The sequence below is a fragment of the Malaclemys terrapin genome, chromosome 2, assembly GCF_027887155.1.
Source record: "Malaclemys terrapin pileata isolate rMalTer1 chromosome 2, rMalTer1.hap1, whole genome shotgun sequence".
NCBI classification, from domain to species: Eukaryota; Metazoa; Chordata; order Testudines; family Emydidae; genus Malaclemys; species Malaclemys terrapin.
Window position 1 is genome coordinate 206,759,496 of NC_071506.1, and position 144,179 is coordinate 206,903,674.

Genomic DNA, 144,179 nt, shown 5'->3' on the forward strand with positions numbered 1-144,179 from the left:
TTGCTGTTGTAAATAAGGACCATCACACATATTCCAGAATTGTTTCCCAGTGCATCAAGTTATGCCTGGAAGTGGAAGGCAGTGGTAATGGCCTAATAGTACTCACTCATAGGCCACGTTTAATACACCCTAATGCTTTTTTGTGTGTGGCTTGTTTGCATGTTGCTATCATTTTTTTCTTTTTATATACATGGAGACCTTTCAGCCATGCATCAACATTAGACATAGGAAAGACCAATTCAGCTCATCTAACCCATCTACTTCCCTGGGCCATCCCAGGACACTGAAGGTAAGATTATACCCTTATGAAAAGCACAAGGAAGTTTTTACTGACCACAAGTCATTACGATATTGATTTAACAGCTAATGCAAAAAGTGACAACTTCAACAGCACAAGGTGAACATTGAGCACCACCTACCTACTTACCTGCAGCACTGAATTTTTCCTGGAGAGCTACTGACAAGGTCCCGTTCTGTTTAGCTTGCGAAATGAGAGGATCACAACCTGAGGTGGTAGGTTTACTGGCCAGAATAACCACAGTCAATTCTGTGGAGGTCTTAAAACAAAAACGTAGCCCCAGCTCATTTCCCCAGCTCTCAAAACAGAAATTCCCCTCTGTGTGCAGATGTAACAGCTCTTCCTTGAAATGGAGCTCAGCTATCCGCTCTCTGTTCTGAGGCTGAAAGGGGAGAAGGGGCATTGTTCCCCCATCAGCTCTGTGAGGATTACCCAGTAAAAGCAGTAGAACTCTTTGCTTTTGCTGTAGCAACCCTCTGCACTGCAGAAGGTTTAAAGGTTCCTTTAAAGGTGGATCTAAGGAGAGCTACAGTCAGATGTGGCTCTGGTAGAGCAGCTCCAATGAGGCTGGACTGCCAAGGAGTGGAGGACAGGAGCTGCTGGAATGCGTATGGGTGCAGAAGGTCTTCACCCAGCTGGTCCTCACCTCCTGCAGACTCCAGAGGATCTGCTGAGTTCTGCAGTGGAACCACAACTCATTCAGCTGAGGAGCACAGGTAGGTAAACCTTGCCACCCCAGAATGAGTTGGAGCCATAGTTTGGGGGAACCTCCATGAGAAGATTCTGAGATGCCAGCCCTCCCTAATGTCCCATAATTCTCCCAGTTTCTACATGTAGTTATGAAATTACTAATTGAGTCTCAGATCTATTAATTTTGCAAGGGCACACACATTTTATATACATAAAATATATATAAATAAAATGTGTGTCAATCGTCACCCCTTGGGTACAACAGCAAATAGTGCCATAGGAGGCCGCCTTCTCCACTGCCACTGTGGTACATGCACAGAGAGGCTCTGATAGGAGGCAAGCTATGGCAATCTTGAATGGGTTGGGGCACCGCTGGATTCACCACCCAAATCACAGGCTGTGTGTTGCGCTCTAACTGCCCCAGGTGGACCCTGCTGGACTATGTTAACACGCTGTAGGTACCAAATGCCCCAACCCCTGCTGACACTCACCAGTTTGCCTCTGGCTCAGCTCACACTGCACAGACTGCAGAGGAGGAAGAGAAGAAGCTGGAGGGGCAGGAGGAGCGGCGGTGGCGAAGAGCAGGAATGAAATAGAGGAGGGAGAAGAGATGGATCATCCCGGGAAGGAGGGCCCAGGCCCAGCCATGGTAATTAAAAAAAGGAGTACTTGTGGCACCTTGGAGACTAACAAATTTATTTGAGCATAAACTTTTGTGGGCTACATCCCACTTCTTGGGATGCATAAGAAGAAGTGGGCTGTAGCCCACGAAAGCTTATGCTGAAATGAATTTGGTAGTCTCTAAGGTGCCACAAGTACTCCTGTTCTTTTTGCAGATTCAGACTAACACGGCTGCTACTCTGAAACCCATGGTAATTAAGGGCACTCAGTGGCATAGAAGGGCAGCTTTCCCAGGGCTGCTCATCCCAGTGTCCCTGTTTGAGGGTGAGAGGGATCAGGGGTGCAGTGAGGAGGGGGTAGGCCCCCCCTTGGCCATAGTTGGGGAGGGGAGGAGCCAGAGGTCCCCGTTTCTCCAGCAGGAGGGGAAATGGGTTGAGAAAGGGCCATGCAACCTCACTAATTTTCTTCATAAACATCCCTAGATGGGGGTGTGCACAAGGGGAAGGCAAGCAGGGGCACGGCCCCACCAATAATCGGCAGTGGATGCAGAACTCCTCCTGCCTGGGGCTGTGGCAGGGAGAGCGAGAGAGCTCTGCCCACCGCAGCCCTGGGGCTGAGGAGTTCTGCGCCCCTACCTGGGACCCCGGGGGTGGAGAATTTCTGCATTCTCCACTGGGCCTTGGTGCCAAGCTCACTCTCCCCGCTGCAGCCCCAGGGTGGGAGGAGTTCCGGGCTCCGCACCTGGGCCCTATGTCTGGAGGAGCTCTCTCTCCCCTCCCCCCCATTTTCTACTATGTTTTTTTCTCCTAACATGCAGTGCGCAAACTCAGTGAGGTCATACATGTAACCCCATAACATGAGGTTATGGATGCACATGTGCCTACTTGGTTTGCATATGTTCTCCCCATAAGGTTAAGGAACCTGTATTCCAGGTGCATTAAAGGTACAGTTCATTGAAATGGTGAATATACTGCTGTTTGTTTATTGGCATATGATGTATGTGCATGTGTTGACAGGATGTAATGTGTATAAAATGTGAGTGTTTAATGTGCCCCCTGAAAAGCAGTAAAATTTAAATTCCCGCACATGCCCCTGTCCCTAGAAGTCTCAGAGCAAGGTTGGCATCTCTGTTTGTCTGTTCAGCTTTGCTGAAGGAATGATACACCGAATCTAACTTGTGTATAGAAATGGGTGAAAAATGCTGAGTAGTTTTCATGGAAAAAATTGTCAATTTTGAAAAGAAATTTTTTTTTTTTTTTTTGCAAACCAGTTCTGTATTGTAAACTGAGAGCTCTAGATGAAAGATCACTTCCTAATTCTGCAATCCAAACTATTGCCTAGGAGGAGCCTCCCCAGATACAGAGAGCGGGTAGGTTATCTAGGCAGCATCTGAATGGTTTAGAATATTTGAAAACACAAATCTGAGGTGGATGGAAATATTTAATTCTTTAATAAGTATAACATCTTTTGAAAGCACAAAATGGAGGGAGTTACAAATAGCAAAACAGAACATTTTTAAATGCATAAATTCCTTAACTGCATAGAACAGCTGCTTAACAAGACCCACAGATGTATATAAAATATAGGAGTACTTTACCCAGCTGTCTTATCCCTATTCCTGATATATTAAACATTTGTGCTGAAAGATCTAACATTTTTCACTGTATCATGTACCCAGAAAGCTGTATAACTCATTTATTTAAAAACACATTGTTGGTGGAATAGATCACTACCATAGGCTAATCAGTATTTTTATGTATCAGAGGGGTAGCCGTGTTAGTCTGAATCTGTAAAAAGCAACAGAGGGTCCTGTGGCACCTTTAAGACTAACAGAAGTATTGGAGCATAAGCTTTTGTGGGTGAATGCCCACTTCATTCACCCACGAAAGCTTATGCTCCAATACTTCTGTTAGTCGTAAAGGTGCCACAGGACCCTCTGTTGCTTTGTACAGTATTTTTATAACACTGTAAACATACAGTAGGGCTTTTCAGAAAAAAGACAACATCCCTACTTCAAAGACCTTACAATTTAAGGGACAGATCCTGCACATGCTTACCACTGGACATAGTACTTTCTTGTGGAGAGTAGACCTGTTGATTATAAGGGGACTACTCTCAGTAGCAGTCAATACGCTCAGTAGGGTTTGAAGGATCAGACACCATGTTAAAACACAGCTTGACAAGGGATGGTACTACACATTGGAAGGGGAAGGAAAAAAGGGTTACAATGATAAGAGCCTGTGGTTTTTTTGGTTAACCGTGAGTGTGTCTGGACAATTTGGTGAAAACAACAACAAAAAATTGTCTCAGATTGCCAGATAATAATGAAAGTACAGGCTGAGACAAAACAAGACTTTCCTATTCATTGTAGGAGACTGATTCTGTGAAGATATTCTATCACTAGCTGTCTTCTTCAACAGAATCTCAGCTGGCTTTGAAAATACTTACATCACCTTCCATTTGGGTTACAGTAACTCCTCGCTTAACGTTGTAGTTATGTTCCTAAAAATGTGACTTTAAGCGAAACGATATAAGCGAATCCAATTTCCCCATAAGAATTAATGTAAATAAGGCGGGTTAGGTTCCAGGGAAATATTTTTCACCAGACAAAAAACTATATTATATATATATATACACACACACACAGTATAAGTTTTAAACAAACAATTTAATAGTGTACACTGCAATGATGATTGTGAAGCTTGGTTGAGGTGGTGAAGTTAGAGGGTGGGATATTTTCAAGGGAATGCCTTACTGCTAAATGATGAACTAGCATTCGGCTGAGCCCTCAAAGGTTAACACATTGTTGTTAATGTAGCCTCACACTCTACGAGGCAGCACGAATGGAGGGAGGGGAGACAGCATGGCAGAGAGAGACACACACCCTGTGTGTTGGAGAGAGAGAGAGATGTGCATTGCCCCTTTACGTACGCTGACCCCACTCTAAGTACATTGCCTTTAAAAAGATCAGGAAGTTGAGACAGCAGCTGCGGCCAGCAAGCTCTCTCTGTCCTGAGCCCTGTCATGTCCCCACTCTGTTCTATATGGAGAAGGGGTAAGCGGGGGACAGGAGGACGGGGGAGGGAGACACCCTGACATTAGCCCCCCACTACCTCCCTCCCCTGCACAGCAAGCAGGAGGCTCCCGGGAGCAGCTCAAAGGCAGAGGGCAGGAGCAGCACACGGCAGTCGGGGGAGGGACAGCTGAACTGCTGGCAATTGGTAGCCTGCTGGGCGGCTGCTGCACAGGCAACTTAGGGGAGCAGAGAGCTGATGGGGGGCTACCGGTCCATCCTGGTTCCAAGCCCCCACCAGCTAGCTCCGACAGGCTGCTCTTCCTGCCAGCAGTGGACAAAGCAGGCGGCTGCCAAGCAACATTATAAGGGAGCATTGCGCAACTTTAAACGAGCATGCTCCCTAATTGATCAGCAACGTAACAACGAAACAACGTTAACCAGGATGACTTTAAGAGAGGAGTTACTGTATTTGCTTTCGTGCACCTCTTCGTTTTGCTTCTTAGTTTCAGGTAGGCCCAGAAACAGACACAACCACATAAAAATAATAAGGGGAGGAGGAAACAGAAGTAAAAATTAGGGCTGTCGATTAATTGCAGTTAACTCACGCGATTAACTCAAAAACTTAATGCGATTAAAAAAAATAATTGCAGTTTTAATCGCACTGTTAAACAACAGAATTCCAATTGAATTTTTGGATGTTTTTCTACATTTTCAAATATATTGATTTCACTTACAACACAGAATACAAAGTGTACACTGCTCACTTTATATTATTTTTATTACAAATATTTGCACTGTAAAAACGATAAACAAAAGAAATAGTATTTTTCAATTAACTGCATACAAGTACTGTAGTGCAATCTCTTTATTGTGAAAGTTCAACTTACAAATGTAGATTTTTTTGTTGTTACATAACTGCACTCAAAAACAAAACAATGTAAAACGCCTACAAGCCCACGCACTCCTACTTTTTGTTCAGCCAATGACTAAGACAAACAAGTTTGTTTACATTTACAGGAGAGAATGCTGCCCACTTCTTATTTACAATGTCACCTGAAAGTGAGAACAGACGTTCGCATGGCACTTTTGTAGCCGGTATTGCAAGATATTTATGTGTCAGATATGCTAAACATTCGTATGTTTCATGCTTCAGCCATCATTCCAGAGGACATGCTTCCATGCTGATGATGCTTGTTAAAAAAAAATGCGTTAATTAAATTTGTGACTAAACTCCTTGGGGAAGAACTGTATGTCTCCTGCTTGATTTTACCTGCATTCTGCCATATATTTCATGTAATAGCAGTCTTGGATGATGACCCAGCATATGTTGTTTGTTTTAAGAAAAAACGGTTACTCACCTTCTCGTAACTGTTGTTCTTTGAGATGTGTTGTTCATGTCCATTCCAATCAGGTGTGTGCGCGATTGCTGGAAGATTTTTCCCTTAGCAGCATCCGTCGGGTCGGCCTGGGCCTGGGCACCCCTGGAGTTGCGCCTTTATGGCGCCTAATATATAGCCCGACCCACCACTCCTTCAGTTCCTTATTGCCAGCTACTCCGACAGAGGGGTAGGAGGGTGGGTATTGAAATGGACTTGAACACATCTTGAAGAACAACAGTTATGAGAAGGTGAGTAACCATTTTTTCTTCTTTGAGTGCTTGTTCATGTCGATTCCAATCAGGTGACTCCCAAGCAAAATTAGGAGGTGAGGTCGGAGCTGTCCACTGACTGGAGTACTGCTCTACCAAAGGCCGCATCATCTCTGGCCTGCCTAGTAATTGCACAGTGTGCGGCGAAAGTGTGTATCGATGACCACGTTGCTGCCCTGCAGATTTCCTGGGTGGGGACTTGAGCCAGGAAAGCTGTTAATGAAGTTTGCACCTTTGTAGAATGCACCGTTATCAGGGGCGCTGGGATTCCTGCTAGATTGTAGCACTCGGTAATGCAGGCCACAATTCATGATGAAATGTGCTGTGTCGAAACAGGCTGGCCCTTCATCCTGTCCGCTATTGCGACAAAGAGCTGTACCGACTTCCTGAACGGTTTCATCCTCTTGATGTAAAAGGCCAGCGCTCTGCGGACGTCGAGAGTGTGGAGCCTCTGCTCCCTGCTACTCGCATGAGGCTTGGGGTAGAAAACCATGAGGAAAATGTCCTGGTTGATGTGGGAACTGCGATACCACCTTCGGGAGAAAGGCCAGATGTGGTCTGAGCTGAATCTTGTCCTTAAAAAACACGGTGTAGGGCAGCTCGGACATTAGAGCCCTGAGCTCAGACACCCTCCGGGCTGAAGTTATTGCCACCAGGAAAGCGACCTTGTAGGAGAGGTAGAGCAGGGAGTATGTTGCTAGAGGCTCAAAGGGATGCCCCATGAGCCTAGAGAGGACCAAGTTAAGGTCCCAAGCAGGAACCGGTTGGCAGACCGGGTACAACCTGTCGAGGCCCTTCAGGAAGCGACTGACCAGGGGGTTAGCGAAAACCGAGCAGCCCTGTACCCCTGGATGGAAAGCCATGATGTCAGCCAGGTGTACTCTTTTATAGAAGACAGGGAGAGACTTTCCTGCTTTAGGTGGAAGAGATAATCCAAAATCTGGGGCACTGAGGCTAGCGCCGGGGCAAAGTCGCGCTGAGCTGACCAGATTGAAAATCTCTTCCACTTGGCCGGATATGTGACCCTAGTGGAGGGTTTCCTACTGCCCAAGAGAACCTGTCTGACTTGTTCTGAACAAGAAAGCTCGAATGTAGTCAGCCATGGAGCCTCCAGGCTGTGAGATGCAGTGACTGCCAGTTCGGGTGCTGGAGCTGCCCGTGATCCTGCGTGAGAAGGTCCCGGAAGAGCAGCAGGATAATTGGGGCTCCCACTGACATGTCTAGGAGAGACGTTTACCAATGCTGGCGGGGCCAGGCTGGTGCTATGAGAATGACCCGAGCCTGGTCTCTGTGGATCTTGAGCACGGCCTTGTAGACGAGCGGTATGGGTGGGAAGGCGTATAGAAGCGGTCCCCCCCAATGGAGGAGGAACATGTCCGCTGTGGAGTCCAGACTGTGATTCTGGAAGGAGCAGAAGTGCTGACACTTCCTGTTGCATCGTGTGGTGAAGAGGTTGATCAGGGGACAACCCCACCTCTGGAAGAGCGAGGTGCGACGTCCGGGCAAAGGACCACTCGTGGCTGTGAAAAGACCTGCTGAGGCAGTCCGCCAGCTCATTCTGGACCCCTGGAAGGTACGATGCCTGTAGATCGACTGAGTGCTCTATACAAAAGTCCCATAACTTGAGGGCTTCCTGGCACAGAGGAGAGGAGCGTGCACCCCCTGTTTGTTGATATAGAACATCGCAGTCGTGTTGTCCGTCACGATCGATACACAGCGACCTGCTAGATATGGGCGGAATGACTGACACGCTAGGTGTACCGCCCTGAGCTCCCTGACATTGATATGAAGACGGAGATCTGTCTGTGACCAGAGGCCCTGCGTCTTGTGGTCCCCCAGATGAACTCCCCACCCCAAGTCTGACTCGTCCGTCACTAGCGTCAGGGATGACTGTGGGGCAGCGAAGGGCACAGCTGAGCACACCTGCTGAGTGTCCGTCCACCATAGGAGCGAGTTGAGGATAGGGCGAGGCAGAGTCACGATCCTGTCCAAGCTGTCCCTGGCAGGTTGTACACTGACGCAAGCCATGAGTGAAGCAGCCAAAGCCTGAGTCTGGTGTGCCAAACCACACTACGTACAAGCCGCCATGTGGCTGAGAAGTTTGAGACAATTTCTCGCGGTGGTGGTGGGGAACAGCCTGAGTCCCTGGATCATGGCGTTGAGGGCCTGGAATTTCGCCTGCAGGAGGAATGCTCTGGCTTGGGTTGAGTCCAGAACTGCCCCTATAAACTCTAACCTCTGGACTGGGGACAGAGTCGATTTTGCCTCGTTCAGTAGTACGCCCAGATTCTCTAAGGTGGCTCTGATGAATGCCGCCTGAGCTTCCACCTGAGCCCTGGATCAGCCAGTCGTCGAGGTATGGGAACACCCGTACCTGATGTCTCTGCAGAAAGGTGGCGATGACTGCCATGCACTTGGTGAAGACTCGAGGTGCTGCTGACAGGCCAAAAGGGAGGACAGTAAATTGGCAATGGGAACCATTGACCATAAACCTGAGGAACTTTCTGTGGTTGTGCGCGATTGCTATGTGAAAATACGTGACCTTCAAGTTGAGGGCGGCATACCAGTCTGCTGGATCCAGTGAAGGGATAATGGAGGTCAGGGAGACCATGTGGAACCTGAGTTTCCTCATAAACCTGTTGAGGTTGCTCAGGTCCAGGATAAGCCTGAGGCCACCTTTGGCCTTCGGTATTAGGAGATAACGTGAATAAAAACCCTCGCCTCTGTGCTCCAGTGGAACCTCCTCCACCACCCCCAGTGCTAAGAGCGACTGCACCTCCTGAATGAGAAGTTGCTCGTGAGAAGGATCCCTGAAGAGGGACGGGGAAGGGGGGTGGAAGAGAAGGGGAGGGAACAGAATTGGATGGAGTATCCCCTCTCTACCGTGCGAAGCACCCAGTGGTCCGAAGTTATATGGGGCCATGCATGGTAGAAAGGGGATAGTTGGGAGGAAAAGGTAAGGCAGGGTGAATCCAGTCTCTGGTCTGGTGCACCGTCCTCGACCGCACCTTCAAAAGGCCGGTTTAGGGCCAGAGGGCAGTTTGGGCTGGCCTTGATTAGTGGAGGGATGTTGGCTTCTCCTACCGCTCTGGTTCCTCCTCCTAGAATTGTCCTGGCGGTTCTGCTACTGGAACCTTTGAGCAGGTTGGGGGGGAAGTGTTTCTGCTGTGTGGTGGGGGTATTGAAGCCCAAGGATCTGAGGGTGGCTCAGGAATTTTTTAGGCTGTGGAGTCGTTTGTCTGTCTTCTCTGAAAACAGAGTCTCCGCCTCAAACGGGAGGTCCTGAATTGTTTGTTGGACTTCATAGAGTAACCCTGAGACTTGTAACCAGGCCCTCCACCGCACCATGTCACCTCTGTCGCCATGACTCTTGTGGCAGCATCTGCAGGGTCTAAAGCTGCCTACAATGAAGGCGCAGGAGACCAATTTCCCTTCTTCCACCAAGGGGGTGAACTCTGACCGAGAGTCCGAAGGGATGAGCTCCGTGAACTTTGCCATTGAAGCACAGGTGTTATAAGAGTACCAGCTCACAATGGCCTGCTGGTTAGCAATACGGAGTTGCAAACCACTAGTGGAGTAGACCTTTCTACCCACGAGGTCCAGCCATTTAGCGTCCCTATTCTTTGGGGAAGGACATTGGAAACCCTGTCTCTCCCGCTGGTTAGCTGCATCGAACACTAGCGAGTCTGGAGGCGGATGGGAGTAGAGATGCTCAAAGCCTCTGGAGGGGATGAAATACCAGCGCTCATTGCATTTGGCAGTGGGTGGCAGGGATGCCGGCATCTGCCACAGGGTCTTAGTGGTGTCCACCACCATCTTTATGAGGGGTAACGCTACCTGTGAAGGCCCCGAGGGTGCTAGGATGTCCACCATTGGATCTGTGTCCTCTACCACCTCCTTGGCCTTGATGCCCAGACCTTGGGAAGCCCTGCAGAGCAACTGCTGTAGGACTCTGTTATCCTCTAACGCAAGAGCTATGGTCGTCCCTGCCAACACTTCGTCCGGCGACAAGGAGGAGGAAGCGTGTGCCGGTAGTGGAAGCTGCCTACCGTCTGCCCTGGAGGTGACTCCCGGGGCAGGATTGGAGGAGGTTTGTTAGTGCATCTGGTGCTGGGCCAGTAGGCATCATAGCAAACATCGGCTTCAGCATCAGTCTCACCAGAGGCAGCTGCGTTGGCATGTTCACAGACATTGGCACCGGGGCTATAGGTGCCTACATCAAGGTCGACGTCGACAATGGTGCAGGCATGGGAGATGAGTGCATCGACATTGTGAAGGCCTGTGCCGAAGTTGAAGCCGAGCACGGAGCTGGAGTCGACGATGGGGCCGGAGGCAAAGGTGTCGGGACCGTAGGCACCGAGGGGTGGATTCACAGCGAAAGGTGGCACGGAAGTGGCAGAAGCGACTGAAGATGTCTATGAGCATGGGTCCTGGGTTCCTCCCTGGCCCTGGTGATAAGCCCAGGGAGTCCAGAAGGGCCAATGAGGCGGGTTCTGCCACTGCAGAGGCCACGCCTGATGCTCCCTTCTGTCTCTGCCTGCCCTCGCTCTACGACTTCTGCTCCTACTTGAGCGGTAGGAGTCGGGCTCCAATTCAGAGGTCTCAGACACTGAAGACCATGGAGGAGCTGATCCTCGGTGCCTCGAACGTCGAGAGCTCGGGGAGCAGGTAGGCTCTCTGTCGGAGCGTGTAGGGCCGATGGACAAGGCGAAGGGGACTGCCTTGACATCATAGCCAGCTTTCCCTTAGAGTGCACCAGAGGACGGGGCTCTGTCGGCGTTGAGGGTTCCTCCCTGGCAGGCAAGAACGGTGCCGTCAGGTGGAGGAGATCTCTGGCGGCCTGGTATGCTTCCGGTGTGGACGGGAGCTGGAGCTTTTGCGTAGGCACCAGTGATCGAGGTGGGCCCAGAGTCGACTGCCTCACCTGGACAGAAATCGACACGGCCCCAGAAGGAGACGCCGAGGAGTGGCCCACCTGGGGTTGCACGTCTCAAGGCTTAGCTGGAGGAGAACAGTCGTCTGGCTTTTTCTTCTTTTGAGGCACCGGCGAGTGGGAGCGGTGCCCACTATCAGATGGGCCCTGTGAGGAGCCATGGCGGTGCCGAGTGTCCCTGGAGGAGTCCTTCCTCAGCGCCAGGGCGCTCCGCGTCGAGGATGCCACCGTAGGTGTCAGATCTCTCGAGACCGGGTCGGAATGGATGTGTAAGGCTGCCTCCATGAGGATCACCTTCAGCCGCTGTTCCCTTTCTTTAAGTGTTCTTGGGTGGAACTTGTGGCAGATCTTACGAAGATCTTTCTGATGGGTTTCCCCAAGGCACCAAAGACACGACAAGTGCGGGTCACTCTTTGGCATGCGCTTGGCACAAGCCATGCAGTTCTTAAAGCCTGGGAACCGTGGCATACCACGGTGCCAGGGCCAGAGTGTGTGTGTGTGGGGGAAATACCCCAACTACTATACTATACCAAACTATTAACTGGCAGGGCCGGCTTTAGGCCGATTCAGCCGATTCGGCTGAATTGGGCCCCACGCCAAGAGGGCCCCGTGCTACAGCTGTCCACCCCGCCCCCAGCTCACTTCCCCCTCCTCCCCTCCCCTGCACGCTCCGCCCCTTCCCCTGTTTCCCGCGAATGAGACGAAGCAGGGGCGGGCCGGCAGCACAAGGTAAGCTGGGGTGGTGGGGGCGGGAGAAGGGCTCCGGGGAGGCGCGGCCCGTTCCCGCAGGCCCCAGCGGCTCTGGCCCGGCTTGTCTCCAGCCCGGCCCCCGCGGCCCGGCCCGGTCCCCGCGGCTCGGGTCCCCCCCCCCCCCCGGTGCAGCCCCTGCGGCGCGGCTCAGGTCCCCCCCCCCCGCGGCACGGCGCAGCTCGGGTCTCCCCGTGTCCCCCCGTCCCCCCCGCGGCGCGGCTCGGGTCTCCCCGTGTCCCTCCGTCCCCTCCGCGGCGCGGCTCGGGTCTCCCCGTGTCCCCCCGTCCCTCCCGCGGCGCGGCTTGGGTCTCCCCGTGTCGTCCCCCCCCGCCGCGCGGCGTGGCTCGGGTCTCCTTCCCCCCCCCCCCCCCGTGGCGCGGCTCGATTCCTGGAATCCCCAGGAATCAGGCCCCGCTCTTGCTAAAGCTGGCCCTGTTAATTGGAGTACTACTAGTAACTAACTAACTATATACACGGAATAGAAAACTTGCTGAGCAAGAGCCAAGGGAAGTTCCAGCCATCGTGCATGTGCGTGCACACACACCTGATGGGAATCGACATGAACAAGCACTCGAAGAAGAACACTTTAACTGCAGATTTGACAAAACACAAAGAGGGTACCAATGTGAGATTTCTAAAGATAGCCACAGCACTGGATCCAAGGTTTAAGAATATGAAGTGCCTTCCAAAATCTGAGAGGGATGAGATGTGGCAGAGCATGCTTTCAAAAGTCTTAAAAGAGCAACACTCCGATGCGGAAACTGCAGAACCCGAACCACCAAAAAAAGAAAATCAACCTTCTGCTGGTGGCATCTGACTCAGATAATGAAAATGAACATGTGTCAGTGGTCCGCACTGCTTTGGATTGTTATTGAGCAGAACCCATCATCAGCATGGACGCATGTCCCCTGGAATTGTGGTTGAAGCATGAAGGGACTTACGAATCTTCAGCACATCTGGCACACAAATGCCTTGCAACACTGGCTAAAACAGTGCCATGCGAACACCTGTTCTCACTTTCAGGTGACGTAAATAACAAGCTGGCAGCATTATCTCCTTAGCTTGATGCAGCATGGTCTAGTGGCTAAAGCACTGTACCCGGAGTTTGGAAACCTTGGTTCTATTCCTGGCTCTACTATTGTTTGGGGGGGGGGGGGAGTGATAGCTCAGTGGCTTGAGCATTGGCCTGCTAAACCCAGGGTTGAGAGTTCAATCCTTGAGGGGGCCATTTAGGGATCTGGCACAAAAATCTGTCTGGGGATTGGTCCTGCTTTGAGCAGGGGGTTGGACAAGATGACCTCCTGAGGTCCCTTCCAACCCTATGATTCTATGAAATGTAAAGAAAGTTGTTTGTCTGAACAATTGGCTGAAGAAGAAGTAGGACTGATTGGACTTGGAGGTTCTAAAGTTTTACACTATTTAATACTATTTCTTTTGTTTTTTACAGTGCAAATATTTGTAATAAAAATAAATATAAAGTGAACACTGTACACTTTGTATTCTGTGCTGTAATTGAAATAAATATTTGAAAATGTAGAAAACATCAAAAATATTTAAATAAATGGTATTATATTATTAACAGTGTGACTAATCGTGATTAATTTTTTAAATTGTGCAATTAATACCGATTAATTTTTTTAATCGCTTGACAGCCCTAGTAAAATACAAGAGTCCTGTATTCATATTGAGCAGGAACAGGTTTAAAAAAAAAAAAAGGGGGCGGGAAGAAATATATCCCCTTCAAACGGTCACCACTCCCAAAGAAGCTGTGATTGTGCTCATGTCCAAGAAGCTGCAGCACCTTCGAAACCCAAGAAAAAATAAGTCTGTCTCACAAGGTGAAGTCCTAGCACCATTGAAGTCAATGGATGTTTTACTTTCCCCTGGTATTCTCAGGCAGGTCAGAAACAGTAGCTGAAATCTCATACTAACGCCTGTTTTTATATGATGACCACTCTGACTTCAAAAAGCTGAATGGCTTGTATCAGCACAGTCAGAGGCTTATCCAAAAAAATTTATTTTAACAAATAATTAATGTACAGTCCCTGCAATCATTTTATTTCAGCATAACACATGTGCCAGTTGTTCCTATTTTTCCCCAAGCAAAACAGATACTATTTCCCATTCTAATAATCCTCATTAGCCCTGATTTAACATTTCAAAGTAATTTACATTGCAAACATTAATTAGTCCTCAGATAACCCAGTGTTGCCATCGCCTTTTTACAGCTAGGGCAACTAAGGCCATGTCTACACTAGCACTTATGTCGGCAAAACTTTTGTCACTCAAGAGTGTGAAAAAAACACCCCCAAGTGACATAAATGTTGCCAGCGTAAGTGCTGGTATGAACAGTGCTATGTCAGCGGGAGACACTCTCCCATTGACATAGCTATCGCTGCTCGTGGAGCTGGTTTTATTATGTTGACAGGAGAGCTCTCTTCCATCAGCATAGAGCGGCTACACGAGCACTCTTACAGCAGCACAGCTGTATCAGTACAGCTGTGCCGCTGTAAGCTTGTAAGTGTGGACATGGCCTAAGACAGAAAGGTTAAATGGCTTACCTCAGGCCAAACACCAAGCCAGAACTACAACACACGAGTTAAAAGGTCCAGTCCTATTTTCCCTCCTTAAATATTCCCTTCCCCACCCCCATGCTAACTCCCCATGTAGCTTCTTAAGTGTCCCTATTTGCCCTCTTGCTTTGAAGCACTGCTAGATACAAGTGCACTTTGAGTGCAGAAAAGTGACAGTTGCTCACTTTACTATAGTCAGATACAACTACATCCTGATCAGTTTACAGAAGAGACATTCTGTTTGTTTCTGATGACAAAACAGCGTAGTATACAGAGGGCAGATTTTCTTTTAAACTAAGCTGTAGATTGAGGAACAAACCTGATTCTTAATTCCTATTGACTAGAGCACCTAGAAAAGTTTCAGATTTTCTCAATTTAAAAAAAAAAAGGGGGGGGGGGCAACTTTTCTGAAATATTTGCTCAAAAAGTTTTCCTGTTTTTCAACAAACTGCTTGTAGCAGCTGCCAGAGTCCGGGCATACTAACCCACATCAGATAATAAGGGGATTAACTTATTGTGACCCTCACCCACAGCAGAGGACTGGAACAAAGACAGTCTCTTTTCAGTACTCCTTAGTGTGTCAAGTCATAACACACTAAGGCCGTGGGGTTTTGTTTTATTTTAAATTCTGAACATTTTTCAAATCAGGTTGGTTGGTATAGGTTCCATCTGGTATCTCTTTAATAAATACAAATATCACCTACCTCTTATATCATAATGCCTTTCATCCATAGATTTCTATGCACTTCAGAGAGGAGATATGTTTCATTATTCCTGTTTTAGAGAGAAAAAAACTGAGGCACTGAGAGGGGAAGCAACTTGCCCAAGGTCACCTGACAGGCTAGTGGCAGGGCCAAAATATGGCTTCCCCAGGTTCTATAGAATTAGATTGACAGTAACTAAAGTATCTGTTTTTACAAGGAAAAGATGACAGAAAAAGACCATTTAAAAAAAAAAGTCTAAAATATACTTTTCTTCATTCATATTCATTTGCAATATAGAATCTGTGTAGGACAATGTAGTTTGATATAAAAGATTTTATTGGCCTCCTTTTAGGATGGCTCATACAACTCATTTATGACTTTGCCACTCATGAGCTGTTTAACCATTTCAACTTTTGGTAATAAAACTTTTATATCTAGCATGTATTGTCATGTAACCATTTACTAACTACAAATGTGTAAGTATCTAAAGTATTCCATAGTGGTCACCTTTAAAAAGTCAACTTCTACCAAGAATTGACAGCTGAATATTTAAGATATTGACATTTAAGGCAATATTACAGCATGTCAGATACACTCTTTAATGGAAACTATTGTAACTAAGCAGGTTTCCTTCTTAAAAGCAATCCTGCTATTAACAGTAGAGTACAATTTCATGACACACTGATGAAGACTTGATCTGGCAGATTTACTGTGCTACCAAGATTCACATATTCATCTGTTGTATTTACCAAACAGTAGCGATATACCAGATTCACCTATTGTGTCTGCCACTGTTGCAGACTTAGGGCCTGATTCAAAGCCCATAGAAGTCAGTGGAATGGCCCCCATTGACTTGAATGGGCATTGGATCAGGCCCTCAAATAGAAGAATCTCAGGCAGTAGCTGGAGTTACACGGGGCTAAATTTATCCCCAGCACAATTCCAGTGATGTCAGTGGAGTTACACCAGGATGAATTTGCCCATCTGTTGTATCTGCCCTGAACTTTAAGACAGCTGAAACCTGAACTGGGAACCTCATAAGTCAAAGGCAGCATCCATGCCTGTTGAGCCAAAAAAGGAGTCACTCCTTGAACAAACAATTGGGAACTGTGCAAAGCTGGGCAATTGCTCTTTGCTTAATAAAACCTTTCCAATGGGAGAAATAGAGCTTATACCTTTCATCATTGGTTGGGCATTCAATAGAGATTTGCATTACTTCTACTAGGACTGCACCTGACTTCTGGACAAATATGTCCAGATGTTTTCTGCACCATGGCCCCTTAAAGCTAAATCTGGGCTGCAAACATTTAATTAAAGCGGAGAGCTTGTTGACATTTTGGAGAGGATTTTGCTTATTCATGTAACACTTGGACAGCAGCCGCTTGTTCCAAGAATTGCTCAAGAGCCTCTTCAGTCACTATTTCAGGTGGAGGAACTGCTGCCGCCCCAGAGGGTGGAGCCTTTTTGCAACTCAGGCCTGAAAAAGGATTGAACCAGCTCAGGGAGAAATCGCCACCAAAAGCCAGTTTCATCCCTTCCCAGCTTCTGACTTTTTCCCAAGTAGGCGTCTGATTCTTAAGGCGCTCGATACCCTGTAGACGAAAAAGAAGATATTTTTATAATTTATTACTGGCAATGATCAGCAGCCATTACTATAGGGGCGCATGCATATGCATACATAATATCTGTAGCCATACTACTGACTGTGTTGCAATCTCCGTTGAAGGCAGGGCAAAATGTTTTGTTTTATATTTTACTGATTGAATTCAGTTTCCAAGTTTGGCGCGCGTACACACAAATCTGCAGAGGAGAACAATTTTCTATGCCATTCTTGCAGTAAAAGATTCTTAATATTTTGAGCACTCTCCCGTCGGCATGGAGCGGCTACACAGGAGACTTTACAGTGGCACAGCTGCAGCAGTACTGCTGTACCGCTGTAAGCTCTCTAGTGTAGACATAGCCTTAAATTGTGAGTTCTTTGGGCCACAAACTGTCCTTTTGTTGTGTGTTTGTTTAGTGCCTATCACAACAGGGCTCTGGTCCATAAATGGGCAGCCTAGATTTACTGAAACAAATAATAAATCTAGAGTAAGAACTTCCCCCATCCTTAATTAAAGATATTGGGTCTTTATTAAAGATCTTCTCTCAGAACTCTGCTAAAGCTATATAGGAACAGAGTCTGACTAAGAATACTTTCTTCTCATTATTGTGATGTTATAATTCTACTGGTTCTCTAATTATCCATAGATTCTTTCAGGAGAACTTGGCCGAAAAATCATCTCAGGCTTTACTTTTATATCATCAGAGTGTAACCACCACTTTACAAGTAGTAGGCCTGATAAATAATGTGATACAGTAACTCCCCACTTAATGTCCTCTCGCTTAATGTTTTGATCTTACGTCCCTGCTCAATTACAGAATATGCTCCATTGAAAGTTGTGCAATGCTTCGCTATAATGTCATTTGGATGCCTGCTTTGTCTACAGATGGCAGCCCTCCTATTAGCTCCCCTACACCCCTCACCCCCGCAACAGTGCCTCCCGCCCACCGACAGACCCTGTGGATCAGCGCCTTCCCCCTCCTCCCCCCGCCTCCTGCCTGTGGCAATCAGCTGGCTTGCAGCATTCGGGGGGGAGGAGCGAGGACTCGGCCCGCAGGCTCCCCCTCCCTCCTCTGCCTCCCAAATGCCGCAAACCAGCTGATTGCCACCAGCAGGAGGCAGGGGATGGAGGGGGGAGGTGCACCGCATCCTCGTTTCTCCGGCCCCCTGAATGTCGCAAGCCAGCGGATTGCCACTGGCAGGAGCGATGGGGGAGGAGTGAGGACACGGCGCACCTCCCTCCTGCCTGCGGCAATCCGCTGGCTTGCGGCGTTCGGGAGGGGGAGCCTGCGTGCCGAGTCCTCGCTCCTGCCTCCTGAACGCTGCAAGCCAGCGGATTGCCACGGGCAGGAGGCAGGGGAAGGAGGAGTGAGGATGTGGCATGTGGAGTAAAGGGGGAGGAGGAGAGGGAGAAGAGGTGAGTTAAGGGTGGGGGCTTGGGGGAAGGCGTGGTGTGGGCAGGCTGAGGGTTGAGCTCCCCGCCCTTGGTGCTTGTAGAGTAGGGGAAGCTGCCCCTGCTGCTGCACAAGGTGCTTCTCCTAGCCTACAGCACCTTCAGCCTCCTTGCCTGCCTCATTGTCTCCAGTGCCCGTGGGCTGTGCCTGTGCGGGGTAAGGCGGGGGTACCTCCCAATTATAGTACTATACTGTATGGCAAAAAAAAATATTCCCTGGAACCTAGCCCCCCCATTTACATTCATTCTTATGGGGAAATTGGATTCTCTTAACGTTGTTTCACTTAAAGTCGGATTTTTTAGGAACATAATTACAACGTTAAGTGAGGAGTTATTGTATAGGTTTTCAGCTAGTGGCAGTTGTAGTTTCAAAATAGAGATTTGGTATAGGCAGGCAGGAGAGGAAGACCACCATGCAATTCTGTGCATTAAACTGGAACCTTTTTCAGAGTTTATTTAGAGAAGTTTTCCATTTGTTGACACAAGTCCATAAGCCAGAATTTTAAAAAAGACCTTTGAGAATGCCCGTGGCCTAAACAGCTTGCAGAAGGGATGAGCTTTGACAACATATTATACATTCCAATAGGAAGCCCTTGCAAACGTAGGCATCATTACTATTATTGCTGCTTGGTGAGTATGGTGCTCAGCTTCTGTTCTTCTGTCAAGCTGTACTGGAGACAGGCAATATTCACAGAGAAAAGCAATGCCTTTCTAGCCCAATTTAAAACTATTGTTCATGTCCCCGTGAGAAACTAAGCAAGTCTGCTTCGGAGTCCTGCAATTGCGCTATTGGGGTGGTGAGCTTGAAGGACTTTTCAGCTTAAAGCACAGAAGCAAGTTTAGGTTCTCTGTAGTTTGCTAACAAACCCGGAAGCTATCTGCAGAGTTAGAACCAAACCATTACTATCCTCACTGCTGTTTATGGCATTTATTTTTAAGAACTAGTGCAAGTGTGTGTAAGAGAAAGGGAAGAGATGGGAAACCAAGCTCTTTTTCTACTGCTTAAACTGATTCCCAAACAGAAGAGCCTATAGGCCTGATTCACCATTGTGTTAATTCCTTTTTCACAGTTTCTATGGTGAACTGGAGTAACAGCCCTTTAACTTTTCGGTAGCATTTTTTTTTTTAAATTTTAGATCCCATGCATTATTGCATCTGAAGAAGTGAGGTTCTTACCCACGAAAGCTTATGCTCCCAGTACTTCTGTTAGTCTCAAAGGTGCCACAGGACCCTCTGTTGCTTTTTACAGATTCAGACTAACACGGCTACCCCTCTGATACATGCATTATCTAGTAATTTAGGCTGTCATACAGTACACAAGGTCAACAAGAGGTTGTGCTAATTAGAGTGCAGTTAATCAGATAATCATATTGTGCAGTGCACAGCAATCCATTTAACATGTGTATTCAAGACATGGAGATCACTGGACTATTAAAACTCTGTGTCCTGGTCTAATGTGGTGTCACCTGTGCTGCTGTCAGGATGGTCTAAAGCAGTGGTTTCCAGTAAAATGACAGACCATTGGTCACTGTCAGATATATATACAGTTCTGGAAATAGAGAAAACCATGGGTATTTCTAAAAGGTGTTTTGAAATTTCAGTTAAAAGAAAAGTGTACTATATTAGAAAATATACAATGTAATATTTAAATTATATGTAATTACAACAGTTATCCTCAAAATAACCATTGTCTGACAACATTTGGATTTGGGATAAAAAAAGTTTACCAGATTTAAGTCCAATAAAATGTTCTGGCATTTTAGCTACTCATGTAAACAACGCTGTGGCATGTAAATATAATTTCTACAATGCATGAGAAAGGCAGAAATGAATTCAAACTGGAACTTGCCAGTCAGAGAAATGGTAAAAGGTAAACCAATTTAGCAAAAATACGTGTTTTCATTTTCAGTTTTCATAATCTGGATTAACATACTGGATTGTGTTTTTAAAATGTTACAGGGCCAGAGTCTCAGCAGGTGTAAATCAACAAACCTCCACACTCCCACAGGCTAAGCCAGTTTATACCCGCTGAGGATCTGGCCCATGATTTTTAACTAGACAGCAGCACTAATCAAATCCCGTCATACCACAAATTAGAATTAAAGAAGTAAACATATTCTGGGGGTTTCAGACACACACATGACAATGGCTTTCCCAGTAGAGATCGATCATAAAGAAAAATAAGGGACAGTTGCAGGAGCAGAAAGACAGGACTTTTTTAAAGAACTGTGTGCATGCTAAAGGCATCTTTCTTCCACCAATGTCTCCTATTGAAGCATACAATGAGATCATATAATCCTGTGTGCATTCCTATAGCAACAAATTGAGATGATATGAACACTATTGTGGATTTACGCCTCAGCATGCAAGAGGAAAATATGGGGACTGTTTACCCTCTGGATGCAGTCAATGATAGCAATTTAACCACCTAAAAGTAGTTAAATAGCTAACAGTGCATTACTGATTAACTAATTTTTAAACTTTAAAACTGAGCACCAAAGTTACTTAACCTTCATGCTTCTCCCAGCTTGGCTGAAGATGAAAATTTAAAGAGGCACTACAAATTGTGCAAACATTTAGAGTAAGAAAGGAGCAGAAACAGTTTTTGGAAAAGTTTTATTGCATTTGTTTTCCATATGGAAGCATTGACAGAATTGAAAAGATGCAGCATTCACATTACTTTCAAAGTGAGACAGATCCACTAGCCTTTTCCTCCCCGTATTTCCCTCCCCCATGGCTTCGATTCAGCCTAATAGGTCATTTTCCAAAATAAAAGTGTTTTTAAAAAATGAAAAGGTTACACCGGAATCCATGGCTACAGCTTATTTACATTTTTCCTTTGTTTATGATTGATTGATGGGTCCCACTGGCACTATGCTAACGGCCCCTTTTCAAAATGATTCAGAATATAATAAAATTCCTGCCCAGATACAAAAAAAATTAGTTTCAGTCACATAAGATTTAGTTTTACCTGAATTTGTTTTTGATGGAATGCCCTCTGTCCCTCCCTCAGTCAACCATTTACTGCACATAGTTTACTATCCACACAATCATGACAGTAGGCATGCATACTCCTTAACACTGACATTTCCCAATTTAAAATATTTATATGTATAAACATAAGAGATTTACAAAGTTATAAAGATGGAGGGTCCTAAGAACAGAAAATTAATTGTTCAGGTAGACCTACACAAACCATCAGTGCTACGCTTTTATGGCAAGTTGTCATGTTCACACTGTTGAGTAGGCATCACTTCAACAGCTTATTTATCAAAGACAGACATACACAAACAAGATGATCCTAAAAAGAAGAACAGGAGTACTTGTGGCACCTTAGAGACTAACAAATTTATTAGAGCATAAGCTTTCGTGGACTACAGCCCACTTCTTCGGATGCATATAGAATGGAACATATAATGAGGAGATATATATACACACATACAGAGAGCATAAACAGGTGGGAGTTGTCTTACTAACTCTGAGAGGCCAATTAATTAAGAGAAAAAAAAAAAAAAAAAACTTTTGAAGTGATAATCAAGCTAGCCGAGTACAGACAGTGTGATAAGAAGTGTGAGAGTACTTACAAGGGGAGATAGTCAACGTTTGTAATGGCTCAGCCATTCCCAGTCCTTATTCAAACCGGAGTTGATTGTGTCTAGTTTGCATATCAATTCTAGCTCTGCAGTCTCTCTTTGGAGTCTGTTTTTGAAGTTTTTCTGTTGTAATATAGCCACCCGCAGGTCTGTCACTGAATGACCAGACAGGTTAAAGTGTTCTCCCACTGGTTTTTGAGTATTTTGATTCCTGATGTCAGATTTGTGTCCATTAATTCTTTTGCGTAGAGACTGTCCGGTTTGGCCAATGTACATGGCAGAGGGGCATTGCTGGCACATGATGGCATAGATCACATTGGTAGATGTGCAGGTGAACGAGCTCCTGATGGTATGGCTGATGTGATTAGGTCCTATGATGATGTCACTTGAATAGATATGTGGACAGAGTTGGCATCGGGGTTTGTTACAAGGATAGGTTCCTGGGTTAGTGGTTTTGTTCAGTGATGTGTGGTTGCTGGTGAGTATTTGCTTTAGGTTGGGGGGTTGTCTGTAAGCTTGATTATCACTTCAAAAGTTTTTTTTTTTTTTTTTTCTCTTAATTAATTGGCCTCTCAGAGTTAGTAAGACAACTCCCACCTGTTTATGCTCTCTGTATGTGTGTATATATATCTCCTCATTATATGTTCCATTCTATATGCATCCGAAGAAGTGGGCTGTAGTCCACGAAAGCTTATGCTCTAATAAATTTGTTAGTCTCTAAGGTGCCACAAGTACTCCTGTTCTTCTTTTTGCGGATACAGACTAACACGGCTGTTACTCTGAAAGATGATCCTAAGAGTTTTAAAATGAAATTTCTTTTTTCCTCTAAGTGTAAGGCATTTAATTAAGAGAGTCTTCCACCAAAGTTGCCATATTTTCCCTAGAGGGGAAACGTTTCCTACTTACAAGGGAGGGAGCAGACAAAAGAATGCCAGAAAGATGGAATCGGTTTTGTCTCTGGAAACAAAAAAGGTGGTATTGGCAACATTTGTTTTAAATACTTTAACTGCATGTGACCACACTATTAATTGGCTCTTGCACAGCATCACACCCTCATCTTCCACCTTTCAATGTTCAGTAAGCAAAGTGTCTATTTCTCAGCTAACGTCCTCTTTTATGAAAGAAACTCATTGCCCAGTCAGAGCTGTACACACCATTAGGAAGTCCAAAGATATCTGTGTAGGAAGATGGCACTGTTGGCACTTACACAGATACCCTCACAGTCTAGAGACAGCATTACAGTCTACTCGGTTAGCAGAGACAGGCACAACAGAGAAAGAGGGTCTCCTTCACATTAATTATGCCATACAGGAAGCAGATAGAAACAAAGGCCAGTAAAGTTAACAAGTTAAACAAAACAAAACAAAAAAAAACAGAAAAAAAAGAAGACACTTCAGCCACCAGAGACATAGTATTATCTAAAATTGCAGAATACAGGGCTTTTTTTTTTTTCTCTGCAACGAACAGCCTTTAATAGACATAAAAAGAGTTTCTGTTTTACGTTTTGTTTTAAACATTCATATAAAAATTATACAACAGTAGTGCTGAAATGTGGTTTTATTTTAGTGGAAATTCTTCAGACCACATACTGGTATGGGTCTGCCTTTCCTTGGTCTGGAGTAGCAAATGGGCTAAGCCATGCTATAGAGAACGGATGGCCAAATACTGCTTTCATGTTCATCCATTTTGTTTTTTTAGCCCATCTTCTCTCTTCCTTTTTCAATTGTTCTATTCCCTGAAAACAGAAATATTACACTTTCAGTCAAGCACTTAATTGCTGTGGTTCTGCTTTCAGGAAAAGGATCTCTCAATTACCCCTAATCACATGGATGGAGTAAGAAAATACAAATTTACCTATTGAGAGCCTTTCCTTTAAAAAAGGATAGGAAATATTCCTTGGAAAACAAAATTATTGCCATTTTTTAAAATCACATTTAAAAATATGCTCAAACCTTTAAAAAATACCCTACAATTGTCACATGTCAATTTTAAAACAGAAATACAACATGTACTTTTATTGCATGAAAGCATTACATATGCCTAAGTTGGATAAGGGAAAGTTTTATATGAACCCATTTATATGTTTGCAGACAAAAAAAAAACCAAGATAATCCCTATAATGTTCCCAGATTCATCATGCAAGTTCAGGAAATGGCCTATGTTCAGCATGGCTGAACGTACCCAGTGCCTCTTAAAACTGCTGCCATAACATGCGCGGGCAGACAGCAGGGCGAAAGAGTTAAATAAGTATACTGAACGGAGAGAAAAAATGGATATTGGTTTAGTAAAGATTAGAGGGAGAGCAAAAATAGGCTTTCAAGCAATCAGTTGAAACAGTTCTTAATCATGTAAAAAAATCCTTATTATATTTGCAATCCATAAAATAAATTAGGTCTTAAACATATAGCTCTTGTTGCTATAAATGCATTGTTTGGTTTTGCTTTCAGTAGAGAATGACAATCCTTGATTCTGGCTATCTGTAATGGGCAGACCGTTCCAGTCTTTAATTTAGGGCCTTTTGGCAAAATCATCTTCTTCCCGTGTATTGTCAATACATGCATCCCCTGCACTGCAGCTCAGTGCACTGTAGAACAAGTGCGTGTCTTGAACTCCCAGTCCTGAAAGTTACGTGCAAGCAGGAGTGTGGGCAGCTCCAAAGAGGTGATGCCATCTCCATAGGTAACACAAGGAGCAAAATTTCAGGTTCTGTCAGAAACTGATTCTAGTCCTTTTCTAGCAGAAGAGGATCACCACTGTGGGGTATATATGAGAGGGTGGGGTGAGGAGAGGAGATTCTCAGAGCTCTAGTCTGTATTGGAGGAAACTTGCTCCACCCCAACAAGATGCAAGGTAAAAGAAGTAAAAAAGACCACATTTAAAAGCATTTCATTTCTAAGTGTTCCTCAACATAAGAATCACATGCCAGATAGACGCAACCTTGATGCTAACAAATTGACAATGATGTGTAACACGGGTGGCATAGAAGAAAGTTGTAAAAGAATAAAAGCCCTGCCCCTACCTTTAAAAACTCAGGATTCTATATTCAGGAACCTATATCCATATGTACAAAAATGATATATGTGACTATTTCTAAAGATGCCCAGCATGTACGAAAATCCGGGCACTTATTTAAGTGCCTAGCTTTAGGTACCCAAGTTTGAAAATTTTGGCCTGTATTTGTTGAAAATTCAGTAATGACTTCAGAGACACCACCATTAATTTATATAAGCTGATAAATTTTAATCTTGGTAGGAGCTAGTTGTTCAGCAATACACTCTCCTGGACCTTACTCAGCAGAAAATATCTGCAACTTTCCTGGAACAAAGCAGACCTGAATGCAAGTGTCATGAAACTAGCTGGGGAATGAAGAGCTGAGAGAAGCAGACTGCTCTTGCATGGTCCTGAATGCCAGATTCTAAATTTGTTTAAACTGTCCTTAGACTTGCCCACTAAACACAGGGGTTACCATACTGTGGGCTGCAGCCCATCGACAGTCCCGGGCAGTCTGCCATGGGCGGAGCTTGGGAGGGCATTGCCCTGCAAACTGTATACGTTGGTGGAGTGGTGGCTGGTGATGGCCCCTGCCCAGGGCCGGAAGAGCCCAGTGCCGCTGGCGGGTGGCAGAGGGCGAAGCAGAGCCACCAAGCGATGGGCGGAGGGTGAGGAGAAGGGGCCAGCTCTGAGAGGTGACCGGCTCCCCGGGCAGTTGGATGGCTCCGTCACTGTCGGGCCCCCTGGAGAATCAGGCCTTCGCCCTCCCCTCTGCCCCCGGGACAGGGGCTCGGCAGTGCTGCTCTGTTCCCACTTGGACAGTGCTGTGATCGGGACCATCAGTTAATGGCTGGGCCCAACCTGGGCTCTTGCCTCTGCCCGACACAGGCGGCCCCCGAGCCCTTCCCTCGTTCCCGGCAGGGGGTGCCTGTGAGACATGACAGTGTGTTGGGTGGGTGACGGGCAGGGCTGCCAGGTGATGAGCTCAAGGCACTCAGCAGGCTGCTGAGGCAAAAGGCGTTGGCAGGGGCTGGCAGTGGCCCCTTTGGCCTCTTGCTGGCCCTGGTCCCTGCTGAGGCGAGGGACCCCGCGGTGCCCCTCTCTCTGACAGACACGTGTTAACAGAGGGCCACAGTGCCCACTGCAGCTCAGGGGAAAAAAGTTGGGAAACCCCTGCACTAAGACACTCAGCAGTGGCCCCTTTAAGGTTGTCACTTCCCCCAACCTACCCAATCAGGGAAGGGCTTAGACTTCTGTTAAGCTATGACAGATACCCTGAGCATGACTGGTGAAGTCTGGTGATATTCTCAAGGGGGTAAAAGTACTATTACCAGTCAGGGACTTCACCTTTGAAGAAGAGGGCAGGATGCAGTGCTGAACAAGGGACTCCAGTGTTTCTGTGTAAGCTCCACATTGTTGCCTTAGCATCCTGGATAGCTTTCATGGCTGTGGAGCACAGCAAGGGTGCTGAACTTCTGTGTAGCTGCAGAGAGCTCCCGATTAAGTAAATTATAGAAAAGCCTAAACTGGAAATTTACAAAACAAAATTCTTTTTTCCATCGCACTGGTCTCATCTTTGCTTTTCAACACTTGAAACTGTAAATAGTAACATTAGGTACTACCCACTGGAATCTTTAATGATTCCTTAGCAGCAAACACTCCACAGGGAGTCTGTTGTCTAAGATTCCCCATTCCACTGGGGTGAAACTCTCTGCAGAGTAATCCCAGTTACTTATGCTTGTTAAGATAAAAATATCACTCACTGTTGCTGTAGTTGCAACATCCCCACACTACCCAACTTCTTATGCTAGCCATCCAGGAGTGACCTCAGCCACTGTGCAGGCTTAGTCTGCTTTATATCAGCCCCAAAGGCTCCATGCATGCTAAGGCAGTGAAGCAGAACCACATGACATTTCACAGATCTTACAACTGTGAGCAGGAGAACGCAAGACCATGGAGAACTCACCGTTTCATCAGTGCAGATGGAGTGTACCTGGGTCCCAAACATTACAGATGTGAAGATGAGAAACAAGAGAGCCTCAAAACACAAGAGGATAAGAAGGATCACTGTAGTTGGTGGAGAGAAGGAGCTGCATTCTGTGAAAACATACGACAAAACAATGAATACTCAAAAATAAGGGACTAAGGAACAAAGCCCACACGTAAAACTACAAACGTGTTACTAAGCAGTAAATTCTGCCATTGATATTACGTATCAGATTATCTCAAGTTCTCAACAGTTTGTCAAACAAAGTTCTCCTATCAAAATAAGAAACTGACATGACCGCCATAATCAGAGGCCTACAGAAAGGGTATGTGATTCCCAAGGAAGTGGGATACTGAGATAATTAGTACTGTTAATTTGAAGAAAAAGAAACTTGTGCTGTGATATGTATGGCATGCAATTTTCTTTTCCAACTAAGCCCCCCTCCAGTGCTCTCACCTGGACCCTACCACTTGCACATTCTATCTGTAGAGTTTTTACTAATTTTCTCTATGATGAAGTCAATTAGGAAAAGGCACCTCAAGTTAATGGTGAGGACACAGAAGAAACCAGAGAAGATTACTTCTGTAGCACCAATTGTCCATTATAAAAAGCACAGCATGTTCCTTTCATAACTGACTTTTGAAGGCTGAGAAGGGTTATATATTCTTGGTTCTCTCAAACCCATCCCCTTTCCCCTATAAGGTTTATCTATACTGCAATGTCCCTGCAAGGTTAAACAGGGTTTAAAAGGGTAGCTGTGAAAGTCTTATGACTGGAATATTGGTATAGAGGGATATAGCTTGTTCAGGAAGAACTGTCAAGAGACAGGGAGGTGGTGTTGCATCATACATCAAGAATATATAAACCTGTTCTGAGGTTCACAAGGAGGTGAGGGGCAGAAAGTCTCTGGGTAAAGAAAAAAGGGGTAAAAAAGTAGGAGTGATGTCACAGTAGGGGGTCTACTATAGACCTCCAAATCAGGTAGACAAATATCGATGAGGCATTTCCTGAACAAACAACAGAAATATCCAAAACACAAGACCTTGTAGTAATGGGAGACTTTAACTACCCAGACACCTGTTGGAAAAGTAATACAGCAAAACACAAAATTTCCTATAAAGTTCTTGGAGTGTACTGGGGACAACTTTTTGTTTCAGATAGCGGAGGAAGTAACCGGGGGGGGGGGGGGGGGGAGATGAGCGGGGACACAACCATTTTAGATTAATTCTGACTAACAGGAAGGAATTGGTAACGAATCTGAAGGTGGAAGGCAATTTGGGTGAAAGTGATCATGAAATGATAAGTTTTATAATTCTAAGGAAAGGAAGGAGTCAGAGGAGCAAAATAAGGAAAATGGACTTCAAAAAAGCAGACTTTAACAAACTCAGAGAAGTGGTATATAAGGTCCCATGGGGAAAAAAAATCTAAGGGGAAAAAGTAGTTCAGGAGAGCTGGAAGTTTCTCAAGGAGACATTATTAAAGGTGCAACTGCAAACTATCCTGATCCAAAGGAAAGACAGGAAGAATAGTAAGAGGCCAATATGGTTCCATCAGGAGTTGTTTAATGACCTGGAAATCAAAAAGGAATCCTACAAAAAGAGGAAACATGAACCAATTGCTAATGAGAAGTACAAAAGAACAGCATAAGAATGTAGGGACAAAATCAGAAAGTCTAAGGCATAAGTCCGTAGTGAGGGACATAAAAGGCAAAGAAGAGGAGGTTCTTTAAATACATTAGGAGCAAGAGAAAAAAAATGAAGGAAAGTATAGGTCCTCTATTTAGTAGGGAAGGAGAGCTAATAACTGATGACACCAAGAAGGCAGAGGTGTTTAATGCCTGTTTTGCTTCAGTCTCCACTAAAAAGGGTAATGATGAGCAGATACTGAACACAAGTAATACTAACAACAACGGGAAGGAATGCAAGCTGAGTAGGGAAAGAAACGGTTAAAGACGATTAAGATAAGTTGGCTGTATTCAAGTCAGCAGGGCCTGGTGAAATTAATCCTAGCACACTTAAGGAACTAGCTGAAGCAATCTTGGAACTATTGGAATTATCTTTGAGAACTCATGGAAGTTGGGGAGGTCCCAGACAACTGCAAAGGGCAAACATAGCACCTATCTTTAAAACAGGAACAATGAGGACTAGGGGGGAATTATAGACCAGTCATCCTAACTTTGATACCTGGAAAGATACTGGTACAAATTATTAAACAATCAATTTGTGAACACCTGGAGGATAACAGGGTTATAAGGAATAGCCAGCATGGATTTGTCAAGAACAAGTCATGCCAAACTAACTTAATTTCCTTCTTTGACGGGTTACTAGCCTAATGGATGAGGGGAAGTTATAGACATGATATCCTGATTTTAGTACGTCTTTGACATAGTCCCACATGACATTCTCATAAGCAAACTAGGGAAATGCAGTCTAGATTAAATTACTATAAAGATGGGTGAGACACCGTACTCAAAGAATAGTTATCAATGCTTTGATATCAAACTGGGAAGACATATCTAGTGGGGTCCCACAGGGTCAGTCCCGGATCTGGTATTATTCAGTATTTTGATAACGGAGGAATGTATGCTTAGAACATTTGTGGAAGATACCACACTGGGAGGGGTTGCAAGCACTTTGTAGGACTGGATTAGAATTCAAAACAACCTTCACAAATTGGAGAATTGATCTGAATTGAACAAGATGATATATAATAAAGATAAGTGCAAAGAACTTAAAGAGGAAAAATCAAATGCTCAATTACAAAATGGGGAATAACTGGCTAGGTGGTTATAACTGCTGAAAAGGCTCTGAGTGTGACAGTAGATCACAAACTGAATGAGTCAATAATGTGATACAGTTGCAAAAAAGACTAATAGCATTGTCCTGCTCTTCTTGGCACTGGTGAGCCCTCAGCTGGAGTAGTGCATCCAATTCTGGGCATTACAGTGTAGGAAAGATATTGATAAACTGGAGAGAATCAAGAGAAAAGCAACAAAATTGGTAAAGGTTTAGAAAACCTGATCTATTAGTCTTGAGAAAAGAAGACAAAGAGGGGACCAGATAATCTTCAAATATGCTAGGGCCACTATAAAGAGGAATGTGATCAATTGTTCTCCATGTCCACTGAAGGTAGAACAAGAAGAAATGGGTTTAATCTTCAGCAAAGGAGATTTAGATTAGATATTAGGAAAAACCTTCTAATTATAAGTGTAATTAAGCTCTGTAACAGGTTGGACAAACACCTGTCAGGGATAGTCTAGATTTATGTGGTCCTTCCTCAGTGCAGGGGGCTGGACATGATGACCACCTGAGGTCTCATCCAGCCCTGCATTTCTATGAGTCTAGGAAAGTGAGGGGGAAATAAGAAAAAAGAAAAATGATACAACAAACAAAATTTAATTACTAGCTTATGAATTCATTCTAATATATTCTCAAAGTTCTGTGAAATCCAATAATGAGAACTGCTTAAAAACAGTTCTCTACCCACAAGTAAGCCACTTGCAGATATTGCCCTGACCAAGGATTCTAAATTTTACCAGACACCTAATACCCAGAGGCCAATACAAAAGATGAGGACCCCATCAATAGGGTCCAGGACCAGCAGTAACAACAGAAGCTCAGGTGCACCTCCCAGCTGCTTTCTACCAGGGTCCTATCCCTGAATCCTGCTCAGGGATTCCATACCTGAAGAAGAAAAGGAGCACGCTCATTATGAGCTCTCTAGAGCCTGATTATTTTGGAGAGGGAAAGGAACCCGTCTTTATTTTACCACCTTCACAGCCTCCTTCTGCCCACATTGGGCAGCTCCAGATTTTATCAGGTTAACTCTGTGCCTGCCTGGCAAAGTTATGAGCTGCAGGTTTGCAATGCATTAGTTCCCATTTGTAAGATTTTACTTACACACACACACACACACACACACTCTCTCTCTCTCCCCCCCCTCCCCCCCCCCCAAGGTAAACTTTTCTACTTGGTATTGGCAAGTGGATTTCTCAAGCCCTGGCTCTTTTTAAAAATAAATCAATCTACCTAACTACTGTGGATTAAACCTGATGGTTTAAAGCAGCTTTGTAAAATTCTACTCATTGACTTTTCCAGCATGAGGTGTTTTTTGTTTTTGGAGGGTAGGGGAAGTTGTTTGAACACGTGAGAGTGCATTTTTGCATCTGAGCTGATCAGTTTTCTCAACAGTTTTGCAGGGATGGTTTCCATTACCTGATTTAAAAAGAGCACATGCATTCTCCCCGTCTCACTTTAGCATGCAGGAATTATCAGTGACAAATTCATGTAAACACTAATTTTTTCCTATGTACTGACATGGAACCTTAAGAGTCTATCTGTTCTCCAGGTTATGTATGGTGTGTGTTTAAGTAGGACTTAACCCTTCATGACAGAAAATTCCTAACAGGATAGATGGAATTTTAAAATTCCAGGAATGGTCACAAAAATAAAAAGTAGCTCATAATATTAACAGCATTCTCTGACAACTAGCAGTAAAAAAAGCTGCCGTTCCCCTAAACTATATCACAATGCTTTCTCTACAGGTTAATTTGGTATTTGAAAGGAATACTTCGTCAATACTCACTTGTCCAGTCTTCTTCAAAGCAATACAGGAAGTGAAATCCCACCATGATTAGGGCATGCATGGAAATTAGTGCTATATACATCTGAAACACAATGTATTTAAAATATTTTTAAGCATAGCTGTAAAAGCTGCTTATACACATATGTCCAAATAAACTACATTTAAAATGTTACGGTTGCAAAGTCAAGCACTCAAAAATTAGGAAATGCCAAAACTAAGGTAGACAGCCTTAATTTGGCCCCCTTGTGTGTATGCATTCTGATACAATCTTGTTATATGATAACACCACCTAGCCCTTATATAGCACTTTTAATCAATAAAAGGATGGTCATACAAAGGAGGTCAGTATCATCATTCCTATTTCACAGATAGGGAAACTGAGGCAGAGAGATGCAGTGACTTGCCCAAGGTCACCCAGCAGGACAACAGCAGAGCTGGGAACAGAACCCAGGTTTCCTGAATTCCAGTTCAGCTATCTACCCACAAGGCCATGTTTCCTTTCATATACTATTTGTAGTCTCTACTGCACAATATAGTCTCTACTGATAATGTGCAAAATGAGATTTTTAGAGGCTCATAGCTTGGCCAAATTTGGGTGGATTTTCAGGGAGATAGCAAACGACACATCCCTGATACCAGGACAACACTGTCAAATTTCAAGTCGCTGTTCCAAAGCATGGAGGTGCTAGGGCTTTTCAGTGTAACAGTTGTAAGTTTTTGGTTTTATTTTTACTATTGGCAAAATGTGTTTTTCCTTGATCTCATTCTGAAAAATAGCTAAACCATTTTCACTGAAATTTAAAAATAAATAAATGTAAACATGAGGCAGACACTTAGCATGGAAAATTTTAAATTGTTACCTATAGGCATTTCTACCCCCACCACTTGCAACATACACATATATACCTAGGAAGGTTTTCATTGTAGTGATATAGAATGAAACAAATACTAACAAATATGGGAACATAATATCTTCCAAATGAGGTGCAAGTGAAAGACAATGGAAAAATATTTTTCTTTTGATGCTTTTATATGCTACCATCCTTTCTCCTCCTGAGCCCTTAAAAAGATTAATAGAAAAACTTGTTTCATCTTTTCCTCAGACAGATTAGGTGTTTAATATAGTCCATTTTGAAAGAGAGACTTGTCAAATTTAGCTGAAACTGAAATCCAACATCCCACATTCGGGATGAACCAGCTAGGAATTGTATTCCAATCTGGATATTGAAAGGAGAGATATATTTATGTTTCCCATTCCTCCCTCTAAAGCTAGTACAGGTTTAATCAGACGGAGGAGAGACTAGTCCGGTGGAAAAGTACCTGGTGTAAATATTTTCCTGTTTTCCCAACTAAACTAGGTATTGTGCCGCAAAAAGAAAGTTGACTAGCTGTGCCTCTGGCAATAGCAAAATACACCATACAGTGAAAAGCAAATTAAAGGGTTCATACATTTATTTCAATTCTTACTTCAAGTCTGACTGAAGACTTGCACCTATTTCCTAATATCATAACAGACCATCTTCTACCTAGAGATTTACCATAAAAGATTACTGATAAAATGGAACAACACTAAAAGTCAATTGTGCAAACTGTAATATTCTCTTGACATTAACTTTTTGGGTGAAATCCTGGGATTTTTGTCATTGACTTCAATGGAGCCCAGATTTCACTGTTTAACGTGGTAATTAAGTTTGCACTCCCATACTTTTGCTCTATGTACAGTAGATACAGTACACAGTAAGAAAATCAGAAGCATTTCTGCCTGATTTTTGAGTGCCAACATTGGCTACTTACAAGTAGAACCCTTGTAATCCCTGCCAAAAATATGAGGTTTCTCTCCACCCTGACAGCAAAGAGGTAACAGCAGATGCAATAATGAGGCACAATCTTATTATTATTTGTATTACTGTAGCATCTTGGAACCCTAGTCATGGACCTGAACTCCATTGTGCAAAGTACTCTATAAATAAAATATTAATACAGAACAAAAAGTCAGCCCCTACCCCAAAAAGCTGATTGAGACTTCACTATTATTACTGTGGAGTATTTTGTGAGGTATATTTACTGTTACGCTATGTATTATACCAACTAATGCTACACAATTGACAAAATAAATGGCAAAGTACCTTTGGTGATGACTTATTCCTGTTCTTTTATTACATTTGCTCCTTAATTATTTAATTTTGCTAATTTGTAATATATTTCCCAGTTGTGGTTCTACTTTATATATATCTTCACAGCTGTTTAACAGTCATGGAATTTCATTGTCTCTGGTTGGACAGAAAAATTTACTCAATAAACAACTTACTGTAAACAGTACAAAGTACTTCTGGTTATTCTCTCCTACACAGTTATTAACCCATGGACAGTGATGATCCATTTTCCGAATACACCTCTTGCAAACACTGAAATAAAGAACAAAAATCTTTATAGTGTGTGGTTTTCAGAAAATACAGCAAGAGTACAAAGAAAATATTGGGCACCTGGAAAACACACACACACACACACACACAAAAATTTGGCTACTTCTGTTCAAAATTGTCAACCATCCTATTGTCCCTAATTGCAGTCGCGCCAAAAGTAAATGGCAAATCACAACAAAGTAACATTATGATTAATGGTTCCACTAATATACAGAGATTGAACATTAAACTTAAGCAAATGAAATGAAATTGATTTAATCTAGTCTGGGTTTGCCCTCCAGGCTCTGTGAGAGTTTCAAAGTAGTAGAATAAAAAATAAAATCATAGGATACAGCAATGGATAAACTTCTCAGAATAACCTTTGTAATAAATTACTGAAATTGTTCCTATTTATTAAATTTACTCTGACAGGAGCTTTATTAAAAAAAAAATGGAAAATTCTAATTATTTTTTCAGAAAAATACCTGACAATGAAGTCAATCAGGCACTGGATTAATTTACTAGTGGGAGTCACTGAGACACCATCACCACAATTAAAAAAATAGATTTTAAGCACTCAGCAAAAGTGGGCAGAAGCACTAAAGTAACAATTCTAATTACAAATTCTAAAAAATAAAAGCTGCAAATGCATACTGTGCTTAGGAGTCAAACAATCAAAGATGATTAATTCATTGTAATGTTAGTTTCTCTTAGTTTACTAGTCACTGCTACTTCACTGGCATTTTAAATCTCCAACTAATATCATAAAAGCCTTTTTGCTCTTCTATCTTATGATACAGCAGTGAAGAAAGCCAGTCCCCTGGTGCTAAAATGCACAAAAAAGTATGAAAACTGAATTTGAAAAATCAGGAATATGTGGTTTCACAACCACCCTCACAGGATTTAAACAGAGAAATGGAGTGTTCTGCTTATTCTATTTTTCTTATTATAAAGTTAAACTGTTTTGACCTTAAAAAAAAAAAAAAAAAAAACTCAAAACGCGTAAAGAAACTAATTACAAGAATGCACTGACAATAAAACAACAACCAAAAAAATTAATAAATATTAACATCCCTATTTTGAAATAGTCAAGTATTTATTACAGATCTTGGAAGGAAACAGTCCCCAAAGGCAAGAAATAAAATTCCCAAGATGCAAATAAGCAACTAAGATCTTGATCTTGGATGTCAGACTGTGCAGGCTCAGGACCAGTAGGCTTTGCAGGATTGGGCCCTAAGATTTTTTCTCCTCAAGCAGACAAAGTTACTCAGGTCAATATTTGCCCCCAGATTAGTCATCACTAACACAAGAAGCTTTGTATTGCAGGAAGTAGCTTAAAGTTATTGTTATTTAAAAATATGCGTATTTAAAAGGGCACCCTAACTTAAAAATAAAATTAGTTGCTTTAAAATTGTCCTTTTGATGACACACACCACCTATGGTGACTAAGATAGACAAAATTAGTTTTTCCGCCAGTTTATTAGATGTGTGCATGTGCACCTTTGGGTATAATCAGTTTTACTGTCTCATTGTTTGTCAGTTTCATGTCCAGTCTCATGCTCTATTCTGCTGGTAGCTCACATGCACATTCTTCCCATCTCTGCAAGAGTAACACAGCAGTAGAGACTGTTCTGTGTATAAGTCCAGGGCTAGAGAGGCTCTCCTCTTCCCTGGACCGCTGGCTATAGGCCCAAGGAAGACTATTTTTTACTCCCCAAACCTCTACAGAGGCCAAGAGAGCACTATCAGAAAGAGGTAGGGAGCAGGGCATGCCCAGCAGTACCTTCATCAATGAACTCCCATGTGGGTGCAAGAGAGCACAAGGAGAGTAAGGGAAGCCTCTTTCTTTCCCTGCACTCATTCACACAGCTAGGGAGTACCGGGAGGCATAGTGAGGGAGCAAGTCATCCTCTTCATTACCCCTTGGATCCGTTTATGAGCCAGAGGGCATACCACAGGAGGAGCGGGTGCCCTTTCCCCAGGCTGCTCCACAAGATCTTGGAGATAGACAAGATGACTAGCTGAGAAGCAGGTATCTACCACCTACTCTCTGCAGCATTTGGGGGGAAGCCATGAGACACTGGGTTGAGAGGCGAGGGAAGGAGTCCCCTCCGGAGGAATGACATGGAGCAGGCAGGCCAAGATGGGAGAGAGACAGTAGCCCACACAGGAGTCCTAAGTAGTAGGGATGGGAGGCAGCAAGGGGCTGGAGCTATGACATCACCTGCAGGAGCCAATGGGGGGACAGGGTGAGAGCTGGGGCTGAATTAACTTCCAAGAGCTGAGACTAGGGTAAGGCAGGGAGTGGGAAGCAGCAAAGACTCTCCACCCTCAGACGCTTCAGGCTAGATGGCAGAGACAGGGCCAAAAGGTTAGTAGGGATCACCCTCCTTCCTTCCCAGGAGCAGGGCCAGAAGCTCATGACCAGAAGGAGCAGTTAGTTGGGTGCAACTGGCTGATACGATCATGTGAACAGCAGGAACTCTCAAGCACATGGCAACCAACACCCTCTGCTGTGCATGCGTATGATCCTGCTGTGAGACACCCACACACAGAACAACAGGGAAATATTTATTTATTTTAAAAGATTCCCATGGACTTCAATGGGCATTGGAGATGGCCTGAGAATTAGCCATGTAAAATGTTAACTGGTTAACCAGTAAGCATTAGTTTTACCGGTTAACCCACCTTAACCGTTAACCCCTGGTTAACATTTTACATCCCTAGTTAGCAGAAAAGGGTTGTTGGTGGTGGTAGCTATAGCTCCCCCAAATCTAAAGAGACAGATGGCAGCACAAGGCAGCATAACCCCCTAGAGTGAAAGTAACTGCAGTCCTTTCATGGAAATCCTCTAGGAATACACTGGGGGGGAAGGGGAATGATGAAGCTCATACAGATCCTTTAACTACTTACTGAAACAAAATGTGTGTGTGTGGGGGGGGAAGCCCCAACTCTCCACCACAGGTATAATTTAGGTTCCATAATTTTGGTTTGTCCTTTGTAAGTCAAAATATGGAAATGATTCTAAATCTGTAATTAAATTACCTGTATTTAAAGCAAGTTTTAAATTAATTTAGTAGTAATAAAAAGGGCTAATTAAAGCCAAAGTCACAAATGCCATCAGGTCTGTGAATGAAGACACTAGTATTTTGAGACATGCCACTTTTTATGGACTTTTCTCAGTTCACTCTTTTACCCATTTCTCTTCCTGTTTCATTCCCACTTACCCATGCCGTATATCACTGATTATCTTGACAACAGAGGACCCAGTGACAGACTAGCAAAGTAAGATTTAATACAATCAGAGCTATATCAACCTTCTGCAGTCTTGCTGCTTATAACTGCAACTATAACTTTAACGTGCTCACATTGAGCTATGTGCAACAGCCTTCCCTGTATTTATACACCACTCTCCCAGAAAAAATACTTTCTTTTAAATAATAATATATTTCATAACTGTGAAAAAGTGATTTGAAAATAATTAAGATATTCTTATGCCTTTTAAAATTTCACACTTGTCATGGACAAGTGACTGACATGCTTGAAGAAATTTGGTCCACAAATAAACAATGACAAAGAAAGTAATGTGCATGACTCACATGTCATTTTCAATCGCTTTTAACCACTGGTGAATAATTCTGGTTCAAATGTGACTGTGACCCAGAGATCAATTTGTACCAGATGGGGGTACATAAGGGTTAGAGGGATCCTCTTGCCTTCACAAAATCCCCTGGCAATGATTTCCACAGATTGACTGTGCGTGTGTGAAGAAATACTTCCTTTTGTTTGTTTTAAACCTGCTGCCTATTAATTTCATTTGGCGACCCCTAGTTCTTGTGTTCTGAGAAGGAGTAAATAACACTTCCTTATTTACTTTCTCCACACCAGTCATGATTTTATAGACCTCTATCATATGCCCCCTTAGTCGTCTCTTTTCCAAGCTGAAAAGTCCCAGTCTTATTAATCTTTCCTCATACGGAAGCCATTCCATACCCCTAATAATTTTTGTTGCCCTTTTCTGAACCTTTTCCAATTCCAATCTACCTTTTTTGAGATGGGGCGATCACATCTGCATGCAGTTTTCAAGATGTGGGCATACCATGGATTTATACAGAGGCAACATGATATTTTCTGTCTTATTATCTATCCCTTCTTAATGATCCCAACATTCTGTTAGCTTTTTTGACTGTCACTGCACATTGAGTGGATGTTTTCAGAGAACCATCCAAAATGACTCCAAGATCTCTTGCTTGAGTGGTAACAGCTAATTTAGACCCCATCCTTTTATATGTATAGTTGGATTATGTTTTCCAATGTGCATTATTTTGCATTTAACACCACTGAATTTCATCTGCCATTTTGTTGCCCAATCACCCAGTTTTGAGAGATCCTTTTGTAGCTCTTCGCAGTCTGCCTGGGACTTAACTACCTGAGTAGTTTTGTATCATCTGCAAATTTTGCCACCTCTCTGTTTACCCCTTTATCCAGATCATTTATGAATATGTTGAATAGGACTGGTCCCAGTACAGACCCCTGGGGAGGCACCACTATTTACCTCTTTCCATTCTGAGAACTGACTGTTTATTCCTATCCTTTGTTTCCTATCTTTTAACCAGTTACCGATCCATGGGAGGAGCTTTCCTCTTATCCTATGACAGCTTAAAATCTGACTGTTGCTAGATGCTTCAGAAGAAGTTAACAGAACAAGGCAATTTATCGAGGGACCCATTCCACCATCAGTCCCAGCTTCTGGCCACCAGAGTTTTAGGGACACCCAGAGCATAGGGTTGCATCCATGACCATCTTAGCTAATAGCCACTGATGGACCTATCCTCCATGAACTTACCTAATTCCTCTATGAACTTACTCTCCTGCCCACACCCTTACACAGCCCAAGTATCAGCTTCTGATGCTCGCCTCACAGCACAGTCCAGGTGGGGAAAGTGACCTGGATGCAGGGAGTCCTGGCATTGCTCCTCACTCCCCTAATCATAGCCTCCTAAGGGGGTGCGGAGGAATGTTGGGAGGAGGGGACGAGTAGTATCTGTGCATCACCGCTCACACCCCCGCCCCACATTCCGCTGCTGGGAGAAATCTGAGCACCCCCCATGCGTCACCTCTGCGAGTTTGCAACGCTCCCCTGCCAGCACACACCTCTGCACTGCCTCACAGCACCCCTCTTCCCCTTCCCACCACGGCACTCTGGACAGTCGCCCTCGTGGCCCACCTCTGACTCTGGCTGTGTATGAAGTGGAGCTATGTTCTAAGTATTAGTAAGAATTAGTAAGCTGTGGTGTGCTGTTCCTTTGGGAACAGCAGGCCTAGTAATTCTGTGAGTGTCCAATGAAACAGGGGCTGGACACTAAAGGGTATTCTCGCAGGACTCAGGGATTGGTGTTTCCCTATTGCTAACCTGTAAAAAGAGCACAAGACCTGGAGGGGAGTGCTTGTGTTGCCAGTAGGGTCAAGGAGCTGACGCCAAGCAAAGTGCCTCACAATCAGAAAGCATCATCATGTCACAAGGCACAATATCAAAGCATTCTGGGACACGCTACATTTTATGGTCTTCGTTGAGCACTGAGATTTTCAGAGGAGTTTAAGAGAGTTAGGCACCCAACTCACATTAGGGGTCAATGGGAGTTAGGTGGATAAATCCTTTAAGCCCCCTTGGAAATCCCATCCTACAACATGTGTCTGACGAAGTGGGTATTTACCCACAAAAGCTTATGCTCCAATACATCTGTTAGTCTTTAAGGTGCCACAGGACTCTTTGTTGCTTTTTATATCCTACAACAGTACACTGGTCCACCACATAAGTGCTTTCTTTTAATCCTGAACCACAGCATCACATCATTAAATCACAACATACAAGTGACTGTACCTGCAGTGATGTGCTCTGTCTGGTTTGATGCTACAGCATTTTGGACACTTATAAACAACCTGTCCTGGCTTCAGCTGTAAGCTCTCAATGAATTCTTTTGTGGCATTACCTTTGGGCACAGCACCCTGGAAATGAAAACAAAGATTTCAGTACCCACAGTTGTTCGCCAATAACATCAAGAGACCCAGTTCAAGTTCTTGGAAGGGAAGAGAGGTGCAAGTTTCCCTAACATCAACCACAATATTTCAGAATTTGATTGAGCAAGAGAAAGATACAGAAAGGACACTATTGTAAGGCCATAGTAGAGTACATAAATAATAAGCAGGGTGTAATCCTTATCTGTTTACTTGGACGTATGATCTGACCTTGTGTCACAGCAAACTGGACATATGCATGTGTCCTCATAAAAGTTACACAACTGAAATGTTTTTGTCTGCAACATTTAATGTAAGCAAACATATTTTGCATGTGTTCAATAAACGTCCAATTTGTTTAGGGTTTTTTAAATGAGAACTTTTAGAGAGATGTTAAGTATACAAATACCACTTTAAAAAAAAAAAAAAAAGGCCCAGAAAAAAAAATAAGACTAGGTAACATTCTTGCATTCTCTACGATGGTGCAGTTTTTGAATTCTCTCCTTAAATATGCATCTTTAATATTGCTGAGTTAATGTTGCTGAAGGAACCTTAACTCTCAAAAGACAAGAAATTAAAGATCTCTAACCTTAATATTAACAATTTCACTGCAAAAATGTTAATTAAAAAAAGCCTGAAACATACCACATGAATGACTGCTAGTGTGGAGGTACATATATAAACAGGAGCCTACATTAAAATAAATCTTGTGTTAGGAAAGTAACATTACAATTGACTTTTGGTGGAAGAGTTTTTATAGCAACAATGCTTTCAACTACATTTTTGACACTGGACATGCTCTTCCCTGTAGTGACTGGCTCTTTGCTCTAGCCCCCCTGCCTCACAGTTTCCTCACCTCTGCCTTGCTGCACCTATCCTGTCCTCATCATATCCCTTCTATGCCCCCATTCTTTTGTCTTTCTGTTTAGCTGATGTGCTCATAACAAAACCCAACCAAAGAATTGACAAAAAAACCTCAACACCCATTAGCCCCTCTGCCAGCCACCATATATAAATAAATGTGGAACTAACATGACATTTACTTATCACTCTACTTCTGCATTATGTCCTTTTCTCCTACCCTTTGTCTGCCTGTTCTATTTAGATTGGAAACTCTCTGTGGCAAGAACTGTCTCTTACTCTATGTCTATACAGTGCCTAGCACAATTGGACCCCATTGCCTGTTGGTTCTTAGGGACACTACTGTCTTTCAAATAGTTTACAATAAAAAAAGAAATCCTTCAAAATATGAACTGTATGTAAATTGCTGCAGTGCTGTATTCCTGAGTCTGACGACAGAAACCTTGAGCACCTCCACTCCCACTCATAGTTTTGCCAAGCAACAGCATTATGAAGTGACCAAGAGTCAACTTTACAGTAAGCAACAGTGAAACTGCCCAGAACTAGGTCAGTTCCCTGCTGATGTTCCTGAATAAGATGCAAGCTAAGCAATAAATACAGCCATTCGAGTTTTCATGGTGGGGGGTTTTATCCACAAAATGGAGCTTGGGGGAGGGATCAGAGAGGCAGAGACCCTTTCAACATTCCCAACACCAGCTACTAGACTCTGAAGGCAGAAGAGACAAAACTTACTCTCCTTTCCGTCAGCTAGAAGAACAATAATTTTAAATTTAATCTACTAGACAGATATGAAAGACAGGGCCATCAAAGAAGATTTAGGGATAGCACTCTGATAAAAATCCCCTTCCCAACAGTTCAGAGATGCAAGGAGAAAGGAGGGTAGAACTGCGTTTCTGACCAGGGCAAAGTCCCTGGATACTGCACTATCCATCTTGTGTTTCAAATCTAACCTTAGAATGTTTAGCCTTCCAGTTACGAAGAGTCTGATACATTTTTGAAGCCACAGAGATATGGGCTGATATTATTAGGGGGATTTAATGCTAAAACAGACAAACAAATTATTAGGTATAATCCAATAATTTCAGCTAAATCATTAATGTGAAAAAGAATCATAACATTTTTATTACAGAAGTCATCGTAATTTTTTCCCTACCCCATTCCGCTGTAGTGACATCTGATAAGATAGACAATTGAAACAAGTTTTTCTAGCTTTCCGGCTTGTCAGGTCATGACAAGCCACAAACATTATATCTAGTACTGGTGAGTAAAAGGGTGGTAGTCTCTCTCGCTCTTTCCCTTTTCACACTACTAGGAAGCTGTTCATACCAGGCTCAAGAGAATCTGAGATTCGGTCCTTTACATTTGGTGAGTTAATCTGACACAACAGAATGATATAGTAGCATACCACAACACCAAGCTTACTGATCACGATGACACAGACAAGTTATTTAAACCTGCTATTCACCAAGGGCCCAAGTTACCCTATATCTGGCAGGCAAGAAAAACATAACAGTATACTTACCGGATCTGATAGCATAGCTCGAAAATGTGAAGCCAAAGCCAGGAAAGCCAACATGTTGAACAATATCCCATTGATCACACTATAAATATAGTCTCTTGATGGAACTAACATAACAAGAAGGACTACAAAGTCTGCATAGAAGACAAGCATCCAGGTAACAACAGCACATGCAATACCACAGCCATCTCGAATAAACCACATTGTTCCCAAGGAACTATGGCTAGGAGGTGGAACACACTTGTCTGGCTGGAGGTATTCAGGTTTCCTCTCAATATCTCTGAAGCGGTGGATTGGAGTAATCATCATAGATTATAATGTCCATACTTGCATGTGAAAAAGAATCAAAAATAGTCGTCTTCTGCTTTACAAATGAAACTCAGAAAGCTCCTTCTGCATAACGGTATGAGAAGCATGTAGAAGATTCCAGGCTGCAGAAAGGGAGCTGAAAACCAAAAAGAAAGTCAATAAATATAAAACTGCGTTTTAGAGATAATCTAACGTTTATAGAGAACTTCTTGTCCAGAAGGAGCCCAAGACTTTTCAAACTTTATCAGAAGACTTATAAATTATACATAGGAATCCCTTAACCCACCACTGCAATGCATCCACTGCTGGGGAGAAACGCTTCAACTATTTAACAAAACACAGCACAGCAGTTAGGTAGGAGCTGGTAGGAGCAGCTGCAGAAGCAGGGACTGCAGCACTGGGAGAGAAGTGGGTTAAATGGGCCCAGCCAGGGCTGCTCCTCCCCTTGGCATCCCCTCAGATGCACAACTGTGAGATTCCGCCACACTCTGAGGAAACTACTGCCCAGGTGGTGCCTCCCCGCCACACCTGGTCTTGGGGAAAACCTGCAGAGAAAAAGCAGCCAGAGACTCCAGCTGGAGCAGCAGCCAAATGTTTGGGCATTCAGAGAACTTTGTATAGTAGTTCTGACTGGACTTTCTCTCCCCTGTGCTGATTGGCTGTTTGCTCCAGCCCTCTCCTTCACTGTCTCTTCACCTTAAGCTTTACTCCACCACCTGCCCCTCTTATCCCCTTCACCCCCTTGATGTCCCCTCTCCCCTTTTTCCTTTCCATTTATGTTATTCCCTCCTAACTAAACCCACCAAAAAAAAAAAAAAATTAAACATTTCCCCAAAAGATGTTAGCTACCATCACATTGTTCACTTTGCTTTCATGTTAACACCCATTTCCTTCACACGGTGCTTGTCTTGTCTGTTTAGATTGTAAGCTCTTCAGGGCAGGGGCTGTCTACTACGGTACTCCGTGTCTGTACAGTACCTAGCACAATGGGGCCCAATGCAGTTGGTCTTTATGCACTACCATAATGAACATGATTAATAATAATAAAATAGGAAGTGAGGATCATATCCAACTGAAACAGCAGGGGAATTTAACTCTGTAGAACTTTCTTACTCAAACTGAAATCTGACCATGTTCCAATGTTAACAGCTTTAACAACACTTACATAAAAATGCATGAGATTTTTAATTACCACAAGAGAACAGCTCCCCAGTTTCACATCTCATCCAAAAGACTGATGATCATATACGTTGCCCTATAAATTATGTGTAACTGAACACATCGTATTAACAAGCAAAACACATTCAGCCATAGCAACACAAAATACATCCTATGTGGTAGGCAATTTTTTCCCTAGACCATTTGTTACAATTTCCTAATCTTTTCTTTTCTGTATTTATACCTTCTTCTTCTTCAATATCAATCTGGAAAAATCTTCCCACAGAAAGCTACATTGGGAGATTTCTAACATTCAGAAGAAAATGATTTTTCTCACACTTTGTTGAAATGGGTCACTTTTGCCAAAATTTAGCGAGGTCCGTTGTATACATGATTGCTATGTTTGGTGTATATTGACAACATTGACCATCTGGTGAGGATGACTGTCACTAACAAACCCTTGAGTAGGAATAAATTCCTCAATAGAATGGAGTCCTTTTTTCCCCATAAAGAATGTGTATTCTAGTGCAGATAAAACAATATCAAAACAACTGCTAAGGTATCTGGTAGATTCTGAACTACAGCACGTTTATCTGGCTTCCATTATAAACCACTAATTCTAGGATTTTATCGCCCTTTTAAAAAGGATCTATATTACAGTTTCCCATTAAAAGTCAGTATCTTAGTCTGGAAATATATATTTTAAGTAGGGTTGTCGATTAATCGCAGTTAACTCAAAAAAAATTAATTACGATTAATCACAGTTTTAATTGCACTGTTAAATAATAGAATACCAATTGAAATGTATTAAATATTTTGGATGCTCTTCTACATTTTCATATACATTGTATTCTGTGTTGTAATTTAAATCAGTGTATATTCTTTTTTATTACAAATATTTGCACTGTAAAAATGATAAACAATAGAAATAGGATCTTTCAATTCACCTCATACAAGTACTGTAGTGCAATCTCTTTGTCGTGACAGTGCAATTTACAAATGTGGATTTTTTTTGTTCTATAACTGTACTCAAAACCAAAACAATGTAAAACTTCAGAGCCTACAAGTTCACCCAGTCCTACTTGTTGTTTAGCCAACTGCTAAGACAAACAAGTTTGTTTACATTTACAGGAGATAATGGTGACCTCTTCTTATTTACAATGTCACCAGAAAGTGAGAACAGGCATTTTTGCATGGCATTTTTGTAGCTGGATTTGTAAGGTATTTATGTGCTAGATATGCTAAACATTCATATGCCCCTTCATGCTTCGGCCACCACTCCAGAGGACATGCTTTCATGCTGATGACGCTCGTTAAAAAAATAATGCATTAATTAAATTTTTGACTGAACTCCTCAGGGGAAAATTGTACGTCCCCTGCTCTGTTTTACCCACATTCTGCCATATATTTCATGTTATAGCCGTCTCGGATGATGACCCCGCACGTGTTCATTTTAAAAACCCACACACTGCAGATTTCACAAAACGCAAAGAAGGTACCAATGTGAGATTTCTAAAGATAGCCACAGGACTGGACTCAAAGCTTAAGAATCTGAAGTGCCTTCCAAAATCTGAGAGGTATGAGGTGTGGAGCATGCTTTCAAAAGTCTTAAAAGAGCAACACTCCGATGCAGAAACTGCAGAACCCGCACCACCAAAAAAGAAAATCAACCTTCTGCTGGTGGCATCTGACTCAGATAATGAAAATGAACATGTATCGGTCTGCACTGCTGTGAATTGTTATCGAGCAGAACCAGTCATCAGCTTGGACACACGTCCCCTGGAAAGGTGGTTGAAGCATGAAGGGATATATGAATCTTTAGCACATCTAGCACTTAAATATCTTGTGACGTCGGCTATAATAGTGCCATGAGAATGCCTGTTCTCACTTTCAGGTGACATTGTAAACAAGAAGCAGGCAGCATTATCTCCTGCATATGTAAACAAACTTGTTTGTCTGAGCAATTGGCTGAACAAGAAGTAGAACTGGGTGCACTTGCAGACTCTAAAATTTTACATTGTTTTATTTTTTAATGCAGTTTTTGTACATAATCCTACATTTGTAAATTCAACTTTCATGATAAAGAGATTACACTACAGTACACCTCTACCCCGATATAATACGACCCGATATAACACGAATTCGGATATAACGCAGTAAAGCAGCGCTCTGGGGGAGCGGGGCTGCGCGTTCCGGCGGATCAAAGCAAGTTCGTTATAACGCGGTTTCACCTATAACGTGGTAAGATTTTTTGGCTCCCAAGGACAGCGCTATATCGGGGTAGAGGTATACTTGTATTAGGTGAACTGAAAAATACTATTTCTTTTGTGTGTGTTTTTTTACAGTGCAAATAGTTGTAATCAAAAATAAATATAAAGTGAGCACTGTACACTTTATGTTCTGTATTGTAATTGAAATCAATATATTTGAAAATGTAGAAAACATCCATAAATATTTAAATAAATGGTATTCCATTACTGGTTAACAGTGCGATTAATTGTGATTAATTTTTTTAATTGCTTGACAGCTCTAATTTTAAGATTTTAACGTCAGTGATTTTTTAAAAAAATAAGAGAATAGTTTTATTGACTCAAGTTTTTTTTTTTAATATTAGATAAAAATTGAGATAAGACAATCTTGGCAAGAGAGCAATCAATTCGGTTTAATGACTTAATATTTTCAAAAAGTTATTGCATGTGTACAACAGTAGCCGCTTTTCAAAGTCTAACATGTCAGGTGTGTTTTTAAATCCAGAGACAAGTCAAAAAAATTTTACATGATGCCAAAATACATATGTACACAAACCATAAGTGCTCCTAAAGAGCCATTGCCATCCTTCAATATAAAAATCCACCTTTCAGCAAAGAGATTTTAACAGTCCCTTCCACCTTGCATTTAATAGTCCTCTACAAGTGGTTAACTTTCTGCATCTACTTCTAAATATTAGGATTACTCGTCTATTTGGAAGGTACTGAAAAAAAAAATTAATGGAAGAGTGCATTTTTCCATCCTAATACAGAGGAGAGAGAGACTGTGTGTTCATCAAAAGTCAAATTGCTAAGTTTCTAGAGACAGAATGTATGTTGTGCCTAGTTTTCAGTTTAATTGTTAAAACCTGTCCAGCATCTCAGATACTCGAGATGGGTGTTAAAGAAAAAGTAGTCAGAAATACAGAAATATTTAGGACTTAACAAATCATGTTGTCAAAGAAACTTCATTTATTGTCTAGGTGAGAAATTAATGCATCTGCTGATCTGAAAACTCAAGGCTGGATCCCAATATCAACCTGCATTACACAGGATGTGCATTTTAACTGAAAGGGTCCTCATTGACTTGGTCTGATCCTATGAATAGCTGTGAACTCCCTTAGACCCTGATTCTGCAAAATAGGTCCATGCTTAATTTTACTACCAAGTATTAATCCCATTGATTTCAGTGGGACTACTCATGGTAATAACGTTAAGCACGTGAGTAAATTCTTCAAGGTCAGGGCCTTAATTGCTAGATAATATTACCACTGTCACTACTTGAAATCTGCCAACATTTAACTTTCTGAAGTACATATACACTTTCTGAAATTAGAGAATCAGAACGTTCCCATCTTGCCTTGGAATTTATGGTCACCTAATCTGACCTCATGCATAACATAACCCAGAGAGAGAGAGACAGAAAAAGAATCTGACTTCTTGAAAGATTTGCAAATCTAAGTTATACTTAAAAATATAAACATGATCTCAGGTATAATTGTATCATGTCCTTTCACTTCAGTTTTTTTTAATTAAAAATATTTAAGAGACACTGTGGTTGTGCGAGTTTCATAGAAGCTATACCAATTCATTGACACTATTTAAAGAACTGCCAGATGTGGTACTGAAGTAATACTTTTTCAGTAACCAAAAGGATTAAATGCATTATCATTTATCTCACATCCCCAGCAGCTAAGGGTGTTCTAGACAGGAAGTATACGGCTTTAAATAACTTAGACAGGCTCAATAAAAATGTCATAAAAGAGCAAAAATATATGTTTTTAAATATACTGGAAACAACAACTATTTAGGAATCTTAATTTACCATTTCAACTGAAAGCTTCAGTGATTATACCTATGAAAACTAAATGAATCTTTTCAAATAAGGGTCTCTACTGTGATAGAAACTGGTAAGGAGGTTTATTTGCGTACCTGTAACTGTGAAAGGGTGATCTTGCTGCACCAGTTTTATGCAACATAAATCTTCTCCGTATCTAAGATGTGCCTGCCAAAATTTGCCCAAATTAATTCTACCAAGGGATCTGTGGGATAATTATAAAGAGACAGAAAACTTTAATGTTTTCTGTTTGCTTCTCTTAAGACTAAAGTGTTCTAGTTGATCAACAGGAGGGGAACTCATTGCCCTAGTTTACACGGAGAAGTTTTAGCAGTTCAGCCACATTTGGTCTAGCCCCTAGGTGCTTCTCTAGTGCCAGCAATATGGAAGCAGTAGTACAGACTGGACATAGGTATTTTTAACACTTTGATTTCAACTTGCTGGAAGCAAGATCAGATGACACATAGGAAAAAGTTAGGGTGACCAGATGTCCCGATTTTATAGTGACAGTCCCGATTTTTGGGTCTTTTTCTTATATAGGCTCCTATTACCCCCCATCCTCTGGCCCCATTTTTCACATTTGCTGTCTGGTCACCCTAGAAAAAGTTGTTCTGGCTACACTAGCATTCCCATCATTGCTAGCACTAGCAGAGCTGCACCGATGGTAGACAACAGTTTGAGGTTTTCTTTAAAAGTCTGTCATAAAAACAATTTTTCTGGGCAGAAAAACATTATAACCACGTTAAGGAACACTAATTTAGCTTCGGTACCTATCAAGGTTCAAACAACCGTGCTGCAAACTCCCATGATTTTATCATGAGTCACATGATATTCTTCTTACAGCTGCAACAGCTCTTGGAGTCAATATAACATCACTGGGTCATACCCATGGTTCACAAAACTGTGTTCATGTGGGTATTTTTGTAGTTTATATGGAGCTATAGCTAACAGCTTTATGAAAAATCAACTCTTCTTAGCCAATACATCAGAGGCCAGAGTTTTATTTCTTTGATTTGAAGCATCTGGTTTTGGGTGGAGGTTTAATTGGAGTTGAATATTTCTGAAGGAAGCAGTTGAGCAAGGATATGAATATGTAAAGCGAACTTTTCCCTGAGGAGTAGGGGGAGGTAGAAATCAGCCAGCTTCAAAGGCAGGCCTGGTTTGTCTGTGAGGCTGAAAATCAGGTCTGGAGACTCTGTTCTGACAGCAGCAGACAGGGCTGTATCTAAAAGGCAACGAGGAGATATGGTTGTTTAAGAGACACAGAGCCCGATTCTCCTCTCATTTACACAGTGTAAATAAGCAGTAACTCCACTAGACAATGGAGTTACATCAGTGTAAGTGAAAGGAGAATGAGGCCCATGGTTTCTCAAACATAGAGATATGAATATTTTCTGTCCTAAGTAACAAAGAGCTTTGTTTGTGGTACACTATTTCTCAGAGCAGATGGTAACAGTTTTTGTTTGAAATCTATATAATTTCTGCATGAGTTTACCTTGCATTAGAAGTTATTTTGCAGAAAGAATCAATGTATGGCATTTGGCATTGTTTAAAGCACTAACCACATCACCATCTGTTAAGGGCATTTCCACCTTGCTTTGTTCAGGAAGAAGCTAACAAAGAAAGGTGAAGTCAGTGCTGGGCTACCTCTCTAATGTAAGGATGCATTGGATCAGGGTAAACCATGTCTAGTAGCAGGAGACTGGACATAAAAAAAACCACAAAACCTAAGGGCCTGATCCAAAGCTCATTGACGACAATAGGCATTTGATTAAGCACCTGGACAGATCTACGGCAGTTTCAGAATGTTCAGTAGCATTTAAGAAAAATAAATCCTACACACATCGCATTTTAACTGCCACCGGAACAAGGAGGGCAGAAGTTTTCTTGTTTCTTAAGATCTTGTGGGCTTAGAAAGGGCTAAAGAAACATCAGCTACTCAAGCTGCATAAAGAGAGAGGTATAAATCCTGGAAATATAAACACAAAGGAGCTGATGACCAAAACAGCGAATGGGGACATCATGCTTTCTGCTACTGACTATAAAGCTTTACAAGATGTTGGACAGGATAAATATCACTGGTCTTTTAGACCAGCTTTGCTATTTTGATGCTGGCCCAGGTCTTAAACTAGCAAATTCCAGACCTCACACCAGTGTAAGTCACAATATCCCTCCACTCTGCCGCAGCCGTCAAAGGTACAGTCATCATGAAAAAGCCTGCTTATATGATTAATAAGGTTTTCAGTCTCCATTTTGGGAAACATACTGCTGTACGGAGCGTGTTACCCGGAGAACCACAGTAGTAAATGTTTAGTGTTGATCGTAAATAAGAAGCTGGAACTTACAACTATAATTTGCAATAGTGTCCAAGACAAGGTGTGTTAAGGCAGAAAGGGCATTCTGAGTTAAAAGACTGGAACAGAGAGAAAATGATACAGCAGTTAGGGCTCTAACCTGGGACTTGGAAGACCTGGGCTCAATTCCCTAGTCTGCCACAAACTTCCTGTGTGACGTTGGAAAAGTCACTTAGTGTCTCCAAGCCTCAATTTCCCCGTCTGTAAAACGGAAATAAAATTTACCTCACAGGGATGTTGTGAGGATAAAGATATTAAAGACACTCATATACTAAAGTCATGGGAGCCATATAAGTACCTAAAATAGATACATCATGCACATTTAAAAAAAATAATCTCTAAACAGTTTTTAGAAATACCCTTTCACTATTTCATTTCTATTCAAAGAATGAAGCTGCTGTGAAAATTATTATTTCACAGCAGGGGGGCCTGTTTCATTATATCAAGCTGGACTGTGAGAATCTACTTTCCCACTAGAAAACATAGAAAAATCTGATATCCTTGAAGTTGTAAGGTAAATTCTACAGATTAACCCCCAAATTAATTTTAAAACATCATCTCTAACCTAGAATTTCTTTACTGCAGTTTAAGCCTAGTATTTGTTTGCTGAGACTAACTCCCAAGAATAATTAATCCCTGTGCTAATTTTAATGTTCCTTTATATATTTGTATAGCTTAATAATTTTTGTTGCTATCCTCTGAACATCATCCTTTAAAGTATAGTGCCCAAATGTGAACACAGTACTCCAATTGAGGTTTAACCAATATGGAGTACACCAGGGTAGTTACTCTGCATGTTATATTGCGCTTTAGCAACATGACTATCACAGCCGGGGTGGGGTTTTTTGCAAAAGCATCACATTGCTAGCTCTCTTGATTTATCACACATTATAACACCTTGATCTTCCTCTCTCTGGCACTATACTACCACCTTCCCATTATTTCTTCATTCTATATTTGCGCATTTGAATATCCCTTCTTTATGTGCACTTCTTTATCTTACCTTTACAGAATCTCAGTGTACTGATTTCAGCCCATTTGTTTTATTTCTGAAGACTGTACTGCATTTAAACCTCATCCCCTCAGCTTAGCACTATCTGCAAGACTGACTATCATACTTAGCATATCATCATAATCCCAGTCACTGATGAAAATACTGACAAGTGCCCCACAGCACCCCATTCAACACTCCTCCATTCATCTGAATGGAGCATTAACACACTCTTTTGTGTCTCTAGTCTACTCCTCAAAACAGCTATATGCTAAGGATTTTCTAGAGACTTCGGCTATCCCAAAGCCTGTGGTAGCAAGTATTCTGACTAGTTATCTACTGCAGTGGTTCTCAACCTTTCCAGACAACTGCACCCCTTTCAGGAGTCCAATCTGTCTTGTGTAGCCCCAACTTTCACCTCACTTAAAAACTTACTTACAAAATCATACAAAAATACAAAAGTGACACAGCACAGTAGTACTGAAAAATTGCTTATTCTCATTTCTACTATATAATTATACAATAAACCAACTGGAATATAAATATTGTACTTACATTTCAGTGTATAGTATATAGAACAGTATAAACAAGTCACTGTCGGTATGAAATTTTAGTTTGTACTGACTTCGCTAGTGCTTTTTATGTAGCATGTTGTAAAACTAGGCAAATATCTAGATGAGTTGAGTACCCCCTGGAAGACCTCTGCGTACCCCTAGTTGAGAACCACTAACTTAGTGGATGATATATAAGGGGTCGCTGATAAAACTTACTGCACTGCAATATCAATGAGACTGCAAACAACCTTCTGTTCCTTGACTTCATGCACCCTGGAGTATATTCAACTACAATTAGGATAGTTTTAATTTCTAATCTTCTCTAAAATGACCTTAAATTTGAGATTAGCCTGATCTAGAGCATAGAACAAAGAGGATCCACTAGATACTGTTAGTCACATCTGGACTATTTTACCTGGTCAGCTTGTAGAGCAAATTTTTCAAGTAAGATGTGATCTGGTATTACTATACCTAAGGGCAGGAAAGTAGCATTTGAGATATTATACTAAGATTCTTGTTACACTAAGGCCAAGTGTACACTACAGACCTATGTCGGTATAACTATGTCGTATAACCCAATGAGCATGTAGTTATACCGATCTTAACCTCCTGTGTAGGCAGTGCTACGTCAACGGGAGAGCTTCTCCCATCGACATAGCTATTGCCCCTCGGAGAGGTGAATTAACTATGCTGATTGGCATAGGACTGTTTTCACTTAAGCGCTACAGCGGCACAGCTACACCAATGCAACGTTTTAAGTGTAGACCTGCCCTAAGATAAGAAAAACTAGTCATTAAAAATGCAAACAAGGGAACAAGAATGTCATCACAAGACAAATTCCCACATCTCTCGTACAGAAACCTATTAAGATTTGTAGTCACAGTTTCTTCTCTTAACCTAATCAGAGTAAAGAGAACAGTCCATAGGAAAGGGGAGAAATTGACAACTTCCTACCCAAGAGAGAGCAGCATAATAATTCTGTATTCACTGCACTATTATGCCTGGTGAAAAGCATTTGCCCTCTTAAACCCTATTCCTACAGCTGGATTAATAAAACGGATATTGTCATGAAAACTTCTCTCTGAGGGACTTCTCTTATTGAGCAAGTTTTTAAATAGGTAGGTGTAGTTTATCTATAACTGCAGCATTTAAATAAAAACTAAGAATTGAAATAGAACCTTTCTTATGAAAAATGATGCAAAATATTTTCTAGTAAGAATTAATATGCTGAAAACCTTTGATTTATTTAGAAAAATCAAGTTTATTTTATGACAAAAAAGGTCTGCAATTGCATCAAACTTCTGGGGTCCTTGTCTCTAAATTTCTGTGAACGTTTTGTCCAAATGCAATGCTTCTTATTAGATCAGTCCCTTAGATGAAATAAGAACTACTCATGGTAGGTTTCAGAGTAGCAGCCGTGTTAGTCTGTATCAGCAAAAAGAAGAACAGGAGTACTTGTGGCACCTTAGAGACTAACAAATTTATTAGAGCATAAGCTTTCGTGGACTACAGCCCACTGATGGGCTGTAGTCCACGAAAGCTTATGCTCTAATAAATTTGTTAGTCTCTAAGGTGCCACAAGTACTCCTGTTCTTCTTTTTGCTCGTGGTAGTACATTCTACAGTCAAACAGCACTAGTGTTTGTATGACTGGCTCTTTAATGCACTTTTAAAAGCAATGACAGAAACAAACATGTAGCTTCACTTTTACATAAAAGTTTCAACCTTGACAGTCATTATCTTATTTTAAATAAGCCTTTTTGGTTGCTTTCATTAAACACTGAAAAACATAACTTTCACTGAAACTGCCTCAAGATCCGATTGTCTTGTTGTAGACCAGACGTGAGCAAACTACGGCCCGCGGGACTGTCCTCCCCGGCCCCTGAGCTCCCAGCCAGGGAGCCTAGTCCCCTTCCCCACAGCCACACTGCCGTGTGGGCCGCACTCTGGCCCACCGCTCCCGCTGGGCAGCGTGGGGAGCGCATCTGGCTCTGGCTGAGTGTTACAGCTGTGAGCTCCTGCTGCTGGTAAGGGGGCGGGGGGTGGGAGGGTTGGGTAAGGGAGCAGAGGTCTTGGGGGGCAGTCAGGGAGGAGAGGGCGGTTGGATGTGCTGGAGGTTCTGGGGCAGGGCGGTCAGGGGATGAGGAACAGAGAGGGTTGGGAGTGGGAGCCCCGGGGGGCTGTCAGGGGGTGGGGGTGTGGATAGGGGTCGAGATGGCAGTCAGGGGACAGGGAACGGGGGGGTTGGATAAGAGGGTGGGATCCCGGGGGACAGTTGGGGTGGAGGGTCCTGGGAGGGGGTGGTCAGGTGACGAGGAGCAGAGGGCGGTTGGATAGGGGGTGGGAGTCCCGGGGGGCTGTCAGGGGTTGGGGGTATGGATAGGGGTTGGGGCAGTCAGGGGACAGGGAGCAGGGGGGTTGGATGGGTTGGGGATTCTGAGGGGGGCAGTCAGGGAGCGGGAAGTGGGAGGGGGCCAGGCTGTTTGGGGAAGCACAGCCTTCCCTACCCAGCCCTCCATACAGTTGCGCAACCCTGATGTGGCCCTCGGGCCAAAAAGTTTTCCCACCCCTGTTGTAGACGGCAGTCATTTGCTATAAAATATCAACATACTTTCTATGTTACCCTCATAATGGAACAATATGCCATCATAATTTGAGTGAAAGCCTCTCACTCCCTGGCTTATTTGCATCTTCATCACCTTGAAAGTCCAGCGCAGTAGTCTCATTTGTGTGTCTGAAAAGATACTTGCTCTTATTTGGATTGGGAGCCAAGAAAAATCTAACAGAATTCTGATCTGCACTCTGGGAACAGATTCAAAGCGACTGCAGGTGAAAGATGAATATTTGTGACTGCTATTCCTATGTTTTCTCAAACACGGAAGAGTTCTAGTGAACAATACTGAATGTATATATTTATGGAAAAATTATTCTATAATAATGTTGAAAGAGCGCTAGAAATATTTAAAAGTATTAAAAATAAATCAATAGGAATTACTTTTAATTAACATACAAAAAAATCTGTTATCCTTTTTAATTTATCAGACCCCTTATAGCAGTGACTCTCAACCAGGGGTACAAATACTCCTGGGGCTACACAGAGGTCTTCCAAAGGGTACATCAACTCACCTAAATATTTAAGTAGTTTTACAACAGGCTACATAAAAAGCATTAGTGAAGTAAGTACAAACTAAAATTTCATACAATAGTTTATACTAATCTATATACGTTACACTGAAATATAAGTACAATATTTATATTCCAATTGATTTATTTTATAATTATACTGTAAACATGAGAAATTAAGCAATTTTTCAGTAATAGCTTGCTATGACACTTTTGTATTTTTATGTCTGATTTTGTAAGCAAGTAGTTTTTAAGTGAGGTGAAACTTGGGGTACGCAAGACAAATCAGACTCCTGAAAGGGGTTAGGGTGACCAGACAGCAAATGTGAAAAATCGGGACGGGGGTGGTAGGTAATAGGAGCCTATACAAGAAAAAAAAAAAAAATTGGGACTGTCCCTATAAAATCGGGACATCTAGTCACTCTAAAAGGTTGAGAGCCACTGTCTTATAGCATCATAGTTTTAGAATGGCTTATACATAAAACTAGACATCATAGCTTTTATACAGTAGTATGCTGTTATAAGCTCCAGTTAAACATCAAATGATGTACAAAGCACTTTTCAGACGAGTGCATGTTTAACTGTTCAAATACTTGTTAAAGATCTCACCAGCATTCAAACTTCTTTATTTTAATTCAATTCTAGGTTGCCAGGACACTGTCCAACTGTCGAGGCTGCAGAATTTAAATCCCATGGCACCTCATTAAAGGATGCGTTTATATAATGTTTTGAACAGCATTGTTCAGTAACACAAACAGTGCTGGGATGCTGAAGGCCTAAATGAAGTAAAATAAACTTTTAAAAAATAGTTAATAGTCTATTTAAAAAGAGATCTTCCAGGGCTGCTGCATGGGATTTACCTTTTAAACAGTGCCAATGTGAAAATATTATACTGGTGCAGAACCCAAATGCATGTTCCCTTGGCAGAAACAGCTCTAGTAAATGATATGTTGGGGCCTGATCCTGCGCGGTTTGAACACACCCCAACTTCCCCACATTTCCAAGGACTTCAGTAGAGGTTTGAGGACCCCAAAGAGTGTGGAAATAGGCTCCTGGCCGCCTGTGGGAGTTCTTTATATGCCCTAAACATACGCCAAAAAGACTATCATTACGGGTAGAAAGGGACCCTCGATGTGCATGGAGCACTTGGGGGAGACCTTGTTTGTTTTGCATCCTCCTTAGCCATATGCTCCCCAAGATTTGTCTCTCCCCAGCAGCCTGTGCATTTACTCACTTCTTCAGCCCCCCACCCCCTTGCAGCTACATCTCCCAAGCCAAGCGGACAGGGATCCCACTGGAGCTCAGGCGCCACACGGCACGAGCCACACCTGCCCTTGGGGACACCGGCTTCACCTTGCAGGAGCACACTGCTCACCCTTGCACGAGACAATACCAAGCTCCACCTCGAGCTTCCTGACCCGCCTGTCGCTCGCCCGCCCGCATCTCCCTGCAGAGGGTGTGCGGCTGCTGCCAGCCCCTGGCTAGGTGTGTGCGGCCACTGCAGGTACGCCCGCTGCCCGGCTACCCACCGCGAGCCGCGGGGAGCAACCTACCCGCATAAGAAGCCGTCGCCGCCGGTCCCCGCAGCTGCTGCTGGTCCAGCCCGCCCGCTGCCGCCGCCACCCCCGTTCAGGACCTCGCCGCCACCCGGGTCAACGTTCCGTCGCCCAACGCAACGTTCCATTCGCCTCGCGAGCCTGGGACGCCAAGCGCGCGACGCCCCGGAGCTGCTACTGCAGCAGGAGGCGTCAGTGGCTACCCGAGCTGCCCCTAGTCCTACTGGGAGGGAGAGAGACCAGGAAGTGAGCAGCGCGGAGAAGTGTCACGCCCTCTCCCTTCACTTCCTCGGCACAGCGTCATCTCCTCCTCGGGACCTGGTCCCTCCCACACTGACTGAGCAAAGCACGTACTGTGGTCCCGCTACTGCGGGAAGCCCTGGCACGCAATGAACTGCAATGCATTGCCTTCGTACAACTGTTTCTGTTCACTCGCTAAGCATCTGCTGTATCCACACACACAGGGCTTGCTGCTGGTGCCACCGACCTCACTGGTGCAGGATGCATACGCGTCTATATGTGCACACATTACATTTATGGTATATATATAACCTGACATTTCCCACCCAATACCTGGATTGTTCTGCTTATATGTTACAACCTCTTCCATCTTCTTCTGTTTTATTTAAACTGCAAAATGTTTGGGACAGGACCTATGATGTTTCTTTGGTGCAGATCACAGTGGGGATCTGATCCCAGATTTGGGGTCTTTCAGTGGTACTGGAAAACAATAACAAAAAGAATAGCATATGTGTATGTAAGCTCAAAAGCTTCTCTCTTTCACCAACAGAAGTTGGTCAAATAAAAGATATTACCTCACCTGGTCTATATGTTACATACACATTTTTCATAACATGCACATAACGATGTGTGCTACATCCACCTTGTGTATTCACATACTGGAGATGACTGTGTATATATGTACACACTAGTCACTACATATATAGGTGAGTATGCAACGAGAGTTGCAGGTGCTCAGCACTTTTGTGTTTACAGCTTAGGCCAGGCCAAGTGGCTTGTGAGTGTCCAAAGTGCTGTAGTATAAAACATGACAGAATATAGCTGGAAATATAATCACTTTCATTGACTCACTCCTTATTGTTTGGGCAGGTAGCACTGCCAGACACTTTCTATTATTTGACCCTGTTTTCAGTTGCTTGTAACTTTGTCAAACTTTAACTGTTTGGGGCAGAATTTTATATGCCAGAGAAACAAAGTTAAAGAAATATATGTTGCTTTGCCCATCTTAAAAAATTCTGGCAAGTTATTTGAGAAGCTCAGCTCAGGTACCCCCTTGTTTTGGAGCAGGGACATAAAATTGACTGGCATGCATTAAATAAGGCATGGGGCCACACACTGAATTATAAGGAAAAAACAAAATATTAAAACACTCATTGAGGACTTTCCATCCTTTGGGGAAAATAGTATGTTGTGTAATTAAAGACTGTCATAATGAAGACACACAAGAGAGGGCAAATTAACATTGCACATAGGGTTGCCAATTTTGGTTGTTTTCCTGGAGGTTTCATCACATGACATAATCTTTAATTAAAGATTAATCTTTAATTCCTGGAGACTCTAGAACAATCCTGGAGGGCTGGCAACCCTAGTTGCACAGGTAACCTTAGCTCTGACATTTCCTAACTTTAGACAGCCTGACTGTGCAATTTAACATAGTTTTTATATGCACTATCTGTTGAAGATTTGCAATTTACTGCATGACACTGTGTAACCATGGGAAAAAAACAAGGACAGACATACCACAGAACTCAGTCCACCATTCAGTGTTTTGTCAGTTAACATTTCAGTCCTTTCTTGAGAGTTTTCATCTATTTCCATGTCTTTATAACACAGAACGGATTTGGAACTCCACAGAGAAGTGCCTTTGAGGTGACACCTTGCCCGTAGGATGCACAATGCACATCCAGGCCCAATGCATGCAAACGATGCCCAAGACACGCACAGCGCAGCACTCCTGCAGGCTCACAGGCAAGAACTCACATGCACACAGGTAGCGCGCTCACTCAAGGGATCTGGGGCTCCTGTCTGTACCTCTATTCCCACGTGGGAACATTTCTTCCCAGCTAGGGTGACCAGACAGCAAATGTGAAAAATCGGGACGGAGGTGGGGGGTAATAGGAGCCTATATAAGACAAAGACCCAAAAATCAGGACTGTCCCTATAAAATCAGGACATCTGGTCACCCTATTCCCAGCCCCTCCCTCCCCGGGCTGTCACACGCTGGGAGCCGCCCAGCCGCTCTCTCTCCGTAACACGCGCACGAACCAGCCCGTGCTCGCGCGCCCGTCGAACCTCACAACGCGGATGACGTAAGTATGTGCGGATGGAGGAGGGAAAGGAAATGTCGCGGGCGTTAGCTTCGTCGCGTTTTGGTGACGGCATCACCGGGCGGCGGCCGGAGTAGTGTTTGGAACCCGGCGCGCAGCATGGCGTCCGTGGTGCTGAGCGAGGCGGAGAAGGTCTACATCGTGCACGGTATCCAGGTAACGGGCGGCGGGGCGGGGCCCGGCGTGTGTGTGTGAGTTGGGAGCGGACAGGGTTCCCGGCGGGGGTGGGGGTGAATTGGGAGCGGACAGGGTTCCCGGGGTGGGGGTGAGAGTTGGGAGCGGACAGGGTTCCCGGTGGGGGGGGGGGGGGGCGGTCAGGTGGTGTTAGCGAGGGGAGCAGACGCTCCGGGGCAGGGGGAATGGGCGGTGCTGCAGCAGCAACCCGGCCTCTCCGCGCGGTCAGCCTCTGCCGTTCCCCTCCTCTCCCACCCTAGCTTGTAGCCGGGGGCCTGCAGAGCCTGTAATGCGGAGCACGGCGCGGCTGAGTGCTTCGTGTCCCGGGTCGCTGCTGCCGACGGGGTGGGGCTATTGCCAGCTGTTTAAATTGAAATACAGTCGGTTGTTTTCAGGGGGAAATAACCTCTAAAGGCTAAAATGTTTATCTCCTCCAGGATTTCTTCATCATTGTTCCCCTGTGCACTTTTGGCCAAGGAAAGATTTGCAACCTGCGCTGTGTGTAGCTTGCACTTGATAGAACCAATGGTGCAGGAGAGCCAGTTATTATGTTCTCTTTATTTTGCCATTGTTCATAACTAGATACCTGTCCTCTGACTGGCTTAGACACAGCAACCTTAAATAAACAGACTTAACAGCTCCATGTGAGGGAAGATTCTGATCTTGGGTTTTTTGCGAATACAGCTCCATCGACTTCAGTGGAGTTCTTTGGGATTTATATCTATGTAACAAATACTAAGATTTGATCTCCTGTCTACACTAAACACCTCAGATAGCACAAAGCCAAGAAAGATCCTAGATATATCCTTTCTGCTACAGGATGTTTTCATTTTATACCAACTTTTTTTTCTTACTGGAATTGCTATCTTAGGCCTGGTCTGTACTTAAAAGTTTTGCCCCCATAGTTGTGTGGGGTGTGTTTTTTTTGTTTGTTTGTTTTTGGCCAACATATTTATTCTGGTAAAAGGCCTGAGTAGGCACAGTTTATATCAGCAAAAAAGGCTTTTTGACCTGTAGCTTATTTATCTCCGGGAAGAAGGTATATCTGCAAAATAACTTTTTTGCTGGTATAAAATATGTCTACACTAGGAAGGTTTACCGGTAGACCTATACTAACAAACCTCTTAGGTGAAGAGAAGGTATATGGACAGTTTATTATTTTGCTTAAAGGCATCAGTAACTTTGGCTGGCAATTCAAACTACCCAATTCTTTCTTCTTCATCAATTTATGTATGTATTCTCTGGAAGTCCCAACCAAGATCAGAGCCCCGTTATGCTAGGTGCTACACAAACACACAGCTCTTGCCTCAAAGAGCTTATCATTTAAGGCCCTGATCCTGAATGAACTGTGGACATAGGTTTCCATCTGTGCATAAGGAGCTGCACTGAAGCTGAAAGACGTCTGCCCACATGGAGCATGTTGCAGGATGAAGACTGAAATACTCACGTTCTACGCTTAGCTTGTATTGTATAGTATTACCTTCTCTCTCTATTTTACAGTTCATGCAGGAAGTCGGTGACTGAACTGGGAATTAAACCTAGATCTTTCAAGTCATACTCCAGCACTTTAACTACAAGACCATCTGTTTTTCTCCATTTAGCTTTGTTAACTTGCATGTTTTATCTGGGATTATTTTAAGTTTGTATTTGATTTATTAATATAATATGGATCAGTTATATCACTTAATAAAACTGTGGTGGCTATGCTTAGGAGGATCTTCGGGTAGATGGCCGTGGCTGTGAAGACTATAGATGTATTGAAGTGGAAACAGATGTAGTATCAAACACAAGTGGATCTGCAAGAGTGAAGCTTGTAAGTACAGATACAAGGAGTTTTTGTATATTGCTAGTGGAAGCTCATGACTTTGAGGCTGTAGGTCAAGTCCAGACTTTATCACTTGACTATTTGTATTAAGTTTTTATTGATTTTTTTTTTTTTGCTTTTTAATACAAATGTAAAAATACACACACAGAGTGAATATTCTTAATGTAAAATTACTATCTGAAATATACACCACAGTATTAACAGAAACTTGACTTTAATGATATGTGGCACAAACTGAAGCTCCTGTTTGTTCCCTTTCACCACCTCCTAACAATCTGTGACAGATATTGCAACCCTGTGCAGTGTCTTTGGGATTCATTAATGGTTTATGTATAATTGTGTTCTGCTTCATGGGGGTGGGCTACCACTGCTCCTCCAGCAACTAAAAACCAAAGGGGTGATTAAGGGAAATCAGCCAGGTTGTAAGCCCTGAGAGAAATACAGTGTGCTGGGGGACACTTACGTATACTGGTTCAAACTGGACTCTCCAGAGACCAGCAGACAAAGAAGGGACTTTTGGACAAAGAGCCTGACTTGAGGCCTTATTTCTGATCCAGCAAATGGAAAGGACCTTCTGTCCTGAAGGGTGGGGAGTTGGGGGAAGCATGCCTTGCAGTAGGGTTGGAAGGACTTGCCCTACGAGGGCCCCATAAGACTAATAGGTAACTTCTGCTGAGCTTTTAGCATGCATATCGGGACTCATTGTTTTTGAAGTGTTTTCTTTGTAATGTTTTTACCTTAAGAATAAATATGCTTGCTTAGAAGGAGCTGTGTGCTGGCAATATACTGGTCATAGCCTTTGGAAAGAAAGCCAGGCACTGGCCTGGTTAGGCTATCTGCCTTGTTGGGGATAGTATAGTGTAATTTGGGGAGCTGTGCAGCCTTAAAACTCTGGTCAGGAGAGAGTGCAACATAGTTCTCTGCTCATGAGAGATGTTGGCTGGGAGCCAAAAACTTTTAAGTGGGTGCCCTCAAGGGACTGTGTATTGCGGGGGAATACAGGTGGAGTGAGCCTGAAACTGTGTCACGGTCCATAAAGAATGGTTACTTAGTCCTGGTCTACTCTACAACCTTATGTCAGTATAACTTCATCTCTCAGGGCTGTAGAAAATCCACACCACTGAGCAACGCATCATACCGACCTAAGTCCCAGTGTAGAGAGCACTATGTCAATGGGAGGGCTTCTCCTGTCGACATAGCTACCGCCTCTTAGAGGTGGAGTACCTACACCGACAGGAGAAACTCTCCTGTTGATGTAGGTAATGTCTTCAGCTTCACCTCGGCAGTGCTGTAAGTGTAGACAAGCCCTTGCTATGAGCGAGATCTATTGGCAAAGTACATTGAGGCCAGAGGAAGCTGAAATAATTCACCATTTAAACCTGTGAAAGTAAAGTCAGTAGTATGACTAATAAATAGAGAAATAATTCTTCACAGTGTTCATATCACAACAAATTAAAACTGCTGCTTTAGTGGGTGTTGTATGTACAGACAGTGGCTACGCTCAGGGTATTAGAATAGTTCTGCATATGTATTTATTCCAGGACTGAATTTATGAAGTCATGGATATTTAGAATGTCCTATTAGCATAGAGAAATTTTGTAAATACATAGGGTTTATTTGAGGAAACGTGCTCAAACTTAACATTGTCTCTTCGAAAGCTTTGATTTATTAAAATAAAATACTGGGTCATGCTCGAAATGCTATTTGGCAGAATAGTTTGTGTAGATAACATAAAGATAAACATTAATAACAGCTTGACCCCTATGTGGATAAATTGTACAAGCTATGGCGTGGAATATTTTTCTGGTTGAGTGACGCTGGTATTTTAACAGGGACATACGGACATCCTGGTAGGAGTCAAAGCTGAAATGGGAACACCGAAGTTGGAGAATCCAAATGAAGGCTACCTTGAATTCTTTGTTGACTGGTAGGTACAATAAGGAAGAGTATCAAAAGCCCAATACTTTGAGTAAATAATGCATTTAGAAAAGCTATTGATCTAAAGTATATTCTTTAATTCCGTTGGCCTGCTGTAGTGGTCTACATAATAGAAATAAGCTATTTTGTTGCTTTAGTGGATGGTAAAATTGGGAAAATGCTCTGCTACTCCTTCAGAATTGCTGTTTTGCTTGGTTCTAGAAATTACAAGATTATTATAATTGGAAAAGATAAAAGGGAAAAAAATTCAGTTTGTTTACTCTTTGTGCATTTGACAGAACTTTGTATAGAGTTTATTTCCCCCTGTTCTCTCTGGGACTTGGACAAAAAGAAAATGAGAGAGAGAGAATATCCATTTAAAAAAAAAATGGTAGGTACACTCAGAGATAGGTATGCTACCTGAAATTATTTTTTCTTTTATTGAATTGCCTAGATTTCAAGTTGTCACTTCGAGTGTAGGAAGAGGGGGCCCGCAAGGATTTTAAAAATTAGTATTTGCCACTCCAGGTTTGAATTACACTCCCAAGGTTACAGCTGCTCTTTGACCATGGCTTGATAAACACTGCTACCACCCAAATGCAAAAAAAACCCTTTTAACCCAGGAAGGAGCACTTTCAGTTCCTCCCTCTAAGGTAATCTCAAGCCCTTTCTCACACAGGCACAGACACACCTGAGAGAGAAACAAAGAAAATTAGCTGTGGCTACCAGCTAATCAAACAACATGCACAAATCTCTTAGGACATCAATAATCCAATCCTGTTTTTAAAAAAGGTAAATTTTATTAAAAACAAAAAGGAAAAAATACATTTGGAACCTAGGCTTTTGCTAGATTTTAAAAAGAGCAGTTCCAAAAATTAAGCACCCAAAATAGCTTTCTTGGGGGTTCAGCTTAAAGGTTACAAGCAAACAAAAGCATCTGGGGTTAGCACAGAGGAGATCTACAAGCCTTAAAAAATAAACAGAAATAAACCTGATCGTTTTTAGCTAAACATTCTGATCTACTTACACCTTTGGGTTGTAAAAAGTAGTTCTAGATATGATCTGATGATTTTCGTATCTGGTTCAAACTTTATACAGCATTCCTGCTGCCTCGTCTCTTCAGCCCAGAGAACAAAAGACAAACGGAAGTTTCTTTCCCAGTTTTAAAAAGTTCATTGGCTCTTTTGGTCAGATGCCCACTCCTTCTCTTTTACCTGTGGGCTTGTTAACCCTTTACAGGTAAAGCAAGCAGAGAATAGACCAAGAGGGATTTTACAGCTGACTGACTGGGTGTCCATCAAAGGGAGTTACTCCCCACTCATCCCCCCAATGTATCACACAAGTGTACGGTAATTAGAAGTTGTCCTTTTTTTTTTATTTGAACACAATAACACTGTGAATTCGAGATACAACAGTTAACTGCCTAGAAAATAACATTCAGAATGGCATTTTTCAGTAAAGCACTATTTCCTCTATGAGCTAGAAATCAGGTTCATGTTTAAGCATGTTTCTGACTTTCTTGACCGTGATTGAGGCATTACTGTTGGCAGCTTTCCAGTGAGCAGGATTATGGAAGGAGCTCGAGACAGTCCAGGAGTCCCAGTTTGCGGGTTGCTTTAAGAGTTGTCACAGTCACCACCTAGTGTAATTAAGGGTTACACATACTGCTATTTAGGTGGGAGCACGGGGCATGTTAGGTGGACTTTCTGAGCTCTACTTCAATTACGGAACAGATACAAAGGGTTTTTTTCCCATGTAAGCTTATGCCCAAATAAATGTGTTAGTCTTTAAGGTGCCACCGGACTCCTCGTTATTTTTGTGGCCTCCTGGGCTGTGATTGGGGGCAGGGGGGAAGCAGCGGCCCCTTCCCCTTCCTGGTGCTCCTGGATGCACTGCCTTGGTGTTGGTTTCTGGGGCTTCCAGCAGGGGTTGGGCCCTAACCCCCTCTGGAAACACTTGGGGCACAATGCTGAAGGAGTAGGCAGCTGGTGAGTGCTACGCCTCCCCAGAAGTGGTGGGGCTCCAGCTTTGGGCTTCAGCCTGGGGGTGGTGGGGAGGCAGATTCCAGCCATGTGTCTTTGGATTCCATCCCCTATGGGGCTTCAGGCTCCAGCCCTCCCACTGCCTCCCCTGATCCTCCATCCAGGGCTTAATTTGTCCCCAGACTTGCGGGGCTGAGTAAGTCTGCTGTGAAAAGTGATACTTGTATGTATGTTAATATCACTTTTCATAGACTTAGTAGCTAGTAATAAATAAATTACAGCGCTTTCGATGTGCATATTTATTTTTCCTAAAGCTAATTAAGTATTTTAGGAAAAAGTGTGAGTAGCCACGAGCAAGAGTTGGTGGCTGCACTCTGAGGCCACCAAATACACCTCTACCCCAATATAACACGAATTCGGATATAACGCGGTAAAGCACCGCTGGGGCGGGGCTGCGCGCTTTGGCGGATCAAAGCAAGATCAATATAATGCACTTTCACCTATAACGCAGTAAGATTTTTTTGGCTCCTGAGGACAGCGTTATATCTGGGTAGAGATGTAATTTGTCCTGAGAACCCTGCTTTAGAGGTTTGATAGTCATAGACTTTAAGGTCAGAAGGGACCAATATGATTGTCTAGTCTGATCTCCTGCACAACGCAGGCGGCAGAATCTCACCCACCCACTCCCACAACAAACCTCTAACTTGTGTCTGAGCCATTGAAGTCCTCAAATCATGGCTTAAAAACTTCAAGGCTCAGAGACTCCTCCAGCGAGTGACCCATGCCGCATGCTGCAGAGGAAGGCGAAAAACCTCCAGGGCCTCTGCCAATCTGCCCTGGCGGAAAATTCCTTCCCGACCGCAAATATGGCGATCAGCTAAACCCTGAGCATGTGGGCAAGAATCACTAGCCAGACACCCCGGAAAGAATTCTCTGTAGTAACTCAGATCCCACCCCATCTAACATCCCATCACAGACCATTGGGCATACTTACCGCTAATAGTCAAAGATTAATTAATTGCCAAAATTAGGCTATCCCATCATACCATCCCCTCCATAAACTTATCAAGCTTAGTCTTGAAGCCAGATATGTCTTTTGCTCCCCTTGGAAGGCTGTTCCAGAACTTCACTCTTCTGATGGTTAGAAACCTTCATCTAATTTCAAGTCTAAACTTCCTGATGGCCAGTTTATATCCATTTGTTCTTATGTCCACATTGGTACTGAGCTTAAATAATTCCTTTCCCTCCGTGGTATTTATCCCTCTGATATATTTATAGAGAGCAATCATATCTTCACCTCAACCTTCTTTTGGTTAGGCTAAACAAGCCGAGCTCTTTGAGTCTCCTTTCATAAGACAAGTTTTCCATTCCTCGGATCATCCTAGTAGCCCTTCTCTGTAGCTGTTCCAGTTTGAATTCATCCGTCTTAAGCATGGGAGACCAGAACTGTACACAGTATTCCAGATGAGGTCTCACCAGTGCCTTGTATAACGGTACTAACACCTCCTTATCTCTACTGGAAATACCTCACCTAATGCATCTCAAGACCGTATTGATAATAGAAGTACTGATGCTGCTTGAGTTAACTGCTTGGTAATCTGTAATATACATAAAAGACGTGTTAGTAGGTTGCTCTGATAGATTTGTAAACATTTGGTAAACTTCTTAACTCCAAACTGGAAGCACCACTGTTCTCCCCAAAGTATAGAGCTCCTTGCTGGTCTTCTATAGTTTAGATTTTAGTATACAGAGGAAGTGCAAGAATTGCCTGGGCTGGGGAATTCCAATTATTTTCAATCTCCATTCTACTCCATTCCACTCTCCTCATAAGAATATAGAAACTAACAGACTGGGTGAGATACAAAGATACATCTAGTCCCATATCTTTTCTCTGGTAGTGGCCAGCACCCAGCTGTTTCAGAGGAGGAGCACAAAACTTTTCAGTAGGCAGATATGGGTCATTTCTGCCCACCTCTGACCTAGGGAAGTCTTTCTTACCTTTAATAATTCAATATTGGGTTTTGCCCTGAAGAATTAGGTTTTATCACTTCCAAATTATGTTTTTGAGTATTTACTATTAAAACTCTGGATTTTGCTATCCATATAAATGGCCAATCCCTCTTTGAATTTTGCTCAGTTCTTGGGCCCCAATGATCCTCACAAAGATCCTCACCAGGATTTGGTCACTTACGCCTTCTCTCCATCACATGAGTCTCATGAGATTCCATATTTTTCTGTTTTAAAAAAAGAAAAACTTAATTTATTGCACCACACGCAAAGCCTTGACCACTGCGGGAGTACTACATTCACATAATGTTCACATATCTCACATGACACAGAGCCTTTGGCTCGCCAACTTGCAAGATCTAAGTTAGGATCAGAGCCCTGTTTTTGGAGGGGTACATCAACATATGAGTTCATTTTTCCCCTGCAGTTGCTGGTAAAGGAGTGTCTGGCAGGGAGCTTTTTCACTCAGTAAAGTTGAATGAAACCAACTGCCCGTGAGAGTGTTTTGTGTGTGTGTGTTAACAAATGTCCGGTGCTGTTCATCAGCTAGTTACCGGGAGAGATGCCCGGTAACGAGTGCCCTAAGGGGCCACAGAAATTCATTGTAGCATTGTTTTCATCTACGGCTAGTATTACAAATCCTCAAATGTTTCTTAAATTAGTTTAATTTTAGATTCTATTTTATAATTGCCAAAGAGATAGAGGCAGATGTGAGGGCCAGAATGATTGGCGAACCTCTCCCTGAACTGTATCAGAGGGGTAGCCGTGTTAGTCTAGATCTGTAAAAAGCGACAAAGAGTCCTGTGGCACCTTATAGACTAACAGACGTATTGAAGCATAACTTTCCATGGGTGAATGCCCACTTCGTCAGATGCATTTACTGAACGCATGTACTGAACTGACAGTCCTAGTTGACCTTCTGTATGTAAAGTGGTTTTCCCTCAAGGTAACAATATGAGGGTAAGAGCCTGGCTCTGGAAACCTGAATGGTGAGTTCCAAAATGCCCAAGTCATCAGAGGACATACATGTCTAGGTGCCAGAAAGATTTTTAAAATAAAATTCGGAGCTTTCGGCAGAAGCCTTTTTTTCTGTAAAGAATGGTATATCCAAATGTGGTGATACCAGTATTCTTTTATGTGTAGTTGTAATGTATGACACTCTTTCAGGCTGCCACTAGATGGTGCTAATTGTGCATAATTTTACAACTGGGTCTCTGTTATTGTAGAAATCTCTTATATGGTGCTTTGGTTTTTATTTTTTCAAATTAAGATTTTTTTTTTTCCTCAGTGCTGATTGTGCCGTGCTTATAATGCTTACTATCTGATATTCTTTTTTGGCTTCTTGTAGATTTTAAAATCTACTAGTTTGCTAGAGCTGATTTAGCCATCCAGACATATGTGTTGATCATCTTCCACTCAGAAAATACCATTTCCTTCCACCACCACCACCCTTTTTTTTCTATCCCCTTATTCTGTTTCTATCTTCTCCTGAACTGGGAGAGGAACACTTATTCCTCTTGAAACTATGCACAGTGCCACTCCTTGGAATGGACAATTTGGGTGCACTAATGATGTTGGAACTTGTTCTGTTTTCCCCAAAAGCAATGGAGTTGCCTGTGCATCCTGCAGTGTAGGGAGCGGGAGTGGGAGTCCTAGATCTCTGTTACACACTGGAATGCTGCTGCATCAGCAGAATAGCTGCATTTAAAAAAAGTGATGTTTTTCTTGTTTATAACTTTGTAAAATATTGACTTGTTAGTTTTGTGACTATAATAATCTGTCATTTTTTTGTGGTATAAAATAGTAACCAAAAAAAGCCCGTATGACAGTTGAATCTGTATGCAATGACGCTTTCAGAGTACCTGCTGGATATTGGGTTTAGAATGAAATTAACAACGAGGGAGGTGAGAGTTATACCTCTGTCCTCAGGTCTGGCCATTTGCTCCTCCAGGTTGAAGGGAAGACTCACCTTAGCTCCTGGTGGACCTATTTCTCTAGTACATGCATGGAAATGTAGGGACCACATCCGTTTCAGGTGTTTCTTAGGTAGAACATCCTATAGCTGGTGGACTGTTCTGTTGAGTCCTCATGCAATATCATCATCATTTGTTGTTCAGCCATCAGTAAAGCTCTTAAACGTTATTTTCATATCTCGTATACTATACAGATAACTCATGATAAATGAAACACAAGGAGTGGTGGCTAAAGTTCTCATAGCACTCATGTTCCCAAGTCAATCAGTTGGGACATCTCAATGCTTGAATCGTGTACTGTGATTTGTATGAAGATGAAGAGAACTTATTTTTTCTCTTTATAAAGTCTATGAAGCTTGGTAGATAAACTGCAGTTCTCAACCTGAGGGACATGTCAAACTTTCTAGAGGGTATGGTGCGCTTTGTCACCTGAGCTGCAATGTCACTCGTTCAAATTTGGCCTGGCCACTCCTCCATCATGATGGTGGGGTGGCTGAGCCAAATTTCAGTGAATGGCATTGCAATCAGGCTTGTGCAGTCATTATCCCCACTAGCACGCTTTGATGCTGAAACTGAGACGTACTGGCCTGAAAACGTTGTGGATATCAATGTATGTGTTTTTAAAAGGTTCCTGGCCTATGCACAGTTAGATAACGGGATCAGAGGACTGATTTACTGAAAGCAGAATCCCATTTATTGGAATCATTATATTAATGGCCCCAGTTCCATCTAAATTACATTGGAAATTCCCATTTTGTAAAGGGTGGGCACTCCAGGAAAAGGGGTGGGAGAGAAGAGGTTGGAGGGATGTATTTTAAAAAACGTTGAGAACCCCTGATGTCATGGAACTGGTCATAGCAGGAGGAAGGAAGGGGAGAGGAGGGGTGGGATAGATAACTAGATGACGGTTGGAAGTCACATTTAGGTTTTGGGGTTTTTTTTTTTTGTTTTTTTTTTTTTTAAGAAAAATCTTTGTGAATAGAAGTGCTTTCATTTGGAGGGATTCACTACATCAGTCTGGCAGAGACAAATGCCACGTCTGGCAGTTTCAGTCAGTTTTGCTCATCAAAGTTCTAAATGTGCTGAGAGCACTTCTGGGGGCTGTCTACACTTTCGAGTTATGAGGAGATCTGGGGCTCACTGCTGATGGAAATAATGAGAATGCCTCCTTAAAGGAGGGCAAGATGTTCTAACCAATTCTACCAGCCTGTGGATGTGGGGAGAGAAGCTGAAAGCAGGTGCCTATCTAGACCATTTACTTAAGGTACTTTATTTTGTAAAACTGTACTTCTTACTACAGAAAGTACATAATCTAGTGAGATCATTTAATGAGGCTCCATTGTAATACAAAAGTTCAGGGAAGCAGATTTGAGGTTGCAGTGGGAACCCCAGCTCTGAATTTCTTGACTTCCACACAACTAAAATCTCAACCTTAATGCATTGGGAATGTAGGTTTATTTTGATGTCCATGTAATTAGCTGTTAAACTCCACCAAAATTTATAAACCCAGTTTGCTTTCAATTTAAGACTAAATTGTACAGTGCAAATAAATGATGTACTCATTAATATATCTCTGTATGCAAATTGTCCTTAGAGGCTTCCTATGTTCCTAGTTAATCATATAATGAAAACTTAATGTTTTTATTAACTACCTGAGGCCTAAAACATGGAGGTGGATAGAAGTCAGTCAGAGATAAAATAAACTAAACTATTCAAGAGGAAACAGCTGGACTGATAACCTCAGGGGTGCTGACATGACCTAGTCTGTGATGGAGGCTTCCTTACACTGGATTCTCTAGAACGGGGGTCTCAAACACGCGGCCCACCAAGGTCCCCGCCCCCACACCCCCGAGTTATTTTATGTGGCAGCTAAGCTCCCTGCTCCCCAATGTTTGGGGCCGGGTCTCTCCCCCGGCCCGCCTGCCACCCCCGGGCTCACTTGCTGCCCCTTCACTGCCCCGGAGCCTGCAGCTCATGCTGACTCCACTCCGCTCTGCCAGCTTCCGGCATCACCTGCTGCCGCAGGGTCCTGCTGCCCCCCTCCACTGTGTCCAGGGCAGGCTGCCCTTCCCCTTCTGCCCTAGTTCTGAGCCTCTCCAATGCCCCAAACCCCCCAGCCCCACAGCCCTCACCCCTGAACCCCCTCCTATCCCCAAACTCCATCCCAGAGCCTGCACCCCAGACCCCCTCCTCCACCCAAACTCCCTTCCAGAGCCTTAGGCAGGTGGGGGTGGAGTTTGGGGGGGGGGGGCAGGTTCTGGGCACCACCAAAATTTCTACAAACCTGCCACCCCTGGAAGAGGCAGAGCAGGGGTGGAGTGGTGGTGCAGCCCAGTGCAGTGGGGGGGCTTTAACAGAAGTAAATCTAACTAAGTGCGTGTTTTGTCCTTTGAGTGAGGTGCATTGCTGTTGGTGGCGATTGTCACTTTCCAGGAGGGAGGAGCAGGTAGCCACGTGTTCAGGGGAGGAGGTGGAGAAGAGGCGGGGCAGGTGGAGTGGGGGCGGGGCCGGGGTCAGCGTGGGGGGGGTGTCAGTGATGCGGCCCTCGGGCCAATGCACTAGTCCTCATGTGGCCCTCTTGGTCATTTGAGTTTGAGACCCCTGCTCTAGAAAGTCTTGATTCTCATAGAATGTGGCTGAGAGCTGTTTCTTAACTTTGGAGATTTTATTTTAAGTATTATTCAGGAATAAGAATGGCACTCTCCCTTTGGCCCCTGCTAGATCTATGTGTCTTCCACAAATACGTTTCTCTGAACTCTACTTCTGAGATTTGTACAGTGGGCAAAGTATTTCAAATGAGTGAATGTAAACATCTCTGCTACTACACTATTGTGATAGCCAGTGGCCTTAGGGTGGCAGTATTTACCATGTATTTGGAAGTGATGTGGCTAGGTGTAGATCAAGACTTAGTCCCTTGCAATTAATAAGATGATTAAGGTTATGATAAAATTCAGTGACAGTTATCCAGATCAAATACTCTAAGGCCTGGTTTACACTTTAAAAACGACCTAAATATGTTGCTCAAGGCTGTGAACAATTTCTTGCCATGAGCATTGTGGTTAGGTTGACTGAACCCCCAGGGTAGGTGCAGCTAGGTTAATGAAGAATTTTTCTGTCGACCTAGCTACTGCCTCTTGCAAGGTGGATTAGCTACCTTGACCGAAGGGATTTTTCTGCCAGTGTAGGGGAGTGTGTGTGCTATAGCGTTACAGCAGCACAGCTGTATTGTTGTAGTGGCTGTAGTGTAGACATATTCCAAGTCTATCATTTCTTACAGTTGTCCAAGTAAAAAATTCAGCATTTTGACTTCTAGTTAATGCAAGTAAAAACCAAAGTTTTCAAAAAATAGCTTTTATATCTGATGTACTATAAGACCTGCAAAATTTTAACGGGGTTCAATTTTGCAGTCATGTTCAGAGATGAATGGTTTCACTGACTTAAATGGGAGATACATTTGCTGAATTGAGCTCTTCATTGTTATGTAATTTAATAATTCTGGTGATAAGGCTCTTTTTAAATTTGATTATAGTTCTTCTGCGTGGGATTATAATTTTGGCTCATCATTAATTGTGTAATCTTATTACAATGTGGCATTTATACATCTGGAAATAACATCCTGCCTTTTATTAAGGATGGGGGCGAGGGGGGGGAAGCAAAAACAGTTAAAGCATTTGAAATTTAAAGTATTAAGTAAGGCTTTCGTTTTTAACAGCATCCCTTATTTCCTCTCTCTCTCTCTCTCTTTCTCTCTCTCACTCTGGAGAAAGATTTTTAAAAGGAATTCCACAGCGTAATTGTCTTTTAGGTGGAAAAAGAGAAGTTAGTTGACATTGGCTGGAGCTGTTCTTGTTGAAGTCTGATCCTATTTCCTAGAAGACAAAACAAGACACAGACGCACACACACACATAACAGTGGAGAGAAGAGAACAGCAAAGATAGAAAATGCAGCTTCTGTCTCTCGTGTTGACATGTACTTGCAAACTCACTGCTGGAAAAACACAGGCCCAGCACAGTCTTATCCATCACTCTGAGATCTGGCAAAGTTGTACAACGTTGCACTGTTCGATGCATTGCTTTTAACTACCTTTTTCTGGTCACAGGCTCAGAGTAATGTTGCAAAATACACAGTCTTAGCCGGTTAAGCCAGACTCTTACTAAACAGAAGGCAAAGGAAGAGAGAGAGGAAAAAGAAGAAATAAGGTGGAGAAAGAGGAGGACACATGATGGACAAGTGTGTCTGTGACAAAGTCTTACATCCCAGGTGGTATTCAAGATGTAACCAATGATGGTGGAGGTAGCAATATCATCTGGGTCCCTCAAGACATCTCTCTTCATTATGATGAAGGGAAAATGGTGTCATGTCAGATTTTGGGATCCCAGGAGACTGGGAATGGCAGCCATGATGGGGAAGCTTGCTCATTCCCATTCTTTTAATCAGCCAGCATTGCGATAGCAGCTTCTCCCCCATCCCCAAAGTCTCTTTCTGAGGACCCCAAAGGGGATGATTGGCAGAATAGCCCGTTCTCTCATTATATTGTCCAGCAATTAGGCCTAATTTTCGACACAGCAACTTTACTTCATTGACTTTATTATAGACCAGATTTCTTAACTTCAGTACCCAAAAAGATAATGGAGCAAATAATTAAGCAATGTCTTTGCAAACACGTAGAACAGGGGTAGGCAAACTTTTTGGCCTGAGGGCCATGTCTGGTGGAGAAATGGTATGCAGGGCCATGAATGTAGGGCTGGGGCAGGGGGGGTGGGGTGTGAGAGGGGGTGCAGTGTGCAGGAAGGCGCTCAGGGCAAGGGGTTGGGGTGCAGGAGAGGGCTCAGGCAAGGGGTTGGGGTGCGGGGTGCAGGAGGGGTTCAGGGTGTGGGCTCCTGCTTGGCGCCGCTTACCTCGAGCTGCTCCGGGATGGCAGCGGGGCTAAGGCAGGCTCCCTCCCTGCCTGCCTTGGCCCCGCGCCACTCCCGGAAGTGGCCAGCATGTCTGGCAATGGCTCCTGGGGGTGGGGTGGGGCAGGTGTCTCTGCTGCATGCTGCCCTTACCTGTGGGTACCACTCCCGAAGCTCCCATTGGCCGCGGTTCCCCATTCCTGGCCAATAGGAGCTGCGGGGGGCGATGCCTGCAGGCGAGGGCAGTGCACAGAGCCCTCTGCCCCCAGCCCCCAGAGGGCACAGGAACGTGGCGCTGGCCGCTTCTGGGAGCGGCGTGGGACCAGGGCAGGCAAGGAGCCTGCTTTAGCCCCACTGCGCCATGGGGCTGGCAATCCCGCGGGCCGTAGTTTGCCCTCCCCTGACCTAGAAGATAGTGAGGTGTTAATAAAAAGTAACAGTCAGCATGGATTTGTCAAGAACAAATCGAGTCAAACCAACCTAATATCTTTCTTTGACAGGGGAACAAGACTAGTGGATAGGGAGGAAGTGGTAGATGTGATATATCTTGACTTTAGTAAAGATCTTGATATTGTCTCACACAACCTTCTCATAAATGAACTAGGGAAATACAAGCTAGATAGAGATATTATAAGGTGGGTGCATAACTGGTTGGAAAACCATTCCCAGAGAGTTGTCATCAGTGGTTCACAGTCAAGCTGGAAGAGCATATCAAGTGTGTTCCCATAGGGATCAGTTCTGGCTTCAGTTCTGTTCAATATCTTCATCAATGAATTAGAGATTTACATAGAGAGTAGAATTATAAAGTTTGTGCATGATACCAAGTTGGGAGGGGGTTACAAGTGCTCTGGACAATAGGATTAAAATTCAAAATTGTCTGGACAGACTGGAGAAATTATCTGAAGTAAATAGGATGAAATTCAATAAGGACAAATGCAAAGTACTTCACTTAGGAAGGAACAATCAGTTGCACACATACAAAATGGGAAATGACTGCCTTGGAGGGAGTACTGCGGAAAGGGATCTGGGGGGTCATAGTGGATCACAAGCTAAATATGAGTCAATAGTGTAGCAAAAAAAGCAAACATTCTGGGATGTATTACCAGGAGTGTTGTAAGCAAGACATGAGAAGTAATACTTCTGCTTTACTCTGCACTGATTAGGGCTCAACTGGAGTATTGTGTCCAGTTCTGGGTGCCACATTTCAGGAAAAATGTGGATAAATTGGAGAAAGTCCAGAGAAGAGCAACAAAAATGATTAAAGGTCTAGAGAACATGACCTATGAGGAAAGATTGAAAACAATGGGTTTGTTTAGTCTGAGAAAAGACTGAGAGGGGACATAACCTTTTATGTACTTGAAAACTGTTGTTACAAGGAGGAGGGTGAAAATTTTTTCTCCTTGACCTCTGAGGCTAGGACAAGACGCACTGGTCTTAAATTGAAGAAAGGGCTGTTTAGCTTGGACATTGGGAAAAACTTCTTAACTGTCAGGGTAGTTAAGCACTGGAATAAATTGCCATGGGAGTTGTGGAATCTCCATCGTTTCCTAACCTGTTCTTAATCTCCAGACACCTGTCAGGAATGGTCTAGATCATACTTAGTCCTGCCATCAGTGCGGGACTGGACTTGATGACCTCTCGAGGTCCCTTCTAGTCCTATGATTCTATAACTTCTGGCCCCATGCTTCTCTTGTTTACCAGGCATGATCTTAACACAGTTCTAGGCTGCCTTATTTAGGCTAATTCAGTCTGCCTCCCTTTTGCACCTTTTCCCATCAACGTTTATCATTATGTGATTGAAACATTTTGTAAACTTTCCCACAATTGAGTTCACAATTAGGATAAATTTATAGGCCCAGTTATTACAGCACGCCCATGTTTTTGCCTTCTATATATACTAGAGTAGAATCAGAACAAGTTTCAGAATGTTTGTTAGTTTGGGGATTTTTTTTTATAGGCATGCTGCCTTTGTTAGCTAAAACCTTTTGTTTTTAGCTGTGTGTAAGGCCCAAGGCAGCTAGGGATCTTCTTGCATGGATGCCCATAAACTGACCTTTGTTTTGGAATTAGGAAAGTGAAGGCTCGTGCTATTCTCTGATCTTTTTTTAAAAATAGATACTCTTTAGTTGGTACTCACCATACATAAACTGCGCTTGCTTAGATAATGAGACGCTGTCTGCAAGCAACCCCATAACAGAGTATCCAGTAAAGACATTAATAATTAAGGTCATGCAGTCATGCCATTCTAAAAAGTCTCTTGCTTGTCTTTTTTTCACCCCTCTTCTCACTGTTGTCTTTTGTCCCATTCATCTTTAACAGGCTGTATTGTTAACCATTTGGAACTTACTGTAATTTTTTTTTTTTATCATGAAGGTGCAGAGATAATTAAATATTAGTCTTAAACGTTTCTGCAGAATGTCAAGGAACTGTACAGTGTGGTCTGGTGACTAAAACAGATACTGGACTTCTGTATTCTTTTGCCAGCTCTGATGCTAATTTTGTGTGTTACCTCAAGTAATTTGTTTCACTTTTCTGTGCTTCTTTTCTACCCTTGTAAAGTGGGAATAATACCTCCTTTGTGGTGATGTTATGGGCTTACTGTTTATGAAAAGCTTTGAGTTCCTTGGATAAAGGCTGCTTTAGAAATGAAAAGTATCTATTTTCTTTTACCCCCATCCAGTTCAGCAAATGCCACTCCTGAATTTGAAGGCCGGGGAGGAGAAGAGCTTGCCACAGAGATAGTAAATACGCTCTACAGAATATTTAGCAATGAGAGCACCATAGACGTGAAATCCCTTTGTATTAATCCCAGAGAGCACTGCTGGGTTCTCTATGTTGATGTTTTGGTAAGTGAAGCAAAGAAGAGGTAATTTAAGTTCCAGGGAGTCTTCAAGGTACTGAACTACAGAGCATAAAAAAAATTAAGTAATATTTTTAAAATATTTACACAGTTTATATCATTGCATATCCATGCCTCACTGTAATGCTGTGGGGGGTAGGGGAGGAGAGGAAAGAGGGGTGGCTAACATAACTACCCACACCATCTATCTCTTGACACTGTATTATTGCTGGTGGATCCTTGGAGCAGAACAAAAGCTTTATATAAAAGTGATGGGGCTTCCCCTCCCCCCCCCCCCCCCCCCCCCACACACACAGAAGGTTTAGATTTTATTATTGAAGTGTGTGTGTGTGTGTGTGTGTGGAGAGTGAATACTTGATCTCTTTCTAGAATGGAAACTAAATTTTGTCCGCGTTCTAAAGTTAACCTAATGAGTAGCTAAATCACAACAATGTGCTTAAAGTTCTGAAAGAGAGAGAGAGAGAGAGACAGCAAGACTTGAATACAGGTCTGGGAGCCAGGAACTCATGAGCTCTGTTCCCAACTCTGACACTGACTTGAACAAATCAGTATTTCCCTATTTTGTAAAATGGGTAATAACTGGTAACTTCCTCCAACAGATGCATTAGTTCATGTTTGTAAAGTGCTTTGAAGATATAAAGCTCAGTGATAAATACAGTTGTCAAAGCCAAATGTAGGTCTGTGTTGATAAACAAGAACATTCAGAATGCAGACACCCCTAAATAAATTATGTATGAAAATACAAATTCATTATGTTCTTTTTTTAAAAAAGGCATTAGTCTAATTATATAGGGATGTGCCTACTGTGACTAACAGTAGTACAGAACGATCAGATGTGTACTGATGCAGTTTGTTACAATCTCAGCAGCCATCTTAGCAGAACCTAAAATAATTTAATTGAAAATGAAGTGCTGTTTTTGAAGAGTAGCACTGGGGAATTTAAATTATTTGGTAAACGTGAACAAAGCTACAGATTATTAGATATGCATATTTGCATAAAGTCAGTAAATCACTCCTCTCCACCCCCTCACACTTCCTGTCCTCATCACTCCTCAGCCATGTAGGAGGGGTCACTGTATGTGGAGCTGCTACCCTGTCTGCTCAACCCCCTATGCATCCAGGCTCCCCTCCCCACCATACCCTCACCTGCCCTGTACCCAGAGCCTCCCACCCCAAGCCCCCCAACCTGATCCCCCCCCCCACTAAGCCTCACCTCCTGCACCTGGAGCCTCTCACACCCTAACCACAACCCCTCTGTTTCCGGACCCGCCCCCACCCCACCCCCCAGCTGAGCCCCACGCAACCAAACCTCCACCCCAACTAGTCACACTCCCCTACACTTGGACCACCCTTCACCCAGCCCCCCATACCACTGAGCCCCAGCCAGCTGCACCTGGACCCCCCTACAGAGTCCCATTGCCCCTGCACACGGAACCCCCAACGAGTCCCAGTGCATCCAGATTCTTCCCCCCTCCTCCCACTGAGCCACCCACACCCAGATTGCCCCACACAGAACCTTCTCACCCTGCACCTGGATTCCCCCCCACACTAAGCCCCTTCACACTTGGATCCTGCCAGGCTGAGCCTGCCTGCCCACACCTGGTGTACCTGCATGGAGGGGCAGGGCCCCCTCATGTTTCTGGGGCTTGCACTGTGTCGGGTCGGGTGCAGCCTCAGCGCTGAGTCTGTCTTGGTAGGGGCTGCAGGGTGATCTCCCACCTCTGTGCAGCCAGTGCACTGTGCTCCCCACTGCTATGCTAGAGCCGCCACATTTATTTATTGACCAAATTTGCAGAATTTTAAAATATTGTGCACAGAATTTTTATTTTCTTTGGTGCAGAATACCCTCAGGAGTGACTACTTGTATTGCTACAAATGGATCATTAATGTATGGATCTTCTCAAATCTCAGTATTTAAATTTACCAAGATATTTGTGCTATTTTCTATTATAACTAGAGGGAATACCATAAGGTAGAGGAACGATGTTACAATGCAGTAAGAGACCAGTATTTATAGGTATTTCTGCCACACTCGCTGTGTGAGTGCTCACTGTACTACATTTTAACATTATACTAGTGGCTCATTACAGTGGAATTATCTGTAGTGTCCACACTAATATCAAGTGGACTTTTCTATTTTTGAAAGTGTAATGATGAGCAGATTAATGAGAACACTTTTTACTGCATTTCCCTCTAGATGCATAAGAATAGCTCCTTTTCATGTTAGTGGGATTTGCACAGTAAATTAAGGGGAGAATAAACCTCATTAAGTTTCTGTCAGAAGTTTAAAAAAAATACTGCATTCTTGGATATGCAATAGAGTGCATAGAATATATTTGTTACTAAAATAGCTTGTTCTGAAAGATATCTGATTTCGATGGATTCTTGCTCCATTTCTTATTGCCATCCATATAACCAGCCACAATTCCACAGAAGTATCTGAGTTTCAGCTCTTATTTGAGGGTAAGGTTTGACCAGTATATGCAACTTCAGGAGAAAAGGGAGACGAGATTTCTTTAACAGATGGTGCTGATGCAAAGTCACTCATCTAAAAAGAAAGATACTTTTTCTTTGTTAGTGGCCTATATTTTTATCTCCAGTATAGTTGAAACTTGTCTTAGTTGGTTGCACAGTCACACTGTTAATGCTCAGTAGACTGAACCAAAAGGAGTTAGACTACAAATTTGCATGCAGAAGCTACCCAGGGGCTCTTGGTTAATGCTCTGGTTGTATAATGGTGGTCTCAAAAGAAATGATCATTCTATTTTTTTTAAATATAAAAAAATCCATTATCCCTAGAGCAGCACAGTGAGTACAGAAACACCATAAACCAGGGATCTGCAATATTTTCACACCTACAGTTTCCTTTTGTTGCTGATGTTAAAGACAAGCTTTTAGGAGGCTTTTGACATGATTGACACATTTATAGTCATCTTCACAGAAATTGCCCCAGCAGTCTGTCATACTGGATGGAGAGAATGAGTGTGTGGTTTTTTTCACCTCCTTACAGCACAGTATACACATAGGAAGGCTACATTAGGCTCTAGTAAAATCTTAGCCGTTTCCTGTTGAGTGTCCATAGAAGGTTTTATATTTTTTTTTTTTTTGTCACTACTGACTTGGAGAGTTTTCCTCAAGGAGGACTAGGGCCAGGCTTAGAATTTTATTTAACCACTCTTGAGTTTATTGTGGTTTGCAGAGGAAGGGGTAGCTTCTTTTTCTTCCCACAACTCAAACAGCTGAACAGATTGAACAAACAAACATTCACCTTGTAGGAATGTTAGTCTAAAAGATATTGTTTTGAAAAAGTTGTTGTTGTACCCTGGCCTGTAAGAGCTACTGTAATACAAATAATAGTTTATACTGGAGGTCTGAACATAACCTTAACTACAGTACAGACACATCCTGTCTTTAAATAAAGATAGTGGTTTTATTGCATTTATCCAGTAAAATCCAATAACTACTGAAAATGGCGGGCTAATTTCTCTGTATCAAGCAATTGTTGCATAGCAGTAATTTGGTCACCCTCTGTGTCTTAGCTTTTGCTTTCACCTTTTGTCAGTTTGACCTTTCAGTCATCAGTCTGTCTTGGTACAAGTAATCAGTCTGAAATATAACCCTTACTTAATTTAGAGTTCATTTCCTCGTAGGCTTTTTAGTTTTCTATGTTGATTACGTTGACCATACTTCAGAATTGTACACTTTGAAACTTAATCCACTATATTCACATGAACCGAGTAGATTGGTGCATTCACGCTTCTCCTGTTAAGATAGGGGCAAGTGCTTTCATTGGGTAGATTTTTAAAAGAAGAAGAATTATGTGGATTAAGACTGAATGCATAACTTTCTTATTCTGAGTTTATTTTTAAATATTGCCATAACTACAGCTGGCTGAAACTTCCTGAATTTCACATTTGACAAAAAAATATTTTCAACAACTATTCCCCCTTCAATTTTCATTGAAAGTTTTAGAGTTTTTCAAGTAGCTGTAGTGGTAATGAATGCTGTTCTAAAAAGAATCCGTTTTTGTAATAACTATGCTGTGCACTGTGCTGTGTATATTTGGTTTTAAAATTGCATTTTAAAGCATTCCCACTTTACAGTCAATTTTGGAAAGAAACTGATATTGTATAGTTGGCTGTGACTTCATAGGTAATGTTGAGTATAATTAAATATAGAAAGTTTTTTAGTGTTTCAGTGTCACAACTATTTAGGGAATATTTTGATGTTCTTATAATAGTTTATGGTTTTTGTGTTTTTTACCTCAGTTATTGGAATGTGGTGGCAACCTCTTCGATGCAATCTCTATTGCAGTGAAGGCAGCTCTCTTTAATACGAGGTAAGGCACAGTTCTTAATTTTCTTGGGAGGATAAATACTTTCTGAGCACTTTTAAAGCTTAAACATTAAAACAAAGATTAAGGGATTGGATGTCTAGGTCAACTTGCATCCAGATACAAAACCGATCATTTGCATCCAGCTGAAATGAATTAGTGATTTCAGTCCAGTTTCTGTTGGGCAGGTGTCGTCCTCCTTCGTGACAAGGATGCTTATTGGCAAAGAGTTGAAAGATTGAATGATCATGGTAACTGTTACCTTGTCACCCCTTTAAACATGGCCAACTTCAGAAAAAGCTTATTTTGGCAGCGGTGTATAATTATAAAGACCTTCATGCCCTAATTTCCAGATGGGCTGAAGTCCATGGACGCTGCAGGTGCTTGGCACCTCTGAAAATCACTTCCTACGTCTGTAGGGCTGTCAGACTGTTGCCAGCTCTAAATTCCTGTATTAAAAAAAATTGAGTTTTTTCTTTTGCATTAAACAACATGAATCATGGTTCATAGTTTCTTCACGGAACTATTGACTGAGAGAAGGAAAGTGTCACTAGGTGCCAGAGCTCACAAACTTTTGCGCAAGTGCAATATTGTTAACAAAACCATCAATTGTGCTTTGCTACCTTCTCTGCACATGTAGTGGCGCATGCTGGAAGGCAGGAAGTCTGGAGCAGAGGCACTTTGCCTGCCATTTCTTGATCTGCCTGCTAGCGATAGCTAAATTTAGCAACATAGATTTGCACTTACAGGAGTAAATTAGCCAATACTTCAGCTGAATGGGTAGGTTCTACGTATAACCAGATGAAGAAACTCCCCAATAGGCAAATGTTACATTTCTAGTTTGTCAATAAACCTTTTCAGAAATTCTTTCCATCAAGAGTGTGATGAGTGATCTTGTGAACAAAAGTTGCCAAATGTTGCATAGTGAGACTCCAGAATAGCTTTCCAAAAATTAAAGTTTATGTTGCAGGCGCAAGAGGTATGAAGGTGTTCTACAGTAGTGTATTGAAACTCCATTAGCTTCCGTAGAGTTACTCCTGAGTTACACAAGAGTGAAATCCGATTGCAGCTCTATTGCTGGAAAGCAGCATACAAGGAAAAAAAGCATGGTTCTGAAGAGGTATATCAGGTTGTTAAAATCTGTTTGTTCAGACATGAAGAAAGTCTCTTGAGATTGAGAGACGAGATGGGGTGAGGTAATATCTTTTATTGGGCCAATTTCTGTTGGTGAGAGAGACAAGCTTACACAGAGCTCTTCTTTAGGTCTGGGGAACATATTCAGAGTGTCACAGCTAAATACAAGGTGGAACAGATTGTTTAGCATAAGTAGTTGCCTTGATTGGTCCCTTGAAATGTGTTAGGTGACCTGTTAACACCCCTCCAGAAGTAGTGGGGGAGAGAGATTGAGACAATAACTCTGCTACACTTCATTCCTGTTGGTATTTTACTGAACAGTCTCCTGCTTTAATCATCTCCACAGTGGCTTTTTTAAAGGAATAAAGAGTTCCTATAATGTGGAATCCATTAAAAGTTATATTCTCACACATTGGGAAGCTGCCAAAGACTTGTGAACTTGCTAAGGGTGAAAAAAGGTTGCAAAACGATTTTATGGGAAAGCTGCCTGGATGCTGTTAGTCTAAATTCTAAGTTTAGTTTGTAACAGCTGCTGTTCCATGGTTGTGTTTTTTTTTTTTTTAGATCCCTTGTTTGTGCTTTATGTACAAGATATCTGGGCTTTTTGAAATGTAGTTTAAACAGAAGTCCTATTTTGAAGGATACTGTATATAAAGAAAATACAAAAACTAAAACAGAACAGCATTGGATTAGGAAAAACGTATTGCAAGCTAACACTGGAGGACATTATTCATGCAGTGCTTGCTTTAATAGTTCTTTCAAAAACAGTGCCTTTTAAAATAGATAACTTCATCGCACTTAGGAAAGTGAGAGACTAATGGCTTGAGTTTGGAGTACTGTGGGCAAACAGTGTCTAAGCTTCTCCAAAGCCACTGCCAGTACTTTTTTCAGTTTTGACCTACAAGAGTCTTGCTCAGGGGTGGGCAAACTTTTTGGCCTGAGAGCCACATCGGGGTTCCAAAACTGTATGGAGGGCCGGGTAGGGAAGGCTGTGCCTCCCCAAACAACCTGGCCTCCGCCCCCTCACACTTCCTGCCCCCTGACTGTCCCCCTCAGAACTCCCAACCCATCCAACCTCCCCTCCCCCCACTCCTTGTTCCCTGACCCCACCCCCATCCAACCCCCTTGCTTCCTGTCCCCTGACTGCCCCGACCCCTGACAGGCCCCCCAGGACTCCCACGCCTATCTAACCGCTCCCTGTCCCCTGGCTGCTCCCCGGAGCCCCCTGCCCCTTATCCAATCGCCCCTTCCCCCCTCCCCCCACACTCCCCGCCCCCTTACCATGCCACTCAGAGCACCAGGACTGGCAGCTGCGCCACCTGGCCGGAGCCAGCCATGCCACCGTGCTGCCCAGAAGGAGGTTGCAGCAGCGCTGCCCAGAGTGCTGGCGGCACAGCGAGCTGAGGCTGCGGGGGAGGGGAGACCTCAGGGGAAGGGACGGGGTCTAGCCTCCCCAGCCGGGAGCTCAAGGGCCAGGCAGGACGGTCCCATGGGCCGGACATGGCCCGTGGGCCATAGTTTGCCGACCTCTGGTCTTGCTTATTTCACTTTAGCACAACTGGCATTCTTTGCTTAAGTATGAACTGGGAAGAGCTATTGTTGTGGGGAACATGAAGAAACCACCAAACTCGCTTTTATTTGTGAACTAAGAATTTGAGCTCTGTCCTTGAGCAGTGAAAGGCACTAATCCACTATGGAATCTAGTCATTCTTTCCTTCCCCTTCTCTTAGTTCCAGATATTTACTACTTCACAGACTACTTTGAAGTTTCCTACAACAGTTACTACTAGCCCACCAGAAAAATATCACTTCAATCATGTTAATCTATTTAAAAACTAACTATTTTTATCAATGCCAGACAATTCAAATCTAACTGTCCTGAACTTGTCTCTTACAGCTATACTATTTTTCCTTCATAGTAATTTTGTGACCAAGTTTCCATTATAAACCTGTTTTCAAAGGTGTATATATCAGCTTTAAAAAGACCAGCTCTTGCTTGAAACCTGGAATCCAGATTAGTGTGTTCTGGCTGCCATTGTTTTTGAAGCATTTAGTTCTCAAATGCCTATCTGAGCCTTGTAGAGCAATAATTTTATCCTTAAAAACCAAGCTTGTATAGCTTCCTTCATAGCTATGGGGACTACTTTATTTAGGCTTCAAGGAATCCAAGATGGTGACCCAATAAGGTGGCATATTCATTAATCTAAATGTTTGCATTGTTCAGACAGCTTTAAATGACTCACCAAATACTAATGGAATAGTATTCCTTCAGTTCTAGTACTAATTAGGTATCTAAAGGCACTTAGGGCCATATTCCGCTGTAGTAGAAATCTGTATTTTAGTGGAGCTGTACATACACCATGGCTGAATTTGCCCCACTGTATTTCCACTGTTATGTTTTGGAACACAAACCTCTGTATGCTGGGGCCTGGAACAAGATTCCTCAGGTTATTGTATAAATGTGCAAACACTCACAGGGCTGTGGTTTAGCATATTACAATGATGCATATCCCATATTAGTTTAACACTGGCAAAAACTAGATAGATTGTGACTTTAGGCACTTGTAACTGAAAATAGTCATTATTTCAACAGTAGATGTCACTCTGCCCCTTATCCAACAACAGGGTAGTGATGGAATTGAAGGAGAGGGGGGGCAGTAGAGACCACTTGCAGATGTCAAGCTGCAGTTATAGATCTCCTGCACTGAACTGAGAGCATTGCTGGTGTGCCACTGTTGTTGTGGGGAACATGAAGAAACCACCAAACTCGCTTTTATTTGTGAACTAAGAATTTGAGCTCTGTCCTTGAGCAGTGAAAGGCACTAATCCACTATGGAATCTAGTCATTCTTTCCTTCCCCTTCTCTTAGATCCAGATATTTACTACTTCACAGACTACTTTGAAGTTTCCTACAACAGTTACTACTAGCCCACCTGGCTTTGCAGTTGCTGGCTTTGCAGTTGCTGCACTGATGAACCTTCTGCAGGTTTTAACACTATTGTGGGAACTCAACAAATAAGTATAGTGCACAAAAATAAAATGATTAGATTTACAATTTGCTTACTCTGGATTCTGGAGCGAAGGCTTTTCACAAGGGGAGGAGGGAATCTGATGCTTTCCAGGAATGCCCTTGATCCTGCAAAAATCTATTTCTACTTCTTGCTTATTTACCAAGGTGGCTGTAATCACCTCCCCACTTCTTCCATGCTACTAATATTCTTCTCTGTCTGCCCAGCTCATGCTGTCCTCTTGCCTTAGTAGATGTTTGGTCTTGTCTATAACTTCATCTCCTCTTGCCTTGAGTAATGCAACTCCTTCCTCTAGGGACTTTCCAAATACTAGCTCTTGAAACTGCAGCATATAGAGATGCATTACTACTTGCCGCCTTCTGTGTACAAGGAAATAATGGCTCTGTCATTGTCATCTTTAAACATTGCTTTCCACTTCCTATGCAATTCAGAATAGGGGTTAAAAATTGCTCTTTATGGACTTGATTTTAACCTTCTTCTAGCCTGTCTAGCACACTGCTCTCCTTCTATCCCTCCAAACAACCTTGTCACTGTTGGCTCAAGAGCCTTCGCCTTTATAACAGTCCTCTTGTATCAGCCTATGTGTAACCAGCTAACTGTCTTGCCCTCTCAGTTGTAAATAAAGTGTTAATAATTTTCAGCAGAAAACATCTGGTCTCATTGATCGTATTCTACAATGCTTTAGATGCAGTTATGTAAGACTATACAAAATAGTTGCATTCTGCGTGTTTTAAAAGATTTTTGTTTTGGTTGGTCAGTATTATGCAGGGAATATGCCTCTTCTCTCTACAGATGTCTAAGTTGTTATGAAGCACTTCTCTTTAGGACTCAATATGAACTGCAACTACACCTCTACCCCAATATAATGCTGTCTTCGGGAGCCAAAATTTTTTACCGCGTTATAGGTGAAACCGCGTTATATTGAACTTGCTTTGATCCGCCGGAGTGCACAGCCCCACTCCTTCCCCCGGAGCACTGCTTTACCGCGTTATATTCGAATTCGTGTTATATTGGGTCATGTTATATTGGGGTAGAGGTGTAAAATACTTTCCAGGCATTAAAAAACAAAACAAAAAACATTTTGCTCCTGTAAGGAAAAAATGTTCATTAAATCCATCCAGATATTTTACTTTAAAAGATGTTACAGAATGCATAAAAGAAGTCTCTTGAGTTTAATTTGTAACACACACGACACTGTGCTGTAAAACTATTAATATAAACCAACATTTCTGTTAGATGTCATCCAGTTACCAAAGCTAATTTTTCAGAGATGCACTGAGGTGTGTTATATCTTCAAGGAAAGTGCATAGAAATGGGAGATCTGTTTTCTTTTTATTGGCCTGCAAAGTAAGAGCTTTCATGCTATATTCATCCCTGAGGGGAAGCAGCCTTCTTACACCAATGGACTCCATCAGAATTGCACCAGGGCCGAACATGGCCTTCACATTATGGGCAGGAAAAATAAAGCAAGTGATTACTTAGAAACTTCCAACTGATCTTTTATTCATTACCATAAGAATGTTATGTTCAGCTTTTTGTAAAACTTCCATGGAATTTATACATACTGTGCATATAATATGGCCAACTATGTCCTATAAATCTGACAAATTTCAAAATATGGAGACTTAACCTTCACATTCACATTTTAAGTAATATGCGAAATTGAACATCTCGGGCATTACTTCGTCTGTTGAACAAAGGATTTGGGGAAAGTATATATAATCCCTCTTTAATAAAGTGTAAAATCTGTTCTGGATGAAGATGTCTGAGGAATTCATTTTTCTCTTGATTAGACTCCTCCGAAGTGGAGGAATGTGTCCTAAAACATTCACCTATACAAAGTTATCCCATCCTATATACTTCTCCAGACATGTGCCTCTTGATTTTCATTGCTGTGGCGGATAGGAATAATGGAATTGATCAGGAAGGTGAGGGGGTAATTTCGATTTGGCAGATGTCTGGCACAGGGACTGAAAAATTAACCTTCAACTTCTTGGCACTAGTTGAAGGCCTAAACCTACTAGCCAGAGGTAGACATGAAATTTGAAGGTTGAGAGCCAAACCAGCTAAATCAGCACCTTTGGGAGAGGTCCAGCCCCCTGACATCCCAGCTTTTATGGAGGATGCTGGGATTTCTACTGAAGCTTCTCTTGGGACCCTGCTTGATAGCTCTATTTTTCATATCTACCTCTACTAGCAAGCAGGAGGCTGTACTATAGAAGGGGGGTGGGGGAGAATTCCTCAACTTGTGAGGAAAGCATTCTGCTACTCTAGCCTTCCCCCCCAGTAGTTAGTCTCCTTCCCCCTTAAATAACATTGGTGCTTATGTCTGCTTCTAGTCATAGCTTTTCCAAGCATTAGCAGCAACACAAAATTGGCAAGAGTTTCACTTGTCACCCACGGGATTATGGATAGTAGCACTGAAACAAGACCAGAGCCTTGTTAGTTTAACCAAGCAGGAACAGAGTTAAGCTAGCAGCAGCAGAACCAGAGAAGTTGCCATCTGCAGACCCTAGGTGACAACATTGCATCACTTTACAGTTACTTCATAGTGTAGCTGTGTAACTAACAGCAAGAAGCTTAGTATTTAAATTAATCTAAATGCTGAAGAAATGGATTTTTGTAAGCACTCGTGCTTGCCATGTGGGCATTGGTTTTTCCCCCAAGCCATGACCATGTATAGTTGATCACTTACTTGGTGGTATGTTTAAACAAAATATGCATTTTAACATTAACTGATGTGACTGGAGATCAGAAGCATTCTTTAGAATTAAGACTAAAATCCTACAGTACTAAAACGGGCGTGTTTGGTTTTGGTGGTTTTTAGTAGTCTTTCATCTGCATTCCCTTTCTTTAAAAAGAAGCATGGAAAAATTATCTTTAGAAATCTTAACAGCTTTATTTTCTCTGGGAATGGGGCAGGCCTACATAACAGATTAGAGAGTGGTGAAGTAATATCCAGTAAGTTTTGCATATGCTTCTGTTTCAATAGGATACCCAAAGTGCGTGTTTTGGAGGATGAAGAAGGATCAAAAGAGATTGAGCTCTCTGATGACCCTTATGACTGTATTCGACTTAACGTGGAGAATGTACCCTGTATCATCACATTAAGCAAAGTAAGCCTGTAGAAGTTTGTACGTTATTTCTTTTAGCTTGTGACTCTTCTATAGACTTTGGCTACAAGAATTGACCTGCCATTATCGGTTGGGAGAAACCATCTTTTCTTTGATGACCAGAGCCATGAGATATCCCCATACTAAAAATAAGTTCTTGGCTTCCATCCTTGGGTTTATTTTTTGACTTGGGAGGTAGGAAAGGAAATCTTTGTGGAGAGAGTGTTCCATCTCCCTCTCAAGTTGTATGTCTTGATGGAGTGGGAATCTGCAATAGCTAAGCCTGCTGTATTCTTGGACTGAAACAATTAACGATCCATCCATCAGCTGCTTGCTGATAGTGAAGTGGACACTAGTATTGGCTTCTCTAATATGCTAACATAATATCCATTACCCATTTAAAATGTTGGAAACCTATTTGGTGAGCCACTGAAGAAACAGGAACTTTGTTGATGGAGCTAACCTCATGCCTACCAACACCCTGCAAGATAGGTAAGCGTTATTGCTAGGGCCCTACCAAATTTGTGGTCCATTTTGGTCAATTTCACCCTCATAGGCTTTTAAAAAGCATAAATTTCATGATTTCAGCTATTTAAATCTGAAATTTCACAGTGTTGTGCCTATAGCGGTCCTGACCCAAAAAGGAGTTGTGGGAGATCGCAAGGTTATTGTAGGGGGGGTTGTGGTACTGCTACCCTTACTTCTGTGCTGCTGCAGGTTGCAGCGTGGCCTTCAGAGCTGGAGAGCAGCAGCTTCTGGCCGGGAGCCCAGCTTTGAAGGCAGAGCAGGGCCCTCAATCAGTAGCCACCACTCTCCAGCCACCCAGCTCTGAAGGCAGCGGAGTGGAATTAAGGGTGGACTTGGTCTGGTATTGCCACCCTTCCTTCTGTGCTGCTGGTGGTGGCAGTGCTGCCTTCAGAACTGGGCACCTGGCCAACAGCCACCACCCAGCTCTGAAGGCAGCAGAGAAGTAAGGGTGGCAATACCACGATCCCCCTAAAATAACCTTGCAACTCCCTTTTGGGTCAGGACTCCCAATTTGAGAAATGCTGGTCTCCCCTGTGAACTCTGTATAGTATAGGGTAAAAGCACACAAGACCAGATTTCATGGTGGGAGAACAGATTTCATGGTCTAGGAGGCATTTTTCATGGCCGTGAATTTGGTAGGGCCCTAATTATTGCCATCATTTTTCAAATAGAGGGACTAAGGCACAGAGAAGCTAAGTGACCTACATACAGCAGAGACTCAGAGCCAGAAGCAGAACTTGTTCATAGCTCTTAGGTCTACACTCTCTCTCAGTACCACTGTTTTCTTAAATTCTCTATACAGTAAATTGGGGTGTGTGTGTGTGTGTGTGTGATATCCCACTTAATTCACTGTTGCATCACTTTTTCTATCTGCCCATTTCTCCAACCTTTCCAGCCACACAGCAATTGCCATAATATCAACTGTCCTTCTTGGCTTGGTCATGAGACAGCTTGCATGCTGTCATGCAAATTATTCTGTTTTCTACGTGTTACATAAATAATCATTAATAAAAGCTGTCACTGAGGCAGAAACTGAATCTCACCTCTCCTGAGCCTCAGGCATGTGTAACTTTTGTGGATAAAATTCCACAGTTGAAGAAAAAGAAGCCTTTGAATGAAAAGTTGATCCTTTTTAAAAAATATATGTGTAAAATTTTAAAGGAGCTTCCCATTATTGCCAGATGTTTGGAATGTTAAACTAAATTCCATGCGGATGAATTAAGAGTCAGGATGTAGGTCAAGTGGCCAAAGATGCGTGTTTATCCTATGTACGTAATATGTTTATAAGCATGCACACTCAATAACGTTGCACTGTCATCAGATACAATGTCCTATATCAAGATGCTATATTTAACGACTGGCACAGCTGCAGTGATTTAGCACATGAGCAAAACCAATGATCAGACAGTATTTATATTTCTTAGGATTGTAGCGTACAGATAAACTGACCGGTTAATGGTTTGGTGGAGTTACCTCCAATGCTCCAATTCCATCACCCAGTAAGTTCATAATTATCTGGACACAAAACAATTTAAAAAAAATCCAAAAGTAAAATATGTCCTTGGTTCTGCAGATTGGTTGTAGGCATGTAGTTGATGCCACCCTTCAGGAAGAAGCTTGCTCTTTGGCCAGCCTGCTGCTTTCTGTGACCAGCAGAGGTACCCTTACGTGTATGAAGAAATTGGGGAATGGTAGTCTTGATCCAGAGAGTATCTTTGAGATGATGGAGGTAAGAAGTGCTGACGAGCAACTTCAGCTCACATAATGGAAAAGTGGATCTTGAGCATATGAAAAATTGCAGTGTGGGCACAATTAAAGGGATACTGAAAACTTACTTAGGGGCAAAAAGTGACTTGTGGAAGGTCCCAGGCAGCTTCCAAGGAATCTGGAATTCCTATGGGAATGAATTTCACTAATGCAAACCGTTTGGGATGTCCCCTCTGACACTGCGATAATCTGGGTTTTCTTCTATATGGTAGTGTCATACTAGCAAAACTTAAAAGTTAAGGTTACTAACATTATTTACAAATCCTATATTTACTTCATAAAGAACAAGTTTCAAGCCTGATAATTTCCCTTTGAAACTCAAAACGAAACTTCTTTAACATACATCAGTTACCACACAACAGAACTGGAACTTGTGAACTGGTACTTTGCAATACATAATCTTTAATTTGTATAACTTGTTTTTCATGTAATTCACTTATTTAGCTAGTAATCGTTACAATCCTAGTACTTTACTTTTCACATTTTGTTGTAATACACCTCTACCCCGGTATAACACGAATTCGGATATAATGTGGTAAAGCAGTGCTCTGGGGGGGTGGGGCTGTGCGCGCCGGCAGATCAAAGCAAGTTCGATATAACGCGGTTTCACCTATAATGCGGTAAGATTTTTTTGGCTCCTGAGGAGGTAGAGGTGTATCTTTGTATCTGTCCTTTTTACTGATGTGATCCTCTTCCCTTTCTATAAAAATATTTATAAAATGCTGTGGTAGCTGGCAGCAGTTCAAGTTGACTTGGGAATTTCACTTTAAATCCTTCTTTAGGCCTCTCTCTGAAGCTTCCCTTTTGGTGTGAAATTTCTCATGCCCAGACTTGGCCTTAAAGTATGTACAAATGAGTTTTGTACACAAGCTTTGTATTTCATTTGCACTTTAATTCAGAATTGGCTTTGTTTCTGAAAACCTTCACATTTGGCATAAACGTGGCCCTTGTGAGAAATAGAGCTAGGTGGGAAATGGCTTCCCCATCCTGTGAAAATTTGAGATTTCAAAAATCTTTCCCCTTTTGCATTGGGATGAAACGTACCTTTTTTGAAGTACTGATGAGAAAGCAAAGATTAATTAATAGCGTGGTGGCTAGGGCACACGGCTGGGATGTAAGAGACTCGGGTTTAAGTCTATGCTCTAAGTCAAGTAGAGCAGAGCCTTGAACCTGGGTTTTCCACATCTAGGCGTGTGCTTTAACCACAAGGCTTTTAACTATTCTAGGGGTTCTCTCTCCCAGTTCCATGGTGGACCTGAAACTATTGTCAAAACTAGTATGTTCCTGCAAAACATTTATTTTGACAAATAGGCATTTTCCAGCAAAACAATGTGTGTTTTTTTTTTTTTGGTCAAATTCCTGACCAGCTGTAGTGAGGAATGCAGAAATTGGAGCCAGGTTAGAAAACAACTGGTTAAAGTGGAAATGACATGCTAAGCATGCATGACACTTCACTTTCTCTTGATGTAATTTAAAGCCTGGGTGTTAATCTACCACTGAGCTCCTGTTTGCTCTGAGGAAAGTCATTTCACTCCTAAATGGTACTGTACAAACAAGTATTGCCTCCTGTGACAACCTAAGAGTTAAAACTTAACTCAGTAGCCCAGTATGTTATGTTGCCCCTTACCTATTTTAAAGAAATCTCTCCTCCGTAAGCGGTGATGTTATTCACTGAAATAAACAAGAAAAGGCTTTCGGGGGAAGCAAAGAATTCTTTCTTTGGCTGGGGGTCTGACTGGTCTTGTTCCCAACACAGCAGCCTGTTTGGGGAACAGATGGAACAAACAAAGCCAAAAGCACAGGGTCTGTGAAATGGAACAGTTTCATAATCCTTGCTTGACACTTTTATATCCTCCAGTGGATTGACTCCAGCCCAGAAAATGTTCAGCATTATCATCAGCCTTGGGGTGAACAGACATTCCAGCCAGTACATCGCTTTTAGGAAAGCAGCGTAATGGTTCAGCTTTGGAAAGGTGCCATAGCTACATCTCTTACTGGATTAAAGTTATCATAAGGGAGTCAGGCAGAAATAACTGAGATGCCAGTGGGCAAAATACAGGACCCATGCACCAAGCAAGGGTAAACGAGTCTTGTGTTGGAGATAGCTGGACTAGATATCTGGTGTGGGAGTGGAGCAGAATACTTCGATACCCCCTGGGGCTGCAAAGTTACCCCAGTCCATTGATTGTAACAACTTCTGCACCTTCCCTACATGGGGAGTTTTGGCCAGTGGATCCATATAGTCATATACCACCCCATCTCTCCCAAGCTTGTCCCAAATGCTCTTCTTGAGGCTACAGAACAGTACTGCATGAGGAGGGGCTGGGGGAGTTGTTGTATCCTTCTCAATTGCCTGGCTCCTTGATCAGAGCATCTGCTTCATTTTATGGTTTCCTGCCTCCATGTAGAGCTTGGACTTGCCCCCAATTAAATGGTAGGTCGTTTTATGGGTCTCTAGTTATAAAATCGAGGAGCAGCTTCCTTCAGACAACTTGGCCATAGTTTCTATTCAATACCCACAGCTTAAACTGCCCATTGACCTTTTAAGGACAGTGAGCAAGGTTCCTCTCTGCTCAGGGAAGCTTATGGTTCCATGATCCTATGCCAGCCAGACCCAGGGAAAGTTCTGATCTACGCCACTGCCGTAAGACACCTAAGAGATGTTTGCCAGTAGGGGGTCAGTGCAGGCTCTCCTCCGATGTGTTTTCTCTTTCAGCATGTCCCTATACTGAGACATGGGGGAAGAAGCTGGTGCAGGAGTTGCTTCTACTGTGTTTATGCCATTGGAGAGTTCCCTGCTGCAAAAGAAATTTTCTGCTGGCCATTTACAGACCAAATCGAGCTTCTCTGAGGCTCCTGCCTGGCACAGAGGGGCAAGCTCATACTAGGGAATCTGGCCCACTAAGGTTTTGATGAATTGGAGCACTTGCCCCTGGTTTGAACAATTTTGCTTTGGAGGGGTTCTTTCCAAAACTTTTGATCAAGTTAAGAGTCCCCCACATGCAGTTTGTCTTAGTTCAAATATGCCATTTACAACAGCTGGTGTATATTAATCATTAAGGGAAAAAACAGTTGACAGAAGGGGAAGTGTTTCACATAAATTCTCTTCCTGTTAGTAGGATGCCTCAGCTTTGTCTTGCCTTCTTTGCATTACAGACAGGAAAACGGGTAGGCAAAATGTTGCACACTTCCCTACAGAAGATCTTAGACAAAGAAGAGAGTCTGGGGACAACACGACAGAAGGTTGGATTCCTAGGCTGAGTTGTTTTATCAATGCAGATGTACATTTTCAAGTTATTTTTCAAAGCATGATCTTGTCAGTTTGTATGTGAAATAAAGGATATTTTTGGTTTTAATATTGTGTCCTAACCATATTTAAGATACTTTTAAATGCAGTTAGCAAAGCAGAAGGAAACTTAACTAAGTCTTAAATGAAAATAAATTAATTTGAAATGCTTCATACTGCCTTCTGCTCTGTACCCAGGAATTGCACCAATCTAACAATCAATACAGCTACCTTGCATGACACTTCTAAATTAGTTTGTGTGGCAAAAAATTTTTTTCCATCGCTACAAAACACAAGAGCAGTTGCACACTGGACGTCCGCATTTGGCTGTAGAAGTTGCTTTATTCACTATGCAGATAAAACAAATTGAAGTAATAGGGGATTATCTAATCAAAGAACATTTGATTTCATCAGTTAGTTTGAACTGGACATCTAGTTCTGTGCTTATGAACAATAGCTGAAAAGTAAATTCCTAATTTGCATTTAAGACCAAAGTTAGTTTAACCTTTAGAGTCCTTTTCCCCCTCTTCTAAAGTGAACAGAAGAGAAGTGTCAAATTTAGCTTCCAGCTGTGACTAGCTTTTCTCCTTTCTGCACCCCCATCCAAAGCTCCAAATATGGAAATTGAGGTGAGAAGTGGGCGTTTAACTGCTGCTCTCCTCTGAATAGCTGGTCAGACCTCCAGTCTGAGTTAACACTGCACCAGGCAGCATTAACTTTTTCTTGGACCCATCAGTCGTCACTTCTGTACAGTTGATGCAACGGTATAACTCCTGAAGAAGCAATGCTAGTCTCTCCTTGTATGGAACTACTTCCAGACCCTTGATCATTGTTGTTTCCCTTCTGTGAACCTTTTCCAGTTCCACTATACAGGTATCTTGTTGAGATGAGGTAACCAGAGCTGGACACAATATTCAAGGTGTGGGTGCACCATGGATTTATATGTGACAAGATATTTTTCTATCGTGTTCCTAACCTAGTGTTAACCTTTTTGACTGCTACTGCACCTTGAGCAGAAGATTTCAGAGAACTATTGAACATGAGGCCAAGATTGTTTTTGGATGGTACAAGCTAATTTAGAACCCCTCACTGTATATGTATAGCTGGGCTTATTTTTTTTCCAGTGTGCATTACTTATCACATAATGTTCAATTTCATCTGCCATTTTGTTGCCCATTCTCACCCAGTTTTGTGAGATCACTTTAACTTGTTGCAGTCTGCTTATCTTGAATAACCTTGTATAGTGCGAAAACGTTGCATTTTACTCTTCACTTGACATCTAACATTCCTTGCCCCTACATGATGACCTCCTAAAGCAGAATCTGCTCCAAAGTAGGTTTTGCAGGAAGTTAAGACATCAGTTAATAAGTTTTGATTTCACTCCTTAGCTGAAGTTCTCAAAACTCAGATGCATGTAGGAGAGTGGTATAGTACAACATAGCCCTTTAAGTTACAGCAGTTTGGACAATGTATGTGCAGCTTCTGTTGGCAGACATAGCTAAAAGAATGAGATGTGCTGCATTCAACGGAGAGGAAGAAGAGAAGGCTGGAGGGAGAAGTTTAAATAAATAGTTTGAAGAAGCTGATTCTTTCAGCCAAAACCATACAGATGTTTGGAATGACCCTTTTGCATAAACATTGAGGCAAAGCCACTGCTGTCCTCCAGAAAGCAATTAACATGCTTTGGGGCATGTAATCCAAGTTGTTTTTTTCCAGTTTCCATTATTTAAGTTTCCTAACATTTTTAGTTTGACATCTCACAACTCAGAATTAAGACCTGAAATAGAGGTTTCTTTCAGTAGGCGTGGGCTGTAGGTTCTTTTGCAGACCACCGTATTTTGGGTTAAATTAGAAATCATATCCATGTTATCTAAATGATTAGAAAAAATGTACTTTCAAATCTCCATGAATCCTTTACAGGACATCTGTTTTCCCTTCTCTTCTCCCCCCCCCCCCCCCCCCCCTTGTTGGATAAGAGTTCATCTTAAAATAAATATAAATGCAGCCCTATCACCCATGCGGCCTCTTTGGGCCACTGTAAGAGAAGTTCTGGGAACGTAAAAATTGAGGCCACCCAATGGGCTGAAGAACACAGGTTCAGTATAACATTCAGGCTTTCAGTACCTGATAGCAGAAGATTATGATAAGAAAAGTGACTTCTGACAACACAAGAACAATGTTTTGTCTCATTGCTCTGCCTTATACTACAAAATTATGACACATGATGAATGAAGTCGTTGACATAGAACAATTCAGTTGCAGGTTTATTTTGTGCAAAGATTTATTTGAAGTGACTAGCAGCTAGAGCAGGGGTGGGCAACCTGTGGCTCTGGAGCCACATGCGGCTCTTCAGAAGTTAATATGCGGCTCCTTGTATAGGCACCGACTCCAGGGCTGGAGCTACAGGTGCCAACTTTCCAGTGGGCCAGGGGTTGCTCAGTGCTCAACCTCTGGCTCTGTCACAGGCCCTGCCCCCCACTCCACCCCTTCCTTCCCTGTCCCCTGAGCCTGCCGTGCACTCGCTCCTCCCCCTCAGAGCCTCCTGCACACCACAAAACAGCTGATCGGGAGGTGCGGGGAGGGAGGCGCTGATTGGCAGGGCTGGAAAGGGTGGGAGGCACTGAGAGTGGAGGGGGGCTGCTGACGTATTACAGTGGCTCTTTGGCAATGTACATTGGTAAATTCTGGCTCCTTCTCAGGCTCAGGTTGGCCACCCCTGAGCTATAGTGTATTCCTTAGCCTGCAAGCTGCAGGGTAGGATGAGTGTGGTGGGGGACCAATTAGCTCATGTTTGTATTTCATAATAGGTTTCAAAAACAAAAAACATGCTACACACATGACAGCAAGCATCTAAATCTAGCTGCAAACCTTTCAAGCCATGGAGCCACCAGCATGACAGCAGCAATTGGTCTAACTGGCCCATTATGCTATCGATTAATAGTGAGGTACCAAAAGTTGCCCATGGGTATTTTCAGAGTGAATTTTGTAATCTGGTGGTGATAGTCTGCAGTTCTATAGCATCTCCACATGCTTTACAGGCACTAACGGATCAATGCAGCAGGTCACCTGTGTACAAGGATCCACAGTTGTCAGTTCCTTGCATCTTTGGGAAGTGTGCACTGGAGAAGAGAATAAAGTTTCCATACATGGTACTGTTCAGAATCTTAGCAATAGAAACTTTAGGCATCCACCCATGGAAAAATTTTGGCTAAAAGTTAGATACCTAAATCCATGTTTACTTCAATGGGAATGACAGGAACTCAGCACTTTTGACCATCAGGCCACTTATTCAGGTACCTTTTTAAACAAACAAACAACAAAAAATCCCACACCCTCCCAAATGTTGGTGCCCAAGTTTGAAATTGTATTAAAAATAAAGGCCAACATAGTGTTTTGAGGTGCTACGATGAGAAAGGATTTGCTTTTGTGAATAAGGCACTGATCCAATTACACCCCACACAGAAGAATTGTTAATTCACATTCATTTGAGGCAGTGCATCAGCGACACATCCTTACCTACAAAAATAAGGGGTAGAAGTGACTATAGCGAAAAGCATTACAAACAGCTGTCAGTTGTCCTTGCTGCCCTTGAAGATTTGCTGATGCGAAGTCATATTCCCAAATGGACCATCAGATCTCTTACTTACTGGGGCGAGTCAGAAGGACATATTTAGCCTATGTCACTCCACTGGATGCAACTTCTTCCAACAGATCTTTATGGCTCTGTTGTTCTCACACACCCTGCAGAGATTTGGCTCTCCTACCAACTTCTGTTTTTGAGGCATGTATTTAACAACAAAAACAAAACACCACCCTAACCCAACTAGCACTCATTTTCTTCATACAAACTCCTGTTGCCATTTGGGTTGATGGAAAGTTCCATGTGTCGCTGTGCAGATATTGCCACGTTTTCATTGACAGGAATCCAGTAGAACTAAAAGGAAACATCTGTGGAGCAGGCGAGTTTAGTGTTTGTCCCAGAAAGTTTTAATTGCCTTTGCTCAAAGTGCAGATGGTCCATAAGCTGCATATTAGAACGGAGGATTCTAACAGCACCTGATAGGTTCGGCCAAAAATAAATGAGTAAAATAAAAACAAAACGATCTCTCCCCTCGTAAATAGCTTACCCTTATTTTTCTGCTGCTGTGTATTCCAACCTAGTGTCCATCTCCAAGCACAGTGCTGGGACTTGTCTACACAGCATACCATTTAGGGTTGCCAGGTTTGTTTGGATGTAGTCCTGGAGGTTTCATCACATGACATAATTAAAGATTAATCTTTAATTCCAGGCCAATCCTGGAGGGTTGGCAACCCTAATACTACTGCACACTAGAGAGGTATCATTTCTAAAGCATGTCTATGTGCTGGACACCAGCTGGCCAGTGTGGACCCTGCTGGTGCACACTAAAAATTCCCTAGTGCTCGTTAACATAGTGCTATTTGCAGTAGGACTTTTAGTGCATGCCAACAAGCCCTACATGTGCAGGTTAGCATCCAGCATCTTGGTGTGCTTTAGAAATCACACCCCTCGTGTGTGGATTTTCGGGCCATCCCTTTGAAGCAGAGAAGAGGGGCCTAATGTAGGTCAATAATGCTGTGGAAGGTGTTTTTTGTTTTGGCTTGGTGGAACAGGGATTGGTTTGATATTTCCAGGCTTCTATGTCTGTGCATACACAGATATAAAGTACTTATATAGCAGACTCACCTAGCACAGAAATCTTTACTTTCCTTACCTTTTCAGCTAGAGTAGCAGCTCCAGGGTCATGGACCCTTTTTGTGGTGGTTCATGACAGAGTTAGGTTTTGTTAAAAGCTGTTTCTATAGTCCCTAGCACAATAGGGCCCTAAACTTGGTTAGGGTCTCTAAACCCTTAATTTATTACAAAATACACAGAGACAGCACCACAGTCTACAGAGACAGCACCTATGTGGCGTGGGTTACTTTAGGGCTTCATCCTGAAATCCTTCTGCATTAACATTAACAGGAGTTTTGCCTGCAGAAGTTTTCCAAGCCCTGAGAGTATTTTAGGCCCAGATCCTCAAAGGTATTCAGGTACTGAATTCCCATTGAAGTCTGTGAGAGTTAGATGCCTAAATACCTTTGAGGATCTGGGCCTTAATAGACTACTTCACCAGTTCTTTTAACCAGATGCTGTCCTCACCCACTACCTGACACCACTTAAAGTACCACATAGTTAAGAACTCTAGGAGAGAAAACTGTGGTGGGAGCTCAGGAACTGGAACACCAAGAACTTTGACCCTGATTCAGCACGGTGCTTATTCACATGCCTAACTTTAAGCCTACAGATAGTCCCATTGAAATTAATGGCATTCCATGTGCTTGAAGTTAGGCATGTGATTAAACACCATCAGAGTTTCTGTGATACTAACTTCAGAATAACGGCGCCAGAAAAATCCATAGATAGGTAGGTGTTACTCCATGTAACTCCTCAAATAGCTAGGCAGACTGCATATTAAATCATGGATATAGATATGCCATAGTATACATTTTTTGTCACCCTTATGGAGAAATATAGCCTATAGGGACAGGAAAATTTGTTTTCCCATCTGTCCTTTTATTATTATTTATTTATATGTGAAAAAACACCCCCCTGAGAGCAGCAAGTTACAGTGCTGTAAAGTGCCAGTGTAAACAGTGCCCCAGCTGTAAATTAATCCCCTCGGGGAGGTGGAGTACCTGCAGCGCTGGGAGGGCTCTCGCCCAGCGCTGGCGCGCGACCACACTCGCACTTCAAAGCGCTGCCGCGGGAGCGCTCCCGTGGCAGTGCTTTGAAGTTTTGAGTGTAGCCACGGCCTAGGGGAATTGCTCAACCTTACCTGGAGACTCAGCAATGTTCCCCAAGCGCATGGGACTGAGGGTATAAAACAGACACAGTGGCCACATGCTTGGCCTTTCTCCTGCCACCATCTACGCTGCAAGAAACAAGGACACGGAGAAGACTGAAGACTCCAACAGAGGAGACTGGCCAGGTTTCAAGGGTGAAATTTGTGTACTAAGAACTGCAATATCCAGTGGGGTGAGAAAAACTGCATAATCTAGATGTTGCCTGGGCTAATAGGGTTGAGAGGTTAGACTACATGTTTATATTTTATTTTATTTTGGTAACTAACTCGGACTTTTTGCCTATCACTTAAAATCTATTTTTGTAGTCAACAAATTTGTTTAACTGTTTATCTTTGCCTGTGAGTTCGTATGAAGCGTGGGGCAAATCTGCTCAGGTTTGCAAAGGCTGCTATATATCCACTTTCCATTGACGAAGTGGCGAACCAGTTCATAAATTTGCACTGCTCAAGATGAGCAGTGCAAGATGATATATTCCTGAGGTAGTGCTGGGAGCTGGGGGGATTTGGTTGGTGCCTTTCCATGTGTGATCCATGAGTGGCTCTGGGAGCATTCATGCAATCCACTGGGTGTGGGGCTCCACATGCAGTTGTGCTGAGTGATAATGGCACCTGGAGGGGTTTGCTGCTTGTCACTAGCAAGGCACTGTGAGAGACAGCCCAGGTTGGAGACAGTTAAGGGGCTACAGCGGTCCCACAGTCCCAAGCTGCACCCCGGGAATCCTGTCACAGGTAGCCTGCAGACGGGGACACCAGATCAGCTAGTGCATGCACACAGTTCTTATTGCTAGCTAGTAGCTACGCTGGTAGCGCTACCTGTCTCTGAAAACAAAATCAGGATTAAATCTGTATTCTGCAGAGAATCATCACTTGGGTAACTGAAGCCAAATGGAGGAACTAGACATGGGTCTAGGTCTTTATGGCCTAATGAAAGACACAGTGCACCCACAACTCTCGTTAAACTAAAGTCAAGTCACCAGGAGGCCTGTCACCTGTGCTAAACAACATGGGAGTTAAGCTAGATCGAGTTCAAATCCCCCAATGACAGACCACAATTGTCTGTAACTACTGACTGGCACTTATCTTCAAGGCAGAATTGGAAACATTGAAGGGCTGGTCCAGACCCACTAGCAAAGTCCCTTATTCAATGAAGCAACAATGCTGATTAGTGTGGTCCTAATGTCAAAGGAAATCTGGAGCCTAGGCTGCAATTTTCTTAAGATGTCACTGAGTCCTACTGCACCTATTAAATCACACCACACACTTTCCCTCTTAGGGGCACCACACCCACAGTAAGGGGCTCATTTGGTTACCTCAGAGAATGAGGTCATTAGCTAATTGATCCCATTTAAAAAAATAGGAATTAATGTTCCAGGGCTGGTAAAATGGGGACCATTTTCAGGCCGCAGAGTCTAAAGTTAGGTTCCTGAATCCATATTTAGGTAACAGGTTTTCAGAAATACCCATATCGGCAGATCCTATTGATTTCAAGGGGATTTGCTAGGGAGACCACTTTCATCTAGGTACCCAGATCTGAACCTTTGGAAATTTAGGCTCCGTCTATTTTTGTTAGTCAACAGTGCTTCTAGATATTGAGTAACAAGGAAATCCTTGCTGTCCTTGCAAAAAGATGCCAACGCTCAACTATCCGGCTGTTAATGATTCCCAAATGACATTTTTCAACCACAGTTCCATCCACTGGAACATTTTAATAAGTACAGGGTTATCTTCTGAGCTCTATGCACACCTCTAATTGACAGCTCCCATAATCCTGCTTCAAAAAGAGATGAGATGGACCATATGGACATCCAGAAGATTTCATGTCATATTTGCATTTGTGCAACTAAATTGATTCTAGCTAGGTTTTGATGTTCTTGCCTGAGGCACAACAAGTTTTATTAGAAAAGCTTCAAATGCCACAGCTTGAAAACAAAACAAAAAAATCTTAGCCTTTTGCTGATGTCAAAATAGAGACCCCTTTTGCTGGGTCTCTATTTGATCAAAAGGTAGTGACTGTTCTTTCATCAGGCTAGTTCTGCGTGGGTGTAAGGTACATCCCATGAACATCAGACTCTGTTAAAATAAAGTGTCTATCTCTAAATTTTGGAGAATGTTTTGTTTGATAGTCCCAGCATTGCCAAGCCCAACAGTTCAAAACTAAATTGGGATTCAGCCTCCTTTAGCTCCAAAATTGTGAGCTTTTTAAACTACATTTTTGGGAGGGGTTTTAAGTTTGTTTTTCTTCTGGTTTCTGAGCCTATCAGGGGGGAACTTGGTCACATTTTCAAGCTTTACCTTGTAATCACAAGGGCTGGAAACTTACTTTTATTTTTAACTGAAAACTGGGCTTCTCCTGCCATCTTTTGAGTCCAACAGCTGGGGCTTTAAGCAGAGACTCACAAGTATTGAGAAACTCATACTCAGATGGCAAGTTGGTGATGGTGTGGTCCACTTCTTTGCTTCAGGTGTCAATTTTTGTTTAGATAACGACTTGGCTGTGCTGTTGTTGAGACAGAATTTTGTTGTAGTCCTGGCTAACTGTTCCAGTGGTGCCTCAAACCTACAAGCTTCCCCAGGGTTTTAGAGTTGGACTCAAAAATCTGACTGCAGCTTTCTGTTGGCTTTAGGATATGGTGAGCCGGCGTACAAGAGAGGGGAAGGACAATGCAGAAAGAACAAACTTGCTTCCTCACCACAGGAATGGGGGGATTCCATCAGCTCAGCTCCTTTGGAAGCAAGGAGAATTGAGAGGCTGCAGAGCTCTTGCGCTTTGCGGATTTCAGCTCTAAGTAGGATCCCTCTGGGCAGTGTATGGGTGGGTCCAGTTTAGAAACTGAGGTTTCCCCTCTGCCCCAGATCCTTCTGACTTTTGCCTGTTTGAGAATGGAGGTAGGTAGGCTATAGAAACTGCTCCAACCATTAGCTGGAATAGAAGCCCCAGAATGGCTTCACTGCTTGCTCCAGGATTTGTAGAGAAGGATTCCTTTCCCCTTGCAGAGCTCCCCCGCACCAAGGCAGATCCTTCAGACTGGGGATACTTTACTTGTACTTTTGGACTAAGTACCGGAACTTCAGATCTTCCACCGTCATTCACAGAGACCATCCATTTACCTTAACATTGTTGCATTCATACTTCTTTTAAAGATGTCTTCTCTCATTGGGGTAGCATTTATGAGTTCAACTCTTCTTCAAATTTATTCCTCCCTCCACCCCTTGCTTTAAGTTCTACATCTGTATAATCTAGCCAGCTGCCCTATTTTCCAATCCTCTATCTTTGGGCTTGAATTTACTTGCAGCAGTATAAATCAGGAGTTCCATTGATTGCAATCAATGGAACACAACAGCATTAGCTTAGCTCAGACAATGGTCGATTCCCGTGATTTTCCGCTAACCTATTTCTTCACTGTCTGGTTTGGAGTGTCTACTGCTACTTCTCTCTCCTTTGACAGCAATGTGGTGCTGTTGAGACAGAAATCCTGTTTATCCACAGAGCAGATTTGAAGTGCAAGCTTCTTAATGCTGGCCCAGCTCTGTGCCTTAGCCCTGCACCGAAAGGACTGTCTCTCTCTCCTTCCCTTAGTCTCCATAGCCATTCAGTTCTTTCCGTTTTGGTTCAGAGCACCAGCAACTGTGCTAATTAACTCCATACCTGGTTACCAATCTTGGACTCATCTAGTTCACCTTACTGCTTTTCAGCCAGAGGCATTCTATACCTGCTCATTTCCTAGGACTAAGCTCAAAATAGCCTCTGATCTCACTGCCCATTTCCTGACCTGGCTGGGCATGAAATCACTGGTGTCTACCATCACCAGAACTCTTTAACCTCCTTTCATACATCTTATTCCAATCATTATCTTGCTATCCCTCCACATTCAGCATCCTGGTATATTTACTGAGTCCTTTCTCACCCACACACACTCTCTCCCAATTGCTTTATTCGTTTCATCCTGCCCTGGAACACTTTCTACACAGACATTTTATTTTTCACTTAATTCCATCTTTCATCTCAGACTACACTTTCTCCTCTGTTGTTGGTCACCGTGTATTTGACCAGCAGACTTGGCACTATGTCTCTGGAAAGGGCTCACCTATTAAAGTGTGGATCATAATGATCTCACTGACATTATGTCTGGGCCAAAGAATCAGCTAATCCCATAAGACGTCATTGGTCTATATATTATTAAAATTGAATTGCAACCTATGATGTTTTGTTAGAAACCTAGATTGTGAGCTCTGTGAGGCAGGCACTGTCTTTGTTCCATTTGTTTGTACAAAGTAGGGTGACCAGACAGCAAATGTGAAAAATCAGGACGGGGGTGGGGAGTAATAGGAGTCTATATAAGAAAAAGACCCAAAAATCAGGACTGTCCCTATAAAATCAGGATATCTGGTCACCCTAGTACAAAGTTGCATATAGGTACCTAGTATCAGAGGGGTAGCCGTGTTAGTCTGAATCTGTAAAAGAGGATAAATGGACACAAGTCAGATATCAGGAATGGCAATATACAAAAACCTGTAGGAGAACACTTCAACCTCCCTGGCCACACAATAGCAGATGTAAAGGTAGCCATCTTACAGCAAAAAAACTTCAGGACCAGACTCCAAAGAGAAACTGCTGAGCTCCAGTTCATTTGCAAATTTGACACCATCAGATCAGGATTAAACAAAGACTGTGAATGGCTATCCAACTACAGAAACAGTTTCTCCTCCCTTGGTGTTCACACCTCAACTGCTAGCAGAGCACCTCACCCTCCCTGATTGAACTAACCTCGTTATCTCCACACTGATATATACCTGCCTCTGGAGATTTCCATTACTTGCATCTGAAGAAGTGAGGTTCTTACCCACGAAAGCTTATGCTCCCAGTACTTCTGTTAGCCTCAAAGGTGCCACAGGACCCTCTGTTGCTTTATAGAGGTACCTAGTGGATTTTCAAAAGCACCTTTAAAAATCTGGCCATGAAGCCCTTTTGAAGTCTTTTAGCCCTTATGTGCGGTGTTTTGCTAGACACAGAGAGCACTCCTAAATATTCAGTCTAAAGTGACTTTTATTATAGAATAAGAAAACCAAAACCAAAATTTAAGGCTTCATCAGAGAGCACAGCTCATGCACCTCTCTCTGCTATAACAGGCTGCAGCATCTCTAAGGCTACATCTACACTATAGGGGGGAGTCGATTTAAGATACGCAAATTCAGCTACGTGAATAGCGTAGCTGAATTCGACGTATCGCAGCCGACTTACCCCGCTGTGAGGACCGCGGCAAAATCGACCTCCGCGGCTTCCTGTCGACGGCGCTTACTCCCACCTCCGCTGGTGGAGTAAGAGCGTCGATTAGGGGATCGATTGTCGCGTCCCAAATCGATCCCCGAGAGGTCGATTTCTACCCGCCGATTCAGGCGGGTAGTGTAGACCTAGCCTGAGAATAAGATGGGTGCAGTCTGCAGACCTGCTGAGCCCTTCAAAGCTGAAAGCTGCAGTACACAAAAAACAAACACATCACTTTCATAGCTATGCACACCATGATATGGATTCACCTGTGTGTAAACCAAACAAACTGTTCTATTTGCTGATTTTAAGAGATATGCTTATTATTGTCATGAACAACACTATCCTTGGGAGGAAAGGAGTTTCAGTGCCATTCTGGGAATTTAATATATGTGGAATGGAGATATAACAGCATCCTCTTAGAGAGAGAGAGAGAGAGAGAGAGAAGAACATTTTCTAGGCTTTTTTCATCGTTAGACTTTGTCTTGGATGTTCTTGCCACTGATGTAGTAACATATAGGCCAAAGCAACATAGTCAGAAGAGTGTTAAAGGGACAAACATGGGTTTTCATAAAACATTTCATTTTGGTTTTGTTCAGCAGTGTGGTTCTTTATGGCCTACTAGCTGCTTCTCTAATCACTTCTTAGGGCAAGACATAGATACAGGAGATGAAGGCAAGATGTTTTTTTACTTCCTGCTTTTGGGCAGCGTGAGCCAGAGTGCAACATTTCTAGCCTCAACCCAAGGCAATGGAAAGGGTTAATCGGTTGTTCTCTCCAGTTTCCTGCACTGAATGTTGTATTTCAGTGAATAACTTTCAGTGTTAATTATAGAATGCAGAGCTATTGTTTGATTTCTGATCCTGTGGAACAGAGCAGCAGATCTGCAAATGTGCAGAAGCAAATTACATTTCAAATAAACAATTCCTGCTGGTGTGGGACCTGGGCCTGTTCAAAGCTGAATAGAGATGACTGTATGTCCTGGTTTTGCCTGAGAGCTTGATTGAATCATTGAGCTGTGATGGATTTTGGACAGGTGGCTTCTTTCATGATTGATTTAATTTCTTCACTAAATGCAGCCAGCAGTCAAAATGGCTTGGACTAAGGAATCAGCATAAGGAATTAAGACAAATACAAATGTTAATACATTTCCAATGCCTGTTAGCTCTTTATGAACACTTTTAGCTGGCTTTAAAGCAATCAGAAAAAAAAAAGTATTAAAAGGAAACTGTAGGGTTCCTTGTAAAATTCTCATCAAAAGCCATACCCTGGTTATAATTTTCAGTCTAGCTAGAATCCTTCTCTCTCTTTCTGTACCTTAGTTTCCATAAGATGGGGGTAACATTAATTTTGTAAAAGGCTCTGTGATCATCAGAGGTACAATATCATCACAAGGGCTCACATGATTCAGATCCCTGTGATACTTGTAAGACATTGTAAGTCTGTCTGGGACATTGACAGGTACCATATAGTCTAGAGACATTGGGAGAGTTGAGCCTTTGAATCTATACAGAAAAAGTCTTGTTCCTGTGGCAGGTGTCAGACTGACAGCCTTGAAGACTGATGTCATCTGTGCACAGAAAGGGAACAGCATTAGCAGCACCAGCGAAAGCTCCACCCACGCTGCCCTACAAAGATGCCTCAAGCCTGCCTTAGAAAAATCACCCGGTAAGTAGTCAGGCTCAGCAGAGACAAGACTAACCACAACCAGTGCTGATCATGACATTGGTTTTGGGCAATTTGAGCACTTGTCCGCTAAGAACTGTGCTGAGACTCTTGCTCACAGGCCTGAGGGTCTCAAACATTTTATTTACTGTGGGCTACTTCGTAAATAGAGCTATTTCTAGACCACTTTCCTTCCTGCTGCTACACCTTTCCTGCCAGCACCTGTGGAAACATTATTAAAGAGACAAGTCCAAAACAAGCTCACCTTTTCCACAAAGCTTTGCCTGGGAGATTACATTCCTCCACTTTGAATGTGTGCTGTTGATAGTCTGTTCCTTCCTCTAAGCCCTGGTCTACGCTACGAGGTTAGGTCGAATTTAGCCGCGTTAGGTCGATTTTATAAGCAATGCGTCTACACAACCAACCCCGTTCCTTTGACCTAAAGGGCTCTTAAGATCGACAGCTGTACTCCTCCCCAGCGAGGGGAGTAGCGCTAAAATCAACCTTGCTGGGTTGAATTTGGGGTAGTGCAGATGCAATTCGACGGTATTGGCCTCCGGGAGCTATCCCAGAGTGCTCCAATGTGACCGCCCTGGACAGCACTTTCAACTTTGATGCACTAGCCAGGTACACAGGAAAAGCCCTGGGAAATTTTGATTTTCATTTCCTGTTTGATCAGCGTGGCGAGCTCAGCAGCACAGGTGACCATGCAGTCCCCCCAGAATCGCAAATGAGCTCCAGCATGGAGCGAACAGGAGACACTGGATCTGATTGCTGTATGGGGAGAAGAATCTGTGTAGGCCGAACTCCAATCAAAAAGAAGAAATGCTAATATATATGCCAAAATCGCACAGGGCATGGTGGAGAGAAGCTACAACAGGGAAACACAGCAGTGCTGCGTGAAAGTTAAGGAGGTCAGGCAAGCCTACCAAAAGACAAAGGAGGCAAACAGTCACTCCGGGTCAGAGCCCCATACATGCCACTTCTATGATCAGCTGCATGGCATTCTACGGGGGGACCCTACCACTACCCCATCACTGTCCGTGGACACCTATAAGGGGGGTGTCTTACGCAACAGGGAGGAAAATGTTGTGGATGAGAAGGAGGAGGAGGAAGAGAATGCGCAACATGCAAGTGGAGAATCTGTTCTCCCTGACAGCCAGGACATTTTCATCACCCTGGAGTCAATATCCTCCCAAGGCAGGTTCCTGGACCCTGAAGCCAAAGAAGACACCTCTGGTGAGTGCACATTTGTAACTACACTACAGGGTTTAAAAGCAATAGTGTTTAATATTTGATTTGCCCTGAAGACTTGGGATGCATTCGTGGCCAGTACAGCTACTGGAAAAGTCTGTTAACGTGTCTGGGGATGGAGCGGGAATCCTCCAGGAACATCTCCATGAAGCTCTCCTGGAGGTACTCTGAAAGCCTTTGCAGAAGGTTTCTGGGGAGGGCTGTCTTATTTCGTCCTCCATGGTAGGACACTTTACCATGCTAAGCCAGTAGCAAGTAATCTGGAATCATTGCAGCACAAAGCATGGCAGCGAATGGTCCTGGGTTTTGGTCCGAGCAACAGAAGGCTGTCATTCAAACAGTTTTGATTTGTAGTATGGCTACAATAAGCACTGTGGCCTTGTCCTTCCCTCCTCCCCCACCTCACCCAGGCTACCTTGTCAGTTATCTCTTTTTTTTTAATTAATAAAGAAGGAATGCATGGTTTCAAAACAATAGTGATTTTATTTCCTTTGCCAGCTGTAATCGAAGGGGGGAGGGAGGTTGGCTTACAGGGAATTAAAATCAACAAAGGGAGCGGGTTTGCATCAAGGAGAAACACACACAATTCTCAGAAGGTAGCCTGGCCAGTCACGAAACTGGTTTTCAAAGCTTCTCCGATGTGCAGTGCTTCCTGGTGTGCTCTTCTAATCGCCCTGGTGTCTGGCTGCTCAAAATCACCACCAGGCGATTTGCCTCAACCTCCCACCCCGCCATAAACATCTCCCCCTTACTCTCACAGATATTATGGAGCACACAGCAAGCAGCAATAACAATGGGAATTGGTTGTGCTGTGGTCTAACCTAGTCAGCAAACAGCGCCAGCGAGCTTTTAAATGTCCAAAGACACATTCTACCACCATTCTGCACTTGCTCAGCCTATAGTTGAACTGTTCCTTACTACTGTCCAGGCTGCCTGTGTATGGCTTCATGAGCCATGGGAGCAAGGGGTAGGTTGGGTCTCCAAGGATAACTATTGGCATTTCAACATCCCCAACAGTAATTTTCTGGTCTGGGAAGTAAGTCCCTTCTTGCAGCTGTTCAAACAGCCCGGAGTTCCTAAAGATGTGAGCATCATGCACCTTTCCCGGCCATCCCACATTGATGTTGGTGAAACGTCCCTTGTGATCCACCAGTGCTTGCAGCACCATTGAGAAGTACCTCTTGCGGTTTACGTACTGGTTGGCAAGTGGTCCGGTGCCACGATAGGGATATGTGTTCCGTCTATCGCCTCACCACAGTTAGGGAATCCCATTGCAGCAAAGCCATCCACTATGACCTGCACATTTCCCAGAGTCACTACTCTTGCTAGCAGAAGGTTAGTGATTGCCTTGGCTACTTGGATCACAGCAGCCCCCACAGTAGATTTGCCCACTCCAAATTGATTCCCAACTGACCAGTAGCAGTCAGGCATTGCAAGCTTTCACAGGGCTATCGCCACTCGCTTCTCAACTGTCAGGGCAGCTTTCATCTTGGTATTCCTGTGCTTCAGGGCAGGGGAAAGCAACTCACAAAGTTCCAGGAAAGTGGCCTTACGCATGCGAAAGTTTCGCAGCCACTGGGAATCAGCCCATACCTGCAACACTATGTGGTCCCACCAGTCTGTGCTTGTTTTCCGGACCCAGAATCGGTGTTCCACTGTATCAACCTGCCCCACTGCCGCCATGATGTCCCAGTTGCCACATCCCGTGTTTTCAGGGATGTCTGTGTCCATGTCCTCCTCACAATCATCCTCATGCTGGCAGCTCCTAGCCAGGCTCTGCACATACTGCAGGATAATGTGCGAAGTGTTTACTATGCTCACAACAGCAGCGGTGAGCTGAGCGGGCTCCATGCTTGCCGTGCTATGGCATCTGCATGGGTAACCCAGGAAAAAAGGTTGTGAAATGACTGTCGGCTGTTGCTTTCACTGAGGGAGGGAGAGAGGGGAGACTGACAACATGTACCCAAAACCAACCGCAACAATGTTTTTGCCCCATCAGGCATTGGGAGCTTAACCCAGAATTCCAATGGGCGGCGGAGACTGCAGGGACTGTGGGATAGCTACCCACAGTGCACCGCTCCGTGAGTCAATGCTAGCCATGGTATTGAGGACGCAATCCGCCGACTTAATGCGCTTAGTGGGAACATACACAATCGACAGTATAAAATTACTTTCTAAAGATCAGCGTCAATAAAATCGACCTAATTTCATAGTATAGACATACCCATAGGCTTTATATTTATTAGCAGCTAATTTTCTCATTCTCTGCAGCTGCAATTGCTCCAGTCTGCTAGCCACTTTGCAGGTAGGTTCTGTCCTCTGTGTGTGCGTCTCTCCTGTTTAATGTTAAGGGCTCACAATGAAATACCTGACACAAAAAGACCCAAAGCAGCCACACCGAATGCTGAAAGGCACTTTTGTTTCAGTTTTAATTGGTCAAGAAAACCTTCTGACATCTTAGGAGGCCTGACCTAGGCTACAATTGGCTGTAGAGTGACAGCTACTCCACAGATCACCTGCGTATGACCTATACTGTAGCTGGAAACAGACCAAACAGCCATTGGATTTTCCGACACTAAACAATATGGGCTGGATTAGGACTAAAACCTAGAAACAAAAGGCTCGCTATCCCATAGCCAATCCCATGAGCCTTCTGCCCTCATCACCCAGGGAAGCTGTTTTTCCTTACACAGAAGAAGTATTTGTGTGACTTTTTCCCCCTTTTATCACTTGAAAAACAGGTACCAATGCTATAATGCCTGGGCAAAGTAAAAGGGCCAACCTGTAGCTTGGGATCAATATCTGGTCTGGAGTACAGACGCTAGACAATTGTGAGGATCCAGTGAAGGGCACTAGGAGGCTGCAGTTTACAACACTGATCTGTCTTTTTGGTCCGTGAAATGCATAGGCCCAATCCTGCTGCCTTTGACGTCACTGTCAAAAACTCCAGTTGACTTCAGTAGGTGTAAGGTTGGGCCCTGGATTAGCAATTATTTAAGAAACAAACAGAGGAAAGTCATTACCAATGTACAAGCTAAAAAATGGTTCTCTTTGGTCAGGCAGCAGCATAACAGTGCTGTACAATGCAAAGAGCACCGAGCCATAAAGAATGCTTGGCATTCCACTTTCTTTGATGCTAGGAAGTATGGTAAGAGATCACCTGGCTTAACCAAGAGACCCTCAATGACCCGAAACTCAAAAGAGAGTCATACAAAAAGTGGAAACTAGATCAAATTACAAAGGATCAATAGAGGGACAAGCATGTAGGGACAAAATTAGAAAGGCCAAGGCACAAAATGAGATTAAACTAGCTAGGGACATGATCATAGAATCATAGAATATCAGGGTTGGAAGGGACCTCAGGAGGTCATCTAGTCCAACCCCCTGCTCAAAGCAGGACCAATTCCCAACTAAATCATCCTAGCCAGGGCTTTGTCAAGCCTGACCTTAAAAACCTCTAAGGAAGGAGATTCCACCACCTCCTTAGCTAACCCATTCCAGTGCTTCACCACTCTCCTAGTGAAAAAGTTTTTCCTAATATCCAACCTAAACCTCCCCCCACTGCAACTTGAGATCATTACTCTTTGTTCTGTCATCTGGTACCACTGAGAACAGTCTAGATCCATCCTCTTTGGAACCCCCTTTCAGGTAGTTGAAAGCAGCTATCAAATCCCCCCTCATTCTTCTCTTCTGCAGACTAAACAATCCCAGTTCCCTCAGCCGCACCTCATAAGTCATGTGCTCCAGCCCCCTAATCATTTTTGTTGCCCTCCGCTGGACTCTTTCCAATTTTTCCACATCCTTCTTGTAGTGTGGGGCCCAAAACTGGACACAATACTCCAGATGAGGCCTCACCAATGCCGAATAGTGGGGAATGATCACGTCCCTCGATCTGTTGGCAATGCCCCTACTCATACAGCCCAAAATGCTATGAGCCTTCTTGGCAACAAGTGCACACTGTTGACTCATATCCAGCTTCTCATCCACTGTAACCCTTAGGTCCTTCTCTGCAGAACTTCTGCCTAGCCATTCGGTCCCTAGTCTGTAGCACTGCATGGGATTCTTCCGTCCTAAGTGAAGGACTCTGCACTTGTCCTTGTTGAACCTCATCAGGTTTCTTTTGGCCCAATCCTCTAATTTGTCTAGGTCCCTCTGTATCCTATTCCTACCCTCCAGCGTATCTACCACTCCTCCCAGTATAGTGTCATCTGCAAACTTGCTGAGAGTGCAGTCCACGCCATCCTCCAGATCATTAATGAAGATAGTGAACAAAACCGGCTCCAGGACCGACCCTTGGGGCACTCCGCTTGAAACCGGCTGCCAACTAGACACGGAGCCATTGATCACTACCCATTGAGCCTGATGATCTAGCCAGCTTTCTATCCACCTTATAGTCCATTCATCCAGCCCATACTTCTTTAACTTGCTGGCAAGAATACTGTGGGAGACCATATCAAAAGCTTTGCTAAAGTCAAGGAATAACACATCCACTGCTTTCCCCTCATCCACAGAGCCAGTTATCTCATCATAGAAGGCAATTAGGGTAGTCAGGCATGACTTGCCCTTGGTGAATCCATGTTGACTGTTCCTGATCACTTTCCTCTCCTCTAAGTGCTTCAGAATTGATTCCTTGAGGACCTGCTCCATGATTTTTCCAGGGACTGAGGTGAGGCTCACTGGCCTGTAGTTCCGTGGATCCTCCTTCTTCCCTTTTTTAAAGATGGGCACTACATTAGCCTTTTTCCAGTCAACCGGGACCTCCCTCGATTGCCATGAGTTTTCAGAGATAATGGCCAATGGCTCTGCAATCACATCCGCCAACTCCTTTAGCACCCTCAGATGCAGTGCATCCGGCCCCATGGACTTGTGCTCATCCAGTTTTTCTAAATAGTCCCGAACCACTTCTTTCTCCACAAAGGGCTGGTCACCTCCTCCCCATACTGTGCTGGCCAGTGTAGCAGTCTGGGAGCTGACCTTGTTTGTGAAGACAGAGGCAAAAAAAGCATTGAGTACATTAGTTTTTTCCACATCCTCTGTCACTAGGTTGCCTCCCTCATTCAGTAAGGGGCCCACACTTCCCTTTACTTTCTTCTCGTTGCTAACATACCTGAAGAAACCCTTCTTGTTACTCTTAACATCTCTTGCTAGCTGCAACTCCAAGTGTGATTTGACCTTCCTGATTTCACTCCTGCATGCCTGAGCAATATTTTTATACTCCTCCCTGGTCATTTGTCCAATCTTCCACTTCTTGTAAGCTTTCTTTTTGCATTTAAGATCAGCAAGGATTTCACTGATGGGCAACAAGAAAACATTTTACAAATACACTAGAAGCAAGAGGAAGGCCAAGCAGCGTAGGCCTATTACTCAATGAGGAGGGAAAGACAATGTGTTAAATGCCTTTTTTGTTTCTGTTTTTACCAAAAAAAGTTAGCAGTGATCAGACAACTAACATAGTGAACAGTGGTATAAATGGGACAAGATCTGAAGCTAAAATAGGGAAACAACAAGTTAAGAATTACTTAAACAAGTTAGTTTTCTTCAAGTTGGCAGGGCCTGATGAAATACATCCTAGAATACTTGAGAAACTGGCTGAAGAAATCTAATGTCCTCCTTTGACAAGCCTTGTGGATAGGGGGAAGCCTGACTCAGTGCAGGGGACTGGAACATATAACCTATTGAGGTCCATTCCAGAGCTACATTTCTATGATTTTATCATTTACCAATACAAAACTATGTTGAAAATTGTACTAAATGCTCTAGAGCCAGATCAGGCCTTGTGCTGCTGCAGGCTCCTCTGGCCCAAATGAAGGGGGAAAGGGACCAGGCCCCTTCATGGCATTATCTCCCATTCTTCCTGGACATAGTGAGCCAGCACATGTGAGGGGGTGGAATCGGGAGAGGAAAGGATGATGGAAACACATTGTTCCTCACCTCAACCCCCTGGGGAATCCCACCCCTCAGAAGCTGGTCCAACTATATTAACTTGGGAGATGGTTCCCTAGGCACTGAGGAGACGGAACAATACTTGTTCTCCACTCTTCTCCTCTAACTCCCACTTCTCATGGCAACAGAGGGTTGCTGCCTGCAGAGAAAGCCATGGTGGAGAGTTAGAGAGCTGAAAGGGGGCAGATGGACAACATGGAGGCATGGGGCTTCCGTGTGAATGGCCCTGGCTTCTAGTATCAGGGAATCTCACTTTGTTGCAGTCAAGGGGCAGCCCATGCCAAACAATTTGGGGGAAATACCATGATGAGACCCTCCTGATGTTTTCCTGATGAAAGGAACCCTGTGGGGTATCCTTCTGGGAGGGGACAATCTGGGGGTCCCAGCTATAGCCTTAGAAGCCAAATTTACACTCATTTTGCATCCCGAACTCCCAGTGATTCCAATGGGAGTTTGGGATGTATAAGGAACACAGGATCGATCCCTTAGAGCTTTACTGAAATCCACAGGAAATCATTCAGGACACAATAAACATCTATATTTTTAAATCACTAACCAGGGTTAATTTGCCTCACAATCTGACGTGCTTAAAAAAAAAAAATCCTAAGAAATAAAAGAATCATCCCTTTTTTCCTTTGTCCACTGGAATTCTCTGAACTTTCTCTAAGCCCAGGATACTGCATTTGTCCCAGCTCTCAGTGGAATTCTTTCTCCCTCTTGTCCCTGGAATGCTGTGAGCGAGTTTGGAAGGATTTCTTGGACAGACATTTTTGATTAAAGCCTGTGTTAAGAAGGCTGGCTCAGGGCAGATCAACGCCACTCCAAATCTACTCGGTCAGGAGCAGCAGCAGAATGGAGTTTCGAGGCGCCTGCTTGCTTCTATACCTCTTTTGCCTTGTGCAGGTTACAGTCCAGCAAGCTTCCACATTCAAGCAAAAGCCAGCGAGCTCCAAGAAAGGTAGGGAGCTGGGAAGGTTCATTTGGTGGGCCTGTATTTAACAGCATTTTATCAAAATCATTCTAAAAACATATAGACTTTAATAGAGCATCAGCTTTTTTTTTCCTACAAGATTTTTGACGCATCCTGCAGAATTCTATAGCAAGGAAATTTAAATTCTATTGCTTAGTTAAAAAAAAAATCTTCCCAAAGTTATTGTCTTCTATTAAATTCTACAAGCTGTCCCCATAGTGAACCATTTGTTCTAAAATTCAGATAGCAACATACTATATATATTATCTCTATGTTTCTACCATTTTTTCCTGCATAAAAATCTCATTTTAATGATCCTTAATCTCCCCCATTCCATTTTAAGAGGAAAATAAAATGACAGAAGGAAAAGAGTTGATGTAAATTCAGAGGCAGAGTAGACAGAATATTTACTCCAAGAAACAGAGGAAGTACAGAATGTCTATGATTATATAACTTTAGTAACAAATACCAGCAGTGGTCTCCAAATCCTATTTTAAAACATTTGCCTCAAGTGTATATTAAGTTGTACTTCAGCTACATCTAGTAAAGAGTAATCATTAGCAGATAGTGTATAGAAAAATAAATGCACTGGGGTTTACTCACCAGTCCCTGTTTCTGCACAATACAAATAATTGAAGAACAACTGGGGTGAGTATCTGATGACTACTGTGAGCTCACTCCAGCCCTTAGAATTTGTGGTGAAATACTTTGGGGAAGACAGTTTCACAGATGTGTCAGACTGTTGCTACAGATATTTGAATTCGTTTTAAACATGGGATTTTCATCTTGGAGCAAACATGAAAGAAGAAGATGTTTAAACAAACCATTTACTTGGCCAGTCATTTTCTGTAGCCTCTTCCCAGTTTGGTTATTTTTCCTCAGAAGTTTGTATTTGAATGAGCTTTTCCTTGTGCTTGGCCTTTCAGTGAAGTCCCTAATCATGTTTATTTTTTAAAAAATATCGCAGTAAGGGTCCAAAACACTCTCTCACCTCCACTGGTGCAGGGCATGTGTATGTGTTGCATCCCCTCCTGTCCCCCCAACTTGTACCAGTAGGTGCATTTGTGTTTCTCAAAGGAATTTTGCTTCACTCGTTATAGCAATGGATTTTTCTCTTTGTAACTGTTTGCTGACAACTGGGCTCTTCAGTAGGGTTGGTTAAAAATTTTCCATCACAATTTTCTTCAATGGAATGAAATTTTTCATTGAAAATGTCTGCTTTCCTCCAAAAACTCCAAAACTTTTTTTTGGCCTCTAGCAGTTTTCGGTCAAAGATTTTTTTCATTTTCAATGATTTCAATAAAGAAAGGGGAGGAAAAAAGTTACGAAACTGAAACAATGAGGTGTAAATTCATGACCAATCACCTCTATACTCAGGACCGGCTCCAGGGTTTTTGCCACCCCAAGCAGCCAAAAAAAAAAAAAAAGCCGCAATCTGCGGCGGCAATTCGGCGGGAGGTCCTTCGCTCCGAGCAGGAGTGAGGGACCGTTCGCCGAATTGCCGCCGAATAGCTGGACCTGCCGCCCCTCTCCGGAGTGGCTGCCCCAAGCACCTGCTTGCCAAGCAGGTGCCTGGAGCCGGCCCTGTCTATACTCAGGGGGTGCTGGAACAATTTGTACAGTGGGGGTGCTGAGAGCCATTGAACCAAACTGTGAACCCTGTATATGACGGAAACCCCTTCAAGCTGTGGTAGCTAGGTTAAAGGTTGTGCGGCTATACCTACCTGAGCTTCAACCACACCCCGCATTGCGGTGGAGACATACCCTTAGCCCTTGTCTACACTATCACTTACTTCGGTATAAGTTATGTTGCTCAGGGGTGTGAATAATCCACACCCTGAGTGACGTAAGTTACAATGACCTAAGCACTGGTGTGGACAGAGCTTCTCCCTCTGACATAGCTACCGCCTCTCGTGGGAGGTGGAGAAATTATGCCAATGGGAGAGCTCTCTCTCATTGGCATAGAGCGTCTTCACCAGATGCGCTACAGTGGCACCACTGCATCAGTGATGTAGTGTTTTTAGTGTAGACCTGGGGTGGACAAACTTTTTGGCCCGAGGGTGGGGAAATTGCATGCAGGGCCATGAATGTAGGGCTGGGGTGTGGGTGCGGTGTGCAGGAAGGGGCTGAGGGCAAGGGGTTGGGGCAGAGGAGGGGTCCACAGTGTGGCAGGGCTGCCCAGAGGATTCAGGTGGCAGGGGGCCCCCGCTGCCAAATTGCCGCCGAAGACCGGCACTTTGGCGGCGGGTCCCGGGGCGGAAGAACCTCCCGCCACCAAATTGCTGCCGAAGACCCAAAGCGGAAGAAGCTCCGGCGGCCCAGGCCCCACGAGAGTTTTCCAGGGCCCCCGGAGCGAGTGAAGGACCCCGATCCAGGGGCCCCGAAAAACTCTCATGGGGGTCCCTGCGGGGCCTGGGGCAAATTGGCCCACTTGCCTCCCCCTCTGGGCGGCCCTGCAGTGCGGGAGGGGGCTCAGGGCAGGGGGTTGGGGTGCAGAAGGGATGTGAGGTGTAGCAGGGGACTCAGGGCAGGGGGTTGGGGTGCAGCAGGGGTTTGAGGTGCAGGCAGGGGGCTTAGGGCAGGGGGTTGGGGTGTGGCAGGGGGCTCAGGGCAGGGGGTTAGGATGCAGGGTGTAGGAGGGTTCAGGGTGCGGGCTCCGGGCTCCAGGGAGTGGCTCCAGGGTGACAGCAGTGTGCACCGTGGCCAGGGCAGGCTCCCTGTTTGCCTGCCCTGGCCCTGGCCCTGCGCCGCTCCAGGAAGCAGCCAGCACCATGTCCCTGTGGCTCTTGGGGGAGGAGGGGGGCAGAGGGCTCCGCGTGCTGCCCTCGCCTGTGGGTACCTCCCCCAAAGCTCCCATTGGCCACAGTTCCCCGTTCCTGGCCAATGGGAGCTTCGAGGGAGGTACCCACAGGCGAGGGCAGTGCGTGGAGCCCTCTGGCCCCCCTCTCCCAGGAGCCGCAGGGACATGGTGCCGGCCGCTTCTGGGAGTGGCGCGGGACCTATGGCGCCACAGGAGTGGCAATCCTGTGGGCTGTATCCAAAGCCCTGACAGGGCCGGATCTGGCCCGTGGGCCATAGTTTGCCCACCCCTGGTGTAGACAAAGCCTTACTTTCCCTGGGCCTGAATTCACCATCTATGAAATGGAGATAATGGTATTTCCCTCCCTCACTAGGGTGTTGTGAGGATAATGGCATTAAAGTTCATGATGCACTCAAACACTACAGTGATGGGGTAATAGAAGCACCTACTAAAATAGATTCTAGGGATTTGGATGCCTAATTCCCAATAAAATTAATGGGAACTGGGTGTCCAAATCCTCTAGGCAGCTTTGAAAAAATCACAGCTCAAGAGATGTGGCTAGCAAGCACTTCTGTGAAGCAGATCTTCAAACATGTTGAGGCATGTCAGTCACAAATTGAGCTGTAAGCAGTTCCCACCAGGAGAATGCTAGCCACCAGAATTTACATTTGCTAGCTTTAGAAGATACTTTTCATCGGCTGTATTTCAATGGCAAAAACTCAGTTTAAGGGTTTTAGCATGGCTTCCCTGATCAGTGTGGAGATTATTTTCTGTGAGAACTGTTCAAACCACATTATATGACCGTGCTGTGGCTCAATGAGGAGTGGGTTATAGACGAGTCTGGCTAGAAAAGTTCTCAGAAAATATTGCTATCCACAGTGGTCAGGGAAGTCATGTAGTACCTTGCTACAACAGCTGGGTGTTTATGATAAGCATCTTTCAACTATAATGTGAACACATCCCATGTGCAAAGAATTCCACTGCCTTTTCTGCTCTCTCTGCAAGTACTGCCATCCAGGGTCATAAAAAATCATGGACGGTAGAATATCAGCTGTGTATAACTCTAACACTTTTATTTCAGCTTAAGTCCTCACACAGGGCTTGATTCGGGAATTATGCCCTGTGCAGACGAGCCCTAAGCCTCACAACACCCTCTGAGGGAGAATTGCTGTCACCCTGTGCAGATGGAGGAAGTGAGGCATAGAGGGGTTAAGACAAGTAACTTCCCCAAGAACCACACATAGTGTTTGTGGCAGAGCCAGGATTAGACGCCAGAACTCCTGTGCTTTAGCCATAAAACCATCCTTCCTCTTTTCGTGGTCGTATGTTGGGTTAAGGCTACTAGCCCTTACATTGCTAGAGAGGCTCCCTTACAGAAGCAGCTGTATTAATGGGAAGTTTCCCACGGTGTGTTTTCCTCAAAGGTACCAAAATAATAACTAATGCTTCAGCGTTAATGGAACCCATTAAAGTTAATTGAGCAATGATTAAAGCAGCTCAATACACTCCTCTTGATGCTTTTGTTTCCTATTCATGACACATGATAATCTTCACTGCTCGTCTTTTATAGGGCTTTCAATGTTGCTTTCCAACTGCTCTCAGGTAGTAACTCTGCTTACTTAATCAATTCACCATAGCCGGCATTTCCGGGATAGACCTGGCCTATGGTCTGCCTGCGTAGATTGTCACATTTGCTTTTACCACATCAGGTTCCCCCATAAAAACAACACCACACTTATGGCAGGACAGGTATAGAAATAGTTTCTTGGGAGCAGCTGTGTAGATACAGTGAATACCACCCCCTTATTGTCCTGTTTGCTGCAACATCAAAGGGATAAAAGCTCAATTATTTCTTAATGAGAGTAACCAGAGTACCAATTAGTAGCTGGTTACAGCAGTTGCAATTACTCTAACTAAGCCATAGATTGGTGACATTAGTGATAATGGCACATTTAATTACATGGGAAATGGCTTCAATAGAGTGGTAGGAGAGTACCAAAGAAGAACTAAATATTGTTTTATAATCTTATCACTCCTAAAGGCTAGATCACCCCCACCCCCAGAAAACCCCACATAGGGTACAGAAAATCAGGAGGGAAACCTCATGGAGTCTCCACTGGATCACTTCTTTGGTGAGAGTGAGGTATGTAATCCCCACAGATGGACCAAATGATCTGGTCCCCAAAAACAGACTTCCCATTGTTAACAGTGAGGGTCAGTACCCATCTGGACCAGAGATCAGACCAGCTGTTCGTCACAGACCCTTCTGGTCTTAAAATCCATGAAACTCATGGATCGCTAGGGGGCCACTGAAGACAGGGGCCATCCCTGTGGAGACCCCGTAGCTTCTTGCTCCCTCCAACCTCTCTGTCAGGCCAGCTCCTGCAGAGCCAACACTACTAGAAAATTCCCCTTCTCTGGGTACGTCCACATGGCAGCTGAAGGTGAAATTTGCAGCTTGGGGCGGCATACTCCAGCTAGCTTTAATCTAGCTCACAGTCTAAAAACAGCAGTGAAGACACAATGACCCAGGCTTCCTACTGAATATGGAGTCCAGTTCATGGTCTTTGGCATGACATTCAAAGCGCTCTATGGGACTAGCCCTAGCTACTAGTGAGACCTCTCTCCCAGCATGACCCTGGCCTATCATGAGAACTGCGCTCCACTGGAGCAACGGAAGTGTCATCCAACGGGGTGTGGGGCGACGCATGATCATGGGAGACAAGGGAGACTCTCCCAGGAGCTGGACCAAAGCTACAGACCAGGCTCGCAAGAGACAACTGCCATTATAGGCCTCAGTCTCTTCAGGACTAAATGCAAAACTCATCTCTCTGACTTGCCTCTCTCTCAAAAAGTTCTTCACACCCCACTTCAAGAAAATGAACTAAGCCATTGTCCCTATGGGAAAAAAGCAAGAGCACAAGATTTGGAGGGGGAGGGAGGGTTCAGGAGTTTGGAGGGGCTCAGGAAGTATGTAGATAGGGATCATTAGATAAACTAAACTAGTTGGCCGAGGGGTGGTCGTGGGGAAGGAGAAAGAGAGAGAGAGGATCTAACCTTGCCCAGGGCTCCTAGGAAAACTTTGGGAACCGGTTCAAAGTTTTCTCTGAGGTGATTTTCAATAGAAAAGTGGTTGAATATGGAGTAACAGGAGAAACAAGTTTAAAAACCGTCAGGCTAGTCTGTCTGTAAAGATTGTAAGAGATACGTTCTCCAAAATAGAAATTCTGGGCTAGAGCCTCAGCTGGTGTTAATCACCATGGCGCCGCTAATTTCAATACAACTATGTTGATTTACGCCATCTGAATATGTTTTGCTTGAGTTGCCATTAGTTGCAATGAGATGTTGTTTGATCTTGTGCTGACCATGCATATTTTAAACGGAAAACATCAGGCAATAATAAAAAGAATAAACTGGGCCAGCCCTGTGAGCATGCCAAATCTCCCATGTTTGTGTCCTGAGCTTCCAAGCCAGCAGAGGCTAGGAGTGCTGCAGGGAAATTGCACTCGACTCCAGAAGCGGGGGTGCAGTGGGACTTAGTGCTTCATATTCTTCTGTACTGTCCACCTAGAATGGAAGCCAAGAGAACAGTGCTGATGGCCTCTGGTGAGCGTCCAGTACTCCATCAACAATGGGAGAAAAATGGATCCTTGAGCATAGATAAGACTATTTCAGGGACCCTATTGAACACAATGACTGTTTCCAAAATCCATTCTTCCCCTAAGAATCTTTGCTGTGTGGAATTCACTACCTGAAAGTTTTGTTCATTCTCACTCATCGGCAAACTTTGTGGATTCTACCGTTTCTTTAACTACATGTGTAACCATTGTTTCTCACTCAAACTTCCGTATGACCTTGCTATTCCCCTATTAGAATTGTAGTGTATGGAGTAAACAGTCTTTAAGAGTCTGAAGAGTGAAACACATAACAGAATACATGAGTTTTAGTAATAGATTCAACTCAACCACACACACAGGAACCAGTGTTTTCTAAGCAGGAGGAACCCATCCAGGCAGTTCTAAGCAACTCCACCAAGGATACCGAAGCTTGATATGCTCTGCTAACAGAGACATACTTGAGAAGCATTTCACCATTAGAACATGCTGTCATGCTGAGAACACTTGCTCAGAAGCGTCTGAGAACATATTAATCCTTTAAATTCTTTAAAGTGTATGGACAGACCAGAAGAACTCTGTTAAGGACTTCTTCGACAATTCCCTTCTGTTTGTATTATTGATCCAGGAAATTCATCCAAAGCTCATTGAAATCAATGGAAGGACTCTTATTGACTTCAGTGGGCTTTGGATTGGATCCATAGTTCCACACACTGCCCCTTTACTGTCCCAGAGTAGTAACACATTCCATGCCCCAATGGGCAAATGCTGTACGAGCACAAGTGTATAGGCCACTATAATACAAATGCAGTGGCGGGTGGTCATCCTGCAATAGAATGCATTGCGGAACCAGTGTCTTTTAAGTGTCTTTTGAAGGAGGAGAGAGAAGGAGCTCTGGTTACACTAATAACCTCAATTGCATTCATTAGATGTACATGAGATGTTTGTGTTCATCTCTTGATTTGTTCCACAGATGGTGTGAGCCTCAAAATGATTGAAGATCTTAAGGCTTTGATTGACAACATCTCTCAGGAGGTGGCTTTACTGAAAGAAAAGCAAGCACTTCAGACAGGTAAAGAGCTCATTGATGAATACACAGTTATTGCTTTGAGATTGGTGCTAATTAAAATGTGGTTACTATCTCTCTGTACATGATGACAAGGGTGTTAAGAGAGGTCCTGGTGTATTTGGGCTAGAATTCCATCATTAATGATGCATTCATAATTAGATTAATGCTATGTGTGGTATTTTCACAACATTTCCAGACAGATGCAGCTGCTCAGACTTTTAATTGCATTAATTGTACAATATATGGCTCAATAATTCTTTATATGCTGGAACCTCTCATTAGAAATATTGAGAATTTTACAGTGGCACTAAATCAGATGGACAAGATGGGTGAGGTAATATGGTTTATTGGATCAACTTCTGTTGGTGAGAGAGACAAGCTTTTGAACTTCACAGAGCTCTTCTTCAGATCTGTGTAGCTCGAAAGCTTGTGTCTCTCACCGACAGAAGTTGGTCCAATAAAAGATATTACCTCCCCCATCTTATCTCTCTAATATCCAGGGACCAACACGGCTACAACAACACAGAAAGCTAAATCAGATGGTCATTTTTCCTTCATCGGTCAGAGGGATAGAGTATAGGGGATCCGGTTGTGATGTTTTACTCCATATGTTTATGGAAATATGTTTATAAGTATGAATATGATGTAACTAGAATATGCTTCATGCAAAAGGTCTCTTCTAAGGTATCATTATAAAGTGTATGATCTACTGAGTGTGTTCATCCTATTTGTCTGCATGTATTATTTCTATGTCTGGAGTTAGGAGAATAAGATATAAACTTGTATTATTGATGTAAACATGTTAAGTGGAAGCCATTAAGAATCAATGAACTGTGAATGGATTTGTTTACCTGCAAGCCTTCCTATGTATGTGTCTTTCAGCTACTAGGTAATGAAGAAGGAGGTCTTACTGTGACATGTGATCATGTCACCTGAACTGGAATCCATCTTAAACCTGGAGCTTTTCCATTTTAGAAGGAGGGGTGGGGAATCGAGAGAGACAAAAGATTCCTGCCTTGTGCCAAAGCTATAAAAGGGGGTGGAACAAAACAAAGGGGGCTGTCAGTCATGAGAAATCCCCTAGTTACCACCTGAGTTGAAACTAACAAGTACTGTACCAGGGGAAAGGATTGGGCCCAGACTAGGAAGAAGTCTAGTCTGTGAAAGAAGCTTATTGGAACATCTCTGAGGCTGAGATTTACCTTTATTCAGGGTCTTAATGTATTAGGCTTAAACTTGTGTGTTTTGTTTTATTTTGCTTGGTAACTTACTTCGTTCTGTCTGTTATTACTTAAAACCACTTAAATCCTACTTTTTATACTTATTAAATCACTTTTGTTTATTAATTAACCCAGAGTAAATGATTAATACCTGGGGGAGCAAACAGCTGTGCATATCTATTGGTGTTATAGAGGGTGGACAATTTATGAGTTTACCCTGTATAAGCTTCATACAGAATAAAACAGATTTATTTGGGGTTTGGATCCCATTGGGAGCTGGGTGTCTGGGTGCTGGAGACAGGAGTACTTGCTGAGTTGTTTTCAGTTAAGTTTGCAGCTTTGGGTGTGTGTTTCAGACCCTGGGTCTGTGTTGCAGCAGGCTAACGTGTCTGGCTCAACAAGACAGGGCCCTGGAGTCTCAAGTTGGCAAAGAAAACAGGCTCACAGGTAGTTTCATCACATCAGGTGACAGTTCCAAGGGAGTCTCTGTGACTGAACCCGTCACACCTGTACTTTAATATTTCCCACAGTTTTCTCTTTGCTGTGCAGCCAGCCATCCCCTTTTGTCTGACCCTCGTTGCAATCAGGTCACTATAGCATATTCTATTATTATTGTTTGTATTATTATTGCCTAGGGACCCAAATCAGGGATCAGAATCCTGGTGTGCTAGGCCATGTACAGACACATAGCAAAAGATGGTCCCTGTTCCAAAGTGTTTACAATCTAAGTATTCCACACTAATATCATGTGAAGAACTGCCACCGACATCAGTGGAAGGTGCGTTGGCAGAACATGCAATAGACTTGAGACCCGCAGTGTGGCTTAAAGAGGATAGTTTTGTCCCATATCTAATTATCTTCTTTGAAAAAGAATATGGGTTAGATTTAGGTTTCAGACACAAGTCCAGGTTCAATGGGACTTTAAAATACAGTTTGAATATTCATATATGGCTCCTATTAGGGTTTTTTTTATAAGGTGCCCAGAGGCTTTCAGTGCTTAAAACTTTAAAAATGTGTAATTTCTACTAACAACTATATCATTGTGAGAGAGTAGAAAGCTTAAAAGTTCTTAGCAATGGGGCAAGGAGGAAATTTTTCTGAAGAGCTTAAGTTATGCATGTGCAACATTTCTGATCAAAACCTGTGAAAAAGGGAGTCTCTTTCATGCTTGCATAACTCAAACAGCTGCATCAAATATGCACAAGTTTTCCAGAACTCTGCAATGTTGGGTCAAGAGCAAGCATGAAAAAGTTCAGCCCATGAGGAATTTGTTTGGGAAAGTTTAGGAGCAACTTAAAACAAAGGGAAATGGGGATTTGAGTTCTTGCTTTCTATGCGAATTTGGAAGGCACATGGACACAGCGGGTTCCACATAACCATGTTTACTAATTATATACAACCATACAAGGCCTTGCGACATCTATACCCTGTCAGAGCAGCAGTGTGTGTAAGACAGAGTGGCCCATTACAGGGCTTCCAAATTATTTAAAGAGCTACTGTAGCCCACGCCTACTTGGTGTAGCACCCTCTAATGGTACCTAGGCCATCTAAAGCAGTGGTTCTCAAACTTTTGTACTGGTGACCCCTTTCACATAGCAAGCCTCTGAGTGTGACCCCCCACCTTATAAATTAAGAACACTTTTTATATATTTAACACCATTATAAATGCTGGAGGTGAAGTGGAGTTTGGGGTAGAGGTTGGCAGCTCATGACCCCCCATGTAATAACTTCACGACCCCCTGAGGGATCCTGACCCCCAGTTTGAGAACTCCTGATCTAGAGATTAATGAGTCTGCTACAGCCTTAGCTAAGAGCCATGTGGTTTTTAGCTCATGCAGTAGAAACTCATGCATTTAGCTCCAGAGGTCCCAGGTTCGACCCCACCCGCTGACCACCGGGGGCTGTCAGTGATACACTACTACCCAATTCCTATACAGGGTTTCAGAATGAAATTTTGAATTCGACTGTAACATTTGCTATTGATGACCCCTCTCAGGCACTGTCTTTACAACATGTTCTTTTTCTGTTTGTACTTTGTCTTTTTGTCATTTCTTAGTGTGTTTGAAGGGCACTAAAATTCACCTCAAGTGCTTTCTTGCGTTTTCCGACACCAAGACATATCACGAGGCCAGTGAAGACTGCATCTCCCAAGGCGGCACCCTCAGCACCCCCCAGAACGGGGATGAAAACGACGCGCTATATGAGTACATGAGGAAGAGCATTGGGTCAGAAGCAGATGTCTGGCTCGGCATCAATGACCTGGCAGCTGAGGGCAAATGGGTGGACATGACAGGCAGCAGCATCCGCTACCGGAACTGGGAGACTGAGATCACCACCCAGCCAGATGGCGGCAAACTGGAGAACTGTGCAGCCTTGTCAGGGGTTGCCATTGGCAAGTGGTTTGACAAGAGATGCAAGAATAAATTGCCGTATGTGTGTCAGTTCATGATTGTGTAACAGCAGGGCTCCTACTGCTGACGTGTAGGCCAGGTTATTCTGTTTGGCATCAGGAATATATATAAATAGTTTATCTATTTGCAAATATATACATTATATATATACACAAATAGATAAACTATTTGCAAATAAAGTCATCGTGGCCTGGTAATGCATTAGAGCACGTTAGATCTATGCTGCATTTTAATTGGCTAAAAGCTATTTCCAACTCCATAGCAGCTGCATTGTTCTTACTAAGGCATGATTTATAGATATATTTTTTTACATCAGAAACATATTAGGATGGCTTATGTGATTTAATAAAGAACCAGTGCGACACTCCAACTTTGCAAACCATAAAGTAGGTTACATAAGCCTCATTAAATTGTTGCTGTAGATACTTTTCCTGCAATTCCCTTTCCATTATTGCTGATTCTATCAAGCTATCCATGAACTAATCGAATCTTTTCCTCCTGCCAATTCATGGCCCAATCCTGCACTCCTTACTCTGGGAGTTTGGAGTCAGGAAAGACGGACTGAGCTTTCATTCAGTGAAATCAGAATCCACTGTAATCGAGATCAGAATCAGTTCCATGCTGATGAACATGTTGTTCCAAAGAGTAGGGCCAGTTCTTTTTGCCTGACTTTGACTTTTAAAATTGAGTCTACTTGCAGAGTAAAGTACTACTGTGACATTGGCAAGGTTGAGCCCTCTGATAATAGGACATCCTCGTGCGAATTAGAAAGAAATAGACTGATCTATAAAGGATAAGAGTGGGATTTTCAGAAGAACTCAGAGTTGGCCTAAAGTAAATTGATTTCAATGGGAGTGGCTAGTCCAGGTGCTTCTGAAAAATCCCACCGGGAAGCTTTATTTTGGAGAAAGTGCTGATTATTTACTAACTCATTCATTAAAATATAGTTTGCTTATATGGCCATTGGCTGGGCTCTTTGGGAACTGTAGATGTATAAAAGATCATTGAATCCTAAGAAAATCAGATTTAGTCACTTTAAGGATCATGTGATCTATTTTGGCAATGGACTGTGTTACCCTAGCTGACTCTTGTCATCTGATTGCATAACTGAAATGGTCTCATATCTGTTGCTTTGCCTTAATGGCCTCTCCACTCAGAGCCAGAGTTTCAGCTGGTGTCAATCAGTGTAGCTTTGTTTGCTCCCCTGGCTACAGTGGAGCTATAATGATTGACATCAGCTGAAAAATCTGGTCTCGGTATTTGTTTGCTAGGAAGAGGATTACATTTCAATAGAAACATTTGTTTTAAAGACGCAATGATGGAAAAATAATGGCAGGCCTGGACCATGACAGTTTAATGAGGCTTTGATAAAGTTGTTTTTCCTTAAAGTTTGCTCAAATGTATCATTGGTTCTTTAAGTCTGCTGTGCTTGATGATAACCCATTTAGTTGAGGTTACTTATTCCTTGCACTGTCATGCAAAGGCCTCAGATGTATCATGTTCTTCTAAAGCCCATTGGAGAAATATTTCAAGTCACTGCTTTGTTTATAAACAACAAGAGCTGGGTGTCTTTCAGAATTGATAGGGAGGGCCAAACAGGAAGACAGTGCATACTTCTGAGCATACTACTGCCAAACTCTCCGCTGTTCACACGACTATAAAATAAATCTATATAGCTTTGCTCAGAGAATGAAGTCAATTGATTTTAATGGAATGCTTTCTTCTCCAGCTGCTAGCGTTTCCTTTCAGAGCCGCTTCCCAGACCAGTGTGAGGATCAGAGGCATTAAAGATTGAAAAAAACCTATTACATGGTATGGTTTGCAGGATTCTCCCTTATGTTATCAGGCTATAAACACATACTATATATTCCACATGCACGAAGACAGGGGATATATTCAGTGAACCCTTTTATAGCAAACTGGGATTTCCTTCCCTCATCATAAGGGAAGTTTTACTACAATAGACTGGCCTACTGGCAAAAGACCCATCTCTGATCCCCTCATCCACCCCCAGGAGTGGTGGCAGGGCCTCTGGTCACAAGAGGCACTGGTAGCTTTGGCTGGGGGCTTCTGGAAGGCTATGTCTTCACTCTCAAGAGGGAGCAGCCCTCTCAAGGCCAACTCCTCTTCCTTCCACACTGGGAGTAGCTGCAGCAAACAATGGAAACCAACAATTCATAAGAACATAAGAATGGCCATACTGGGTCAGACCAAAGGTCCATCCACCCCAGTATTCTGTCTACCTCCTAGTGCTTCCCCTTCCTAGGGCTGCTTCCTTCTCTCCTTCCTCCAGCTGAGTGGAAAAGAGACAACATTCCGCCTTAGAATGCAGAACTGAACACCTGCCTGGTTGGCAACAATTGCTGCACTGCCAAAGGGATTAGCATGTGTCAGGGCACTGCATCTGTACTCCCCCTCCAGGGTCCCTTGAGGGCATCCACTTAGGCTCCTAGCTCCACAGCCATCACCTCTTCTGGGCAGAGATCCAGGTCTCTCTCCCTCCTGACTGGGGTTTTTCCAGGCTTCACAGTTCCCTGCCTACGCTGTGCTTTCCCCAGCAAGCCAGACTGCCTTAAAGGCCAGAGTCTGCACTTTTCTTTCTCTTCAAAGACTATGAACAGCTTAACCTGTGACTGCTGGCATCACACAGCTCTTTATAAGCAAGCACATTTATTGTTAAGATGAAAACATTACTGAGGGGGAAAAGGTTCCTATACACTTGCTAAAAGCTTCCCAGAGGTCACCCCTCAGTCTGATGGGGCCTCAGTAGGCCACCGTCCTTCCAATCCTTCCCAGGAAGGATTGAGGCCCTCCTTGGACAGAAGGTCCTGTCTGTTTCCTAGATCAGAAAGCAGGCCCTCAGTCAGCCTAAACTCAAGTTATTTATCCAAAAGTCCTTTCTCTGTCTGTTCCTCTCTGGAGACCCCAATCTAAATCAGTAAACGTGAGCCTCTCCAGGTGGCAGTATTTCTCTGGAGATGTTACAGCTTAAGTGAATTTGCTTAATTGCCCTTCACTGTTCTTAGTTCCTGAAGGAGCTGTGGTCACCCTCCCCCATGGCATTACATACAACTCCTGGGCCACAATGATACATAACTACTTAATAGAGTAGTTGCAAAGGTATTACAGGAAAATGCCGTATTGGTCACAGCATGGTGATGTAAAATTTCACTAAAAATAGAGTTAAGTCCATTTACTACAAGAGGAGTGAAAGTCTACCAAGAGCACTGAAACAGTCTAGAACTTAATTATGGGTAAGATCCTGAGAACCCTCACGATGGCTCAAGCTCAGGCCCTATAAAGCAGCTTCAGTATAAGTGACCCCACTGTATACAGTATGACTTTCTATGCTAAGGGCTTGCTCCCTTGATATTGGGACACCCGCACCTACAACTACTGTCCATGTTTTGAAGGCTAACTTACTTGATCACTGACTGTATGCAAGTGATAGGTCTTGGGGCCCAGATTTATGATCAGGGAAATTAATTTAGGTCTTTTAAAAAGGAGCCTTGGAACTGGACATGGAAAAAATGAAACCCCCAGATGCAAACAACTCCAAGCTCTGGGAAAATTCTGAACTTTATGGCTTCGAGCATCTGTCTGCTTGGAGTGCAAAGTTTAAAAAATTGCCATGGGAGATGCCAAAAGAAAATAGTGTGAGCATAGGAGATAGAGAAATGAAAATCTACAGGATAATAAGCTTCTCTCAGTAGATTCACCGCCTCTCTCTACATATACATACATATGTATGCACACATGCTATACTAGCATAAAGAAATCATACTTCATCAATATATTGCCGTTTGATAGTCAAAAATATTTCTCTCTTCCCATATTTGGGTGTCAGATGCCAGGACTGGTCCTGGGTTTTGCGAGCTCTATTTGGGGCTTTATTATTTTTCTAACCTTTACTGTTTGTTGAAGGTGCTGAACTGTGAGCTTTAAAACTGCCTAGACAAGCCCTTTACATAACAAATTGAAAGGCTGTTTGTCATTGTTTTTTAAGAGGTGGACGTGTGGACATTTCTGAGGTTCCCAACCTGCTTTGGCCTGCTCTCTCCTCTTCTCCTTTAGACGATTCGTGTTAGCACAGCCTACAGGGCTTCCACCAGGGTCTCCAAATGCAATGGAAAACTGATGGAGGGAAAGAGCGAGGATGAGAAGCAACATAGCATTGTTGGCACTTTGACCCTGATCCACAAAGGTATTCAGGTGTTGAAATCTGGGGTTTAGGTGCCTAAGTCCCAGTTTTAGGCTCCATTGTCATCCCACAAAACTCCTACCAAATCCTGTAGGCGCCTAATTAGTGACTAAATTATCAGGGTAAAAGATCCCTAGGCACCTACATTTCTGCCTATGGACATCCTACTGCCTCCCTCTAGGTATCCAGATGCCTATCTCTTGCCTAGGCCCCGGAGCGATTCACACAGCCTGGGATGACAAGCATTTGGCCCCTTTGTCACATGCAGGACCCAAGCTGGTAGGATCAGGACCCATTCAAAATTTGGCCACTACTAGAGGGGCCCACCTTATAGCATTTAGCCCAGTGGTTATAGCACTCAGCTGGGGTGTGGCAGACACAGGTTCATAGAACTAGAAGGGACCTTGAAAGGTCATTGAGTCCAGTCCCCTGCCTTCACTAGCAGGACCAAATACTGTCCCTGACAGATTATTTTGCCCCAGACCCCTAAATAGTCCCGTTGAGGATTGAACTCACAACCCTGGTTTAGCAGGCTAATGCTCAAACCACTGAGCTATCCCTCCCCGCTGTCAGATTCAATTTTCCTCTCTGCCTGTGAGGGTGGGGAAGGATTTGAACAGGAGTCTCCTGCCTCCCAGGGTTAAAGGGTGGGTACCACCACCTCCTCCAGCCATTTTATATGGCGCAAGCCAGCTCCCTAATTCATTCCCCCAAGAAACAACTTAGATGCCTAGGTTGCCTCATTCCAGGCAGCTGGTTCTCATTCGTGGATCACTAGCAGAGATGGGCACCTATCTCGGAGACAGGGGAGGCGCTACATTCCCCTCCTCCTCTGCATAGGTGGCACGTATGTCTTCCATTGAGGGAGGCTTATATGCGAGTGCTGGAAGCTCCCTAGAAGTGGGGGGGCCACCGGTGCTTAGATTGTGACTCCGCCCCCCCCCCCCCAAGGCCCTGCCCCCACTCCACCTCTTCCCCTGACAGGAAGCAGGGGAGCAGCAGAGAAGAGCAAGTAGAGGGCAGGCTGCACCTAGAGGAAAGAGGCAGAACAGGGGCAGGGCAGATCATGGGTCGGGCCACGGGCCGGGCACTGGTGCCCCACCCACACTTCTAAGGAGCTACGCTTCCAGCACTCCCAAAGCAGTGGGCCGGCACGCTGCCAAAGGGAAGTGACCCGCGCTGCATCCATAGCATTTGCCTGTCTGCATTGCCAACCTCTTTTGGGGAGCCTCCCCAAGCCTCTTATATGTACCGCCCAGGCCCCTCTGGTTGGCAGATAGCTCAGCTGCCTCCCACCCAGCCTGCTGGCTTTTGTGGCTCGCATTCTAAGGTGCCGCACTCTCCCCATTCAGCGTGCAGGGAGCCCAGCTGCCTAACTCAGACTTCGTGAATCACAGGGCTGTCCCTGTGATTTTGCTGTGATGCTGAGAGTTGCAACACCTATATCCCTTTGGGGAGCTGGGCCTTTGTCACTAATTTCTGAAGCCAGTCCAGGATTCTGTACCCAGGGCCGGCTCCAGGCACCAGTGAAGGAAGCAAGTGCTTGGGGTGGCCAATGGAAAGGGGTGGCACGGTCCGGGTCTTCGGCGGCAGGTCCCTCAGTCCCTCTCTTCCTCTTTGAGCTGCCGCCGAAGTGCCGCCAAAGAGGAAGAGAGGGAGCAAAGGACCCGCCGCCGAATTGCCGCAGAAGAATGAAGAGGCGAGATTGAGCTGCCGCCGAAGTGCCGCTCATTGGCTTTATCTTTTTTTTTTGTTTTCCACTTCACCACTTGGGGCGGCAAAAAAGCTGGAGCCGGCCCTGTCTGTGCCTACATTAAATACACCAAGATCACTTTAACTCATGACTCCTGGCTGCACTGAGGATTGCTTAATGGCAACTGTCCAAAACAGATGTATCCCATCTGCTGGGAGTCGATGCACACATCACCTTTTGATCTTTCCTCAGCTGTGTGACGGTACTAACACCCAGACAGATAGAAGACATCTGTTGTTCACCACGCTCAGTTTTAACCAAAGGCGCACTAGCTAACAGACGCACATCTCTGCTCTTTCCTAGTAAAATCATTGTGGAAGTTACATTTCAACTTAGAGCTTCGGACTTTAGTAACATTTATGGCAGCACCTGCTATTAAAACAATATGCAGACGTCATGCCAGACTTTGGGCCGCTGAGTATGCTGCTCTGCTGGCTGTAGGCTTGTAAGAGGTTGATGGGAAGGTGAAGCCTGAGGTGTATGTATATACAATAGACAAAGTTACACGGCCAGATCCTCAACAGGGATGAACAGTTGTCGTGCCACTGACTTCTGATTTCTTGAGTTTGGCTACTGATTTCAGTGGAGTTATGCTGGTTTGCCTCAACTGCAGATCTGGCCCACAAAAGTCTTAGGGTATGTCTACACTGCAGCTGGGAGTGAGCCTCCCAGCCCAGGTAGACAGCTAGGGTGACCAGATGTCCCAATTTTATAGGGACAGTCCCGATTTTTGGGTCTTTTTCTTATATAGGCTCCTATTACCCCCCCACCCCAGTCCTGATTTTTCACATTTGCTGTCTGGTCACCCTATAGACAGCTAGGGGGGCTCACACTTGTGCACTAAAAATAGCTGCAGCACTAGTTGAGGCTTGGGCGAGCCATTGAGTTTGGACAAAGGGGGTAGGGTGGGTCTGAGCTCAGGTGGCTGGCCTGAGCCTCCACCAGTACCACAATGTTGTTCACACCACTATTTTTACCATGGTAGCATGAGCCCAGCTAACACAAATTGGGTTTAGAGTGCCCGGTGCTGGGTGGGGTTGGTGACCTGTGATATAGAAAAAGTCAGACTAGATCAGTGGCTCTCAAAGCCGGTCCGCTGCTTGTTCAGAGAAAGCCCCTGCCGGGCCGGGCTGGTTCGTTTACCTGCCGCGTCCGCAGGTTTGGCCGATCGCGGCTCCCACTGGCTGTGGTTTGCCGCTCCAGGCCAATGGGGGCTGTGGGAAGCGGTGGCCAGCACATCCCTTGGCCTGCACCGCTTCCCGCAGCCCCCATTGACCTGGAGTGGCGAACCGCGGCCAGTGGGAGCCACAATCGGCCGAACCTGCGGACGCGGCAGGTAAACGAACCAGCCCGGCCCGGCAGGGGCTTTCCCTGAACAAGCGGCGGACTGGCTTTGAGAACCACTGCACTAGAAGATCGAATGATCCCTTCTGGGCTTAAAACTCTATGACAAATCTGCCTATCCCTGCTGGAAGACTCACATGGAGAAAATTCCTTCACCACCTTCTTCCCCAGTCTCCATGCCCCAGACTCAGATATCTTTGATGCTACAGTCAGTTGCTTCAGGCTCCAGGACTGATTGCTGCATGGAATTTTTTCCAGAAGGATCTAGGATCCAGCTGTTCACTGAGAAATACATCCGTTACCCTTGTGTGGGAATCGTATCCTGTTGGCTCTTATCTATGTGTGTCATGTCTGGCAGTTCCCACACTGCTGCCTCAGCAGCATTTCTGGGACACGTAGCAAGTGGGGGTGTTTATTTTTGGTTTGGATGATGGGCATGGATGCAGCACTGGGCTGTTAAGGTAACACACATAGAGGCATTAGGTATTTCAAAGCCTCAAGTCAGCCTTGGTGCAGGAGTTTCAAATCTCACTTTTAAACACAGTTCTTGAGGCATAAAAAATGGACAAGTAATGTAGCCCTCTGGTAACTGATTTGTTCCTCTTCATGTCCCTCTAAGGCTCATTTAACACTGAAACTCCCCAGTGATTCACTCCTGCTTGTACGCTGACTGTTCTCACTAGAACCGCAGGGAAAGTCCAGCTTGTTTTAGTCATTTCTAGTCCAACTCCTATCACTGTAACAAAGCTTAAACCTACATGGAACCGTAAGCACTAACCAGCTCCCATATCTCACCACTGGATGTCACTGTTTTCTCTCACTGCCAGAGCGGCACAGCATTTCAGCTGAAGAGAACTGCAATTCTAGTTTTAGGAACTGCTGTAGTTTTAGGGAGAACATCTCTCGGCTTCTCTCTGATAAGAGCTTTGTTGTTGTTTTTTTTTAATGTGCCCATTGTCATGGCATCTGGGCAAAGGACGTGTGTTTAAACCAGCCTTGAAAAGCTGGCATGAAAAATTTAAACAGCACCACTTCCTCCCCCAAAGCTGCTCATCAGCCCTTTACCATGGCAACAATGAAAAGACACCAATGCTGTTTTACTCATTGTCAAAAAAGTTACACACCCCGTAAGAGTAATATTTTGAGAGGTGGTGTGTTAAATTTCAAGGGTCAAAAGAGTTGAAGGTGTTATAAATTCTTTCACTGTCCAACAGAAAAAAACAGTGATACAAGGGGTCTTGGGTTTATTGTAAAGTTTAAAGTTTATTGATTGAACACAAGAAAGAACAAGAAATTAAAACAAGTCTTTATACTGAAACCGAAATTGAGTGATTGTGCAAAACAAATAATCAAAACCTTTAAAGTATCTCTCCTTTGGAGGCAAAATATTAGTCTCTTATTTTCAGAACAACCTTTCTTTGATGAAAAGGAAAGGATTAATTTTACTCAGTTGTTTACCTGATGTTTAAAGGTGTGACATTACCCAGGGTACAATCTGGACTGATGGACAGCTGTGTCGCCTCAATTCTCCAACCTGGGGTTCCTCTTACGCTGCTTTGCTGTGAGAGCAACCACTCCTGGTCTGCCCCCCACACAGCCTCTAGCATGTAAATCACTCCCAGCTATATTGTATGAGTGCTATAGCTAGCCACTCTTAAATTATACTGCAAGCAACACCAGAAAACTCCCAGTCCCAGACTTTCCCCCAGAAATGTGCATCTTATACTGCCCAGCTGTGATGGGCATCCGTGGGGTGCAACCTGGAACTGGGATACCACTGAGTCCTTTGTCTACCAACCTAGGCTCCCTCTCACACTGTGATTATGTGACAAGCTGCAAACCCCTCCAGGTCCTGCACTCACACAAATATTCACAGGCAGGGACACACCCAGCTGAGTTATATGAATGCTTTCGCCAGATACTCACAAACCAACAATAGAGAGGCTCCAGCCAGTTCCACTCCCCAGCTCAGGACCCCAGAAATGTACTGTCTTGCTCTGGTTAGAAGCCTGACCAGTGTAAATTTATAATCCAGTCTGCCCCTCCCTCGATGTCGAGAGGAGATACACAGGTTTTTTTTAAGTGAGCTTAGATTTTTTTCATGCACTTCACTCAAACCACACTGTTTTTAGTTAAAATATAAAACAGATTTATTAACTGCAGAAAGATAGATTTTAAGTGATTATAAGTAATAAGTGTACAGATCAAAGTAGATTACCTAAGAAATAAAACAAAATTGCAATCTAAGTTCTATAAACTAGACAGGATTTGAATCAAGCAGTGTCTCACCCTGATGATGCACAACTGTTCACCAATCTTCCATACACAGGCTGGGATTCCTCCTTTCTTGCCTGGGACTACCTTCCCAGTCACAGTCTTTGTCTTCTAGATGTGTTTTCAGGTGTTCAGTTGTGGAGAAAGTGAGGTCAAAGTGATGATGTCACTTCCCCCTTTTATAGCTTCTTTTATCTTGCTGGAAAGATCCTTTGCTGAGAGGTGAGTCAAACAAGCTCCACTATGTACGTGCTATCTCTGAGAGGTTTCCATTGTATAGTTCCTGGGGTAATCCTTGAAAGTGTGTGTATTTCCCTTAATGGGCCATCAACACTAGCTTCTGCACTGTTGTACCTGAAAGGCTGCTTGTGGGTGTTCCCAACCTCACAACATATTTCAGTACAACATACATAGCAAAACTTCATAACTTCACATATAATGATAGCACATACAACTTAATAGAATATTAATGTTCAGCAGATTAAGACTTTTAAAATACCACCTCACAAGGCATATTTTGTACAAAACATATAATAATTATATCACCATGGTGAATAAGGGAGTGACAGGGTGTTGCTTTGGGGTATAGACTGTCACACCAGCTCTCTCCTGGACAATACCAGCTCATATAAAGACTGTCATTGCATTAATAGAAAATTATATGCACAAATCCTGTTATCCCAAAACACACTGGTTTAAATAAAAGAATAAAACAAATTTATTAACTATAGAAAGATAGATTTTAAGTGATTACAAGTAAAGGGGCATAAAAATCACAATTAGTTGTGTTTTACCTTTCTTTGTAACCAACACCTAACTTAACAAGCTAAGTGAAGTCAAAGCAAAGGTCTCTCTCACCACAAGTTCCACAGTCTTAATGGCTGAATCTTTCTGTCAGGAAGCTCTGGTATGAACAACTGTTGGTGATGGGATACTAAGCAACATGGATCATGGTCTGACCCAGCATGGCTGTTCTTATGCTCTTATGTTCTAGGCTGGGAGGCCCAGGTGAGGGAGCCATGGGGGTGAGGGTGGGTGGAGGGGTGGGACACTGGGATGGAGGATGTAGGGATGACTAGCAGGAGGACTGGGGGAGAATAAGAGCAGGAGCACCTGTCAGCGACACATTTTCCCCCCCATGTGTCTGCCCAGATCTGGGAGCTATTGCCCCTCTGAGGGTGTCTAAGCCCCTCTTATTGCCCTTTGTACTTGTGCCAGTATCTGGGTGGGGCATGTCAGATACCCTCCCTGGCCTCCCCCCCATTTGACCCACACATGGGGGTTTTGCACTTCTGGAAGGGTCTGAGGCCCCCTCCCCTGCCCTTTCCTCCCCACATGACCCAGGGTCTGGGGAAGTCCTGCCCCTTTGGGTGGGGAGCTGAGGACGAGCATAATTCATATATATCATAGGTGCTAAAGCACACAGGAGGAGGCTGGGAACACCCTGTGTGATGAATGGAGGGGATCACATGGCTCAGAGCTATCGTCTCAGGTTGTAATCACCTCCATAGGGTGTTCTCATTGAGCTGAGAATACCACACTTAGATGAACAGGCCACTTTTCCTGTTTAAAGGATGGAATTTAAGTGCTCCAAAATCTGCGTATTTGCATTGATTTTCTTCAAAGACAGCTCGTTAACCCTACTCGGCACTCCCACAAACCAAAGCAAATGTCAAGTCTCTTGAGTCAGGGATTCAGGAGATATAAGCGTCCCCCCCACTCCCAAAAAGCTGTTTTTCAAAAGTTTCTAGGGGTTTTTGCTCAGAGCTAGAGATCAAACTTTTGCTGTGATGCAGGTCCAAAGGGTCTCAATCAGTCCATTTTTTTACCCAAGGAAGTGAGTGCATGGCACCCAATAAGCCTTTGGGGGACCCACATTGTAAACTGTATTAAGAACACGATCATGTCTTTGTGTGTGCAGACGTGCAGTGTGGAAGGACTACAGCGCGCATACACGAACAAAGGGAAAAAACATGAGCGGGGTTCTATGCAGCCACTTTACGCTCACCCAGATAGTCTGAGGGAACGTGCCTATGCTGCTGCCCCTGAGGAAAACCCCGCCACTGATGTTTCTAAGCCAAACCTTTGTACACCTAGGCAATAAAGATGTAATAACTCATGTTACTGGGTGTGAGCTGTCTCTGTTATAGCATGTTTTTATTTTATGGGGAGGTTTGCTAGGAACACAGTTGACTAGGCAGAAGCTGGTCTAACCATCATTTCTGTTATATCAGGTGGGGAGGAGCCAGAGCCAGAAGTCTTTGTGGGTGAGTGGAGGAGAAGGACAGGGGGACAGGCCTAGGAGTTGAGGTGGGAAATGAGGACTGTTGGCAGGCAAGCCTTGGATTGGTTGGTTGTGACAATGTGTATTTGACTAGGCAGTGGTGGGGGAGGGAGAGGGAGTGGCCACCTTCTGATCTCATGGGAAATTACTGTGGTGTTTCCAAAGACATGTAGCATGGAGGTTTGGAACTGACAGCACAGGTACCTTGTCCACTGAAGGAAAAGAAATATGTGCACTGGCAGGATTGCCAACATGGGGATTCTGGGTGACTCCTAGATCACGAGGTTGCAGAAGTTTGTGGGAGAGCAAGGAATACGCCATGGCACGGGGATTGGTGACTACAGGCTGATTTAGGTGGGGAGAGGAGGCCTGCACTGGCATCATGTTTTTTACGCACTCTGCAGCCTCTAACCAGTGACTTAAGAGGTTGTGATTTACCACAGTGGTTCTCAAAGTCGGGCCGCCACTTGTTCAGGGAAAGCTCCTGGCAGACTGGGCCGGTTTGTTTACTTGCCACGTCCACAGGTTTGGCCAATCGTGGCTCCCACTAGCCACGGTTCACTGCTCCAAGCCAATGGGGGCTGCGGGAAGCAGCGTGGGCCGAGGGATGTGCTGGCTGCCGCTTCCCACAGCCCCCATTGGCCTGGAGCGCTGAACCGCGGCCAGTGGAAGCCGCGATTGGCTGAACCTGTGGATGCAGCAGTTAAACAAACCGGCCCGGCCCGCCAGGAGCTTTCCTGAACAAGTGGTGGACCGGCTTTGAGAACCACTGATCTACCGGACATTGTGGTGGTTCATTGTGGCAGAAATGATGTGGGCTTTATTCCTGCTGTGCACCTCAGACAATGCATAGGAGCAAATCTGGACCACATCTGAGATTTGTGTCCAGGAGCTGGGACAGTTTTCTCTGATTTGGTGAGCGTCTGAATAATTGCTACAGCGACAATATGGAAGCGATTAGTAAGTGTGGGAAGGACATTCAACGGGAAATTGGAGGGTTTCATGCCTGACCAGAAAACGTGTACGGTATGGCATAGAAAAGCTACAAGCTCTGACACCTCACTGTCCTCAGAGGTGGGATGCATCTATTGGACAGGGTTCAGAGGATGTGAGTCTCAAACCTAAAACTTTGAATAGTTTGGAACGGACACAGTCTATGGTTTCTGTCACTGGCCCTGCCACAAACTCCACCCTCTAACCATTGTGAAACACAGCTCCACTGTAACACAGATGTCCTGCGCTCCAGGCACTGTGGATGAGTCAGGTTATAGGAAGAGGGAAGACTTCAGAGAGATGTGTTCCCTGCTTGCCATGGGGGAGTCTGGGTTGAGTAGTGGGGATGGAGCCAGGTTGGTGGGGGGGTAGTGAACGGGTCAGGAGTGTAGCTAGGGAGGCATGCTGAAGCTCATGTGTGGGATGGGGGGAAATGAGGAGGGGCTGGCTGGCTTGGTATGGAAATTGGAAGAGATGCTATACAACTGTCTAACTGACTACCAACTCCTACCAACAACTCTCTTTTCCTGTTCAAAAAATTAGGAAATTTAATGGCAAAAAAAGCTACATTAATGCTGCTTGGTGGTATGTCGTCTCCTTGCAGAACGGTGAGTGGAACAAAACTGAAGCTACTAAAACCCAGGAAATGCACGGGTAAGGGTGCCCATGCAACCTGAACTCTACCCTCTTTCAGCAGTGCCCCAGTATGCCCAGCTAACACACATACCTTTACTCTGCCAACCCTGCAGTTGCTGAAATGTACAAACTCTTCACCTCCTTTCATAACCCCTTCACTCTCCTCCATAGGATTCCATCTAGCACTATCACAGGATAAAGAGGGGAACAACAACAACAACAATAACAAAGATTGGCCATGACCCCTTCCCTCCACCCTTTCTGAGCAATGTCTCAGTAGGCACACAGCAAAGACTCACATGGGCTCTATCAGATTCAGGAGGTCCCAGATCCTGGCGTATACTTACACATTTAGGCCTACTTGCAGGATACCAGCTCAGCCTACCCTTTCACTTACCCATCATTAAAATCCACTCATATTCCACCTCACTGCCAACAATAGCCATTGTAATAAAAGTCCTATGCCCTGCCACAGGTATAACTTACACAATACTCCACAGAGGTGATGCGTACTGCACGCACCTCTCCCCTGTGCTCACACACATCAGGAGCTGCACAGATCTCCTCCTATCGCAGTCACAGCTCTGTCATACACCTCCAACTAAACCACAGATCTTACGTACACAGCTCTACCAAGCAGAGCTAGCTACAGTACCTCCGCCGTTCACTACAGCGTCACTTGACACGGACCGCACTCTCTTTGCCTGGCGGGCATGAAGATGAGAAATGCTTAGACTGCTCTCATATCCCAGCTCACCATTGTCATAAAGCCCTTGTGCCCGGCTCCTGACACAACCTACACAATACTGCACCGACATGATGTATGACGGGTACTGAAGGGACCCAGGCACCTCTTTTCCTTTCCTCAAACACGAGAAGGTGAAAAACATAGATCTCCTCGTATCACAAACACCCTCCCCCCCTGCCCCAAGGAATCCGCACATGTCCTCATATCCCAACACACCTTTACCAAGCTGGCCCAATTACTGCCTCCACCATTTCATATACGTACACCCAACACATTGATTACACCTGGAGTGCAAATAATTCCCCTTGGCCCTGGCCAGCTCCACAGCAGCAGAGAGAAGGTGGCATGGGCAACCTCTTGCCTCCACTGTGGTCCTCAAATCGTGCTAGAGGGAATCCTGTGGAGGAGGTGAAGAGCTTGTACATGTCAGCAACCCCTCCTGGCTGTTTTACTACCATGAGCACAGGGTAGCTCGGTAAGTGCTACTGCCACAGGACCACCACAGAACAGACAAGTCAAAGTGCAAGTACCCAGGCACAATCACACGTGCTCCCCCTGTATGGCCATCAATCCATCCTAAGAAAAATCCTCCCAGCAGCGATGTGCATTTGAACCACTGCATGACTGAATAGCTGTGCCTCATGCGAGGCTCTGAGTGTCACAGGCGGGGCTCTGATTGACTGCCAAAGGGAGCCAATTCATCAGCAAGGAACTCCTGGATTATACAGCCACAGTCCTCAGGGTTCAGTCCCAGTAGCACGTTGGCTGAGCTCAGGGGAAATGCAGGCTCTGAAAGAGAGCCGGCCGGGGCTCATGGCCATAGCTGTCCAGCTGCAGTCCCTTAAGCTACAAAAAGCTACTAACAAAATGCCACAACAAATGTGTTCTAAGTAAACCGCTGGCCATGAATTATAAATGTATGAACTCCTACACCGTTATTTGGATGGGCAGTAAAAATGTGGCATTGTCTGAAACAGATGGCAAAACTTGGCCTGTGGAAAGGACTGAATGGTTTGAATTAGGGTCTAGTGTCCAAGGCAACAAGTTAGGAATATACGCTACCCTCAGTCCACGGTCATTCTTCCACAGCTGTCTATAGTGTTGCCATGGTCTCAATGTACTAATTAAGGGCCTGATTTTCAGAGGTGCGGACGCTGATGACTGCAAGTGCTCCATACCCAGAAGCTGCTCAGGACAATGTGCTGCCATAGGCGACACTTCAGTGTGCTGCCCCACTCCTCGTAGGCCAGGGACGGCAGATTTGGCCTGACCACCCCTCTGTCATGGAGGGGCAGCTGGACCAAATCTGCCAGCCAAGGCTCCCTGTGTTGTTTTTCACATACACAAAGACCAATGGAGTATTTTCAGGCAGCACCACCTCTACTCAAGTAGACTACAAACATCCCCCTGAGGAAGCACGCTGCCTGCGTCTTCTCCAGCAGTCAGCACTAACGTGACATACAGCGGCTGCCGTTCTCCGCAGCAGCCGGTGGGACTTCCCTCCATGTAAAGGAGAGGTACAAATTAAAAACAAGTCATGGCAGATACGACCTGACTGCACCACACAGAGATATGCTGCTCGTATGAGCTGGCTCCAGAAGGCCCTGAGGCAGCATATTCAGCGCCAAGCCTTTCTGATGCTTCAGAAAGGTGCAGCACACACTCATCTGCACCTCTAGCCAACAGCGGTTCACTGGTGTGGTTGAGCCATGTCCTCAGACCAGCTAGCCCCTTCCCCCAAGACCAAAGTGGCACATATTGAGGCGCATTAGAATAACATCAGCATCCTGCAGGGCTGAGCAGGAAGGAGCGTGGAAAGGAACTGGTTCTTTGTGCCCTCTTCATTCATAGGATGTTTGTGCAAGACAAGGGAAAACTTTGCCTAGATTTACAATGCCAAAAAATGACAAATTGCTCTGAGAAGGGAACTGGGCTGCATTTTACAATAAATCTGCACTGGATCTGAGCCATTGCCACCGGCATAAAACAAAACAAACCCCTTTGCCTCCCCAACGCTTGCAGCTTGTCACATTCAACAGCCAGTCTCCACTTGCCCTTTCTTTTTGCAGGATCTCTTTGAAGATTGGCTCCTTAAGTCTCTTGATCACACACTGCGGATAGCGCAGTTGGAATTATTTGGAAGTTCAGCCCAACCAGAGAGTTGCCTTTCAAAGAGAGGGTGGGTTGTGCAGAGGGCGGGCACAAAGTCGATACCACTTAAGCCCTCAAAGTAGGGATTAAGTGAGATTTCAGGACTGTGTATACTTTGTACCAGGCCTCAGAGCTAGACCAAATTTCAGCCTTAATGAACAGAAGCTAAAACTGGTATCCCATCCACAATTTATAATACAGTCTACAAGGGGTAGGGACACACACATTATAATTTTCCTGCTTTGAGCTGGAGAGCAGACAGGGTAACAACAGTTTCACTTTTGACCCACAGCAACACAAAGCATTAAGCCATCATCACTGGATCTCCACCCACGCACATATTTTTCCTATTGTAAATTTCAATGAAGCCATGACAGCTTTTGTGAAACTCATCCTGGATGTAGAGGGGTTACAGGTAACAGAGTGATTCACACCACCACTCCATGAGCATGTGCTACTGTTTGTTACACTTCTGGCAGGTTTTGTGTTTCTAATTGGGCATTACTCATATAGGAGGCCACCCAGCTAAAGAGAAGTGAGAGCCACCGGAAGAATGTAAAAGTCAGAACTATATTAGTGCTTTCATCAAGAATTCTGCAGCCACTTGAAATCAGTGTGAAGTTATTACTTAGAGCATTGTCATCACATTCAAGGTCTGAAGTCAATTGGTCACAGCAAGCTCACACCAAAGTTACCTGGAAAACTCACTGTTGAATTTGTCATCCAGTTCCTTTGGTGTGGTCCCTCAATGGGGAGGGGAAGCTGAATCAGCAAAAGACATTTTAGATAGAAGTTACAGTAAAAGCAAACAGGTCCAGGCATGGCTATATGAAGAAGTATGTGTCACAGCCAGAAGCTAAAACAATTAGTGTGTTCTTACAGGCAGGAAAATTTCCCCACAATATTACTAAGTAATAGAGGACCCCCATCACTGTAGTATCAGAGTGTTTTGGGTATAAAGGAGCAATTCTACAAAGTACCCAAGACTGCTAGTCCCAAAAGTGGAAGCTGAAATATTTAGAACAGTTCATATGTGGAATGTTTGCCAACGCTGTTGCCTCCAGCTGGAGGAGCGAGAGCATTTGGGCTAGCAGCGAAGAGTCTAGGTGCGGCATGTACAGGTTGTATGTGAACTATGCCTTAAGGCAGTGGTTCCCAAACTTGTTCCGTCGCTTGTGCAGGGAAAGCCCCTGCCGGGCCGGGCTGGTTTGTTTAACTGCCACATCCGCAGGTTCTGTTACCTGTAACCCCTCTACATCCAGGACAAGGTTCACAAAACTGTCATGGCTTCATTGAAATTTACAATAGGAAAAATACGCGGTTCTCTGCTCCAGGCCAATGGAAGCTGCTGGAAGCGGTGCGGGTCGAGGGATGTACTGGCTGCCACTTCCAGCAGCTCCCATTGGCCTGGAGCAGAGAACCGCGGCCACGGCAGGTAAACAAACCGGCCCGGCTCGCCAGGGGCTTTCCCTGCACAAGTGGCGGAACAAGTTTGGGAACCACGGCTATAAGATCAGCTCACGAACTGAAGAGCAACACCCGCTAGTTGTTGAGCCCCATCAACTCCCATGCAGCTCAAATAGGAACTTGATGTTCTCCAGGAGGTACTTGTTTCCTTACAGAATCAGGCCCATGAATTCTATGGATACCACCACTTTCAAAGCCTGCCAGTTATAATTGTTTACATTTACACTATCTACTCAATCACAAGACATTTTATAAACATTATGTCTTACACCGTCATGGCAGCAAATTATAACCATTTTGCAGGTAGGTAAACAGAGGCACAGGTGTTCGATTACTTACTCTAAAACTAGAGTGCCAGAAATATAGTTGGGAATTGAACTAATGATTCCTGACAATCATCTACTCTACATCCTAGACCACGCTCTCATTCTTAGTATGTATTGCAGCTTGCAGCCACACAATATTAAGCTGTGCTACAAGTACATGAGAGTATTTAATAGCAGAATGCCCCAAGGATCCGTTCTAGGATCTTCTATTTATTCATGAGCTGGGGGAGGAAAACAGTGAGGCAGCAGTGTTTTTGGATGACATTATTTATGTTAGTTAAGGCTACAGGAATGAAGAATATTGGAAGGACTCGACATAGCTTGGCAACTGGGTGACACTAAGGCAGCTGAAATTCATTGCAGAAGCATGCAAGGTAAAGCACAGTGGTTGGA

General features: G+C 43.8%; 3 protein-coding genes across 5 annotated transcripts; 2 read left to right on the forward strand and 1 right to left on the reverse strand.

The window, feature by feature from the left end:
* Positions 1 to 16,115: 16,115 nt before the first annotated feature.
* ZDHHC3 (zinc finger DHHC-type palmitoyltransferase 3) lies at positions 16,116 to 56,654 on the reverse strand. 2 transcript variants are annotated; one of them, XM_054020162.1, is made up of 7 exons: positions 56,363 to 56,654; positions 42,242 to 42,683; positions 39,725 to 39,849; positions 33,750 to 33,846; positions 31,442 to 31,523; positions 26,837 to 26,967; positions 16,116 to 16,825 (listed from the first exon to the last, which is right to left on the reverse strand). In XM_054020162.1, the coding sequence occupies exons 2-7, from the start codon at positions 42,545 to 42,547 to the stop codon at positions 16,586 to 16,588; spliced, it is 981 nt and encodes a 326-aa protein (XP_053876137.1). In that variant the 5' UTR covers positions 42,548 to 42,683; positions 56,363 to 56,654; the 3' UTR covers positions 16,116 to 16,585. The 2 variants fall into 2 exon arrangements, with proteins under 2 accessions (XP_053876137.1, XP_053876136.1); XM_054020161.1 differs by lacking the exon at positions 16,116 to 16,825 and adding an exon at positions 22,565 to 23,614 and having other exon boundaries at positions 56,363 to 56,645.
* A 2,093-nt stretch (positions 56,655 to 58,747) lies between these two features.
* Positions 58,748 to 93,606, forward strand: EXOSC7 (exosome component 7). 2 transcript variants are annotated; one of them, XM_054020159.1, is made up of 8 exons: positions 58,748 to 58,869; positions 60,599 to 60,700; positions 62,545 to 62,639; positions 76,168 to 76,333; positions 80,616 to 80,686; positions 87,835 to 87,958; positions 90,057 to 90,212; positions 93,407 to 93,606. In XM_054020159.1, exons 1-8 carry the CDS (start codon positions 58,813 to 58,815, stop codon positions 93,509 to 93,511), a joined length of 876 nt encoding a protein of 291 aa, XP_053876134.1. In that variant the 5' UTR covers positions 58,748 to 58,812; the 3' UTR covers positions 93,512 to 93,606. The 2 variants fall into 2 exon arrangements, with proteins under 2 accessions (XP_053876134.1, XP_053876133.1); XM_054020158.1 differs by lacking the exon at positions 58,748 to 58,869 and adding an exon at positions 59,250 to 59,385.
* A 20,593-nt stretch (positions 93,607 to 114,199) lies between these two features.
* Positions 114,200 to 127,289, forward strand: CLEC3B (C-type lectin domain family 3 member B). Its single transcript, XM_054017792.1, has 3 exons — positions 114,200 to 114,483; positions 121,883 to 121,981; positions 125,255 to 127,289. Exons 1-3 carry the CDS (start codon positions 114,378 to 114,380, stop codon positions 125,653 to 125,655), a joined length of 606 nt encoding a protein of 201 aa, XP_053873767.1. The 5' UTR covers positions 114,200 to 114,377; the 3' UTR covers positions 125,656 to 127,289.
* Positions 127,290 to 144,179: the final 16,890 nt, after the last annotated feature.

What these genes read in the sequence shown, in the direction of transcription:
- ZDHHC3 (XM_054020162.1), bottom strand. Translation starts at nt 42,547, where the DNA reads ATGATGATTACTCCAATCCACCGCTTCAGAGATATTGAGAGGAAACCT. An exon ending in GAGCTATGCTATCAGATCCG is followed by an intron (nt 39,850 to 42,241) that starts GTAAGTATACTG and finishes TTTCATTTCCAG; the next exon opens with GGTGCTGTGCCCAAAGGTAA. An exon ending in GACAGAGCACATCACTGCAG is followed by an intron (nt 33,847 to 39,724) that starts GTACAGTCACTT and finishes TCTTTATTTCAG; the next exon opens with TGTTTGCAAGAGGTGTATTC.
- EXOSC7 (XM_054020158.1), top strand. Translation starts at nt 59,308, where the DNA reads ATGTTTATCTCCTCCAGGATTTCTTCATCATTGTTCCCCTGTGCACTT. An exon ending in CTTGAATTCTTTGTTGACTG is followed by an intron (nt 62,640 to 76,167) that starts GTAGGTACAATA and finishes ACCCCCATCCAG; the next exon opens with TTCAGCAAATGCCACTCCTG. An exon ending in GTATCTTTGAGATGATGGAG is followed by an intron (nt 90,213 to 93,406) that starts GTAAGAAGTGCT and finishes TTTGCATTACAG; the next exon opens with ACAGGAAAACGGGTAGGCAA.
- CLEC3B (XM_054017792.1), top strand. Translation starts at nt 114,378, where the DNA reads ATGGAGTTTCGAGGCGCCTGCTTGCTTCTATACCTCTTTTGCCTTGTG. An exon ending in GCCAGCGAGCTCCAAGAAAG is followed by an intron (nt 114,484 to 121,882) that starts GTAGGGAGCTGG and finishes TTTGTTCCACAG; the next exon opens with ATGGTGTGAGCCTCAAAATG. An exon ending in AAAGCAAGCACTTCAGACAG is followed by an intron (nt 121,982 to 125,254) that starts GTAAAGAGCTCA and finishes GTCATTTCTTAG; the next exon opens with TGTGTTTGAAGGGCACTAAA.